This window comes from Necator americanus, chromosome II (genome assembly GCF_031761385.1).
Source record: "Necator americanus strain Aroian chromosome II, whole genome shotgun sequence".
NCBI classification, from domain to species: domain Eukaryota; kingdom Metazoa; phylum Nematoda; class Chromadorea; order Rhabditida; family Ancylostomatidae; genus Necator; species Necator americanus.
In genome coordinates, this window is record NC_087372.1 from 13,251,342 (window position 1) to 13,353,324 (window position 101,983).

Consider the following 101,983-nt stretch of genomic DNA (forward strand, 5'->3'; position numbering starts at 1 on the left):
ACGAGAATTGTTCTCTGCAGGGCGCATCTCAGCATGTTGTTAATTGTTCCTTCACGGGAGGCTCCGATGATTCCTACCACTGTAGCCTCTTGCACACTTTTCTACCTCCTGCAGAGCTTGTAAACATTTTTCTTCAATGTCATCTTGATTTTGCACCTTTCTTTGTAGAATCAGCAGAATCAGGAACTATTACATCACAGAGCATTTTATAGAATTTTTTAAAGATAAAAATACGCACATTCTTTCCAGAAAGAATAAATTTTCTTCTGATCTTCCACTTTGGGGGCTTTTCCATTCACCTCGGGGGCTTTTGCCAGCTCTCAGCCCCTTAGAACCGGCCAAGCGGTGACAGCAGTGAAGCGATCGCCAAAGAGATACTTATCCCTGCCGTTTGTGTTCTGGGCACCGGTTTGTCCGAATACATTGATCGCACCTTTTCGTTTTCCTATCTGCACTATCTCTATCACAACATTTTCTACGAGTGCAGCACTTTTCTGCAATACGAAAGCACATTCTAACAAAACAATTACGAACTGCTGATCAAATGTACTGTGCAAAACTTCACTTTCACATCCGACCGTTCAGTGATACTTTCAATTAGAACTAATGCAGTGTGTGCATTCTAGGTGTCTGCTACTTTCAGAAGAAAAGAAGAGTGTTTAGGGCCGGTTTTTCTTCAACAACCCTTTTTTTAACACTTTAGACTGACCAATAAAGCTAACGTTACCCTCTCTAAATAGTTCCACATCAGAGCATCCAGCATCGGCGCATTAGCAAAATAAAATGCAGATCCTGGACGTAGTCAAATATCTTGGCAGCTGCTTGTAACTCATAACATAAACCCTAATTTACAGAAGAACTGTGTTCAAGCAGCTTTCTAGTTCTAGTAGCTTAATAACTGGACATTGGATCGTATTGTTAGTAGAATTGTTGTACTAATAGTGTTCTTGCTGAGTTTTAGGAAAAAAAATTAGTTTGTATTTCCAGTTTTTTTAGCTTCTTTGTTAGCTACTGAATGATTGCAGTCTTTCTGCAAAGTCTTCCTTTTCCAAATTTTTGTGTAGAACGTGAATTCTTAAATTCCAAGTGTTATCTATGTCATTTATTTTGATTTTCCTCTACCTGTCCAACTTTTCAGCGTTCGAAAATTTCAAATAAAATTTGTATTTAACAGCATTGATCTGGCTAAGACGACGGTTCTACTGAAAATGATTCTGCTCTCTTTCTATTCGAAAAACTCTTTGAAACTTTTTCTAAACCATTAATAAAGTACTTAGATTCAACTTGCTCCTTTCGTTCTTTTATCTGCATCGATTCCCTTATTGATTTTTTCGTCACATAGTTTCTTTCTTGTGCAACAGTTCTGAAAGGAAACAGCGCTATTTCAAACTCGCATGTCGCAAATTTTGTAAATTTGAAGTATTTTATCCAACTGTGTGTTAATTACCGGCCTCTAAATATCAGTATCGTCGTTTTTGCTTACTTTTTTTTTTGTTTTCCTCGCTGTCACAAGAATTCTTTAACAAAAACGCAAGTTAGGCTCTATAGCAAACTGACGATCAGAGGAACCCGTACGTCCTTGGATGAGCAATCGGTTCTCTTCTTTATAGATAGTGCTATTTCTTCGAATCTCGAACATATGGCGCATCGTCATTCTTGCTTGATTTTCGATTCGGTTATCGTAGTCTCAAGAGCGTGAAGGCGATGAAAAGTAATCTGAAGAGTGTTCATCGAAATCGTAAGCAATGCCGTGGAATAAACTGAAACACTAACATCTATTCAAGCTCCTGAGAGGATTCAGAGATGCCGAGCTTTTACACACGAAACGTGCTAGATACATATATATATATATATATATATATATATATATATATATATATATATATATATATATATATATATATATATATATATATATATATATATATATATATATGTACATGACATATAATGTAAGTAGTAACGTAATCAATTAGGTTTAGAAGACCTTTGGCTGAACGTGGCTCCTACACAGTATCTAAGCATCTTCGTCTCAAAGTAAGTTATAAGAGGGCAAAAGATGTTACTTCTTTTGCCACCTACAACTTGAAGGAATAAAAGTAACCTAAAGAAATCACACTTTAAGATCACTAGAACAACTCAAACAGTGCAGAATTCATCGTTTTCACAGAGACTAGGGACTGAATTAGATTCTGTAGGAATGCGTCTTATTTCCTCAGATTCGTTTACACCAATTGGAAAGGTCGGCTCTCAAATAAAATGACCAGGATAGATACAAAGCCCAGTAACTGAAATACAAAACCTTGGGTACTGTATTAGGCTGAAAGCGAATGTTATACAGCTGCTTAGTAACAAAAATTAGCCACATGGAACAGACTTTGCCGGTTCCTAGGAAATACCACATAAAACACAAGCAATACGAATTGTGCAGTGCGGCAGATGCACAAGAACTAGTCGAATTTTTTTTTTGCGTTTTGGTGTTAGCTGAACCGTCTTTTCTCACCCATACTTGGCACCTCTCGCTATTTCTTAAAAGTGTTATTCCCTTCTTCAAAATCTTACCTGCATTGATCGTAATTTGTATTGAAATATAGCGTAATGTATCAATTATCAGTACTCGGAAGTAATTCATTCATTTCTGCGTGTATTAATTTCAAGCTATTATTAAAGGCATCACTCCACGAATCTGAAGTAATAGAGATTTCAGAAGGAGTATTCTTGTAAGGGATAGTAGGTTATGGAGAGGAAGGTGATTCCGTCCATTTCTTCCTAATTGCCGTAAAAAAACGGCCCGGAAGATGCGGCCCGTGCACAAAGCTGGCGCGCTCCAGTCGAACTCCCTGTAGAAAATAGTGCGCCAGAACGCTTGAAGTCGTATCTTCCGGGACGTATCTTCACTTTATACATCAAGAATATGAAATTTATTCATAAGAGGACACGATATTATCACTAGTGGGATTGATGACATAGTTGAGCCCGAATAGAAGCGTACTGTCAAGATTGTTTAGATTTCAAATCGAAGAAAATGGAGACTTTCCATTTGATGGATCATATTCACTCATTTGCTGAAATTGTATTAAAAAAAAGTAAAGAGTCTGGTGCTCTGCCGACTGAGCTAACTGATTGTATAATTACTGTAAATAATTAATAACTAATCCATATTAAAATTAAATTTAATAGGTAATTGACTATTAATATTATTGTATTCGGAGCAGCAGCACCTTCCTCGATATGAAGCTGCTACAAAAAATAATTCTACACAAAACGAACACATAATGTTTGCGTAAGAATAGTTTGTAAAAAAATCAAATAAATAATTTGCAAAATGAATAATTTGTTTGTATCCAGAATTGCGTTTCATGTAGCGCTTTTGTGGTAGTTTTGATCGCTTTTATTGCATCACGCAGACCATCGATGTGCACGAATTGCCTACAATTTCTGAAAAATCACTCGTTTTTAGTGAAGCGTTATGTGAACTTGTCACGGACTCGCTTTTGCATTACCGCTGCATCCCACAAATTCACCTGCATATCCCAATGCTAACATATGCTCCTACCACCAGTGCTTTCACTGTCGCCTCGTTGTCCTTGATGATTGCGTTGCCTTCGTTCCAACGCTGATTAGCCACAATTTCATGGCGCATTGCGATCATATTTATTGAAGAACTCCTTTGAAAACGTCGACCTTCATCTTTCTGAGTAGTTTTTTACGCATAATTCTCGAAAACAGCCAAATTAATATCCTGTGAGAGAAATTTCGCTTCTTTCTGGCTATGATATAGACATTTCAGTCTCTAGAAATTGTTCTGTAAGAACAAACCGTGAAAAAAATGCAGAATGTAGTTTTCTTTTCTCGAAAAACATTTTTTGTTCCCATAAATGATATTCATCTTTATACCTGATCGATATCATTTTATCTTTAAAAATTGACTTGGGAAATAATTCGCTGCCGTTTTTTCATAATAAAGAATGCAAGTATAAATATGAAGTATTGGTGGAACGTTATTTATCATTTAATAGAATACTTTTCGCCCTAGGAGCAGAAGATACTATGGTTTTTTTACTTTATTGATTCTTTTTTCGTATACCATTAAAATGGACTGCAAGCGGACAAAACTGAATATTTTGACTATTTATGATTTTTGCTTTTATTGTAGATGACAAAGACGGCTTAGCTGCGATAGGAGCAACAACAACGGAGTGCAGACTACTTACTAGTACGTAGTAGTACGTACTGTTTAAAAAAAAGAATTTGTCCTTAATCTACGGCCACTGGTCGACCAGTATGCAATCTACTCCCAAATTTGAAATCCCCATTTTTGAGGCGAGGAGAACAACCTTGGGCTACACTTTGAGATGCTGAGCTTCTCCAAGCACAGTAACCATCTCAGTTTCAGTAACTTTGACTTGACACGTTATGCGTTGAATAAATCAGTAAAATTAAGAATTTTCACTGAATCACTTTTTTGTAGGACAAGAAATTCTCTTTCAACAGATCTATAATATTTTGCCAATGTTTTTTTTTAATTCCAAGTACATTTCCAACCTTGAAAAAATGACCACGAATTTTTCCTCAACCCACACAGTTGCTTGTCTTTGCCTCTCCCATTTACTGGAGAATTCTATGAAAAAAATCGGATCTCTCAACAAGATCTATTGAAAGGTAGCTTCTCAATTCTCCCCAATTTTTATACGTTCGTCATTCTCGATCCAACGAAGAAAAAACCTGCTTAAACTCATAAACGATGTTCTCTTCAAGCATCGCTTCAAGGACGCATTTTTGTAATTAACTAACTAACTAACTCTGATCATTCCCATTAGAAGATACTTTCAAGAAAAAAATTCAAAAATATAACTCCCTCTTTAAATCATCGATCATGCGGCTAGACTCCAGTCGCTAGAAGGGTCACGAGTAGCCCAATTCAAAACCAGTAGAGCAACAACAGCATCGGTCACTGCACTGACCTTCACAGTCCTGTTCACTTCAGTCAACAAAAGTCATTTCAGTCGAAATTGGGCTAGTCAAGGAAGCACAGCCAAACTGTCAAAAACTTCGTATTTTATTATGTCAATTAATGTAAAGATCTGCGGTAAACATAAGCGTAGAAACTGTTGACTTCTTATTTCTGAAGTAATTCAGTTTTTTTTCGTAATTTTTCTGGTGTTACTTTATGTTATTTAACTGTCCGTCCACTGCAAATGACTTTCTACTAACAAGGTCAATACGTTCCATGATCATCAACGATCGGCCAGTCTTTGATCGCGGTTTTATGGTGTGTCGCCACGATCATGTTCTTCCGACTAATAAAAAGAAGTTTATAACTTCCCGAATTGTCCTAAACCGCTATAAGTCGCCTATTCTAATACAAGATCATGTGTCCGCGCATCCTCTGAAACACCAGATTCCTCTACTTTGACTTCTTTGTATGGAAAATTTCTCAAATCCTAAATCCTTTTTCTCTGGTATTGGACAACTTGGTGTGATATTTTGTGCATTACTTGATTTGAAATGGAGATTCTTTGTCAGTAGCTTCTAGTACATTCTCATCGCTCCTTTATCCTTCTATGATTACACCATTTAAAAAAATCCAAACTCATCAAGATATCTCCAAGAAAAACAAGCAGAAAAAAGCGAACAACAATTATATTATCTCTCTCTCTCTTATTAGTGCTTTCACGCGAGCGTCAGGTTCTTTTGCCCTATTTCTTACAGACAGACGACAAACATCACAGTTCCGTAGTTCTACGTCTTACGCTTTCAATGGAAATGTTTCTCTCAGATATCATTTGCCAACGTTTTCTGCATTCGTTATAGTCCTTACGAATATATGAGAAATTAGAACATTCTTTAGCAGGTAACTGTTTCACAATGGCATTTGAGTTGCAGCAAGTTGCATTCTTAAATATACATCACTTTATCATATTTTCCGACTAATTAATACTACACATTCGAAATAAATCGTCGGAGAATCGGCAACAGAGAACCAGCACAAGAAAACCCTCTTGAAAACTTGCTCGTGGTCGTCTATCCAGAAAATTTTACCTTAATTATGCATCTCTTTAAACGACTTACGTTATGTAAAAGATAAGGTTGATATTAACTGCTTTGTTGTTGAATGTTTAGGCTTCGGCGTTACGGAAAATTGATACTTACGCCAAGATTTAAAGAAGATCAACACTTTGTTGCATTTTTAATGGGTCTATAAGCAAAAGAAGATTTATCTCCTCTTTTCTTTGTTATTTTTTCAGTATGCTATAAAATCATGTACTTTTAACTACTACAAAGGCAGATGATCATTGCATGGGCAGCATAAGATGTGTTATGTTCGTTTCCCGAACATCTGGTACTTCTCCTGCAAACACGATTAGAAACATCAGCATTATTGCGGAAAGAAACAAGGTTCTCCCAAAGGTCTCCGACAAAAGTGCATAAAAACAATTCTTCGCTGCTAGACATGGAATTTGACCTCACCAAAGATTGAATTCTCAACTTTTCTGCCTTGTCGTCAACGCACATCTGATCACTCTATTATTGAAACTCTGAAACTTTTTCTTCAGTATGCTATCGAAATAAAATACTACTATGGACGTAAATAATGTATAACAGGGTTATATCATTGTGCTCTGCTTTTTCAAGTTCTTTTGTTAGTGTTTTTCGTACATATCACCTCGCCAAATAACATTACCTTTCCTCATTTCCCCACTTCCCGTCTTTCTAAGTACATTTGTGATAAAAGGATAAAGGATAAAGTTTCTGGCGTTAATCAATCCGTTTGGGATGCTCCCCCACGTTCGCTTCAATTCAGAATCGTTTGAGGTTTACGAACGTGTATCTGGCCTATACAATGACTTGCGGTGGCTAGCCGATGAGTCAAATCAGTGTTTTTATCTTCCCAGACAAGTCTGGTACCAATTTATCGACCCCGGAGGGATGAAAGGCTTGGTGAGCACTAGGGCGGATTCGAACCTCCGATCGATCGTGCAGGAAGCGGAACCTCTAACCGCTACACCACACCCGCCCTACATTTGCGATAATGAAATATATTGCAGACGTTCTAACTAACGAGATATTGTGAGGAATGATAATCAGAAGCCGCATTCTTTCCAGATATGCGACTACTTCTTCTTGTTTGTGTTGCCTCAGTCGTTGATGGCATGGATCTGGTGTCCCTGGGCTGCGTTCGGAATCCATCGCTGTCGTTTTGTAGAGCGCATGCAGCAAAGACAGCAGCCGCGCATACCAAGATCAACCCAGAAATCACACAAAAGGACAAGGTTACTACGATATTACAGTACTAACAAGTTCTTCTCCGTTGCAGAGAAAAATTTATCGTAGCACTTCTCAAGAATGTCGGAAAATAAGGCGACGAAAGAGTTGTTGTTTTGAAATTATCCTTTGGTGTAACAGCGTAACTGATTGTCGATGTCAATCATAGTTTCGGATTTTTGCCGACTTCATTGCGAGTATGAGCATTTACGGGTTCTCTGCCCTAGTAGTACAGTTCCTGGTATGAACGAGTACGTCGCGTTAAAATCGGTTTCCAATTTCTTGGATAATTAGAACCGTTCGACCATTCAGAACTTCTCCTGAACCTGTTTTTTTTTTCGGTAAATGTTCAAAAAAATTATTTGCGCAAATGAATGCCACTCAAACTTATGACCATTTTTTCTCAGTTTGTGTGTAGCATTATGACCACTACGGTTTTTGAGAGTTTTTGAGATATCACGTTAGTTGTCCTTTTGGAGCTCCATTATGGCTGGAAGGGAACCGAAAAAAGGAAAAAAGAGTGTTCTGTTGCGAGTGAAAAAGCATTCATTTTTCAACGAACCCACCACAGAAACAGCGGTGATGCGGATGTGTTCAACCGGATGACTGCGACTTGTTCGGCACAACGCACACTTCTTTGCCTGACTTCCCCTGGTTTTACTTTTCTTAAATGGTGTACTATTAAGGAAGCATGTGCAGAACTGCGTCTGGAATACGTGAAGGTTTGTGCCATGTCCGGACAACACAAAGTGGATGAGAAAGAAAGCGAGTTCTGTCAAGCATTTGAGAACATTTGCTTCCGCATACCAAAAGAAGAGCCGGATCAAGTAACCGTTCCGTGAGTTGCACGTTCCCCTCATATTTGTGTAGCTGCTCCCTCTCTTTTTAAGATTTTACCTAAATTTTCTATCAGAAGGTAAGTATCAAAGTTATAGGTCAGCTCTCAGAAGAGAGCTGAAACCGATCGATGAAGATTCAAAGGAAGCCGAAGACAGGACTGCGACTGATAGGCAGTAAGTGATTCAGATACTGGTAAGAACTTTGTGTGCGACCATTCCACAACGCCGCAAAAACAGGTGGAATTATCTAAAAATGGAAAAAGAGGACTTTCATAAAAGTAAAACTCTGTTCTTGCTGTTAGCGACAGTAAGGTTGGCTATTTCTTTTCTTTTACGCATGCATACCCTACTTAGACACCACCCTGAAGATCATCCGTCAATGTATTCACCATGAATTTCTATCATAGTGCTCCTTCTTTCTGAGAGGTTACCGTTCCCCGCACCAGAAGCTGGGGGCTGAGACTCAAAGAACAACTCAGCAGCGGATTTGAGCTCATTGAAAGCATTGAACGGTTTCTGCTTCAGGAAATTCTTAGAGGCCTGGGAGAAGTAGTATCCTGATGGGGAGACGACTGAGAAATAGGGTGGGTAAAGGACCGTTTTATGACCCAGGGCTTCGAGCTGGAGGCGGAGAGCTGATGATGTGATATAAGCGGTGTGGAGGAGTAGTTGATCGGCAGCACGCCCCCTTCGCTTTTGTCGCTGTGAACTCGCGCAGATGTCGCGTGCACATTTTAGTGTGAACTGTCTGGTTGTCGGGCACCAACTCCCCCACAGCAGTCCCCGCGAATCCGGGGCGCGCGTGACTCGCGTGCTGGAAGTCGTTGAAAGAGGAGTTCCCGTCGTCGCAGCGGGTGGACCACTCGTTAACGCTAGTGTGGGTAGTGAATCCCTCACATGAACTCCTCGTTTATGTTGGCAGCAGCCTGGCATGGCGTACTCAGTTACTTCTACCCGTAGAAAAAGATCACTCGGAGATCACATTGATAAATTTGAATTACAGTAAAAAGTGGAACAATAAAAACGCGGCGCTCTTACATCTCAGTGCCAAGAAAAAAAGCGTGTCTGATATCCAAGTCCTTTTCCCAAGCGTTAAGAACAGTTAGCCAACCGCATGGCAGCAGCGATATATACATATCGGACAAAACTTCTCAATAAATTGACTCATTTTTATCCCTTGAATATAATACTCCCACTCATGAATAATTTAGTATCTAAATAACTCGAGTTTTTTTTTTTTTGAAAGATCTGCCTCTTCTAAAAAAAGCAAACCAACTGATTTTTTCGAAGATCTGCATGGTTCGCTCGAAGTGGTGGTTAGGATCGAGAGCAGTCTTTGCTTGCTCCACTCATCGCTGCAGTTCGCGATGGTCCCACCTTGATTCCAATCACTACTACGGCCACACCGTTTTGAGCTTACGCAACTGTCCCATACTTCATGTCGTTTTGACTCTACTATACAATCGAGTCTAAGAGCTAACAGGAATGGTGCACTTACACAATCGAATGTGGTATAGTAGTATCAAAGCGACATGGAGCATGTACGCAATTGCGTACGCAGCTTCTCTCGAAGCGCTTCAGTGGAGCATAGCGGTTGGAATCGAGGTGGGACCATCACTAACTGCAGCAACGCCCGGAGGTAGCAGAGTTCCTCGCTCAATCCTTATTGCTGCGCTCCACCGCACCGCTTCGACCGCAACCGCTTACGAAACTGCACCGTGCGTCATGTCGGTTTGACTCTACTATAGATGTGATGTGTCCGCAGCAGTGCCCTCAGTGTTTGCAACAGCATGATTATTGGTTCTAAAGGGTTTACTACCAATGTTGAAAGTTTCAGTATTGCACATTGTTTACTGCTTGTTTAAGATGTCGTTTACAACTTCAGGCCTGAAAAGAAGAAAAAACGCATTGATTTCACAAAGTTCTGCAGAGAATTCAAGAATCGCTATCTATTCGTTTGTCCTGACCCATTCAGATTTGGTCAGAAGGTAAGGCACCATTTCTTCACAGAAACAATACATTTAGTTGCTGCTTGCCATCCTCAGACCGAACTATTTAAAACTCAAAATGAACAACAAATCCAAATCTGTTATCCACACCACTCATCTTCACCCAGAAATTTGGTGGAAGAGGACGGCTACGATTAAGAGTCTTGTCACTTCGACAAGAGACATTAATGTATATGCTATAACAATTGCTTCTTCTAGAGTTTTTAAGATATAAATCATTGGTCAAATACAAAAAAAAAGACTCAAAGAAGACAAGTGCTTCTACTTCCCCAAAATGAAATTCTGTTTTTAGAAACATAAAATGCTCCACATCAATTCCAGGCTGTAGTGTTCTGTCCTATTTATTCTGAGCGATGCCATGTCCCTCTTCCCGACAGGCCAGTAGTTCCAACACGTAAGCCTCCGCCGGGAAGACGAAGCAGTACAGTCGAGCGTGTGTGCAGAAGTTATCGGTACGTTTAAAAACTACCAAATAAAACCCCATTACATACAAGGAACCGAGGATCGATCCAATTGACGAATCCAACAAAGATGTTCTATTTTCAGTGGATTCGCCGAGACGTACTGCAACAATCCATTCACGCTCAGTCAACCGCAGTATCGCGAAGGTTGTGAAAAGTATTGGCGATTCTGTACTCGACGAAATGGGCGATGAAGATTCTCTATTCCCAATCGTTTGTAAATAAGTGTATCAAAATTTATGTTGATAAACCTTCGTTTGTATCTCGGCTATGTCTCGTAGAAATAAGCAGAAGTCAATCTCACCTATCATCACGCTTTGTATATGTTTTAGTGGAACCATACTGACCCATGTGCGGTCGTACCCACAAGTTTCCAGCTAGGTGACCGCAGCGCACAGCCGGAGGATGAGGTATGTCTCAAGAAAAGACAGTATTTGACACTGGCGGACGTGTCGCGCTCACTCTAGCAAAGAAGATCTCATCTTTGCCAACTGTAGGCTTGCGTGTCAACCGGAACCGATCAGTAAAGGCAGAATGAATTTATGAGATTGGTGCTTTTCGCACCTTATTGTCACGATTTAAAAGACGTCGCAACTTTACAGCAAGTGCACCGACGATCATAATCGTTTTATTGTTTCACATACATACATATTCTTCTCTCAATCGATATACACCCATTCGCCGTTTGACGGGACTTTAATGTGAGCGATGGATTGTCCTTCTGACACGATCTTTAGAGATGCTTGCCAATCACCCTGAAATGCAATGAAGAAGTTGAAAAATGGCAACAACTGCTTTTGGCGCCAAGGTAGTTGGAGGCGGAGGGGGAACTCAACACATGCTCCCATCAAAGTTCACTCCAGCTACGCTTAGCGTCAAAAATCGCTCTTAGTGCACAGAACTTCTTCTTCACTGTCAGATACCCACCCTAACAATTAATTTGATAGCGCTGTTGATCGAAGGCAGCGGGATCATGGGTCCCACACCGGCGGTTTCTTTTATCTGTAAAGATCCACGAGAATGAAACGAAAGAGAATGTGGGAGAAACAGAACAGGTGTGTTTACCTTCTCCATGTCATAGGTGCCTGGTGTGCTGAGCATGGTCGTAAAATCTTCGCCAATCTCAGGGTACAAAGTTTGACGGCTGGAAAAAACAACAGAAAAGCAAATAAATCAATAACGAAAACTAAGGACGATGGCTCACCATGCCTCGCTTGGAATCAGCTTGTTGAGCGGTTTGCCTTCACTACATAAAGTGCCGACGAGTTGTTTCTTCGTGAAAGTAAACAACACTTCTCCAGATTTTCTTATGTCAGATGGTCCGGTGACAATGACCTTCCCTTAAAACACATCAGCTTGTTGCGGTTATTTATCCTCGTTACTACTCCGCTTGATGCTGTTTACACTTAATAATAACTAGTTAGGTCGCTTTTGACAGTTTACATGATTTCACATGTAGCTGCAACCAGAAACGTTCACCCAAGCTGGCTTGAAGGTGTGCGGGCTCCAACCAATAGGCGGGGCTGACCTGCGCAACCGTTTGTGCAATTGCACCACAAGTCAGCTGATTACTAGGTACAGCGCAGGCGCTTACGCGTGCTTTATGTGGTTTTAACCCTACTAAATATAAGCAAGACTGATATATGACACAAATTTTCCATTGCAAAGAACTTCTCAAGAAAATCGTCTAGGTCGCAGCAGTCTTATTCAGTGTTACTGGGTCTACATCTCCATCATATTGTTCTTTTGTTCTTCCAGGATTAAATGACTTTTACTACAAAGGTTTTTTTAACAACTCAGTACTAACCGCTTACTAGTCCTCGCTTTCACTCGCTCACCTTTAACAAGCTTGACAAATCCTGGTAGAGGTATTTTCGCATGACCATTATAGCATGTTGGCTTCCCCTTCGAATCATACAGCTGAACAACAACGTCCTGGGTGCGAATACGATTTGTCGCTGAAGGAGAGTAGCCATGAAAACGCGTGTGGAAAAGCAGCAGTAAGTCTTACTAGCTAACCTCCTTCGACATCGGCGATTTGTACAACGTTATCCACTCCATCCACGCATGCGCGTGGTTTGGGTGCGACAAGGAGCTCTATTTCGTCAGGTTTCACTGGGACGATGGGAGGCGCAGAGTACGCGAGTGTGACGAGAAGCAAACAAAGAAACAGAAACGACATTCTAGGAATAAAAGATGTTAATACAGGAAAGCTAGTAGACCTTCATAATTGTTGAGAATCCATTGTCTCGGTTAGACGAAGGTAATTTTTCAGCCGACAACTCTCTGTTAAGACTTCGCAAAGTCACAGTACAGGATTCGCTTCTAGGGTTCATTATCCTATCAAAGTCGGTAAATAGAACTTCACCGTAGCGAGGTGGCAAGAATTATAATTTTTCTCTACAAGGACTCTCTTCTCTGTATATCTAATCGTTCGCTCCGAAGACCAGCGCCAGCTGCCAGATATCACTCCTCCAGATTACCTCTTTCTATAGTTGCCTGCTATGATCAGATAGTTTTGATACAGAAAACAGCACCTATCAATGCAGTCTTTGTTGTTGCATGCACAGTACACGCTACAACCATTTCTGCTGGCGCTCCTTCTGGAATACTCCAATTTCTCCTAAGTATGCAGAGAATTGACAGAGCTCCATTGAAAGCATTATTTCACTTAAAACCTTTGTATAATCGAAACGACATGAAGCACGGTGCAGTTGCGTAGGCGGTTGCGCTCGAAGCGGCGCAGTGGAGATGGCGGCTGGAATCGAGATGGGACCATCGAGGAGTGCAGCAATGAACGCAGTGGGAGGGGGAACTTTCCTACCCGTTCCTAACCGCCGGGCTCCCACCACACCGCTTCGAGCGCGATCGCTTACGCAAGTGCACCGTGCTCCATGTCGTTTTGACCCTACTATACGTTACGCTTATAAAGCCTGCTCCAGTATACTCCGCTACGCATATGTTCAACCAGGTGAGCGCGACGTGCCTACAATTCCTAGAGGTAAGACCGAAGAGGGGGTGGGTGGCCGTCAGAGAATGAGCTTGTGTGGCGGGGAGGACGTTAGGAGACTACTATGTTTTTCCCGAAAGTAGCTCTTCCTGGGATCTTTTTGCTAGTTAGTAGTTTTTTAGTTAGTTTTTTGTCTAGTCTAGTTAGTTTTTTGCTAGTGCTACATAGTTCAGTTCCCCAACTACTCGCAACGAATCGCAAATTGCTGTTGTGGGACTGCTAGTACAGGAAGGAAAGGACCATGGAGAAACATAGGATAGAAATAGAAAGCACATTGAAGAGAAGAAACTAATACTAGTGAGAAGGAAATTGAACATAACTTTTAGTAAATGATTTCCTTGATTAGAAGAGACCGCACCAAATGGACACCAAGGGACCCAGTACCTGGCTGCAAATTGCAGAGAAGACTAGTGTAACATTTCGCTGACGATACGGTACCGAATTTATATAGCAGTGACAACCGCACTAAAAAGCTTTAGCTAAACCTATTTTTTTTATCGTTGGCAACTGATATCCAAAATCACATGATCGCTCATCATAAAACTATGGGAGTGCCCTTTTAGTATTTGTCAGCGAAATCGAGATAACTATGTGACTATGCAACGCAAAAAGAAAAAAAAAACTATTGCAACGAAATCGGCTGTTTCTACTGATGTTCCTTCCACAAAACCCTTCTTTCTCCTAAATACGTAGGGAATTAAAAGTTCTGCACTGAAGGCATTCTTTCGCTTTTTCAAACCTTATACGCATTGTTAAATGTTATTGTTGAACAGCTGTAAGAAATTAATGGGAATCCTTATAAAGAATAAATAATATCTTCCTGCTCCATACAACACTAGAAAATTTCTCAGCTAGGTCACATAAATGGAAAATTAGTAGTTATCTCAGAATCAAATATTACAAAGTCTATTTCCAGCCGTTCACGTTTTAAGCATAGTTGCGCCAATATTCGGACCAAGAAACTACGAGGCCCCACTACCATCGTTAGTCATTCTTCATTTTTTTGCGCCTGGACGGTGAACCAGCATGTTTACAACCACCTTTTCCTCAAAGTATAATCGTTTTCTTTTCCTCTTCTTTACAACTTGCAGTTTATTTCCTAGATGTTCACTAAATGAAAGAATATTCATTGACTATAATACAATTAAAAGATATGCGTGCAGAAAGTAAGATGATTCCATATGATAAGCACTTTGCCCTTTTATCTCTTATTGCAAAAAACCGATAGCTATATGACAGCATTGTTTACTGTCTAGTTAAGCTGTCAAGTGTTATCGTGAGCAGCGATAGACAGCTACTGATGGCAAGTCATGGATTAGCGATAAGACAAACAAGTGTCGGAAGGATTTGATTTCTGGTGTTCGTTTCGCTGAAGGCGTTCACCCTGGACGCAGCTTCACGTACAGTATTACCTACCGTCGCCGCAGAATCGCGAATGATGCTTTGTGTCCAGGGTGGAGGCGAAAGCCTTGTAAGACTCACTTCATCACCCTGGCTCCACGTACTCCTTGTTGACTACAGATGAGATCCTGCAGTGGTTCTGTCTTAGTTTTGTCCCTATGAACGACTGTTATAGAACTTCATTAGGATAACATCTCAGTCTCGTCAGCCTCACTACAATCTCGAGAAGTTATAGTCAGAAAGATCTCATCCGCGTTAACGTTCTCTCTAATTTTGCGAAATAAAATAACTGAAGAGAAAGATCAGGTGAAGATGATAAGGTGATGGTATATGTAGGAGCACATCTTTTCCTTATGAATAAACAAAAGGGCTGTCAAATTCTACTAGTTTTTTCGAAGCACATTACTGTTTTTGACACATGTCTTCACAATCTAACCAGCGGTATTTGTTACCGGGTTGGTAACCCCTGATAGTGGAATACACGAGGTTTAATCTTGACAGCAAGAAAATTCTTTACATGGGCACAGAAGGTAAAATACAAGCATGTAAAATAGATTGCTTAACTTATACAAGTATGAAAAATTGTCTCTTCAAGTTAATTGAGGCCTCTGGTGGTGTTGAGCCTTCTGACTCTTGAATTTACGTAAAGTTTCGCGTTTTTGCCGTCATTCTTCAGGATTACTTTTCAAGCCATCTCTACCAGTGAAAGTAGCACATCACTGAGAAATTCAGCTGCAGGTAATGGACATTAAAAGTGTAAAGAATAGAGTGGCGTAATATCCACTAGCTGGCGGAAATTGGTGTGTACGCTTCTTTCGGCATCACTGAATAAATAGAAACTTTCTATATATTTCATAATATGTTAACTGTAGCATCACAGCAGGTACATTCTAGCAACTACAACTGCTATTTCCTTTATTTCCAGCTCATCTAGCAGCCAACGTGAAAGCAAAGTCTATTGTGGTCAAAATTCCCTCCCAGAGAATTGTCTTCATCATGAAAATTAACAAAATTAGTCACGTCATGTAGGCACCAATAAATCATTAACAAATCCGGTTTGTGGCTGGCATAGGTGCGCAAGCGCCAATAACGCTTACATCCACGAGACTCTACCCATTATGCATCTTCCGTTTCTTATTGCTTTCATATTGCTGAATGGTGTCGAAGTACAGGAATCGTCCTACGCAAATCCTTGGTACGGAACCAACTCAGTAAGTGCAAAACAAAATGCTTCAAATCAGTGAAATATTGTGACCACTATTCGGTGTTTTTTTTTCTCACTTTGGAAGATAACCATAAGGTATTATGTTCTAATAAGCTAGAAATGATGCTGCTTACATTACATCATGGAGTGTGGACTTTAATTGTGCACGTTTTCAACTGCCCAAAACGATAACTATGAAAAATACTTTAGGCGAACATACGTTCAGGAATTGTCCCTGAATGGGGTACTGCTCCAGTGATGAACGCGGGTACACTGGCACCTTATGTTTGTGGATTCAATCCTTTTACCAGGTTGGCAGTTCATCTTCCTACAATCCCTACTGTCATTTTTACAACTGAAAAATCGTTTAGAAAGTGCATGGATCCACAAAATTATTGCCCTGGTCGTTGTATGAACTTCAGATACACGTATAACACTCTTTATGACTGTCGATGTCTTGTTGTAAAATAGGTGATATAAAACGAAGCAGCAATGAAAAAAAAATCAGATAATCATCTGGCTAGAAACAAGTGTAAGTTAAACTCTATTAATATGTGATTCTGTGCATAAATATTTACAAAAATATGGCGACAAGACTTCTATTCTAAATACAACTGGTAATTATTGATCATGTTTGATGAGTTAATGAAAAGACAAAAATTCATTGATAGTAAGTGTAAGCGATCACGATAGCAGGAGTTAATTCATAACTGGTAAACTGTAAGAAGAAGTATGAGCAGAAAGGGATTAGCTATGCTACGGACATTCAGAAGGGGTAAGGTATTAGCTATTCGAGGCAATCCACATTCTCATCCATTCACGCTCTCTTTTTCTTTGATCCGCCCTCATCAAATAGCTTGGATTCAGCTCCAGTTTCACCTTCTCCTTGGATGGACAGTACCTGCGAAATTTACTTTTTGTTGGGACGTAAATTTCTCTGAAGTGTCCGATACAGAGTTTGCACAGTTTTGAACCGTTTAAAGATAGCAATGTACATAACACCGCGAAGTCGGAAGGACTGTCAAAAAAATCCATATAGGTCGCAATTCAAAGGTTGCAGAAAACAGGAGGTGAAAATTCGGATAGTCCCGCCATGTAACATTCCAGGACTATATTTTCGATGGTCATTTCAGTGTAACAATCAATCGGTACTTTTAAAATATGATACAGATGGAAACATGAGTGGAAGTAATTATATTACTAACCATTAGGTCTATTAGAGGTATGTTAGGGTCAAAACGAAATGAACCTCGGTGCCATTGCGTACGCGACTGCACTCGAAGCGGTGCAGTGAGCCTACCGGTTAGGATCTAAGGTCAGTACCATAGCTAGCATCATTCGTCGGTGCAGTTCGCGATGGTCTCACCCCGATTCCAACCTCTATCCCCACCGCGCCACTTCGAGCGTAGCCTCTCACACAACTGCAGCGTTGCTATGTTTCATATCGTTCTGACCCGACTATAGAAAAAGTCCCTAGGGCAGAGCAAACATCCCAGATTTTTTTGAAGGGATCTGTTATCCAATTAGGTCTCAAAATCATTGTAAATTAACATGTTCAACTGCAAAATGCGAACTTACGTTTCGGTGTGATTCTCGTAACCGTCCGCTCCACACAATGAGCACGGCTTCATAGAAAATAACACAGGACATGCGGTTTTAGCATGACCTACTGCCACCTTCCCGACACTTTTGCAATAGGCGCACTCCTGTAACATAGACACTTCAACGAAAATTGATGTGAGAACATTTATAATTAGCAAATTTGCACATCAAAAGCTGATGGCTAAATTCTCTATAATTAAATAACCAACCGCGGACGTCGAGTTGCTACAGCGAGCCTGAAATCAAGACATTAACTAAAATCTTCAGTCTCGAACAGAAACGAAATAGAACCTGGGTGGAGACGATTTCTTTTTGTGCGGAGCTTGCAGAGATCGTCTGGAATTCTTAACGGTACTCACACATAGTAATTTCCATGTTTTCTCATATTTACTTCAAAAGAATAAAAGATAAAGTGTTAATCAATCTGCTTGGGGTGCGCCTCCACGTTCACTTCAATTCAGGAGAAGAATTCACGTTTGAGTTTTACGGAAGTGTAACTGGCCTATACAATGACTTGCCAATTTATCGACCCCGGAGGGATGAAAGGAGTGGTGACCACTAGGGTGGACTCGAACCTATATTTACTTTAGGTACATTTTATGAAACTCACCTTGGGACAACGCTTCACATTTCTGCTATTTTCGTTTACAGTTCCAGTGCTCCAAGAGTGCAAATAAAGTTTCTCCTAAACTAAAGAACCTTGACAATATATTAGTAATGTTTTTAATAAAAGATAAAGTCCACGGCGTTGGTCAATCCCTGCAGAGATACGCCTACGCGTTCCACTTCAATTCTGAATCGTTTTAGGTTTGGAATGCGTATTTAGCCTATACTATACATTGCAGGGGGTGAGTCGGTGTGTCAAATCAGCATTTTTATCCTTTCAGATAAGTCTGGTACCAATCCAACTAATCGACTCATTAAGGACGGAAAGCGTCGGTAATAGTTTTCTTTTTTTTGATGCACCCAACAATGCAGAAGACACATCAACAAATACACTCAGATGCAAAATACTTATAATACTTGTATCGTGTTGCGCTTTGTCACAAAATAATGTGAACTTTCAGAAAATCTTTTCAAGAAAAGGCAACCCACCCACAGCACATAGAACTTAAAGATTAATTCAAAGCTTGTACACAGTCATTAATTCACATTAAGGATGTTCGTAGAAACATGAATTGGCATGTGAGCTACTTTTCTGCGACATTTGCCCTTGAAAATAAAAAAATTGAGAAAGTTGGCAGGAAAGGTCCTAATTTGCTGAAGGCGAAAACACAGCAACAACAAACAAACTAAAAATTCTGTGCTTCCTTTGAGCATTGACAAAAAGAGTGTTGCGTTTATCCTAATCACCAAAAAAAATGTTACGATGACGAACGGCTTCCACATTCTTACTGACCATATCACGCAATATGATAACTACTATGGAAAAATATGGGGCGTTTTCGCCATTGAAATGCAACACATGTAAGGCGCTTCTAACAAAAATCTTGAGATTGGAACACCAGATAATGCTATCACGCACTAGAAACCACGTAAAACAACAAGAGCTGAGTCAACTCACTTCACATTTTGTTGGGTGGACGACATTAGGGATGTCAGTGACCTCGAATAACTCATTTCGCATGCTCAGCCAAGCCTAGAAAAAAAGACTTATTGAGAAGTTTACAAACATTTTTACTGTTTTCCCAACATTTGCATGAAACCTTGAGAAAAATACGAAGAAATATGTATGTTTGTCGTTAAACGAAGCTGGACAAGAAATGAACTTGTGGAAGACTTGACGATATAACATCCGAAATTAAGCACTGTTCGTACAGACTATCCTGCTTTAACGTACTGGTCGAAATTGTCGAATTGAATAGTGTGTTTCCAATAAAAGCCCCAATAAAAACCTATCTATCAGTGTCCGAACTACAAACCGAGCTACTCTTCCTCCAGCGCCATTCGAGATCCCTCAAAGAGGGGCCATCTTTACAACCTAGCTGGTTACATATCGATATACTTGAGTTCAGGTTCAGTGGATGGATCCACTGAAACTAATCTCAAATATTAAAAGAGTGAATGTATTTCGTTACAAACACGTATGAGTAATATCTCACATGCTTTCATTTCATCATCACTCTCATAGGTGTAAAGAGTTGCCTTGTTGGGTAAGCTGAGGTCTCTAATCCCCAGAATTGTAGGAGATGCTTCGCTGTGATACTTGCAAACTGCGTCCCAAACACGTCTACAAACCTAACATCGAAGATCCCCTCGAACGGCGGCTTTAAGTGAACCAACTTTTTGTGTAGTGAGAATAATTAACACAAATCGTTGAAATAATGTGGATCATCAAGGCTGTCATCTGGACCTGATTTGTGGCCATGTTGTCTGCGGATAGATCGCTCAATTTTTTTCATCCAATACTGCTTTTGAAGCCGAAAGTTCACCGTAATTCTCCCCTTCATTTTCGAAGGCGCCTGATCACACCAGTTCTGGGTGAACGACTCGTTACAAATTTCGCGGCAACCCCCGCGAAAACGACCCATTGGCCCACGTGATCCATACCGTACTCCTGTCCTCGTATCCTCCCTGTCTTTCTGACACACTTTCTTTTCCTACGTTGTCCCCAATTCATCTAGTGCATTTATTTGTCTTGTCCTTCTCTTTAGGTCAATTTTTTTGACAACTATTGAGCTTTGTGGATGAAGTGTAATTGGGAGAAGGCACTCAACTGCTCTCCCATTTTTGGAGAGTCCATCTTCCTTTCTTTTCCTAGTAACATTAGCCTGCATGACATAGACACTCCAAGCCTAATGCTCTGGTTTAGGGCTCCGATTGACTCAGTTATTCATCTCCAAAAATTAGAGCCGAGTTAGTCTCCCCAACTACACTTTACCCGAGCCATGTCTCTATCTTTCTATACGTATATCTATGAGCTACGTATGTATCTGTCATAATCCTTCTTAGTACTAACATATCTGCTACAAACCTCATGAGCCGGTTGTGGCAGTGCCCTCAATCGATCCGTCGGTTGTTGCCAGAGCGGTGCCTAGAAATCATGGTGTACTGTAGTTTAAACAAGTCCCAGTAAAGATATCCCTACGTACCATTACAAACAGCGGCTCACTTACATCGGATGTATCTGCAAAAAAATCTCTGAGCAGCTGCATTAATTTTGCTTAGAACTGAGTTGTAACTAGTTGAACTGACCTTCTAAGTAGTAGAAATCCATGGAAGAATTTTTCTCACTTGATGTCATAGTCCAAGTGTCATTGGGGAACGGAGCCATCGAAGAGAACATTCCAAAAGAGAATAGCAGTAGGGCAAGAAAGAAGTCTAAAGATGCACCGTTCTTTAAATGAAAATCGCAGCCACATACATTACATAGAGGCACAAAAATTGGAAGTGAAGATTACAAACATAGCGTTAATCCTAGAACATCTAGAAATAAAAGAGTACGGTGTCTGTAATGAGACATCACAGCTGTTATGACATGCAAATTGACCTTGCTACAGAGTGAGCGCAGGAAGTCCCGCCCCATCTATCCTGCAGGTACGGTTGAGATCGTGTCGCGCTCATTTCTCTTCACACTGCAGAGATTTTCTCAGCGTTGAGGAGTTGGGTTGTTTAGGGAATGAATGCATCGTAATGAAGGACACTAATTCGACCGTAAAAAATAAGCGATAATAGTCCACCATTTTGATTTTTCCACTTTTTTTGCATTTCATTTCATTTGTAGCTAGAGTAGTTAGATGGAGGCAAATGTGTGTGGTGAGCACATCCTGACTACTATCTTCCCTTAACAAACCTTCTTAGCTATACATTGAGTCGCAGCTGAGCCAATGAACCTCCTAACTATCGTGTCACTAAGCTACAGTTGAATCGCAATGTGAACATGGACTCCTACAGAATAACTCCTCTTCCTTGTACCATGCTCACAGAATGATTTTCCTTTCTTGCACTTAGTTCCTGTAACTTGAATGCACTTCGACCAGAGACTAATTACTGTCAAATAGAAAATTTTAGATTTCTGGTGCATTTGCACATTATATCATACATTGCTCTCGTGTCATACTCAGATATTAGACCGATTAGAAATGTTTCTTATTTCGGACGGCTATGATAGTGTTTTCTTCGGCTGGAGTACAGTAGTTAAGTTCAGACCTTACCATACGAGTCATCTCTCCTCGAAACCTCAAGATATTTGGCTCGATTGCACATCATTCGCTATACTCAGGTGTTCCCTCATATGATGGTTTTTTTTTCGTTAGGCGTATGATACACGAAAAAAAAGTTGGTCGACATTCATGGGAGTTGACATGAGTTCTTACACAGACTATAACTACTCTTTTAACCTACGTAGTCAAAACTCAACGGAAAATTTTCATTTGCTGAATATACACGACAGAGTAACGCCAAGAAACTTTACGACTTGAACTCACTTATAAGAGGAAAGGTTTTAAATTTCAACCGTATCTTCTGGGATTCTTTGCTGCCACCTAAAGTACTGACTTTCAGCTATGTGGTCTCGACAGCTGCCTCTTATATTCTTACAGACGCAAAGATTTCCTTCCCATTCCATCATTATTTTTTTAGTTTACTACTGCTTCCTACCATTTTTTGTTGTTGTTTTTCTTCGAGACAGTTATTTGTTTCATTTCGAATAGAACGCTGAAAAGTTTGTAAAAATAACATTCTTCTTCATAATCTGGAAAGTGTCTTGTTTGCAGGAGCTCAGTCCTCCAATTAGCTCTCAGCAGCCACCGCATAGATCAGGTTTGATTATCCGAACCTTTCCTTCAACTACCGATTACCGTAGGTTGGTTTGCTTTGACCACCTGCGCTGTTGTTCAAGCTTTATGAATTCTTTTCACGGTTTGCTTACGATATTAGACCACACCCTCATACTCATATCAACATACGCTTATTATATTTAGTAAATTATGTTAATTGATCAAGGACAACAATCGCGTTGCTTTAGGGCATATCCTGTTCTTCTTCACACTCATCTCGTCTTCGTGTTATGCAAGGATTAGATAGTTCCTTCACGATGAAGTTTCTTCTTGCGTATCATTCGAGAGCTGGCTCTTGGGTGGAGAGCGAATCCCGCCCGACCTGGAATCGCACGGCCACAGCTCGCTTTTTTCCGCGTCATTCTCGCTCCTTGACAATGCAGAGGGATATGAACGACTAGTCGGACCTTTCGCAACATCGATTTCGTAACATGGCGCAGCGAGGTGGCGATGCACTTTGACCCGACCTACAATACTCCTGCATAGTACGTGCCTCACGTTATGGGTTTGTGTAAGGTTAGTGTGGTTACTAAAAATATCACAAGACCAGGTGTTTGATTTGCGAACAAGAAAGAGGAGGGGAAAAAAAGGGCGGGGAGCGGCGGCACACAATGGCGCCCTTATTGCTCGACGCTCGAACTTACTTTTTATCTCAGTAACTTTAGCCTACATGTCATAGATGCTCTATGTCCAATTCTCTGGTTTTAAGGCCCCGTTGTATTTAGTTATTTACTTACAAGAAATAACAGCACGGTTGAGTTCCCCCACATCACCTATCTTCTAACTACACTTTACCGGTTAATTGAAGGATTCAGGTTTCGCATGTTTTTTAAGTGTGATGTTTGCATAACCAAAAGAGAGATGCTACCACTAAAGTCTTACAGGGACGATAGGTTTTTCTTTGCTTCTTAGGATTTTTCCGTGCACCAGAACTTCGCATGTTTTGCATGGTTACAGTTCCCATTTGACGTGACAGGAAAGTGATGTTGTCTTGCAAGTAAAATCAGTCTTTAGGACCAAGGGACATGAATAGATAGATGATGATTATGAATATTTGTTTAATTTTGCAGTTTCTTTTCATCTAATCGTTACTTTTTGCAGCTCAGCACAAAATGTGTGTTGCGATACACACATTGGCGTGGTTTTCACGAATAAACTCCTGAAGTTATGTGATTTTGAGAATCCCGTTTTAGGTCTCAACTCAACCAACTCGCAATGATCGTCAATAAATGATCATCGTTTGTGGTCAAGTGGAGCTCCTTTTGTAAGGACTGCGAACACTATCTCGTACGATATATCCTTACCTTGCCGCGGTTAGCATGCAGTGACGATCGCAAAATAGTTTCACTTCCAGTGCTGCTGAGGACAGTTGAGAAACATGGTCATGGACATGGTCTAGGCAAGCATATAGAGTTGCATCAAAATATGGGGTTGCAGGTTTGCCTTTCTTGGCGCATTTATATTATTTTACTTATCTTATCGTTTATAATAAACTAGACCTCCGCGCAAGCGGAAAGTTCCTTTGATATCGTCACTGTTAGTAGCAGTAAGGGGCGGTGTAACAGTAATGCCACTAGCAAAGTGTGCAAACGTCCAGAATGATCTGGATACCAGTAGAACCACTGGGAAGGGACTCCTTGGATTTCGTGAGAGCTGCACAATAAAAGAAAGAACTCGCAATTGCCAGCGAAACAGCGTGGTGACAGCGAAGTGTCTCAGTCGATTTAATGTGTGAAATTGATGACCGACAATAGGACCATCAAATGTGCATGTAAATGTAGAGCTAGTAATTAGCAGGTTTGTGAAATGGATTGGAAGGGTATTTGGTACAATTCCACTCCTACTACAGCAAAAAACTTCTCATTTTTTCCATGTCTGTGGAACTTTGCCTCGAGACATTAGTTTTACACACTAACGCTTTGTGCATTACAGACTTTGTAATCCCGGATCAAGCTGTGCTTCTTGTCGTTGTTTAGGATGGAGTTCAAGAACGCTGTATTTACAAATTCGACACCTCAGCAAATTGGTCTTACTTTCCTTTGCGTGCCAATAGCTTCCCATTTGCACTATCAAAATTTGAAAATAGGGATAGAAAATGCTCGAAGTAGCTCTTTTGTTCTTCTTTCTTTTCTCAGTTTCCCTTTTTGGCACGTTCTCTGCTTTAATTTTTCTTCTCTGTGATGCTGTTCCCTCAAGCGCGTACGCTGTCTCAGCTGGTCTCATCTAAATCTACTTAAACGGCTGCGCGGGCGGTCGCGTCGCGGCGCGCTGGCCCACTGCCACTTCTGCCAAATCGGGGGCCCTTCACAAGCGTGAGGGCCTTTAGTGTTAAGAGGCACTCGTAGCTATTCGACCTAATGTAAATAGGTGAAAATTATAACTTCCACCTTCGATGCACCTGTTACATTGCCTATTCTAGGTTTAAATGTCTGCTAACTAAGGTAAGTTATTTCTAGATATATATGTTCTATGTTGTGACTTCTCTCTCATTTAAGTAGTCTTTATTTCTTGACATGTGGTAGCATGGAGTTGTTTTTGGCAGGAACGTTAATGATTCGTGGCTTTTACAACTCACGGCTGGCAAAATCCTCTCTGTTAACGCGTTCTTTATGTAGTTGAAAATTGAGTTTCTTTTAGGAATTGCCAGATGATTGCCACACGTTTCCACTGATGATATCTCTCCCCTTTAGAGATTGTATTCCTCCTTACTCTCCTTCTTCGTTGCTGAAATCATTCTATTTCTCCTTTAAACCGCGCTGAACTAATTTTCAAATAATCGCTTTTAATTATTGAATTGCCGAAGATAGGACTTTGAATTGCACGACTCCGAAATAAAGAGACTTTCAGTAGCGATAACCATGCATTTAACAAGTTGACACTCCTATAATACCCAAAATAAAGTATAAGGCAAAGCAGATGGAGTGAAAAGAAATATGGACGTAGATGGAGGTTTACGAAGCGTTGTAATACACAAAAATCACTATGAGTTTTGCGAAATCATTACTTCGAACGGTTCCAAATCACTATCCCAGCAAAGCAGTATTCTCTCCGAAAACCGCACCTTCGACTAGTCAATAATTGAAAGCGACTATCTGAAAAGCAACACAGCGACTATCTGAAAAGCAATTCAGAGGAGAAATGGAATGATTTTCACAACGAAAAAGGAGAGTAAGGTGGAATGCAGTCCCTAAAGGGGAGAGATAAGCATAATTGGAAATGTGTGGGACATATGGCTACAACTCGTGAAAGAAACCCAAATTTCAACTACATAAAGAATGTGTTAACAGATAGGGTTGTGCAAGCCGTGAGTTGTAGAAGCCATGAATCATTGACGTTCTTGCCAAAAACAACTTCACGCTAGCACATGTCAAGAAATAAAGACTACTTATATGAGAGAGAAGTCACAACATAGAACATATATATCTAGAAATAACTTACCTTAGTTAGCAGACATTTAAACCTAGAATAGGCAATGAAATAGGTGCATCAAAGGTGAAGTTATCACTTTCACCTATTTACCTCAGGTCGAATAGCTACGAGTGCCTTATAACGCTAAAGGCCCTCACGCTTGTGAAAGGCCCCCGATTCGGCAGAAGTGGCAGTGGGCCAGCGCGCCGCGACGCGACCGCCCGCGCAGCCGTCTAAGTAGATTTAGATGGCACCGTCTCAGCTCAGTGTTACCGTACTCCTTCGTGTCTGTATTCTCTGATCAAATGTGCGCAAAGACACGAACTTAAATGTATTTGATACGATTTTGCAATATAATCAAATTTTGAGGGATTGGATTACACCTACTGTGATGTGACGGGATAGAGCAGAGTTACATTTTTACGGAGGTGCAGCGAATTTTTTCGCATTTAGCACTCAAATAACCTGGGGTGTACTTTGAACCGAAAATTGATGGTTTTGGTTTTGAAAATGCGTAGCTGGAGTACTCCAGCACTTTTCCATCACGACCTACTCCATTCTTCATTAATCTCTTATTTCACTATAACTCCTTCTCCTCCTTTTCTTTACATGTGCATTTCTTAAAATACTACTCCCGTTAGCGGTAACCGAGCTGCACATTTGCAGTAATTTACGCCATTTTTATTTACCATTTAGCTTGCAACGCGCCACACTTGTGCACGCGCCGCATCCAGTTGTGGCGCTTGCACAAGTGCGCGCACACAATATCCTTGATATCTTTTCATCAGCGTATTCGAGTGAAACCAATAAATAGGCTCCCGAAGGGACAGGAAAGTATGAATAGAAACACGTTCTTACGTACCTCGTAGGAATAAAAGCGGTTTCCACGCTTTTTTGACGACTAGTGAAAGATAAGCTGAACCGCGCTGCGTACCACAAGCTACTATCCGAAGTCTACGCTTTAGCTGTGTGTTTCGCACCTCGTCAAAATCATGATATGCTACCCTATACGATAGTTTTTTTCATTGTGCTAACACTCAGCCGCCGACCTTTCATTTATAAAAGGGGAAGGGCACCAAATTAAAGATAAATGCGATCGAATGCACCTAAACACATTATTTATCAAATGAAAACGGAATAACATTTGTTGGCACCTCTTTAGCAAGTGTTAAAGTAAATTAAGATTTTGTAAGTGTCCGATAAGTTTTTGCAACCTAAGTGCAGCTCTTCTGCAACTATTAGTTTTCAGTTACTCCCTTGATTCTAAATTATACGTTTTATTCCCATAACAAATCTGGAGTCTGTATTTTGCGTTCTGTAGATTGTGCAATATAATTGATGTGAATCTTTCTTTTCAGAGTTATCGATCATAGGTGTGCTTGGTAGGAGCCGAACCCTGTTCAAGTGAAGGGATCTAGCTCATGGAGTGCAGCCCAAGTGATGAGGATTACTTCGCGAGTCGTCCAAAAGTGAAGGATGTCGGAGCAAAAGTTCCGTTTATCGCTTGTATGTCATCGATCATTATTCAATTTTTTTAAGAATGCCTCATTCAGGTGAGTTGATGATGCTCGAATTTTTTTATTGTCTTGAGAACAATATTGAGTTCGTTTCACCTCTTCCTCACCGGTTTTGCGTAGAAAGACCTCATGTTCCTTTTTAGAACAGGATTGTGACGAAAGAGCACTGGTGATACTCAAATGCGATTTGCTCTAACATGCATTAACGGTGAGAAACTTGTTGATGTTGGGCGTACCTTTTGATTGATCGTTGGTAAGTGGAAATATTGGTATCTCTTCGTAAAATATTGCCGATAAGAGGCGCCTTGCTTCCATTCATGTTTCCATTCCCTTTTTCACGACAAACACCGAACTCCCCTCATTCTCTTTTTTTTCTAAAGAGACAATTTTAGATGATTGCGCTTCTGCTTTTGACTCTTTCGAGAGTTTCTTTCGCTGTCAATGTGCTCTTATGGAGTCCGACGTTTGCCCACAGTCATGTGCTCTTTATGGGAAATATTGCAGATATTTTGGTCAAAGATGGACTTAACGTGGTAAGCTTAGCAAAACATTGTCAGGGTGTTCATAAGAAGTGTTCTGTTTGAAGTAGGTTTATATATTTCACGTATCGTCACGATCCTTGTCAAGCCTTTCAATTTAGACGATATTTTCTCCCCTAATAGACCCTCACGTGAATATCGTAGGACATACATCAGCAGCCCGACAAATTCCCTATCAATCAAAATACAACAATCCAGATGATTGGTTGCAACTGGAGTAAGATTCTCAGGAAGTATCGCAAACATTTGTCATGCTTGTAGATAACAACTTCCAGCATTAAAGGATCCGCTCTCTGGGAGACTCCAAAAATGGAAGGACGTTCCATGAGTATGGATGATTGGGAAAGGTTCATGGCAATCAATCGGAATGTTTGCAAAGGTAATAGACTCACTTTTTTTGGGAACACTAACATTCTTATTGATATTCGGAAGCAGCAATCGTCATGGAGTGGGACTTCAAAAAATTGGGCTTGGTAGAGCAAGAAGCCCAAGAAGCGATTGTGTGACCTTTCTACAGACGAAAACAAGATCTGCCCATTGTTCGTTCATCAGTGAATACAGAAGGTTAACATATTACTGTGTCTCCGATTTTGGACGTCCTCAGTAAGTATTCAGCACAACTGCGGTGTGGACAAATAATAAGGGATAAGGTTTCTATCGTTGAGCAGTCTACTGGGATGCAATCGTCGCGTTCGGTTCAACTCAGAATCGTCGGAGGTTTACGAATGCGTGTTTAGTCTGTAAAAGGCCATATAAAGGTCAAAACACCCTGAAACATGGTGCAGTTGCGTAATCGCCTGCGGTAGAAGCGTTGAGGTGGAACCTATTGTTGCGATCGCGGTTAGGCCTCCGCCAGCTCCACTCAAACTGCAGAGATGGATGGAGATGGCGAAAGCACCACCTCGATCGCAACCGCTAAGTCCGCCGCGCCACTTTCAGCGCAGCGGCCTCCGCAGCTGCACCAGGCTTCAAGTCGTTTTGACCCCACTATAACCCATATGGCTTCTTTGGAGCTGCGCCGCGTTCATTATTTGTTCGGATTGCTTTGATTGACTTATTTTTTTGGAAGAAAATACTACTACACAGTCGAGTCGTCTTCTCTCCAGATTACTTTATTGTGCTGATTCAGTCTACTAGGAATCAATCCTCTCATAGTTTATGGTGACGTAAAAGTAGAGTCTGGAAGTATTCTCATCAGTATTTCTGGTAATACTTTTGGAGTCTGTGGGAAATGCTAGCAAATTCTTCCGATCTAAAGTGCCCATTAATTGTAGATTTGTGTGGTTTCTGCGAAGACAGCAACTGCACATTTTTCTAGAAAGAGAATTGTTGATCTTGCAAGTTTGCATCAACATCACTGGTAGATTTGCCTGAGCTTGCTGAATTTCACCCGTAAAAATTGTGTCAACTACTTGTGTTTTATATAATTTCTTCTAAGGAGTTTCCGAAGACGTTGATATTCTCGATACTCTTCGCAGCTATAAATTCGATGTTGCTCTTCATGAGGCCTACGAGCTCTGCGCAGTTGCCATCCTTGAGGTATGAATGCTAATTATTTTTTTGTGATTTTTTTTCTTTTTTTTTTGACTTTCTGAAACCCTATTTCAGAATTTTACAATTATTATCAAGAGAAAGGCAGGAAACGGTGGGACATTTGTATTAGTAGAACGGCGTCCAGTGCAAATTTATGGCGTTTCTCATTCGCGCGGATTATTCGAAAGACTGTTCCATGTCTGTTTGAAGAATCCCAACTCTATGTAATATCCCAAAAAGAAGTTGTAACGTAAATAGTACTTAAATATGCCGTTGATAGATACAAATTTCTGAAGATTCTTGCACAAACAAGGTTAGATTGGGTGATCACTGGACTTGAACTGTGTGTTTCTGAAATCTCAGAACTATTGTGTTATCCTCCGTTTTAAAACTTTTCCAACTTTGTATAATATGGAAAACAGCTCACATTTCTGATTCTCCTTATATCTTGTTTTTACCAGCAGCTCTATTTAGCTGATTGGCGTTAAAAACACCGTGGTTGTATCAGCCCTCGGAGTTACACCATACATCCAGGAAGTTGCTGGGTTTCCTGCAAACCCTAGTTTTGTGCCAGGTGAGTGCAATTCTGATTATACTACAATCTCTGTCTCGTTTCTTTGCCATTACCGGTGAACGCATCTTAACCTCATATATATATATATATATATATATATATATATATATATATATGTATATATATATATATATATATATATATATATATATATGACTCCTTTTTCTGTATTGCGTTATGAAGGCAAGCCACGAAGTACTTCTTTCAGGAATGCTTACGACGTATACTGATAATATGAATTTTTGGGAGCGTCTAGGCAACTTCAAAATTGCAATTGACATGCACAAGCGCCTCACTGCACAGGAAAGAGATATTTGGAAACTAGCCAATGAAGCTCGTCCTGGGTTTTCCGAATTACGCACTTTGCTCAAGGTTACTTCTGTATATCAATTAGCAGTAGTTTTTAATAGTTGTTTTCACTAGCAGTAACCATGGAATTGAAATGAAAATGTTCTTGAAAAGTCACGGAGGGGATTCTCCTCTAGATAGCGAGGAAGTTAGTAGGTAGAGAAAAAGTAGAGAAAAATACGAAGAACGGGGCTGCTCTATTATTAGTCATCACGGCACATTTTCTTCCTCGAATGGTTGCAGGCCCTATACTTGAAACGCCGCGAATTACCTGTTCTCATCATTCAGGGACTGGATTGTATTAGAAAAATAGATAAATAAGTGCTCCACACAATCATCGCACGAATACCGTAGTTGGGCCTCCTTTTTTTTAAAATAATTGTAGGCACTAAATGAGCAGCTTCCTTTTCAGTCCGAATTCACCATTATCTTGCTTTAGCACTCCTAATTCGAGAGTTTTACGGAGGAGATTTGGTCTCATTGAAGAGTACAAAACAAGCGCTTCCATTTTGTTTTTGTTTATAGGACAAAACTGGGGTTGTACTTATGAATGTCAACGAGTTCACCGAGACACCTCGTCCCACAGCAAACATATTGCGATATATTGGAGGAGCGGCCATATATAAGCCAGAAAAACTAAACGAGGTTTTTTTTTTGTCAATTTCAAGGACTTTTCTTATAAATAATGTCACTTAACTCAACCCTAACAGCAGATTAGTAATCTAATTAACATTTATAGAAAATGAATGCAATTTTGAACGAGCGCCCTATGAACGTCCTGTTTTCACTGGGATCTTTAGCTCAATCAAAGGATATGCCCATGCGATTGAAGCAAGGTGTGTGAACCTACATTCTATGCGCTGAGAACTCCCGTTTCGCCTATGATCCGTTTTAACCAACGCTTTCATCTTTTTTGTCGTTTATCTTCTCTTTTATATCGTCTTTTTCCAAAATTTCCTGACTCGTTTCCAATTAATTGTCGTATAGTTATATGCTGAGTTATATGGTATCATTGTGCTATATTCAAAATGAGGTTATCCCTGTCTGTATCATGTGGACATGCGCATGATAACACTCAAGGGCATTCCTCATGGTGAGCAAAGTGAGCGTATCCGTTGCACTGCTATACCCGCAAGGTACGGGCGTTTACGATGTAGCGTGTCGCCTCTGGTGAGAGGTCATTTATCCAGCGGTAGTATGACGGAGCTACCTATAGCAGTTATAAACAACAGTATGATTGTACGTCGCGTATATTGTAAGGATGAGAAAAACCTATTGCATGTGCTTAGGGTCAGAGTTGTTTGAATATATTTTAAAAAGTTAAAGAATTTCCAAACAAAAGAATGTAAGAAGGAATGAAAGTTGCTGTAACTACTTATGACTTCAGTAAGGTAACTTCTGATTGTGTAGATGCTATTTAATTTGGCAAATCTCCGTGTTTTCTACGGCTACCTTATTTCCTTGGTTTTAACATGTCCGCAATCAGGCAAAGGAAGGTGCAAGAGTCTATTTCCTCAGATTTTTCATTGGATCATATGTGATTGCTGATTTCAGAGTTCCCTCTCAATAGATTTCGTGTAGTTTTTTCCATGACTTTTTAATTTTGTTCACTCCACCTCTGCATTCAGACATAATTGCCGCATTTGCTTCATTCCCTGACGCCACTTTCATATGGAAATACGAGGACGAAAACAATAGTGTTCTTTTTAAAAACTATCCTAATATTCACATAATGAAATGGATACCTCAAATGGAGCTACTTGGTCGGTTTTAAATTTCCATCTTCCCACAGCAACACATGTTCTTTGTTAGTCTTATGCTATTTATATACGTGATATTTTAATTTGCTTCAGTTTTTCAGCTGATAAACGATTGTCGCTTTTTATTACACATGCTGGGATGAACTCTGTGTTGGAAGCAATATTTTGTGGAAAGCCAATGGTGACGATCCCGCTTTTTGTGGATCAAGCTCTCAATGCAAAGAATATGAAACGCCGAGGTTTGGCTGTGGTTGTCGAAAAAGATGAGCTGGATAAGGATACGCTGATTGCAGCTATCCGTCAAACACTTCCGGCCAACAGGTAAGTTATTTGTCATTTCTGAGCATAAGTATGACAGTGAAATGAATTAACGACATAGCAATAATAATAGAAATTCCTTCTTAACAAAGCGAATTTTAGCGTCTACTTTTTCGGACATTCGACTCCCTTGGATTAAGAGATGGTTAAAAGGTGTTAAGAGTGATGTCTAATGTCCTTCTTATAGGACATTAGATTATGAAGCATTTTATAGTGTTACACATTTGTTTGCCTAGAGTCCCACTTTCAGTCATATACGTTGAATTTCAGTTCATATGCACTCAAAGCAGCAAAGGTAGCCAAGTATCTTCGAGGTCGTCCAGATGCTGCTCGAGCCGAGATCGTGCGGTGGGTGAAGTTGGTGGCAGAAGAAGGTAGAATGGACCACCTTGTGCTGGCTTCAAGGGATATGTCGTTTATACAATACTTTTGCTTGGATATTATTGCCTACTTGTTAGCACAGTTTCTAGTTACTTTATTTTTGATATATAGGGTGTTGAAATTTGTCTATTTACGCTGCCGGATTTCAATTGTAAAGCGTAAGACTGAATAAATAATACACACACAAATATACGCCGATGAAATCTTTATTGAGCTCTTCATCTAGCATATCTAAGGCCATTCAACACATGGATGCTTTTCAGATAAGTCAATTTTTTTTCGATCACGAATTTAACACTTATTTTGTACTGCGATGACATTTTTGTGCTATCTGTATGGGTGTGGGTACTCTGTCTCCTACAATTCACCTACCGGAAGGATACTGATTTAGGTGCATAACTGGTGGAAAAAAATGTTTTGTTTCACGATCCAGTTTCCTTATCTGTGAACAAAAATAAAATATTGTGCATGCATTGTGGCGTGTTGAAAATGTGGTCGTTCCGTAACGCGGATGTTTTTTTCTGAGTATTCAACCTATGCGGAGCGAACATTTCTACTTCATTTTCTTGCTTACTCGAGAAATGGGGAAAAATTCGTGAATCAGTGATAATTTTGTTTTCGGACTTACTTCTACTCCCTAATTTCTGTCAATGTCTTTCAAGCTCTTGTTCTTCTGTGGGTGAGTCTGTAGTTGTAAATTGTAATGAGATTGTAAGTAGTAATTTCCTTAGTTAAGGACTAAACTCTTTCTCGAGTTGACTGTGGTTGTATAGTCGATCTGTACTTGTCTGTCGTTCGTTTGTCTTATATTCTGTTGTACCCCATGTGTCTACCGCATTTGTGGCACAAAATCCGCAATCATGCATCACGATCCTAGCATCCGAGGAATTTCAAGTTTGAGATCTCACCGTATAACAACCGTTCATACTTTCTACTTTCTCACTAGTTTTTCACTCAGAAAAAAACTATCAGGATACTCGCATTGTCAGCGTTATCGAGTACGCTCTTCAGGATCTATATCCAATTATCTAAGCGGATGAGGGCGTTCTAGCCGTTAAAATGTTGTGGGATGAAAAATTGTTCAAGACAGATTCATCACAAATTCAATTTTTCATCGATTCAAATTAGATAGTCATCTTAGCACCGGAAATGTAAGCGTAATGGTTGGATCACGCAAAGAGGAAACGTTGTACCGTATTTACGCTAGAAAATCGACCAAACAGTGGGGTGGGATCTTCGATAGCACAATTTATCTATGCAGTCCAAGTGGAAGACAGCGATGGTTTCGCCTGAATCTTAACCGTTAGGGTCGTTTTGAAATATGGCTTGAATAATGACCCGGAAATGTGAGCTGTTTCGTTCTGCATCTCCTTTTTTGATGCGATGAAGTCTTTTTTTTTCTAAGAAAAGTATTTTATCTCACTAGCCGGCAGTAATTCTCCTCGATAAGTCTAAAGGGCTATTCTCCTTAGTATTTCTCCTAGACGAAGCAATGTTTACTGGCAGTGCCACTCATGTCGACAGTCGTTAGCAATGTATTCACTTTTGGAGGTGCAATGAGTAATTTCTGCATTGGAAATGTGACTGGACCTAATGCTGTTAGTGTTGCAATTTCAGATTGATCCTGCCATTGTTTACGAACACAACAGATCAATTCAATGTGTTTGAATCCTAAACATTTCTGGTAGAAACATACAGAGTCGCTGAGTTTGACCGAACTTCCGCGGTGTTTCGAGCAAAGTGCACCCCCCAAAAACAGAACATTTCTTTTATTTCTTTAGCTGCTTTTCTCTTTTGTCTAAAAACACTCAGCTGTGGGAAAATGTGTTTGGGGGCACTCAACTGTGCCCTCACTTCGGGAAGCTGTGTCTTCCTTTTTTCTCTTCGTACCTTTAGCCGGGAAAAATGTAGTTGGAGAGGGCTCCCTGGGTGGCCCTCTTATTTTCCGACGCTCTAACTTACTTTTTTCTCTTAGTAACTTTAGTTTACATGTCATAGATCCTTTAAAGACATCACCCCACGAATCTGAGGTGGTACGGATTTCAGGTGGAGTATTAGTATACGGCGTAGTAGATTATGGGGAAGAGAGTGATTCCGTCCATTTCTTCCTAATTGCCGTAAAAAACGGCCCGGAAGATACTTCCTCGAGCGTTCCGGAGCACTATTTTCTGCAAGGAGTTCGACTGGACCGCCCCAGCCTTGTGCGGCGCCGAATCTTCCGGGCCGTTTTTTACCGCAATTAGGAAGAAATGGACGGAATCACCCTCTTCTCCATAATCTGCTATCCCTTATAAGAATACTCCACCTAAAATCTGCACCACCTCAGATTCGTGGGGTGATGCCTTTAAGCCTTTGAAGACAGCATATCAGGAAACTGACACATGGTGCGGAAACCCAAGGAAAACGTAGAGTTCGTAAACGCAAGGTTGTAAATTACGGAAACGACTATGACCCCGTTGAATTCCTCCTAGTCGTCCTAAAAACGGCGTGGGAACCAATTTAGTTTCTACGAAGTACGTTAGAACGTCCACCCTTGTACACACTCCGCTTCCCTCAGCAGCCCATTCATTGGTTTACTTGAATAAATCTCTGGCCGCTCGCACGTGGGCGCAGCGCGTGCACAAGCGTGGTGCGTTGCAACCGACTTCGTAGGAAAGAACGTCGTCTTTCACCCCGCTCTGTACGACAATAAAGGGAGCCACTCTCGCTCCCCTAGTTTATAACCAGAACTCTACGTTTTTTCTAAGCGCACACTCCACCGCCCCGCTGCGAGCACAGTCGCTTAGGCCATTGTACCGTGTTTCTTGTCGTCTTGGCCTTCTATACGCTGGTAATTCTAGTCTATGTTTGCATGATCTGGAACTGCTGTCTTGTTAGTTTATCGCCGAATGTTTCAAAAATTTTGAAAAATCATGCAGTGATCGTCATTAACACATTTTCACGGTGTGCTTAAATCGTTTGAATCTCAAATCTGGTAAAAACCGGAGATTATCATCATTTCCGTCAGTGCCACCCAAATTTCTGTACGCAATATCTGTATTTGCGAGTGTGCCCTATTCCTCATAGAAAAGCTAAAGCACTTTTATTTACACTACAAAAAAACCCGTTCTACTAGCACTGACTAGAAAGGAAGCTGGCGGCTCTATGAAGGTGGCAGTTAAAATTAAACCTGAACTTGGATCGGTCCATAAAATGAAATATAATAGCTTTTTGTTTGTTTTTTCCTAACATCCTTAAGACGATATTTACACAGAGTTAAAACTACGATTATTACGAGACGTTCTGTCTTAAGTGAAAGGTGCTTCAGCGCTTTTTGTGCCTAACGCCTCTGTGAAGAACGCTTCCAACGGCGAAATTCAGATTACAGACGCCTAGATGATGTAGGTTAGAAACGTTAAACGTTCAAGAATGTTGATGACGTTAGAAAAGATGTAAGAATAGAGTAGGAGCGTTTTTGAGCCCAAACATGAACAAACCTGCATGAGTTTGTGAAAACTCAAATATGACCTATAGTCGGGTCAAAACGACGTGAAGTACGGTGCGGTAACATAGCTATTAGATATGAGGAGGATCTCCGCTAGCATCGTTCGAGTTGGCGATGGTTCCATCTACGTTCCAACCGCTATCTCCACCGTGCCGCTTCGAGCGCAGCTGCGTACGCAACTGCACCCGGTTTCATTTCGTTTTGATTCTACTATAATTCTGTTTCACTATTTCATACGTTGCACTTGCAAATGAAAGAACAGCTGTTTTAGTTGTTTTAAAGGCATCACCCCACGAACTTGAGGAGTATTCGTATACGGCGTGGTAGATTATGGAGGGGAGAGGGTAATTTCGTCCATTTCTTCCTGATTGCCGTAAAAAAAAAACGGCCCGGAAGATGCGACGCGTGCACAAGCCTGGCGCACTCCAATCGAACTCGTTGTAGAAAATAGTGCGCCGGAACGCTCGAAGCCGTATCTTCCGAGCTGTTTTCTACGACAACTAGGAAGAAATGAACGGAATCACCCACCTCCCCATAATCTACGACTAGCTAAGAGATTTCACGAGAGATCTAAAATCTAATTGAACAGATGTACAAATCTAATGACATTTCTTGAAACACAAACACCTCAACCTTTATTCTTTGGCATTTTATCAAGAGTTATGAGACCAGAAGAGCAAAACGTTGTTAATCCTCTTTCTACTGGATTCAAAATATAATAAATGGTGAATTTTGTCGTTCTTCAGGTGGATCCGAAGATGTTTGCATACCATATATCATCTGTAGCTAGTAGTCGGGAAGTATGTAGTCATCTTCGTCTCTTGGTCTCCTAAAACGTGCTTTTTCTTTTTTTCTATAGTGCATGCTAGTAATTTAAACATACTTTGGTTTTGTTTCAGTCAAATCTTCGCCCATAAGGGAGTAATAGAGGCCGGCTGGAAATCTCCTGAAGATAAAAATGATTTCTCGAGCATTTTTTTTCTTAATACTCTCATACGAACTGAATTCAGGGGCGGCTACTCCATTTTTTAATGTTTTCAAAATATCATAGTGACCTTTGTAATGAAATAATTCGAAGAATGCCTACGACATACTGGATAAATTTTCAGGAACTCCTCTTTCATATCCTTATCATCTAGCAGGAAATCTCATTGCAGGAGCTCCATCACATAAGATCCCCTTAGCGCAAATTAATTTCTTTCATACATAAACTGAGGTCGATATACTTTTATTTTTAGAGTGAGCGATGATTTCTGGTGGACATTTTTTTCGAAGAAATTTGATCCTTTTTCACTTCCACTGACCAGAACATTAGCACATAATAGAAATATCCCAATATCGTTTTGAAAATAAAATATTACCTTTAATCAAGACAATTGCTTGTATTTAAATTTTTCGTACAAAACAACATGATAGGAGTAAATTCAATGGTAGACTAAAACAATTGTTTTGCACACAATTAAAATGGGCTAACACATTTTGTGGGAACAATTTGGGTCTGACTTCCTGTCCTGACATCCCGCTTGTTATCCTGGGGACTGATCTTTTTCCAAATATATAGAAACTTTGTGCTCATGGGTGAATAAGTAGATATGTTAACAAAACCATGCACTCGCCCTGTTCATCTACTTTACAGCACTTGGAAATTGAAGTATTCGAAAACTCCGCTGTTCGAATATATTCAATCGGTCGAACATACGAGGACATTGTTTTTTTTTTATTTCCACATATGGACTATAGTAGGAAAAATGTGTAATTATGCGCAAATTTCCATTAAGTTCCTTTTATAGGATCCATGCAAAGAACGCAAGTTTCCTACCAAAAAAACGTCTCAAATCCAATGTTTCTCGCTTGATCGTGGAATAGCGATAGCCTAGCAATTTCTGGAAAAGAAAAAAAAAGCTAATTTCTGGAAGCTGAATATGTGGACATGCACTACAACTACAAACCTTCACCTCATATAACCCGCGAAACGAAAATTTGTGCTCGGGTGGTGATGAAAGGAGTTACCCACCCCTCACCAGATCTTTCTATTTTTCTATTTTTTTCTCTTATTCTTATATTCCTCTTATTATTTTTCTATTTTTCCAACACCACAAGTCGTGAAATTGGTGAAAACATCGACTACGACTTCTACAGTAACTCGTACAGAATAAAGTACCCGCTGAACAATGAATAGAGGAACCAACGCGGTTTGTTTACGCCCTTAGTTTCCACAAACGAACTCATACGCATCGTCGATGAATCTATTTGACGTTTATGCTTCGTTTGACACTCCCAACTGAGCTCTAACCAAGAAAGCTAGTTTCAAAAAAGCTCTGTACAATTCATGTAACGTGATGACCAGAGTGCGGTTGTAACCCAGTTATCCTCGATTCGTGTAGCAGCAAACTATGAAGGCGGTTGATACATTTCCAAGATCTGTTACACAATCGTGATCGGTAAAAATAGTTTATGGTCGGAAAGGTCATGTCCGAATTATGCAGAGAAGGAAATTGAAACTTTGAGATGTTACCGTGTAATTCTCGTGTTTCAAGCAAAACGATCCGTGTCAACAGTGTTGCTGTGACAATTTAGAAAGTGTTTTTCTCTTAGCCTGGAGACTTACGAATCGGAACGAATTGCAGTCATGTGTCGCAACCACAAACCCTCACCTCACATGAGCAAGGAAACGATAATTTGTTTTCCAGTGAAGAGAACAAGAGTAACCCAGTCCTTTCCAGATTACATCTTTCTATTAGCACCACAACCTTGACATATGCACCTTAGTTAGAACTGCTACCGTTCATGTATGGTAGAAAGGATAAATGATAATATGGTTGTCGCCGATCGATTCCCCTGGGAGGCGTCAATCCATTCTATTTCTATTCAGAATCGGTACAGGTTTATGAACAGATCTACGGCCTGTATAATGACTCACGAGGGCTACTTCTTACTTCCCTCATCTTCCACGACAAATCTAACACTAATTCGTCGATGTCGGAGAGATAAATGGCCTGGCTAGCCTAGGGCGGTGTCGAATCTTTGACCGCCAGCACACCGTGACGAGCCGTTGCCATTTCCGCACAACCATCTTCCTTTATACAAGCGGCGAACTGTGAAAAAACCGTGACCTACTCTAGTAGACCAGTTTGTTAGGGAAAGCAAGTACAAACAGGGTACGGTAGGTGTAGGTTCGACCTCCACGCTAGTTTTAGAAATTATTGTGTACCTTGATTTTCCCAGCAGGACTTACATATGTACAATGACTGTTCTGTGTGGTTATGTGAAAGATACGATGTATATTCCTGCTTTTGTCAAGATCCCTAGAAATTCACCTGCATTCTCATAGCGTGCGTGGAAAGTGCGCGTGGCAATTTTGTCTCTTATACTATGAGGAAAACATAACCTTGCAATGAAGTTCCTGGCAATCCGGCAGTTCCTACTAGCCGCAGATGCGTTTTTAAAACGGTAAGGAACAGTTGTGATTATGAATCCAAGTGTAAAAAAGAATAAGGATGGAGAACACTGCACTCCCCGTGGTAATGCACCTGCGCTTTCGACTTCCATTCAGAATCATTTTTTGTTCATGGAAGTATGTACAGCATATACAATGACTTGGGCCAATGTATCAGGTCAGCATCCCCAATCCTCCCAGACAAGTGCTAATTCCCCTGGTACTAATTCGTTGACTTCAGAAGGTTGACTGGTTTGGGCGGATTTTTCTTGTTCAACTAAAAAGACCGCATTTCACGAATAAAAGCATTAAGAGGTGTTTAGAGACAGCAAAAAGTAGAGTTAGTTGCGGAGAGGATGTAGCCACATATTCACTTACGAACCAAAAAAAAGTATAGCTGAACAGACGTAGCGCTGTGGTAAGAGGTTCCCAAACATTTGTTCGGTTGAACCGTGCTAGGAGAACCAAACCATTAGTCTCGCTCAGGTCGAATAATTGAAACAAGGTTTGTCTGCGAGGATAGGAACGCTGACTTAGCACATCGGCTGCTCCAACAAGTCACAGTAGATCACATGTGAGTTCATAAGCCTCTACGATATCGAATTGAAGTCGAATGTGTTAGCCCTTGCCTGATCAACACTATGCACTTTATCATGCATCCAAACAAACTTTACTGCAGTAAAATCAAATGTTATCAGCCGTTAATAGAATGATAGAGATGGCAATGTTGGCGGATTATGAGTTCATATGGATTTGAATCAAGAACAATTTACTGCAACAACAGGTCGGTCAAAAAGTGAACATATGTATGATTTTGTACAGGATAAGTTTAGATGAAAGATGGAGAGTTTGTGCATAGAAGCAGAATTTTTCATATTTTTTAAAGGCAGCATACCACGAATCTGGGGTGGTACGGATTTCAGGTGGAGTATTCGTATACGGGATAGTAGATTATGAAGGGGGTGATTCCGTCCATTTCTTCCTAATTGCCGTGAAGAACGGCCCTGGCGTTCTGGCGCACCATTTTCTACAAGAAGTTCGATTGGAGCGCGCCAGCCTTGGGCACGCGCCACATCTTCCGGGCCGTTTTTTACCGCAGTTAGGAAGAAATGGACGGAATCACCCCCTCTCCTTAATCTACTATCCCGTATACGATTACTCCACTTGAAATCCGTACCATCTCAGATTCGTGGGGTGATGCCTTTAAGAGAGATTTTTCTCATACGAATTCGTGTCCTTGCAATATTTTGCTTTACGTTCTCATTAGTTGAGTGACTGCACAAACACTGAGAACAATGCTAATCAACCGAATTTACCATAAAGCATAAGAAAAACTGTATGTGACTAACTTTTGAGGTCTTTCTTGATATCGTCCGAGCATACTGTAGAAGTCGTTTGTGGGCCCCCTGGAAACTCTGTCTTTAGTGCACATCAAGGCGATCGAATACTAAAAAGTTTTTCCTCAATAAACCTACAAATCCCACCATTGTTTTTTTCTTGTTTTGGGTTTTTGATCGCAGCTACCTTAATTACTTTGCAGTTTAGCACGGAAATCATCAGCTGTCCATACGCATTACTTATTTTTCTCTTTAATGTGAATCTCACATTGCGTTCCTGATTTATCATGGTCAAGAATCTAATATCCGCTGGTGCGTAGAACGGTTTCCTCAGCTGAATGAATATGTTGTGGTTATCCAATATTTAAGGAGTTCTCAAGGGTTCGCTGAGGTTAAAAGTCTCGTCCAGGCATTAGCGCACTATTTTTAAGCGTAAAAAGAAATATTCTGAAGATTTTATGAGACGACACATGCCAATAGAGGTTCTTTTGCAGTAGCATGAGTGAATAACATATTAGCACGTACCATCAACACGCCGTTCGTATGGATTAACGAGATCCAAAATTTCATTAACCCACATTCTCAGTAGGCGTATTTTGCGATTTAACAAATTACATGATAACCCCTCATTAATGCGCTGTTTTTCCATGTGGATCCCATGATTTTTGCGGAAAAAATGTTGAAGGAAACCCACGAATCGGGAACAGTTTGTTTTCAATAATGCCGTGGAGTTTCGACTAAATGCCGTTCGCTATCTGATTGAGGCTAATAGAACGAAAATTACTTTCTCATTTTGTGCGGCCGATCAGCTAACCTAATCTCAGCGGCCTCGACTGCGTCTTACGCGACGTTTGTCTAAAATCGGGAACGTATAACTTTTGTTTCCTTTTTGAAAGTAAAATTTGAATACACTGTGTAATTCATTTGCATTTATGGCTGTGTGTACCACTAAATTAAATGTTTGATGCAGAAAGTTAACTATGTGCATAACTTAAGCATTAAATTATATAAATTACGTATATATTTCCATATCACTGAAAAAACCGGGTTGCTTCGCGGTGTTGACTGCACTTAGGCTGCTGGATGCTGTGGATGCTATGGTATTATTATATTTTCCATAGGTTAACTCAGAAGCAGTCAAACACATACACAAAAAAAAAACAAGAAAGGATTATGTTAGACAGGAAAAGTGAAAAGTGTGATAGGAGATGAAGGAAATGAAGATTCTTACCTCTGAAGAAAATCTATGATCGATATGAATATTTGCAGGATTATGAGTTATGAGTGCGTCTTGAGGAGTGAAAATCGGAAAAACCCGGGCAAGGTAAGGAGAGCAGAAGGTATAAGTTAGATGAAGACAAATTGGAGAAAATCACGCAATGTGGCAAATGTACATTTCGGGATCAGGTTCCTGAGAAAGTACCTGCACGCATTTATTAACATCCGTTGTACCCGATTAAATGAGTGCGACATATTTTCTGCTGCGGACCCCGTTCTGTGCTTGACGCGGACCCCCTATTCCCTCTGTCCCACTCCAGAGGAACCTACATCGCACTTATCTAAACGAGAACATTTGGTGCTGACTATAATATTTTAGGAATCTCATTATGGAATATAATATTTTTGGAATGTTTGAGGAATAGCAATCAGCGGATAATTTTAAGTGTTTGCTCTCAGGGCAAACCTGGAAGGGCCGTTTCTTCTGTGTCAGCAGTGGAGATGGGAGGCAAACGGGCAGTTCTGAGCAATGGTGGTGTGATATTTTAACATAACGTAGTGTGATTTCGTGACAGTACTTGCAAACTTCGATCATCAGAGCTGAAATTTATGCCATATTTCAAATTAGAAATTAGATAATAATCTGAGGGTTTTTTCTCCCAATTTTTTTAGCTGTCAAAAAAAATCTTTGACGAATTCAGTTATTGAGAATTGCGATTCTTACTAAGTAAAAGTGAAACGAAAGACTACGGTTAAAGATCTCATAAACTCTAAGCAATATTCTCCAGGAAATTTCTTAGAGTTTATGAGATCTTTAACCGCCAACCAAATGGCTGTAACAAAGTCGACGATGATTGGATCTGTAGGCCCATGCCAAATTAGTACGCTTGCACTCGGGATTCAAGTAAATATGCTCGACTAACTCACTTCTTTGAGTTTGATATTTGTAAGGAACCCTATAGAAGTCACAGTTGAGCCTCTAGAAACATTTACCAGTAATTTTTTCCATAAATATGGATGGTACGTCTAGCCAGGAAATGTCTTCCATAGAGATACCGATCTGATAATTTCGGTTTCGTCTTCTTTTCAGTCCGTGGCCAAGTATTTCCGTTTCTGATTTAGCAAAAGCTGGTGCATCTAGAGATATCTTATTGAAATACTATATTCAAGATATATTAGATGAATTCGAAATAATCTTTCTCCATCTATTATATTTCTAATAGTTCCAAATCCTATATTTTTGTAATTTCGGTACCTTGCTCTGCAAAATAGAGAGGCTGCGTGAGCGATCTTAGATTCGGACATATTGTTGCCTTTTAAAATATTCAAATTGTCCCAGTAGACATCTTTCAGGCGTCTTTATGAATGGTTTTTTTCAGAGTGAAAACACCTTAAAGAGTGAATTGTTTTCTGGTGGGAGCCTAATGAGAAAACTGGAAATGAGTTTGTAGTAGTGAAAAAATGTTAACAACATCTTTGATTTATTTATATTTGTTTCGCGATAACCCCACAAAATGGATAGTTCTACTTGAATACTTAGCTGGAAATTCATTCTGATCTTACTGACTCTTTTTCAGTATCCCCTATCCTTTGAATCAGGAGACATGCAACAGACTACGTTTGGCGACTAAGTAGAGAAAGACAAGAAGCAGTCGTGATTAAAGGCATCACCCCACGAATCAGTGGTGGTACGGATTTCAGGTGGAGTATTCTTATACGGGATAGTAGATCATGGAGAGGTGGGTAATTCCGTCCATTTCTTCCTAATTGCCGTAAAAACACGGTCCGGAAGATACGGCGCGTGCATAAGGCTGGCTATGGCTATATACTACTATGCCGTATACGAATACTCCACCTGAAATCCGTGCCACCTCAGATTCGTGGAGTGACACCTTTAACCTAAAAGAACTTCACCTGGTGCTTCAATGCAGTGACAGTAGGCATTGTCGGCTAATAGTATTATGAATCCCGCTCTTACCATTACTACATTCTTACTTTACTTACATTACTCTTACATTACTAGTATTATTAACCAGTTATTAATTAGATTTCTAGTATCTGACCTTATATTAAGTGAAAGATTAGTTTTACATTAAAAGATATAAAATGTTGCAGAGGAGCTACATAATCTCCGCGAGACACGAAGAACTTCTAGAAGCTTATCGACTATGTCAGTCAGATTTGCAAAATTAATTTAATTAAACTGAGAAATACGAAGAAAAACGACTATAAAGTGCAGTGTGAAGTGAAAAATAAGCCGTAATTAGACTAATGAGTCATACAAAGTAACTGATTGTTAATTGAAACTTCATTGGATTAACAAATTGACGGGTCCAGACTGTTAAGTGGTTCCCCGTTTTCTTTATTCTCTCGATCACGCGCCCTCTTTTTCCCTTCCTGGTGCTTGAATTCTGGGAGAAAAGTATCGGAGATTTGTCTAACAATTGGCAGAAGCTGAGCGATAGCGATGGTCACCAGCCAGAAAGGAGAAAGAAGATCTTTTTACTTCATAACAAGCTCCATTATTCGGTGTACGGGAATAGAGAGTTCTTCACATATTTCTCTAAGACAAGGATCTACTTCCAAGATGGATGAAGGTTAGAATAGTCTAACCTTCATCTAATCTTAACTTAATAATCTGTGCACTTTTAGTTGCTTAGAAGGGATTAGCAGCTTTGAATGTAGTTTTTCTTGACCAGACAGCTTACTTTTGAATGACGTCCGAGGTGACGCTTCCAAACAGCAGCACTAGGACGACTGTCGGTAGTGTGAGGGGGAACATAACTGCCGGCGATGGTTCCGCCCACTTCCCTCTTCCGATGGAGGTCCGCCCATTGGGAGCACGCACAGAACAATGACAACGGTATTATCAATGGAAACAGGATTCCTCCCACAAAAACTGTTTTGTCAGATTGTTAGTTTGTTAAAGGCAGAAATCTCTGATGGTGGGTGTGGATTTTTTTGCTAGCACATGAAATTTGGGAGGTAGTTTGCAAATCCCGTAGTCCGGACGCGAAATGGCCACAGCTCACAAAAATCAAGAGGCTCTGACTCTGATTGAGACTTCAGTTCATACGACGAGGCAATCACTTACTTCGGATTTATAAAGCCTGTTTTGCGAAATTCCGCTTCGTCAATCTTCTATTGTTGTCTCGTTGAGTAAACTGATGTCATCGCTTCAGAATTTTCAAGCGATGTTTCGCGTACGCGCTGAACTAGGAGCCACCATCGTACAACTGGTAGACAGTAGTCAAATAACGTATTTTGTTTGGTTTAGGAGTGTTAAAACGGAGCCAACGCCGTCTCATTTGTTGGCCACCGAATATTGAAACTCGAGAAGTTTCAAGTGTGGTCACACCAAGGGTTAGAAGCAGAACTTTCGGACAACATATTCTTAAAGATTGCACCAACATCGGTCGTTCAACTACAAGAACCGAATAAGGAATGGACGCTTTTTGACACCCGACTCTCCAACTTTCTAGAGTTTTTAAGGGAACTTTGATGGTTCTTGTTGCCGCGGGGCTGCTGGAGTCGCCACCATAACCCTCAATAATGATTTATTTAAATTTTTATTTCCAGAGTTGCCTAACAAAATCGCCACATTTAAAAAAGAAACCTTACCTATCACTTTGAAACACAAATAAAGAGCGGAACTACTGCGATATCCGTCGCCTTCGTGCAGTCGCTATAAACGGGTCGAGTTTCAAATTGTGCTATCTGCAAGGACACTTTCTTCATCTTGATCGGACTGAGCGGCAGCACACAACGAAATCGAAGATGGTGGTATCCTCACGAAAGACAGGATTAGAGTTGTAGATAAGTACAAGCACGATCACGTTCAATCCCATTCGATCGCAAAAGCAGTTCCCCACGCTGTGTCACCAGCATAAGAGGGAAATACGAAACCCTGTACTTTATGCAGTTTTGGAATTTACTTAATATCCTTTGTTGAAACTACAGCGTTTCAGTCGGCCTGGCCATCTAATGTTCCTACGATTCACCTAACAACGTGACACATCTGCGAGCGCAAGCGTGCGCGTCGCGTCGCGTCGTGCCGACAAGCAGGAGGCACGGCGTCAGCAGTCCATCTGAACGCACCTCAGAGGAAAATTCGATCGCCAAGGCCGTTTCTCACGTTGTTTCACCAGAATAAGAGGGGAAGTACAAATTCCTGTACTTTATGGTGTTTTGGCGTCTACTCAAAATCTATCACCGCATCGTTTTCAGGTAGCGGCTCACTCCTGGAAAGAGCTTAAATCTTTGGGATACGATTGTCAATTGCACCCACGATTGTCAGCTGCTTGTTAGGTTTGACCTGATCCTCATTCCTTCAATACAAATGCTCTTCGTCATTTTCGCGTTCGGCTTCTGTATTGTTCAGCAGGAGTAAACACCTCTTCTTTCTCCCCGCCTGTTTTATCGGGTCCTCCATGATGACTTTATTTTCATCGTATAAAACACTTCGTTTTAGAATGAGATCTTGGCCAAAGATGGGTGTCACGTTGCTCCTGTTTCCAAAGGAATTGAGTAAGGATAATATGAGGCGGATTGGGCACTGATGCAGTGATTATTGCACTCTTTATCGCAGCTCGAGAGAATCCGACTAATATGTGGATTTTGTAGCAGAATGTCTACTCTTCGAGTATAGATTGAAATTTGCCGAGTCTGCAGAACAGGAATTTGGAATTTTAATCTATATTCGAGTAGGACTGACGGTATAGATATTCCGGGGGTCCACATTCCAAGTATCTCGGTTTGACGATTTTGACGATTCCATTCGAGGCTCGCATGTGAAGTTGCCGGTCGCGTGAAGTCGCAGGTGAAGTCCGCTGCATGGCTTAAGTGGGGAGCAGCCACAGGCGTGCTCTTTGACAAGAGGATACCCTAACGGCTCACGCCAATGCCTTATGGAACCATCATTCGACCCGTAGCCATGGCGCCGAGTGCTGTTCCGCAGCCAAAGAAGTGGAATGTCGTCTCAAAGTGATGAATATGAACACGCTGCGATGGACAATCGGTGTCACTCGCCTCGAACACATCCGTAATGATGCGATGCGAAAAATACTACGGTAAGTGGAAGTACGTATAAGTGTAGAGAAAAAACTGGGATTCATTTAATTTCAACTCCTAGAAATCTTACAAACTTTTATTCTGTACAAAAACTTCGGTACTACAGATTGGGAACATATGAACCCTGAAAGAAACCTAGGTTTCAGATATCACCTAGCCACTTGTACCTTGTACGCTTCAGTGCTAATATCGTCCTCACATAGATCCAGTAGAAATAGGATTCCTCTTTTTAATAGCTACACGAGTATTCCTCTTTTTAATAATGAGATCCGTTATGTCTATTGTCCATCTATTACACTTTCTTTGTAATTAGCACTTATTTATCTCCTTCTCAGTCAAGAATTCACATAAATGCCGTCCGTTTCATTCCGTACAGTTTACCTTCGAACGAATTGCCAAAATCACAGGATCAAATTAAACTCATACACACTCAGCATTACTCCTATTTTCCATTTATTTATTATCATTCCCAAGTCCTTTATTTCAATCCGTGTTTCTCCTATGCATAACATATCCTTTCCGTGCGAATCTGGGTTTTGGACTGGTTTCGGTCTACTATCTCTTCCTGACGGAATTATCGAAATGAATCCACGTGTTGTTCGAGATAGCAATCAATTGGTAAAATCCAGAGTTCATGTACCGTCGAAGTAGAATTCCACACTAAGGTGGCGCGTAAAACTTTGTTCGCGTCGCCCAGCCGGCGCAGTATCCATGGCAGGCTTCAACTATTCGTCTTCCAAATCCTGCAAATTTCTTCAAAGGTTTCATTGTCATTTCAGAATCGCCGAAGGCATTACTTTTGCTTTGCAAAATGGCGCGCTCTCCAGGCGCTTCACAAACGGTACAATGCGAATTGGCCACATTTCGCATTGTTTGATGTTGTTCAACATACAAGGAAGCACCATGCATTTCTTGTTACTTTCATTGCTTTCTAAAGCAAAATATTTACTAAAAATGCAACAAGCTAAAGAAAAAAAGGGATAGGAATAAACATAATGGTGAACGACCATAAATCATTGTAAAACCATATCTCAAAATTTCTTGCGAACTACAAAAGTCGCATTTCTATCCTAACATCGTAATGTATGGTAGACTGGGAGGGTTATAACTAGCCACCCACTACAGGAATACCATTCCAGGACGACGAATCGCGACCAGGACAGTTCATGCTCTACAATTCCCTGCAATCCCAAGGACCTCCAGCTCGCGACACCTTCTTCTTCTCCATTTGGGCTGGTGGTACTGTTCGAGAGTTGCGCTTGTTCGACTTAGCCGTTCGCATCGGCTTCTCAGTAGTCGCTCCGTTCGACGGTGAGGTGAAGGAATGGTTTCTAAACATGGAACAGCTTTTTTTAATAGGGACAACAATGGACGAAGCAAAGAGCGCACGCGTAATGGAGGAGCGCTGCAATGCCTTGCTGTTGTGGCGATATAGGAGTATAAGGCATAGTATAAGGCAAAATCGAAATCGGGTGCGATCTCCCAGATAGCGTCAGATCTTAAGACGCTCGGCAAAGAAACGTCTCTTGTCAGACATCACTGCAGCGGAGCTTAGGAGTTGTGATCTTCCACTTGCGCAGTTCTTCGAGTAGTATAAGGCTTGATATTCTGATATGAGTTTGGTGTGACGATCCCAGTGGTGGAAACAGTGATGGGTCCACCCGCTCACAAGCACAAGAAAGACGCGATATTTGATAATGTTGGGTCAGATTCCTTCACCAGGCTGTTCTAATAATTCCTCATGTTATTTGTACAGTATGCTGCATTTTCATCATTGACATCACCCCCGCTAATGTTGTAGGCTCTGTTGCTGATGACGAAACGACTTTTTTGCGTGCGGTGAGTCGTGCGTATAGTTGGGTCAAAGCGACATGAAGCACGGACACCTGCGCAAGTGGCTACGCTCGAAGCGGCGCGATTGAGCGTAGCGGTTGGGATCGTGTAAGGATCTTCGCTACTGCCATCCATCTCTGGAGTCCGCCACGGTCCCACCTCGATTCCAACCGCTGCGATCAACTGCAACGCTCCGAGCGCAACCGCTTACGCAACTGTCAGTGCTTCACGTCGTTTTGACCCAACTATAAATGACTGTGATCACGCTCATAATCATGAACTGACTACACCTTCAGCCGTATCTAATCGTGGGCGAATCCCAAAGCCTTTAATTTCGCAAGTGAACTTTAGGTCGGGAACTTTATAGAAAAAAAACTCAACTCTCTCTTTAGACCCATTCATTTTCTATCATATCAATCAGAGCCTGTTCAAAAGTTAGTCATCGGTAATACTCGCACCCAAAAATGATTTTTTTTCATTTGGGAATCAATTATTTGACTTCTAAGTGTGATCTTTCCGCCGGAACAGTCTCATGACTCCAGTATGATTGCGTTTTGATTCCCTCCCCAATGGACATCACTGCTAACTTAATTTGACCTTGAGTGGTGTCTGTCGAGTCTAATCGCTTTTTCCGCATGACACTCGACAATTTTGAACGGTCATTGAGTTGTTCGACGAGTGGCGTTAGGTTGATTTGCTTTTGATTCAAATGCGAGCAGAAATATTGACTATTCTTTGACTCTCTACATATTTTTTAGAGTGAGGCGTTTAACAATTTATATAAAGTTTGCAAAGAAATGGAATTTCTCACGTCCGCTAAACTACAGTGTTTCATCTCTCTTCGTTTAAATTTAGAAAATCAGAGTTAAACTTTTTCCAAACTATCAGGAATTTTTCCTCGGGGGGAATGAAAACTGAAAGTGCTACCGCAACTTATGGTCGCCCCACCATATATATTGGATCATGCTTTTCGTGATTTCTATCAGTCATTTTCGTTCTTGAAGAGAATCTCAAGGAAACATTTAAACCCTCGTTGGACAACAAACGAATAGTCGGAGTGTTCGGCTCCCGATGAATCTCGGCATGATAAGATGTTGTGTTGATCTTTGAAGAGTTTTTTACGAGGTATTTGCCGACGTTTTGCCAATCCTTCTTCTTCTTCCAGAGACGGAAATGCGCTATCCTATTCACAATTTAAACGATTTTTTCTTTTCTTTCTGCCCAACCACCAGTCTATAAGATGAACCTCTAACACTACTTTTCGATCTCCAAGCGACTGCACGAAGTGCTCACCTTAGATTGCAGAAGCCTGGCAGTGATCGCTGATCGATCGATCATGAGGGCGAATAATTCGGATGTCTCATTGATACCAAAGGAGATCCTGATAACATTTCGTATTCAGGGAAGGCAGAAAATGATAAGGTGAATTCCGAGGAAGTATGTCTCTCGATTAAGTTGGAACTAGCAGCGTATTTCCGACAATCCTTCTGATTTGAATGAGACAAATCATCTGCTTTTGTGATCGGCCAGTCAGCGGTCACTGCTACGCTTCCCCAATCTAAAGTGAACATTTCGTGTAGTCGTCACTTTGAGGATTAGAAAATATGACTCGAATTCTGTCTGCTTAGTTGTGGAGAGGTTTGATCGCGTACGTTGTGAAACGAACAGCGCATTTTAGGCTCTGAATGAAGCGACTTGCCGAAACGACAGTTAACAAAATCAATTAACCACCTTGTGTACAGCTCGTCAAAAACCAAAACAAACGAATAACTTCAGAAATGAACTGAAGTAAACAATTAAGCAAGTTGAATTTGGAGAAAATTCAACAATGTAGAACTGAGGACACAAAAACACGTTTTTTTGCCAATTGATGAAATTATCAAAACAGTTCTATGTCGTTTCTTTTTTTCTCACCCTTCCTTCGAACCACAAAAAGTCATCGAGTTCTTACTGTTAAAAGATACTTTTCAATGTTAAAATTCTGGAATAATAGTATCTTTTCTCAAACTATAAAATTCTCAAATCTTGGTTGATATTTTCTAAAAACATCCCCGTGAAGTGCTAGGCTGTTTTGCGATAATTTCGGACACTCATTTTTTTATTTATACCAAATTGGAATGGGTTAATGCTGTGTTAGCTAGCATAAGCGGGACGAGTCTTTCGAGTAATTAGTTAAAAATTACATCTACTAGTTCTAGGAACTGCAATCTTCAAGCATTTAAACATTTATGTTTACTTTGAAGTAACCTTAACAGCACTTTAATAGGATTTGATCTCCAGCTGGAAAAAAGGCACTGAGGTCACAAGATATATGCGCATGAGCATGCTTAGGATCTAACGAAAGGGCTTTAAGCAGCTTTTTTTTCTCGTTTTAGGCACAAAATTTGAATCTCCTTCTTCTTTCCCTGTGAGGTTTTCAGAATCAGACATATACACGGATGTTTTAGCCAAAGCTGTGATCGTTATAGGGTAGGGATCCAAAACAGCAAATATTTGCGAATGTTCAGCGCAAAAAGGAGTGCTGAGATGTGGTGCAGTTGTGCACAGCTGCTTTGATTCTTTTGATTGCCCGTCCCGTTCCTTCTTCGGTCTTGCTCGGAGCCTATGACTCGTTTCGGTTTCTTTGGTACAGATCTGGAAAACCCTTGTTTTGCTTTTCCATGTAGAACTAACTTAACTAGAAATTCTCTTCCTTTCTATGTGAACATTGCAAAAAAGTACCATCATGCGGGCGTTTAGGGTCGCGGCTAGTTTCGCGTTCCTTGAGAATATTTCTCTCGTATGCTCGGTTAATGGATGGAAATGTTCTCTCTACAGCACCACTGCGTACTTTTTATCGAAATCACGCTTTTACGGCATTTTTATTGCCTCCCTGCCAGTACTGCTTGATTTTTCACTACTTCATTTTCTAGAGTCGTTCTGAATCATGCACCATAAAACTGCTATCCCTCTTTGCTTCACTCTTTCTTGAAGTTATTCAGGGTGGCATAAAAGCCATAGAGGACGTATTTTGAGCGGAACTTGAACTGGCTTAGAACCGCCGAAAGCAAACAAGACCTTTTTATGAGATAGCGCACCAAAGCTCATTTCTTTTTGATAGTCGTGAATTTTGTTTTCCTCGATATCCTATCAAGTACAGCGGACAAAGCATTTAATTCGTTTTGCGAAAAAGTTGTTCCGGACGTTGTACGCAACTGGTTAGCGTTCACGTTTCGTTCTAAGAACTGTCAACTTTACCAACACATTTATTTCTGTTGCATTTTTACATCGCGATGAACCATTCTGGTTCTTTGGATTTGCATTCTGCATCAAAAACGATTCTTCCGATATCTTGCGCCTCACCAGAAGAGTACTCGCCGTCCATTCTTAGTCAATTTCAGTACTTCTGTCGTCAACATGAATGCATGCGAATGAGTTCGAACGTTCATGTTTCTTGGAACCTCGGCATACGTCGGTTTTTTTAGTGTGTCTGCGAGGTTTTTAGATCAAATTTTCAATAGCCTCATGTTTCTGCTTTTTTGCCGTCTTCGAAGGCGCGAAAAGAGGTTGAACTAGATTCGTCTTTATTGAATTTGATTAATTTTACTGTAACTTCTATTTCTTTCTATGACCTTTAACGTCTATTTACGGCTCTAAAGTCGGTGAAGAAGTCGAAACGTCAATCTGGTAAGGGTCCCATCTAAAAATCTCATCTTGTAGGCACACTAATAGAAAAGATATGAGCGAATTTTATTCTTATCGCAAGAAAGTAGATAGATTTCAGTTCAGTTTTGGCAGTTAAACACAATACTGCAATAAATGATACTTTCGAGAATCGTAGTCCCTTTTTGAAGATTTTGAATAAATTCCATTATTTTCATAATTGCAATTTCAGAATTTGTGAAAATTTCCCTACCATCTCTAGAAGAATAGCATGTTCGCTCAAGAATTTCACGGTGTACCAGCGAAACTGGTGCTTCAGTTCATGTAGACACGGTCTTCCTAAGCCTCATTGGTTTCTCGTAAAAATTAGCACCACAAGGATTAAAACTATCTTCCTCAGTGAAAAAAGCACTAAGCGAAAGAAATCCTCCTGAACGTTCTTGCTCATGAAAATCGGATTTTCATGGATAGCTCTTGGTCAAACAGTGCAGTATTTTTCTCTTTTGTTTCCTTTCCGGAAACGGCTGTCAACTACCCGACTGCAGGAAGTGCTCTTAAAAATCCAGTTGTGTGAATTCTAGACGTGTCGAGAAAACCGGGGAAAACCTATAGCGGCCAGTTATGTGGTGAAAGCCGCTGGATAGTCACGTTCGATTTCTTTGTTGACTTTTTCAGCTCCATATGTGTGTTGATGTTTATTTTTCGCTTACCAGCTGAAGAAAAGCGATATCAAACAGCACTTCCAGCAAATAGTCTGATCGCTTTTCTATTCAGTTGGACTTCCTTGCCCTGAAAATTAATTTCAAATGAATTCCCCAATGTTTTTGAAGGTTGCATCCCATACCTATTTGAGCTCTTTTTTAGATGACAGGCTTCAAACTAAAGCTGAGTCAGGTTTACATAATCATACTTTCCATCAGGAGAATGTTATCATTGCATAAACTCAATGCTCAGGAGTTTGGAAATGGCTCTTTCCTGAAAAATTGATTTCGCCAAAATGTTTTCATTTTTGTAGGTCAGAACAGAAATCAGTGGTGGAATCTGAGACAGAACGAATGAATTTTTCGGATAAAAAGTGCAAAATGTTAGCGGCTGGTGATATTTTCATTGTAAAGCCTTCAATGAACAGAATTTTGACTCAGTAGATCCCTCGATTTAATAAAAATTATAAGCGCAATGCTGTTTTCTAGTTTGCAGCAGTAGTGAGTGGATTAGGAGTATGAGCGCGCACCTTGTAATAGTCCTGAGAAACGGCGTGGGAAACGGGCTCAGTCACCACGAGGTACGTGAAAACACTCCACCTTCGTGCACGCGCCGCATACACACGCGAGCGGTCGAAGATCAATGCGGTCTCCTCACCAACGTATTCAAGTAAAACCATTGAATAAGCTCCCTATGTAGTCGGTCGTAGTGTACAAAAATGCCGCGTTCTAGCGTACCTCGCAGGAATTGAGGTCGTTTCCAACGCCGTTTTTCAGAACGATTAGGAGAAATTGAGCGTGGGCACGTTTATACTCATAATTTGTAGTCCGAACCCACTACTGTCCCACAAAGACCCGAAAATGCTCAATTTCGTAATGTTCTGCCTCTAAAAGTTTTTTTTTCTGCGATCTATTCTTCTTTGACAATTTCTACGATTTTCTAGACGTTTCTTTGACGACGATTTTGATTTCTGAATATGATACTAGAATTTAGTGAATATAAAATATATAAACGTTTTATGAAATATATATAATATAATATAAATATTTCTTCTTTTCCTATTTTATAAGGATTATCACCGGTTGGGGTGGGTGTGGTGTAGTGGTTCGAGATTAGCGGTTCCTGCACGATCGATCGCAGGTTCGAATCCGCCCTAGTGCTCACCAAGCTTTTCATCCCTCTGGGGTCGATAAATTGGTACCAGACTTGTCTGAGAGGATAAAAGCACTGACTTGACACATCGGCAGCCACCGCAGGTCCATTGTATAGGCCAGTTACAGGATTGAAGTGATTGGGTTGAAGTGGGTGCATCCCAAGCGGATTGATAAACGCCAAAAACGTTATCCTTTATCCTTTCATCACTGGTTAGGCCTCAGTTGAATACAAATTACAATGAATACAAAAATACAAAGTTTTTTCCAGTTTTAAAGGATACAATATGTACATATCGAATTTATTGGCTGTAAGGCTTCCCTGCAGGTCTACTCAGACACGCTTAAGGGTATGGAATTCCGAGCACACATTTAATTTCTGATGATTGTACATGCAGACCAAATGTGTACGTTTTATGGATTGGGAATACATACATAGATATATGGCCTTTTCGACAGCTAATCACTGGACGTTTTCTTTCGAATTCTGAATGTCTTTTTTTTGCTCTCCTTATAAAAATAGTGTGCTCAGAGTATGGATTTATGTGGAAGAAATCAGGAGGTTCCTGTTTCCTTAGCCGTTCCAATCAAAAACAGCAGTTCCCGAGGATTCCATTCAGAAACAGCAGTTTTGAACAGCAGTTGGGATTTTTCAAATGAATCAGAGTGCAAATAATAAGGCAGCTCTCTTCAACCAAAATTTTTGAGGGAGTTACTCTGAAAATAGGTGTTGTTCCAAAGATGACGGGCGAGAGGGTGGCTTCGATTCTCACCTCAAAAAAGTAGATCCTTTTTTTTCAGAAGACACTCGTCAATAAAACGCTTAGGATTGGTTCACAAACGTCTGTACAGTAACTGTCTCATATTTGAAATAGATTTATTCATCAAAACGATGATCAAATCCTCATGAGCGCACTTTGAGGGCGCTTGGCGGCACCGCACACCAATCTAAAAAGTAACTTGAATTTGAAATTCTTTTTCAGCCTTAAGAAGTTTGTCGATTGTCGATTTTTTTTCTGGCAGAATGTTGAGATTGATTTTGACGTTTTCAGATCTCATCACGCCGTTACTTCATGGTTTTCTTCAATTTTCTTTCTTGTATGACCTTGTCACTTGCAATTTTCGACACTGTGTACTTAGTAGACTTCGTTACGCGAGAACTGTTGCGTGTTTGTTGGTTGACCTTTGGAGGTCACTCTCCATCAAAAACGTTTTTTTTTTTTTAAATCTTAGTCTTGAACTGATGTAATGACTTAACATTGTACTGTTCCGTATTCTTTCGCATCGCTTTAATTGCACTTTTTTCTTCAGAATTATGTGTAGCGTTTCCTTCACTTTTCTTCATCTATAATTGAATAAACAACACAAACATTCTTTGTTTTGTAGGTGAAAACAAGGAGTTGAAGTGAAGCGGTTGTTTTTCTCTTTAGCAGCTTTATATTTTTGTGGACTATAAGTCAGAATATTTTTCTTTGATTCTGTAATTTTCTTCATCGTTCCAATAGAAATCGCATCACTCTCGACATGAGTTCTAAGAAATCCTGGAAGAAAAGAAAAGCAATAGACTTTGTAGCATTCAGCATTTTCTATGGTGCTTTCTTTCTCGATTCTTCGAACTATTCTTCGATCTTGATTTGCCAGAAGGAGACAACAGACGTTTGTAGTAATGTTTTTACAGCACCACTTCTCTAATGATGTTCGATGAACATGTTTTCCTTCAAGCTGTGCACTATAAACTCGTTCATAGTGAGTGCGAAACTTCCACGTTCCTATTCGAGCGCGGCCGTGCTTTGGCAGCGTTCTTCGTTTGAATTCGCCGGCCGTCCACGCATTGTCATCAGAGATGTATCGGAAAAAAATCCCGTAGCGGGGCTGTTCGCCGCAGCGATCGCAGGGACATATGCGATCCTTTTTGCTGGCTCCTTTGTTGTTCCTCCGTTACCTCCCTTCTTCTACAGAATTCACCTATGTGCAGAAGCTATAGAGTAAAGTATATAAGAAATAATATTTGCTCGACGTCAAAAATACCGTGACGTTCGTTTTCGAGCATTTGAGTGTTCGAGCGCTACAACGTTTGTGTCTTCGATAAGGTTTTCGAATTATTCAATGAACTCTGGAATAATCCTAACATTCGATTTGCTGCTATTTTCATTTTGCTGCTGTTATTCAGATTTTAAGTTCTCAAACATTGAACATGCGCGCGGTTATTCCTTTGAGTACCGACCTTCACTTGTAAATTTGCTGTTGATTCGGATTGAACCGATTTCATCATCACGAACTGGTTCTTATTTATCTATGTACAGTAAGCTAGTGGAGAAGTGGCATTTTAAGAATCATATCGAAGTGATGAGGATGAACTGGTTTTCCAGATTCGAACAGTCGAACAGAATGGCGCAGTGCTCGTCGAAACGTTTGGGCGTTCATTTTTATCTGCCTCGGTCGGCGTTGAATCAGTGCATTCACACTCCGCTCTCAACTTTTAATGGGGTGCGAAATTTATCACATTTACGTACTGGAAGATTGGGTCGAAAGCAGATGCCATTTGCTGAATGGGTTTGTGGATCCGTTCGTGCCCTATTTTCGAACGAAGTTACGGTGAATCGGAATAAATTTCGTTTTTTTTCGAGCTTTACTTCCATGCATTTCCTTTTTGTTGTTGGTAAAAGAAAATCTTTCAAAATCAACGCATAATTCCATATATTAAATAAAACAAAAAGGGATTCTCTTATGGGAACAAGAAATTGAGTATTTTTAGCCGTCACAAAACAAAACATGGATCATAGATTTTTGAAGAGGAGAACGAGGCGAGGCAAAAAGGACGTTTCTATAGAAAAAAATCGCTCATGGGACTCAATAACAAGGGCAAACAAAATCGATTTCGAAATTAAATGGAGGCAAATGCTTGTTCATTGAAGATAACTAAATCAAATAGTAGAAAGTCTGAAAACATTTGTATTTTCCAAAATCTTCATTTTTTCCAATTGGTTTACTATTTGCTTCGTTAGAGTCGAAAAAAATCTTACTTTAGTAATCTAAATGAAAAAAAAACTTAAACTTCCTACCTACTTATTATTCAAAACCGGGAATCGAGGTCCGCTACACGTTTGATGGAAATACGATGTTTTTTCCATAGCGCTCGCTCCATAATATACTGCCTTTGTTAGCGGTAGAAACAAAAAAGTGGACTTATTGATCCACAAGTCGGGTGGAAAAAAAACGATAGAGGATTTTTGTTTTCTGTATTCCGCTTTTGTTACCTTCCAAGGTCCTAAGTATTTTAAATAAGTGAGTTGACGTTCTTTCCCTAAGTTCCTACATCACGTTACACATTTCTCCTTTGTTCTCTTTACATCTTTCCCTCTAAATTTTAAGGCACCACTGGACCCAGAACATTTTTATTATCACTCTATCCTTGTGAGCACGAACATTGTAGTTTCCACATTCCACCACGTGTGGAACAGAACAGTGAATGCCATTACAAGTAAATGAATGATGATTGTCATAACATGGTCATAACCATGTGTGCCCGCGACTAAGGCCCATAACTCATATCAATGACAGAATCCGGAAAATAAGTGTACCTGCTCCATAGAGAAGTCGAGAAATTCTGTGGATCGACTTGTTATTTGGTTTTTCGTTTCTAATCCGTCATTCCTACTGGTAGTTTCTGGGTACTGTTTTCAATTATTTAGACCTGCAACCACGCTTGATTCACGATTTTTGTGTTCGAAATTGTGCAATCACTGATACGTAGTTGCGTAAGTAACAGATTTTTACCGTAGACCTAGTAAAATGTGTTAATGAAAGCAGAATAGGGAATAACGATACGTTTGCAAGATCCTGACAGAAGATTGATTCATTTCACAGGCAGCATTGCGAAGTTTTTGATGTGTGTTTCTTTCTCCTAGTGAATAGGGTTTGAAACGTAATTCTCAAAAATGGCAGTGGAAATGCAAGACATCCATCCCTTACAAATCTAGGACGCAGATGGATGGAGAGCAGAAAACTGGTTATTCGATTTCAGTTTACTCAACGAGGCAACTCTTTAGATGCAGAAGAAAGGTGGGATTGAAGCGAATTCTGTACTTCATGCGGTCGAAAGAGTTCATTCGTGGGTTATAAGAAAAAAGTACATCACGTGTTACTCATCGCATCACTCCTTCAGGTGTAAGGGATTGCCTGGTTAGGGTAACTTGAGGCTGTTCGATGCTCTGGATGGATTGCGTTCTCGGATTTGTAGGTAGTGTGTCGCCTCTTCATTCCTGAAGCACCGCTCGTAGCAGCGCAGTGGAGCTGCCAACGGCGATCCACGCGGGTCTCACACTATTTCCACACCTTCTCCGTACTCCACAAGGCGGGACTAGCCGTAGTGCAACTGGATCAGTCTTCCTTTTGTTTCGACGCCGGTAATTTTTGGAAACCATTATGTATTCTTCAGTACTCAGCGTTCTCTTAGCGACATCTAGCTATTTGGAATTCTCATTTTTTTTCTGACCGGGTACTTATTGGATGTTTGAGGTTCACTCATCCACTGTGACCATCGTTTTCAATCGTTTTTCCATGTTTGTACATTTTCGCCGGACAACCTTGTCACAGGTGCCGTTTTTGCGCTGGCCCTCTTCAACGCTCTGCTGAAAGTTACGCGAGTGACCTTGTATGGGATGCGGCGAAAAAAGGCATAGTTGGATGTGTTCGAGTGCATACCGAGTAGATTTTAACTGCGCGATATTTGATGAGGTGACGATTTTGCGCAAACGTAAACGTGTTGGGTGATGATGTGCATCTTTCGCTGAATATCCTGTGAAATACTGTTCGATTTCGGAAACGTTTCTGCTTCAGGATAATTTTCATTTTAACAAATCACTTTTTTTAAAATCATTAGATTTTTTCCTTTAAAACAACCATTCCAATCCTCTCTGAAGCCGAGAGTGAAGTGATGATTTTGTATCAAATGTTTCTTTTAATTAGTTTAATTTTTAGTGGTTTACGTTTACGTTTAAGGTTGAGAAGAAACAGAGTCGAACAAAAAATAATGATGTCATTTTAGATGATATCAGAAACTTTATAGTTCCTTTTTTCTCAACTCTTTCAGGTCCAAAGACATGTTTACTTTCTTTATAATCGGTTAAGAAAGGGAACATTTAATAATTTCCTTCTCTAGAAACCTCTAACTGCATGGAGGTTCATTTTTATCCATTCACTAAAGCGGTACTTACGTGTGTAAGAAATCAAAAATCAGTATTAATAAATAATGTATTTAAAAACTTTCAATGTTCGCGGTCATTAACGTAATGATGACAATATTTTGCTTTTTTTAAAATTACTTCGTGTCTTTTGTTACTTCGCATCTCTTATTTGTTAATGAAATGCATACCGAAAAACCCAAAATACTGCCACTGGAGAGAATACGACAGTCGCCAACGCATTACTGTTGGGAAATGTTTTGAAACATGGTTGGTATTTAGTTGTGGACCAATAATAAGCATGTAGGGCGAGCACTTTTCTCGAAATAAACGTTTGCGTCCCAAACATCCATATTCAAAACAGAACAATGATCGTATTTTATCGCCTTTTTTACTGGCCAACAGCGGTAGTAAACATGGAAGTTCAAAAAAAGTACAGCGATGACTTATCAAGCCTTCGCAAAGACGTTGTCCATTCCCACGGACAGTGCTCAGGGAAGTCGCCGTACTGGGAAGAAGAAGTTGAAAGAAGTGCTCAACGTTGTTTCAAGTAAAGCTTTTCGTATAGAAAACGGCACAAAATCCGTGAAATACTGGTTTTGGTAGTACTAAATCGACTCGGATGTTACAATCACAACGTTTTATGAAGCAGAAGTCTAGCTGTGGTGGTCCCATCAAACCTGTTTGTTGCAAATTCGCAATCATCCCCTTCACTCGCACAAGAACTAAATTTCTACCGCACTGCTGAAGGGGTTTTCGAAAAATACTCCATTTTTATAATCAATAAGGTTGCACAGAGGTTCATCATATACTTATAAAATTTACAACCTAAAAGATAATTAAGAGTTCAATATCGAGATTTCCTTCCGTAACTCCACCATTAAAAGATCACAAAGAAAAAGATAAAGGCTGACGTTGATAAGGTTAGTCATTAACCTCGGAAGAGACGGAACTCTGATATGTTAGCTTTGTTTGAAATTCACGTTTTCCATTGAGAATAATCTTGAAGTAACGAGTATTTTTCCTCTTTCCCTGAGTCTTTTTACGTTTTTCGCTTCATTTCCTTCCTTTGTTCGTGACGGCGCTAACAGCAGGTGGTAAAACATGGTTGTTCTGGGTAGTATTTTCTTATTAAAGCGAGAGACTCCTAAATCTGTTGAAAAATTGTGGCTAGAGTTAAATAATAATTTGAAAAATCAAACAGCAAGGCTACTCTTATCATCTATACGACATATCGTCGCGTCAAATGTTCGACAGCTCCGAGCGGTCGATTTTCAAGAGCTCGCGATGACACACGTAGGTGTCCGGATAACAAATATCATGCCCCATTCTCCGATTGTTTGATTTCGTCCTCTCTTCACTGCTGTACAGGCTTGAATTATCCTGTAAGTTCATCCCTTGCTTCAATGAAATTGTGTATGTTATTAGGTTTTTTCTCCTTCAGGTATGGAACTGATCAATATGCAACTTTTTTCTATATTTTCTTTTCATCTGTTCATCTCAATCACTTTTCCTGGAAACAAGGGGCATGAATATAAAATATGAACATGAGTAGGAGCAAACGCTCTGAAAAATCAAAAATTCAGAAAGCGACCTTTAAAAATTAACTACGATCCATCATCACCTCACAACAAAAGGGAATGGGTTCACCTGCAACGTCACGAATGCGACAAAAATCCTGATTGGTTTTGAAACATGGAAAGAGTGATTAACTCGTTGAAAATTTTGTGAAGAGAAATATAAAAAGAGAAGAAATTAAACGAGACCGTACTTGACGTTGCATCCGCTAACGTTTTAAGGTCAACCACGAGGGCAAACAAAAACTCTGCACGCTATTCAAGTGCGGTAATGGGACGTAGGGGAACGAACGGTAAGGCCACCGTGCGTTCTCGCTTCCTTATGGGTGCTCTGTGCTTCATCTTGTGTTACTTCTAGAATGATTTATTAGAATATTCTTCTAGGAGAGTTCTCCATTTAAGAATATCAATATTAGTATGGAAGTCTTTTGTGAAGGAAACCACTACAGACCACGTGTTTAAAAAAGTGTTTCCTCATGACGTTCTTGCTTAAAAAAGAAATCCTTGAGTTATTTAAGTCAGTTTGTAAATTATTACATGTATTAATAGCTGGCTGATTGCTTACTTTTCTATACTTGATTTTGAAAAACTTATTACTGTTGTATTGTTATTATTATTATTAATGTGTTAATTACATTATATATTAATATTATATTATTATCATTATTATTGCTATTATTACACTGTATAATATAATAGGACATATGATAATTACTCTTATTATGATTTTATCCATATCACCGCACTTTAAAAGTACTTTCTTCTTCACTACAATTTTCTTTTTCGAATTTAGAGTTGAAAAAGGAATATGTTGTGACAGGGATCATCAATGTCATTATTTCTCAAATATTCTAAACCAGGTCAAACGTAACCGGTAACTACAACACAATTGCGTTGTTGGTCCCATTCCGACGTAATTTTATTTGTTGGCGCATTTTCTGTTGTCATTCGGCATTTTGTTGCTACTGCTTACAGTACGGGAAGGAAATATAGCATCAATCTGCTCAGTATCTGCTCTGTCGTCATCTAAAGCATTAAACTAAAAATCATGTTGATTTTTCAGTATTCATTTGGGAATATTTCTAGATTGTAGAGATAATTTTTCAAAGAAATGGAATCCATAAGTTATTCCAATAAATAAAGGACACGGAATAAAACCGGGAAGAGTATGTGCAAATTTTATTGTGTTTTGGGAGCATCCTCATTTTTGTTCGGCAACATTTTTCTCGGAATTTTCTCACTCTGACTTGTCTTATCTGATGAAATTGTAAAGAGATCATAGCTTTTTTAAGGCTATGAACCGTTTAAAAACTAATTTATGATCAGAAATTTGTCTGTTATTTAATTTCTGTAGAAAGCATTGAAGTTTATTCACATTGACTCGTGAGGTAATGTGAGTGAGGGTCCTCCAGCGTTGTTATGAAAGGGAAACGTTAAGTAGGCTTCTAGCACAAATTCAAACTAACGAATTTTATTTAAATCAATATTAGGTGACTTAAAAACTTGTCCCTTATTATTTAGTTTTAGTAAGAAACACTGAAGTCTATTCACAATGACTTCTGAGGAAATGTGAGTTACGGCTCATTTAGGTGTATTCCCAAATCCACAGAGAATAATTTAATAATTCGTAAATTAAAATTTAATTCGAAGTCTAATTCTGTACTGAGCCAGAAATTTTAATTTATCGACATGTGAGATCTGCTTCGGACATCAAATTCTCCACTACTATAGGTTCCACTTCATCGAAAAGAGCGTTGAGAGTTTCTGGCCGGATTTGTTTGCTTCCCATAGATTTCTTATTCTTTCGTTTTTCCGTAGTCAGCAGCTTGCGCTAACAACAGAAGAGGTGCTTAACTCGTCCACCGCATAGGGATGATATAATAAGACTGGAAAAGCAGCGGTGGCAAAAGCACGTGAAAGAACGTGGCGGCAATGGAGCCAGACCAGATAGCGGGGAATTTTTTCGAGCCTCCCTTTAACGAACGATGTTCCTTCCTTTCTAGTTGTTTTCGTGGTTTCATGTTTTCCTCACTTCACTTCACTTCATCTTCTTTTCGTGGGATTTAAGATTCTCAGCTTAACCAAATGCTAACCGTATCGACTCGTTATTGTCTCTTTATGTGGGCTGATCGGTTTTCAGAGAATCACTCTGCCAACTCAAATCAGCTCAAATTAGCGCTCAACTCATCTCTGCAACGTTGAAATTAATTTATTTGTACATAAATTCACTGAGATGGCTGTTCTCTTGGATGTTTCGAATATTATTTATTCTTCGATGTAATATTGAAATTGTTTCATCAAACAATGATATTTCGGAGGTAATTGTTTGAACGATTCAATTGAACCCAAAAAAAGTTGTTTATGTTTTGAACGTTGGGTTAAGAGCAAAAATATGGTAAATTCCATCGTTTTAAAGAAGTTGCATAATTAGTAATGAAATACCACGAAGAGTATTATAAAATCCTACTATCCTTATCGAAATCCAAATGAAAAGTATCAGATCATCCAGTCAAACTAGATCCAAAGAAGTTCAGAATCCCTCAGTCACATCAGCGGTTCGCGGTTTGCACTCAATTGTATCAAAATCTGCTAATAATTCACTCCTAAGGAGCTAAATGATCATCCTTTTTATTCCTGGATGGTCGTGAAATCTCGAAGATTCTTTTTTTTTTTTGCTGGGAAATGCATTTTGTATTTGTATTGTGACTACGTTTCTGTACAGTGTTTGTTTCGTTTTGAAACTTATTGTGGGTTTTTTTTTGCAGAAACTAGAAACTTGAAATTTGAAACTTGAAACTTGTTGGAATTCTCATTGAATGCGATATTCGTGTCCAATTAATGTACACGTAAATTTCCTGGACGAGATTTTCGCAACATTTCAGTTCTTCTTGGCTGCTTCGAAAACCAGTTCCGAATAAATTTGCAAGTGAAAGTTCGACTATGGACATAGTTATGAATATGTCGGCGAATGCGCGTAAGCGTAAGCCGAATAGGTTTTGCCGAGCGGCACTCGAGGATTTTCGTGATGACAAGTGCCCGAACGAACACGCATAGATAATGCCCCGTGGTTTTGCCGTGTCGCTCGCTCTCTCGTCGCTCTCCGATGTTTTCTCGTTTCCCGTGTAGCGTTTCCTGCTTTGGAATCCACGTTGTCGCGCATTTCCCCCCACGTTCGACATTTCAGCGCTCCGTGACCGCAGCAGCAGTAGCAGTAGCAGCAGCACTGCAGTAGCGGACAATCAAGTGGTGAACGACGCGACGCGACGACGACGACAACGATGGCGCACTGGTCGGATGTGGACGCGCACCTGCTCTCGCCGCTCTCCAGGGGATATGTGCAGCTGTTCAGTGAGTAACGCCCTTCTTTGTTCAATGTTTCGGTTCATTACGTAATCGCTATCGCCTCGAGAATGACTTCGGTTGATCCTTACGTGGTCACCGAAATTTCTGGACTTTTTGATAAGGAGATGGAGGAGCAATGGATCACCGAATACCACTGTAAGTCGACCGATTTTCGCATGTTTAACGCAAATCCTTCCAGAGTATAGAAATTCAGTTTCTTATGGCAAAAAGATTTTATTTGCTTCTTAGTACATCCAAATCATCGCAATCATGAAATAACCGTCATCCCTTTGTGTCTCTTTTTTTCTCCATGCTCTTATTTGTCTCTTTGGCTTCTTAATTGATGGCGAAGAATTGCTAAATGTTCCGGAAACTTCTTCATTTCTCCCTTAACGACCTTGAGAAGTCTCTAGAGGCTGTCACGTCAGCAACTGGTGATATTGTGCCGAAATGATTCAGCAATCATTCAAATTCTGCTGTTCGTGTTCTTGGAATCACCATAACAAATGATTCATAAGCGATAGCAAACTACCAAACCACATTTGTCTCCGAAAATGAAATGAATCCAATCGACGAACGCAATACCAGGTCAAATGGTACTCAAAATCTTGCTGAAAGGGTCTACTGATCCGTGCGGGATCACATTGGTCTCGAGAGCGGAAAAACGTGGATAAAATTTTCACTTCATTATATCTTCACGCACTACACTTCAGATCTTCAGAATATCCATCGTATTCCGCAAATTTGTGGCTTATTTCGGAATATTGTCATTCTGATCTTTGCTTCCATAGAAGCAATGTTCTCCCGCTCTTTTTGAACGACGAATCATTTTGACTTATTATCTATTTCTCGTTCGCATGTGCGCCATTCTTCTTTTACGAGCAAACATTCATTGAAAAGTTCATCAACTTCCGTATTCTCTTCCTTCCACTGAACGCTGAGTCACAGCTCCCAGAATCTTCTGATAAAAACTGTAACGGCCAAAGTGTCTATTTGAAGTAGTCTCCTAGTTTAATTCTACTCAATAATTCAAAAATCCAATGTGTTCTAAACCTGTTTTGTTCAAAAATTAGTGGATGATGAAATATCAATGGAAAGAATGGAAGAATAGCATTCATTGATCCTGTGGCGGATAACCATCGGAGTAATTGATTGTGATTTTGAAAATTCTCCAGATTTTTACGTATTGTATCGTGTTCGAGAAATGTAATAATTTGGAGATTGTTTTAGGAACGGGTTTCCGGAATACGCGGTTTTGTGCTCATATTTTATGGACATATATGTCTGGATTTTTTGAAGAAGACAAATGTTACAATGATTTCCTCATTCCACCTTGAGGTTTTCCAAATCATCAAAATGATCTTGAAGCGCTGGGGAACACACGAATCCATTCATTCACAGTAATAATTATTATCTCCTACCGATAGAAGCGAATTTATGATTTATGTGGCTGAAAAAAGGAACAGGAGGATAAATTTCAAACTAAATTGCTTTATTTATTTTAACTTCATGTTTATTCCCCTTTAACCGCTTTTTTCTACCATTCTTGAATAATGGATTCACGCTGTTAGTCGTCACGGTATCATTTCCTTACTGGTAAGTGCAGGATCATGTAAGAATTGGTGTTTAGTTTTCGTTTAAAATCTACGTATTAAAGGAAAACTTAGCAATCTTTTTTGTACTTTTGTCAAAATTTGAAGGAAAATTCCGTAAAATTTTCCGGCTACTTAACTAATTTGGTTACGGTTGACGAAGACCAATGAGTTTTTAAACGTGCAATGACCACCGTTACTGATTCATTTAATTCAAACAATAGCACGAACGACGTCTCGCTTATCCAGCTGCACGATCTCCCCTACGATTCCATGTGGTCATATCGAGTTTTACGGGAATCTGTAAGCTCAGATGTAATCGAGTCGATACGAGAGAGTTTCGCTAGGACGCACTAATAGTGTCTGGTTACACCACAGTGTTCTCGTTGAGCGTTCTTTACCGAACTTCACGGTTCGACAATTTCTCTGATTCTGCCCTCAAGGTTAGTCATTCGCTTTCTTTTCTTTTTTTTCTAGATGCTAGGTTATGACTCGAACTCCATGTAATTAATCATAATCTTTTCGCTGTATATCTATCAAAAAAGGTACAGAAAGCCTTCCGGAAAGACTCTTCACCTATACCTGAAATGTTTTTAATAGTTCTTTAAAGATTGAACCATTACCAAGTCTCCACGAATATGTTACATCTAAATTTCTAGTTCAAAGAGCAAGTCTTGTGCACATTTCCTTCAAAGTATGTCCGTGATGACAGTTAGTAAGGCATAATTCAATGAATCATCCAAAATGTGTGAATCAATGCAAGAAACCTCATCAAAATGCCCTGCGGATTCAGAACTCGAAGTCAGACTGTTCTTGAATGAAGGATTATTTATGCTTTTTCGTAGGATTGTAGATTATTTACGGTGGAAGCCCCTCTGAAACAACTAGCATCAAAGTGCAGCAGGAAAGGAGACAGGAAGGAATGGAAAGGAAATACCTTTATGTTGCTGCTCCCAATCCACTCACAGCAGTTGAGCTGAGATCCTCTGAGGAAAAGAAGTGGGCACTGTGTTAGTTTCTAGCCACTCTGGGCAGAGAACTACGTCAGTTCTTACCGTGGAACGACTGCTTTCGTCTTCCAAATCAATCCTGATGCCATTCTTGGAGACAACTCTCCATGTGTTGTGAAGCTGTGGAAGCTCTCAGTCATGAAATAAACTGTTTCTAAACCATGAACTCCGATTTTTACATACTGCTGGACCACGTCGCTCCTTTAATCACAGAGGTTCTTCGTAATCATAAAAGACGGCGCCTTTCTTCGCCTTTGTGGTCAGTAAGAGCTTCCAATTGATGGCTTGGCAATGTGTCAAGCAGACGAAATGCATGCGAATGGAAGAACAGACGCGTTGCGGCCATCCGGACAAACGTAGCTAGAGACGATCGCATTTGCAAACTCTTTGCTTGGTTAATGGCATCACCCCACGAATCTGAGGTGGTCCGGATTTTAGGTGTAATATTCGTATACGGCATAGATGATTATGGGGAGGAGAGTGATTCTGTCCATTTCTTCCTAATTGCCGTAAAAAAACGGCCGGAAGATACGGCTTCGGGCGTTCCGGCGCACTTTTTTCCACAAGGAGTTCGACTGGAGCGCGCCAGCCTTGTGCGGTGCCGCATCTTCCGGACCGTTTTTTACGGCAATTAGGAAGAAATGGACGGAATCACCCATCTCTCCATAATCTAAGATCCCGTATACGAATACTCCACCTGAAATCTGCACCACCTCAGATTCGTGGGGTGATTCCTTAAACAATTTAGCACTCGGAGTAACGATGAGTAGAATTGAAATTGGGACCTGAATGAAATGTTTTATAAGCTTATCTTCCAGAAAATCTTCCTGACTTTTGTGCGCAAACCAATATGGTTTTTGTCAATAGCACTAATTCATTCTTTGCTCTCTCCCTCTCTTAGTAAAAAAAAGGACTACAGTGAAAATTTGAGCACGATATAAATCTGTGCCTCTCTCCCGCCGCCTCACTTTCGTCGCACTCGTTTAACGCGGCGCTCATTTACTCACGATTTTTATTGCCTCATGGTAATGTAAAGAAGGATTGTGGCCAGCTGTTCGTGGACTCTTCGTCATCCGTAATTTGACGTGACGGGCCAGATGTTTTACGACAACGGTAATGGTGTTGGTATACTGTTGAGTGGTTGTTCTACGAGATTATGGTTCTCGTGGAACGTGGTATTTTCAAAGATGTAGTAGTTGGTGAGGATAGACTGGATTCGTTCACAATTTGTCAAAAATTGCCTAGTTATCAATATTTACATAGACTGATTTCCTAAATCTTTATACCACTGGATTTATTCTGAATATTATCAGAGTTAAGTCAGTACTGTGACCGATTAGAGCTCCTAAATCTACATTTACGCTCGGTCTTATGGAAATGCAACGCAAGTCGATTAATATTCATGTGTTGGAAAATATTCCATATGTAAAATATGTTGCACTCTACTATCGCTAGTGGGCTTTTGATCTCCTTCCTGTGTTGACCAGACCGATTGATTCCTTTAACAGTAATTTTTACGGTTTTTTTTAAAAGTTGTTCTGGTTGTTATAAGTTTTCAGAACGTATTAAGTACATAATTAAATTAAACCAAGTCACGCCAGTAATGATGTTGAGCGTTCTCGAAAAGTCATTACGGCCTCTTTCAGTTCTATTTATTTTTGCACGCTTCATTTTTTGATGACTTTTCCTCTCCTTCCCTCTTTCCTCTCTTCGATCCCTTCACCGCTCAGTTCCATTTCATGCCACAATACCAACGGGGTTCTAGGCAAAAACTCAATATCTGTGTTGCATATTCAGCCGCTATACGGCGGCTTATTGTTGACTTTTCTAAGCGACGGTTGTCGAGCTGTACTACGTCTGGCATCCACTACACATTTCATTTCAAAATCCTTTGAATCGTAGGTTTCGGCGGGAATCACCGCTATTTTCGTGAATAAATTTAGTTTTTTTTTCGTTGCAGTTGTACTGACTGCAACGCTATGTCGTTTTTCAAATAGTGCAGCAATTCTTATTTCAATGCAGCTGACGCTAACACCATGACGGGTGAGTTTACAGTACTTGGCAGATAGAGCTGATCTTCATGATTGCTCGGAGTTGCAGGATTGGAACACAATCCTGTGATTGTTTTTTTGTTGGTTGGAAATGCCCCTTTCATCCTTTTTCTTATCACTTTATGGAAAATATTTCATCAAGTATCTCGGAATTAATATTTTTACTTTTTAAATGATTTCTTCTACTAGATCGGTCGGTTGTTCTGCCTAAGAAATGAATTTTATCTGAACTCATAGTTCACATAATTGCTGATAATTTATGTTATAAATTAAAAACAATAATATAACCGATAATTAATGTTTCTCAAGGTTGGCGATGAAAAATACCCATACAATGTGTTACCTACCGATGCCAACTAGAATTACATCTTTAACCTAGAAATTTAGTGTGTCCACATCTTTGGTGGCGATAGCCAATTTGTCTGATCATTTCAATACCTTTGCAACAGATGCTGGTCTCCTCCTCCTCCTTCTTCACCGTCCTCTCCAATCTTTTCCTTCGTCATTCTTCCTGTTTTTCTCTAGCTACTAGGAATAGCTTCTTCTCCACTGTCGCAGATTACTGTAGTAGTATAGTACCGTTTACATCGAAAACATCATCAACGTCGTGAATTCAATCGTTAGCGATTTTGACGTAGCTAGAACTAATACTTGAACGCACCCATTTCATAAATATTTCCAACAGTACTTCAGGAGAACGCACTTGAACTAATCCCCATATTTGCCGTACCGGAAAGTGCACCGGTCCTTTAAGTACTTGCCTGTGTCATCAGTGGGTTTGCAGCGATTTTGAATGACCTAAAAATTGCAAGTACCAGTTTCTGTTGTGCTGTTAACGGTCCCCGTTCATGTTCTTCTTAAGATGTCGGGAGATGTCGCCATAAATATTGTTCTAAGGTGACATGCATGGGACACCAAAAAACCGCTCATTTCTGACGATGGGTGGTTCATGATCGTTTTTATTGGGGTCCGGAATTTCAGAAGAAGGTATAACATATCTTTATATATTTTGATACTTCTTAGATCTATATATGTTTTTGGTGAAATACCCAAGAATATTTATATACTGTATGCTATCGGATCAGCTCTAACTTCAAATTTATTTTGTTGTAAATCCCAAGTTTTCAAAAATAATTCTAAAAGATAAGCGGCTTAACACTTCACTTCTACATCCTCGTTGTCCTAGTCCGTACCAACTAATGTGTAAGCAGACTTGGCGACGAGCTTTCGATACTCGACTCTTCGCCGATACCACTTGATATCGCGGATATCCTATCCGGACGCCGACAAACCAAAACTGTCATTTTAATGCTTCTAAGGAGTTTGTACTTTTTTTATTAACAGCTTTAGTAAGATCCTATTCAATTTCATCTCATCTACTATCTACTCCACCATGTATTGCTAACTAGTGTGCACTGTTACTCCTTCTTATACGTGCGCAGAGAAGCAGAGTTAACTAATCAATAATCGCGCCTACGAAACGTTATATGCATTTATTTTCCTGGAAAGTTCCGCCGTATGCGGTTGCATTTGAAGAACAAAATTTAGAACACAGTTCATTCGCATGGACATGCGTATGAAAGTTGGCGTCTGGTTTTTTTTTTGTGGATAACAGTACAACGGAGTTTCCTGGCTGGTAGAAAAGGCGGCAGAATTTAAAATTTTTAAAATTTATCTAAAATTTTCAAATTGATTTTCAGTCTCGTTTTGTACAAATAACTGTACTTAGCCATGGTCATTTTTGAAGTTCGTATAGTTTATTTTCCTTTCTTCTGTTGTTTCTTCACACGTGATAGCGTAGCTAAAGTAGCCCTTGATGGATTTTCTTTGGACTCTTAGTGGTTTCTGAAGAGATGAAGGTGTTAGCTGCAACCGATTGTCACCTCAGTGGTTATGGGATAAGTTGCAGTTAGATTTCATTTAAATCGTTAGAGAAGTCTCATTGCACAAAGCAAAAAAATAATCAGTGAGAATATTCTTTTTTTCTTTGAAGAAAATTTTCTCAAAGAAGGTGTGTAATTTTATAATAACGTTAGGGGATAAAATGTCCGACGTAAATCAATCCGCTTCGGATGTGCCAACTCGTCGAGCACGAATTTGGCGTGGTATAAATTTCCGATGGACAAACTCTGTATGGGATCAGGGGTGGTTCCGGTCATCTCTTTCTAATCGTAGTAGAAAAAAAAACAGCGTGAAAGACTCTGTTTTTCAGGACGATCAACAAAGTCCATCTCTAGCTTTTCCCACGGATTCCCTCTCCACTTGAGATTCGTGGTATGCTGACTTTAAGTTCAGAATCGTCCAAATCTATGAATTCGTGTTTGGCTTACATTTGGAAGCCAACCGGTGCACTAAGGCAGCGTTTCCATCCTCTCAGACAAGTCTGCCACCAATTTATCGACCTCGGAGAGATGAAAGGCAGATGGCTTGGGTGGCACAAGTGCGGTTCTGAACCATCGACCGTGCAGTCGCAACAGAACCTCGTATCAACTGCATTGCACATGCACCACACATAATTTTATTCAAATTTTTTTTTGGGAAATTTCGTGCTTGTTTGATTCGAAAATTAATCGATGCTTAGTGCATTCAGTTGTGAGTAACAGGGGTGGATCGCATTGTATCGCAACTTATCGCGGCGCGTCATCGTTGACTTGCGTCGTCGTCGAAGTGACAACAATCGGTGCAAGAGCTGAGTCGAACGTGTCCGACCGCTAGAAACACGCAGTGCGTCCCCTTGTTCGAGGCTGCGGACGAGGTTGAACGTCGAAAAAATGCTGTCCCTATCAAATTTCCCCGTGCCGCCCTGCAACAACAGCAATCCTGGAATCCCTCATTGTTGTGGGTTTTCTGGAAACCTCGGTTACCTTCCCTTAGTGGGTGACTGAAACAGCATGAAACGTGTGATATTTTTTCAGTTGTTCCCAGATGTCTTGAGTTTTTGTCATTTGTTTTCTCGGGGGAAGAGATTAAAAGAACGTCAGATCCGAAAGTCCACTACTGATAATATCGTTTTTTAACGTAAGACAACCATAAATATGATATCCCACTGGCTATACTGGATTTTGTGTACTGTATGAAGACAGTACAAGGATATTCGGGATAGTCACTGTGTGGTCATTTCTCGACATGGAATATATTTTCTATCTTGGATATCAGCAATGAAAATTTCCAAGATCACCATGACCCCCCTTGTGTAGAGTAGAGCGGGCACCAGTAATTTTTCCATTTTGGTTACGTTAGGTTAGGTTATGTTATGATATGTTAGGTTATCCTAATTATTCGTTGTTTTTTTTTTGTTTTTGTTTTCAATAAATAGGCAGCGCAGACAGGTGGCCCAAATTTCAAACATGCACACAAAGCCTAGGATATGCATTATTGTCTGGGTGGAAATTTTACTTTTAATTTCCTCTTTCGTAGTGGTGTTTTTTTTTGAAGGTCTTTAAAAAATCTTTGAACTACTATGAAATTGTGGCCCATCGCTACCGATGTTATACTTTTACTTTCTTTGTATTTTTCAAAAACAAAATAATGGAATCAGTTTTCCTTATCACTCTTCGACTTCTCACATGTTTGGGATGGACATATTTTGGCTTTCTAATTGGTGCTTAAGAAGTTCAAACTTACAAAATAGTTACTGATTTAAAATGGGTTTTGTTAATCTTCCTACAGAGCCGCTGTAGTGCACGCAATATTTTTCTTCTAAAAAAAAGTTCACAAAATTTTGCTTCAAAACCTTTCTTTCTTAACTTAAACTTTACGAATATTTTTCTTTTTTACTTCCTGTCCTACAATTCACAGAGTAGAAATACCATCCGTTTGACTCGTTCTTTTTTCCCAAAAACTTTTCTATCAATTTCATTTTCTGAAATCCTCATATAGGTTAGATTGTATTGATGCGTCGGTGAGATTTTTCAATTTATGAATGTTTGAAAAATTGAGTTACCTCCTGGTTGAGTCGTCCGTGGATACTGCCCATTTCATTCAATCGATCCGCACGTGTGTTATTTTTGAAAGTTTAGTTTTGTTGAGGTTTCAAACATCAGTTAGTTCAGCTAGTAAAATTTTATTTAGGAACACCTGAAGATGCTTAACTCAATGTTTTTATAAGGAAGTATTGAGTTGAGGAATAAGTTATGGGGTTTAGGGTGAAAAATAAATACAGATGTAAAAATACTCTTGAAATGTTACGTACCGAAGGAGAATTTCTCACTCTATGTGATTGTTCTGTTGTTGTTTTAAGTTTTCATTAGCTTTTTTCTTCAGAATATTGAAGTGGAGTGTGAAGGGGGCAAAAGGAGTATTTTCAACACCACTGGCTTTCTTTACGTTTAACCGAAACGATAGGGCCGCTAATGCTGAGAAAAGTGTTGTGCATAGAGAGGCAGGGCGCTGCAAAATTGGGAATTTTGACCTCAAAAGTGGTTCACATTTCGACCGACCTAATTGTCACGGGTTGAGAGAAAATTCTTTTTTTCTTTTTTTTTTGGGAACAAAAAATTGCTGCAAATTAACCAACAGTTCACGCTCCATTGTTGTTCGATCCAACATTTCGGACAACTTCCTACCAATGCGCAATAGTTTTCCATTGACTCTTATCGGTCTTTTTATGTTTTCACTCGCTTTATTTTTGTATTTTTCAAGTCGTTTCTATATTTTTTTTCTTTTACAATTTTTTTCATTCTTCATTCGATGCACTTCATGCAGCACAATGTTTTGCACGCAGCTTCATTCGTCCTATCACCTCGATGAATTGTAAACAATTTTGAAGCCGTCGGATCCATTTTAGTTATACGAAAAAACAAGGTTCAATAAAATTAAAAATTAGGGTACAGATATCGTATAGATTAAAAAATTCTCTGTTGAATGGTACACAACATTTTGAAAATGTTTTTTATTTCTCTGTGCGTTCTTCCCTTTGAAAAAAAAAATGCCCCAGACTTATTCGTCAACCGATTAGTTCTTGAACGTATAGTTCTGCCATGTTTCTCTAAAATCTCATATTGGAAACATAAACAATAGCGGGAGGTTACTGTAAAAGATTATTGTAGGAAATCTTGCAGCTTAGAACAGAAAAGAATTTAGAGGAATTTCATAGCTGATGGTGGTGATCCTGTTTGAATAGCTTAGCTTTTTCCGTCTAGATGTAAATCATCTTCTTTCACTGTGAATTCCGCTCACAGATGCAGATTACATGCTGCAAATCCTGCTCAGCGCGGTTAGATCCTTTATATAGGTACTTAAGCGCGGTCACAAATTCTGATAGGGCTTGTTCTTGAGATCTTCAGGAACCACGACGAAAGGAATGCCGGAAGCCTCTTTTGCAGCACGAAAAAGCTCGTATTTCCAGTGCATCTCAAGCCTGAACATCTCTGCTCATTTCTGGATGATTCGATAGCCAGATGTTTGTTTCTCATGAAGCGAAGAGCAGCTGGTAGATTATTCCAGACAGTCCTCACCTATTTACTTATTTGTTTACTTATTCATTCATCCGAGTACACCCTACTCTACGTCATCAACAGACAACAACATGATGGAAAGATGTCATTGCGACCATGTACTACGAAGACATTGAGGCCACTTTTGTCATTTTTATTTCAATTCCCTATTTTAGTGGAATTTCTGGTTCAATCCCGAAGTGTTACGTAAATATGTAACAGGCGAAAAAACGGCAAACGTTTTCCGAATGTGGTTGGAAAAAAGCTGGACGAATGTACATGTTTTTTCTTCAATTTTCTAGGTACTCTTCAAGTGTTACGTACTCTGCGTGAGTGTGCACGTACTTCTGCATCGTACCGGTTCACGACAAGGTTGTGCATTGTAGTGCCGCGTGTCTATATGCAAAATCTTTTGATTCATGTTTCTCTCTTCCTGCGATTTATCCCTGAAGCACGCAGAGACGTTAAATTGCAAGTTATTCGCGGAAAGTTTCATTTGTTCTGTAAGCTACACGGGGTGTTGGTGGAAAATTTCCATCTTTTCAGACTTTTGCCAAGCGTTTGATGGCGTCTTTTTGTCGCACAGATGGAGCTTCCTTTAGTTCGAACATTTTTAAAATTAGATCGATCTTTAAAATGTCGACTTTTTGCCAAACCTGGACATATTCACAAGTAGAAACATTTTCTCAGGGCATTTGGTTTTTGTTCCATAATTTTACGGAACTTTGTAAGATTTGGCGGAATTTCTTCACTCTCTTCGGATATTTTATTCTTTTTTTAGTTCGTTGCGATTATCTCCGCGATATTCAAGAATTCGGGGTTTTTGGCTGCGATTTCCATAAATTCGTCCAAGTTTTTTTTTTTTTGTGATCTGAAAAATTACTTTTCCCTATCACTTTTTGAACGAAGCTGAGGGAGAGTATCTTTGATCATAATTGTTGATGCTCGTGCAAATTTTCCATGTTTTCTTTTTTGCTGTTGCTGTAGCGTTTGATTCCGGAAATAGTTCAAGTAAAAAATTCATAGTTATATAACAAAGAGAAAATTTCCCTCCATCCCCTAGAGTACTCTTTTGCTTCTGTGCATAAGGCACTAAGGATGAATTGCTCCTCACTTCCTTCGGATATTTCCGCCTTCATTTACGCTTCCAAGGTCGAATTTCTTGCCCGACTGTTTGAAATTCATCTTATTTCTGACCTCTAGAATAAGGTGCGAAAACATCACCTTTTATTCTCGGCGCAACCTTTGCGATTTGAAAGTGTTCCATTGTTAGAATGGCCTCTGTATGGTTCAGGTAGTCACTCGCTTCAGTCCTTCTCGTCGAACAACCTTCTTTCGCCTTCCACATGCATAACTCCCTCCCAGTGAACCTTATACGTGCTTTCCTAGACCTGTCCCATACATAATAGAACGTACTCTCCCCGTTGCCTTTGCTTTTTACTCGAACAGATCCTGAAGGTGCTTAACTGGCGAACCAAAAACGCCCTTCATAGCTAATATCCGTATTCAAAGTCTCGAACGAGGAATTTCACGTCGTTTTCAGCCGTTTGCTGTCTTTCCTCATCCTCTACGACCATCGTTACAGTAACCGCTGTCAATCTCAAGCTCTAAACACTGTGTTGCCATCCTGAATAGCCGTCAACAAGCGCTCGTTCAGAGTTACGCCTTCACGGTTAGCATGCCGTGTTCCGCTTCATAGTTCGTAACCGCTGCTACTGCTGTGACAATTCATCGATTCTTGGGCATGGTGTAATTTTACGTGCTTGGTTCTGTCGACGTCTCTCAAGCCTGTCCGCTAATGCTGAGAATCAGAGCGTTTTTCCACATCCGCTCTCGATCCGCAAATATGCGTAAGTGGCTACGTACTTGATCGTGACTATTGATTTTTCTTGGAAATTTTCCTCAATTTTGCTATAGAAGATTGAAAAGATTGTGATGCTAATATTATTTCAGTTCTATGTAATTTTGTGTAGGTTTTTGAGAGATTATTTCTTGAATTTTTTTGAGATTATTGACGGGAACCGAAGGCACGGAGAGGAGTGTGATTGCAAATGAAGGTCATGTAGAACTTGAACAAAATTGTTGGGTTAAGAATAGGAAGGTAGCGTTATAGCTCAAAGAACTCTGAAGTGCCTTACGGTATTGGCAAGCAGAGAACAACGTCAACTCGCTCTCGATTGAATCGCACAAGGGGTTTGCTTCGAAATCTGCAAATTGTCGTAGAAACAAATCTGAGTGACGTATTTATTTTTATTTATTCCAAAAGTGTTGTCTATTCTTATGCATCAGATAGTTGGTGCTTCAAATTTCTGCTCTGCTCAATTTGCAGGTTTTCATGTGTGAGAAAAAACTGATTTTATCCTCGATAGTAAAAAAACACAACCAAAAGCGTTGAGCCCTTTCTAGATCCTCCTCACAGGTCCCAGAGCTTGTTGTCATATTGAATGAAGCAGGGAGTCAAGATTTTGGACCACATTTTATCACAACAAAAATGTTGCTGTCGCCGTGTTTTTCAACCTGGCAACCTTCACGCTTGTTTCTAATGTTGCGCAGAATCCGCAGTCACGCTATGCGCTGTTATAGAAAAAAAAAAACGAATTTCGTTGAAGACAGAGCTCGTAAGATGCCTGATAATCTCTCAACTCTTTATTTTTTCACCTTTTCAAGTAGGATATAAAATAATTACAGAAGTGGAGTTAAGAATTAGTAAAATATGGCATATGGATGTGCACCAACCGATAACATTAGGCGAGATCCTCCTCATTTTATAGTTCTTTCAACTTTTCTTCTTATAACTCTCTCGTCCTTATACGTCCAGTCCGGTAAAATTTCTTATCCTCATTCCATTCCGACAGCAGGGTAAGAACCAGTGGAGCAGAAACGTTTTCTCAACGATTAACTCTTGACCATCATATTTTCGTCACAATCAGAACATTATTAAATCCTTCCGTTATTTTTCATACATCCACAAAACAAGAAAACCCAGCTTCTTTTTCGTGTGAAATTTCTTGGTGCCACAATTAATTTTTCTTGTTTTTTTAGAAGAATCTTAATAGAAGAATAGTTGAAATAAAAATATTAACAACAGGATAAAGTAAATGACATGCAATATTAATAATTATTAATTTTAACCATTAATAGGTAAAGTAATTAATACTAAGTATTAGTTTTATTGATATTAATTAATATGTAGTAATTATTATTATTTTATACGTGATCTATCAATATTCTCTTGAAAAGTATTCACTATGATTTTAGACACCCTTTTATTAATGTCTTTATAAAGCACTACTCCTACTTATCTATTAATTACTACTGGTAATTAATAAAGATGTAGTCCAGTACTCATAGAAGGATAATTAAAATTATTCAAATGGTTTATTCCCAACTTATTTAGAATTTGTTTGACTCTGAAATTTCTTCTCGAATGTGCGCGGTCGCTTCGGGATTATAAGATGAACGCTTGAATGGTGCACTTAAGCAAAGCATATGCCGAAATTGAGGACGTTAGGACCTCTTCACAAATGGGTAGAAGTACGGATTTAGGCCACATCCTAGATGTGTGATCAAAGTCCCTTAGTGATCCAGAACGGGACGTGTGAAACAACCTTGTATGACTCCGTGTTCTCAACGATGCAACTTATTACGCGATAGAATGTGCGCAATTCGATTAATCCTTTGCACTTCAGTCCACTCAGGCACATTCAACACCAGCGAGTCAGGCGCAGTTTTTTGTTCCAAATGCTATCCCATTCCTAAGTCAAGTCATATATTTTATAAAGCAGAAAATACAATAATGGCAATATCATTTATTTGTTGTGAACACCATTAGTTGCTAAATTTAGTTCATAAAATATTAACAGAATAAATTTTTTTTTTTCGCATCTCTCAAAGTATGATATTTTTGGAGGCAGTCACCCATATGCATTCGAGGCCTCCCAGGACAAGTATAATAAAATTGGCCAGTCTCGCGTCGTTTTCCCTTTTGTTTTCTGTTGTCGCTTACTACGTACATAGTCTCTTTTCCTTCCTATCCGTAATATGTGAAGAAAAAAGTAGTAGGAACTAAAAAAACAGTGCAGAAAACAGCGGGAACGAACGAATTTCATTTTTTCTTGAAATAAGCTAAATAAGCCTGTCGCCGCTGCGGCAACAGTGCATTTAAAGGCATCACTCCACGAATCTGAGCTGGACGGCTTCGGGCGTTCTGGCGCATTATTTTCTGCAAGGAGTTCGACTGGAGCGCGCCGGCCTTGTCACGCCCCGCATCTTCCGGGCCGTTTTTACGGCAATTAAGAAGAAATGGACGGAATCACCTTCCTCTTCATAATTTTTTTATCTCTTATAAGAATACTCCACCAGAAATCTGCACCACCTCAGATTCGTTGGCTGATGCCTTTAAAGTACATATTTTCAATGTCGCACGCACGGCGACAACGGAGGGCAAAGAGTTAGTGTGAATCAAATGAGCAGCAGGAGCTGCCCAAACGACACAGTTGCAGACGCGCTGCGGAATGCCTTCGTTCTATGAGCCGTAATAAGTTGCAACGTAGGGAAGTCGGTATCACGCAGCTTTTTTTCAGAAGGCTTTTTCTCATGCTACCAAGAGGAATTGATCATGATGTCCCAGAAGGCTTTTTCTCATTACCAGGAGGAATTGAGCATGATGTCCACTTTTGAAGAGATGATCCCAGTATCATAGATTTTTTTAATGCGTTACCTTTCAGTGGCTCTGATTTCTCCAGAGAAATTATCCAGATTACCATATAGCGTGATACTTTTGTACGATTAATCGAAATTAGGCCAAACCATAACCACCATTCTTATCATTATATCCATTTGTTTCTTTAATCAAAGCAGCGCATCGAGAAATTGACGTAGTATGGAAACTTCAAGGGGAACGTAGAGTTCGGATTGCAGATTACGGAAACGAGAGTGAAACCGCCCATCACCTAATCGCCCTAAAAAATGGCGTTCTTTTCTGTGAATTCAGCTGCAACGCGGCACACCTGAGCACGCGCCGCATTCGCGAGCGAGCGGTCGATAATCAATGTGGTCGCCTCAGCAGCATATTCAAGTAAAACCAATGAATAGGCCTACTGAGGGAAACAGAGCGTGCACAAAGAGCGCGCGTTTTGACGTCCTATGTCGTAGGAGTGACCGCCGTTCTCAAGCCGTTTTTTTATGATTAGGGGAAGTTGAGCGGAGCCACGGTCGTTTCGGTACAACCCGAACTCTACCGTTTTCTCCTGAGTTTTCGCATTACTTCAAATGCCTTTAAAGTGAAGAACCACTGTGGCTTACCACTGGATTCTCAATTTTCTGAAGTGAAGTAGTTTTCGCTGCGAAATCTTCTGGAGGATCAAAGAGGCTCCTTTTCTCCCTGTTTCCTGAAGAAAAGGAAATTGTGCTATAAATTTCATTTCTATTTCTTTTCTTCGATGGTAATTTCTTCTTGATTTATTTGATGAGGCAAAAGTAAGTTGCTTTTAGAACGGCAGTCATCTAAGGCATCACGATGACAACATGTGTCACTTGCAACTACTTCCGTACTATTTCTATAATGCACTATGACGATGACTGTTTTGACAAGCAATTGTTCCTTAAGAATAGAAGACATGGACTTCTTAGGCGTCCTTCAAATTTCTGTATTTGCACAGAATATTTCGAGAATATTCTCATAGCTTTCACGATTTTCCACCGTCAAAATTTTCTGTGACATTTGCTGATTTTAGAATTTTTTTTACTACAGACGAAAAAAGAACTGATTATAATTGGTGCTGGCAGATAATAATCGGACATGATCGGCCTTTCCGTCGCTGACTTTATTCGAGGATAATAGGCCATAATTCTAATCCGAAATCGGAAATCTGTGCACTTCTGGGGTATCTGGATATCCGCAAACTGCTCAACATTCGCACCTTCACAGACCTTAACAATTGTTAGCGCATTGTCACAGAAGGATCTCCAATTTTCCCTTTTGAAAAAAAACCTTAATCGCGTTCGTTTATGGTAGTCCTTGGTGTAGCTATAAAGGACAATTACCGAGAATATTCTCTCCTGGACGAGGGTCCTAATAATGCTTTAATTTTCTCGTTCAGGATATGCCTCTTCCTCTTCTTCTTCCTGTTCCGCTTTCTTCTTACCCTTTTTCCAGATTCCTCATTCATGGCTTTTACGGTCACTGCTGGGGTGTTACCGGAAAATTCGAATCGAAGCTAATGTTAAATCTTTTCGATCCAGTTTCTGAAGCTTTTCTAGACCTTAAGAAAGACTGTGAACGTTTAAGCGCTCGTGCGTTGCAGCCATCCTCCTTTCTTGCCCTACCTTGTTTTTCTCCTCCAACGGACTTCTCTTCTCTATGTGTAGTCTCTGAAGAAATTCTTGTAGGAAAAACTTCTGAATTCTTTTCAGATCCATCTTTTTGTCTCTGATGACTGTAGTATATCAAGTGACAGTAAAGGCTTGATCAGCGGTGTTTTTAAACAAACATCAAAATGCGAAATTGTAGTTAATTGATTTTGAAAGTTTCTTAGTTCAAAATAGAAGTTTTCTTCGCTTATTTAGGAGAGCAACACCCCATAAACCAACTTTCTAGAGGATTTTCTGTCATAGTCATTCAAGTAGTGCGTAACTCATGCTCTACAAAACAGCATCCTCTTTGTGAAATCGGCATCTATACCCTCATTCCTTCTCATTCTTTCTGACGATTCTCATCCGAGTGTAGGAGGTATCAATTCGTTCCAACCGAAATCTTCTTCTTCTTCTGGATGCATGCTACAAATCCTTCACATCAGTACCATGCACATCTTAGTGCTCTCGAACGCTTCGTGACGTACCAGTTTTTTTCAGCGCATGCAGCGTATAATACTGTAGAAGAATGCTGTAACGTAACTCTATCCTCTTTTCAACGTTGAAGCAAATGATAACAAAAGTCATCTCCAAAACCATGAAATGGCTCGTACAATAATATGATGGCGTGGAATATGAAAAGAATTAACGAGGACCAAAACTTCTACACAACTTAATTTCTCACCTACCACTAAAACATTTTCTTCAACCCTAGGAGTCCACAGAAGATCATTTCTAAATCTGAAGATGTGTCTTCGAACGCATCTCATACTTATAGAATGTGCTTCTAGCAACCTAATCATACTTACAGTTATTTTAAAATAATTTGTCCCCAACCACCACTGCTGGCCGAACACTGCGCCACATCAGATGCACGCATAATCGAATGATCCATATACCCGACAGCCGAAAAAGAGAGAAATCTGGCCATAGTGTCAATATGGACCACCGTTCAAAAAAGATGGATCCACTGTCTTTAAAAAAAGCTAGAAAATCGGATTAGGTACCAAGAAAAGTTTGCAGTCGAGTCGATAATTGGTTTTGTTCCGGATTTATCCAGCTTCCAACGGTAGTGTTCCTCTTCGTTCACGTCACTGAAGCTTAGACTGTGGCAGAATTTTCAACAGATGCGAAGCACACTCCATAGGTATACGGTAAATCAGCCTAGGTCATGCTTAGTTCCATGCGATTCATGAGATATGTGGAGAAGGGCCTGTCTTCCTCACCATTGGACGACACGTCCGTCGCGAGTTCCGCAGAATATCCACTACCGTACCCTCATTACATGAAACGGCAGCAGATCATACATGGCTGACCTTGCGATTGCTGCAAAAGAAAAACTATAAAGGTAAAGTCTCCAGGAACACGCTCTTGAGACCGAATTTCGAGCACATTTTTGTAATAATTAATTTTTTTTGTTGTGCACCATGTGCTTGAACGTGTTGAGATAAAAACATGGCAGAATGTTGAAAACAGAAATAAGATGGAAATTTGTTCACTGAGTAATATCAGAAAGAAAAGGTATAGATGGAAGTAGGAGAAAAGATGGATAGTTTCTCTTCAATCTAAACTATCCATTTTTAGATCAGCCCACTCTGAGGCTCCTAGGACCGAAGCTGGATATACAATTCATAGGCTTGAAGGAACTATTTTTGATATTTTGCAATATTCTTACGTTGAAAACAATTCATATATTTTCAACTTTTGTTAACTACATTACGGTAGCATTTAATAGCACATTGATAATAGAATATTTTGACGAATTGTTTTTATTGGATACATTAGAATAAAAGGACTCATTATTGAGAATATAAAAAGATGTTTCGACTTCACGTTCTCCTAATGGCTGCTCGAAAAATGCGCACCTTGATTGGTCACTTAAAGGCAGCATACCAGTGAATTTCTCCGGTTTGAAATATTTGGTAGACAGAAAGGAGCCCCCCGCTATCCCGAACATAGGGTGGTTCTGCTCAGGACCACCGGGAAAGATGAGTTTAGCGACACTTCCTTGCACTATGCTGATAAAAGTCATGCGTAGGTTCTGCGACGACGTTCGAGTATCTCAAAGGACCCCTTTTGCAGAGCAGTGCTCACGTGTGCTAAAACACGTGCGAGACTGAAAATGACTCAGTGCCCTCATAAAATGAGGGGAATTTCCGCGACCATCACTTTTAAGTTCATCTAGTTCAGATACGTTTTTTTTCGTAGCGCGGCATCGATGCAGAAGGTGTTAATTGGTCGTAAATAATTCCTAAATAGATTTGTAAAAGGTGTTTGCAATCTAACAAATTTTGTAATTGTGTGAACACGACGAAAGTTCTAGAAAAACACGGAAAACCTGTTTCTAAACGTTCTTCGAAAAGAATACAAAGAGCGACCGTTTTCGCACTATCCGGGACACGTTTTGCTTCCATAGAAGAACTTCAACGAAGCGAACGATATTTCGTTTAAACTAAGTTGTCCTCGTTTTAAGAGTATTAGCACACTTGGCAAAGTTTGAGGAATGAATCACTGCCGACGAGCGATGATGAGCAATTACTGTAACGAACATGTCACCATCATGCACCTACGTGAGCACGACGACTGTGAGGGGCGTGGTTCTGGAAGAACCACTCATTTCGCAATCACCCGTCGTTGAAATCCATACGGGGACAGTCATTCAGAGCACTCGACAGTTTTGTGTATTCGCTGTTAGTGCCTTTTCAGTGCATTTCAATATGGCTCCTTTTTTCGGAAATAATTCTTATGTTTCACCACCATTGTCGTGGCGCACTTGTCACCTCTATGCTAGCTATTGCACCATAATAGTCACATTTAATCATGGATCTCCATTTTTGGGCGGGGGGAGAGAGATCATTGTTGTGCACAACCATGGTGGTATAGTACACAAATGAATAAAGGACAAGGAATAAATTGTCTGGCGTAAATCAATCCGAGGAGGCGATGTATCAAGTCAGTTTTTATTCTCCCGGACAACTTTGGTACCATTTCGTCGATACTTGAGGCTAGAAGGCTTGGTTGGCACTTGCTCGTTTCGAACTATCGATCGTGCTGTCAGAGCGCAACCTCTTACCGACTGCGCTACAGCCGCCTCTGAACAAGCGATTAAACTCTTATACTTATATTATATTACTCATTACTTATACAAGCATCCGCAGTTCTCCGAAAAAAGTGCTGTCGATTAAATTACCCCTTACGAATTATTATAGATTTTGACAGTTAGAACTAAGTAATAACCTCATATCACACAAAAAACTCTTTCCCTTTGAATGTAGTAGGTTCAAAATACAGTATGGACCAACGCAGAGAACGAATTTTTACGACCATCGCATCATGTCATATTCGATACGTTCAAATGTACGAATGTTGTGATGTAAAAACGATGAAAAGCGGCGCTGTAAACTCGCTCACGTAGCTCAGAACATTAACAGATTTGAACTTCAATTATCAATATCAATTATTCATTACTTTTGAGGGATTTGCAACGGAATATGTTTCAGCAAAATTGAAACTACGTCAAAATCAATGAAGGTTTAATTAATCTTCTGCGGGTCAGGTTTAACAAGACAGCTCTAGGCTACTCAATAAGGGGATTACTTTTGACCTGTAAAAGCTCTTGATTTATCAATCCTTAAGTGATCAGGATAGGATCAGGATTTTCTGTGAATGAGAGCTAAATTAAAGACACCGTTTAACGAAATTGACGCGGTACGGAAAGTGGAAGGAGAACGAAGAGTTCAGGTTGTAAGCTACAAGTTTGAGCGTGCCCGCACTCGATTTCTCCTAGTTATCCTGAAAAGCGGCGTGGGAACGGGATTTCTTCCTACGAGGCACGTTAGAACGCGCCGTCCCACACTTTTTGCCTCCCTCAGCACCCTCTTTATTGGTTTTACTTCAGTAGGCTGGTGAGAAAACTTCACTTATCTTCTACCGGTCGATCATGGATGCGGAGCGTGTATAAGGAGTGGGGGATTTTCCTACCTCGTAGGAGCAAACGCTGTATCCCGCGCGGTTTTTCAGGATTTAGAGGAAGTGAGCGGGGCCACCCGTATACATGTGTTTCACATCCTGAGCTCTATGTTTGTCCAGAGAGACCTCAACATCCTCAGTTCTGTGACACGCTGCCCTCAAGGCGCAGCCTCCGTTCATGGTGATACCGTGTCGATTTCATTTACTTCAAACTTTGCAACTATACAATCTCATGGGCGGAAAGACGTTCTTTCGTTCCCGAGAATCTCCTCGACAAGGGAACAATACTCCATTGAATTGCTTAATTGCATAGCACACGGTTAATGAAAGAGTGATACCTAATCCCTCCCGACTTCTGACTTTCCCCCCAGCCGGCCCGATCAATGATGACATTCTGGCTTGGGTTCGATGCGTCTTCCGCAGCGCTGAGTCGTACCTCTCCAAAGGATAAACATCATAAGCAATAATCTTTGAAGAAAGGGAAGAAGAGGGTTCCAAGGATATATTTCTGCCTCCTTTATAGAAGAGCTTTGGAGCTATTCCAAGGATCGGCATGGCTCCTCTGAGCATTGTTTTCTCCTTGCAACCCCTTGAAAATCTCCAAGAATCATTCTTCGTTTTCAGTTCTTTGCTGAAGTTCTAAGTGAAATACTTCTTCAAGGGTTCCCTTTAGGACGCATGTTGTCCGACATTCTTAAGGTCACCTTAAAAGAACTGGCGATGGAAGGAGATTAGCTCTTGGACATGTTTCGCATTCACCATGGCTAGCCTGGATGAGTGTTTATCTAAACGTAGCGTTGGCTCTATAAATATCTCCATTTTTCGTTTGCAATTCTCGTAACATCTCTTTACAACTGCTTTTATGGTATACAAACATTCTGACGTCCATGTGGAAAATGAGTGTCGAAGGAAAAATTGTTGTGTGTTGTGTGGAATGACACGGTTTTCGTACATACATGAGAGAGGAAATTATGAGTGTATGAGTTCTCGTGTTGTGAAGGATTTTTTTCTTTCGCTTAAGGTAGGAGAAGCGCGTGTCGATCGTTTTCCGTCTTTATTCTTGGAATCAAATTCTGAAAAACGCTCCCAAGTTAAACATTTTTTTTAAACACCATGTTGTCCAAGAAAAACGAAACGTCTCCTAATACGAATACGCAGTATTTTCGGACCTACATTGTCCTCCTCCGTCTCCAAACTCCCTATAAAATTATTCAATTCTGTGTAGCTTTTCTGAAACTGAAACGGAAAAAAACGGCATTTTTCGGGTATTTCGGCCGGAACTGAAATCCGAGTATTTCTAATCTTCAGTAGGGTTCCCATCAGAAGGTTTTTTATCCTGGCGAGTTTCGAAACGTTAAATTTGGGTAAAAAGAAAGGTCTGACAACTTTTCTACTTGTCCACGATTGGCTTTGTCATATGGATGTCACATCGATGTTGCAGAATTCCCAACAACTTATGACGTCGATTCGTCTTCATTTTATTTTGTGCTGCAACACTCCTTTATTGAGCCCTATACATCTATTTGAAACTTTTTTTTGCTACGATACTACATGGTAGTACAGCAATTAGTTAAAAGATAAAGCCCATGGTGTCCGTGGACCTTTGGGATGAGCCTACGGAGTTCGACTTCAATTCAAAAACGTATGAGATTTTCAAGTGCGCGGATGCAGACGCGGTGCAGTGCCCACCTTAACGTCTTGTTGGCACCAGAATATGTGTGAAGTCAATGCTTTCATCGTCGCAAACAAATCTAGTACGTTACCTAGTAGATAACGTTCATGTTTGAAGCTCCACAGCGGACTCGAACCACAGACCATGCTCGCGAACCTCCTGTCTACTATACTACGCTATATATGTACACATAACCAGTTGGGATGTCTTATTACCTCCTCTACTCCTAGTTTCTATAGAAAGGTTGCACAAAGAGTTTTCTGTTGAAAAATGGAAACAAAAATGATATTGGGAACAGAGGTGAGTTATTTTTTACAGTGAGTGATTTTACTCTTTTCGTAGGTAAAAATTTTTCATGACCAGGTTTTATAGATTTGAGATCTGAAGAAGTGAAGAGATCTCACATAGTAGTGTGAGAGTAAATGAAGAATTTACGCTGGACCCTGTTGACCCTCTCTGAAAGCTCGTCCAAGTCGAATGAATCGACTTTGACTCGAACTAAAAGATTTGAAAACGGTGCGATACGACATTCATCATTGGGAAGATGTTTGAAAACACGTAACCGCCCATTACAACTACAGCGTACGTAAGCGGTCTCAAATAAATAACGCTAGCGAAAATGAGAATAGTCGGCTGATTCGCTCGGGAAACGATTTTTTCAAGAGAAAATTTATCTCGATGTGGACAGCAGCGCACTGTTGACACTCATTCGTTGGAAATGCACGCAGATTGGCTGTTCCTCTAAAATCAACGCAATATTTGCCGCTACTGTCCTTAATCACTAGGATCTCAGTTCCTCAAGAATTCCAGGAACCCCGTCCGCATTCTTATTTTCTATACCATGGCTCGGCCATCAGCACCATTTCCGTTACTTCGGCACCACTTATCATATATACCTCTCCTACCACGCTCGATCACAATAACCTCTATGATATCTCCGAAATCTCAAGTTTGTTGACATTGCGGAAAAATCCTTGTGCGCCGCGCTTTTTATTCAGAGCGTTTAGAGTTTGAAAATATGTATGCACGTATAGAACAACTTCTTTGTGTGTATGCAAGGACAGTGAAGTGGTTCGCACTCCACAAAAGAGCCGCCCTTCACCCCCTCCCAGTTCGTAACACACACCATCATCACCTGCCTATGTGAGCCGTGTTTGTATAGTAGTGAAAAGGCAAGTCCCGTTCGTCGTCGCACCCTTAACGCTATCATCGAATCACTTCACGGCTTTCTCCTCATTCCACACTCTTTGCTCATGTTTTTCTCTGGCAATTCTCCCAGTCGTTCCTATCGCCATCTAAGCGTTTGCTTCTCGTTATTCCAGCGAAACGCAATCATCTCTGGTTCAGATGACGGCCGAGTATTTTGAGCACTACAAATGCGTCAGTGGTGTGGATGAAGGTAAGCTACTCCCCTTATGGTTTTTGTGCTCTACGACTGAAAACAGAGCCATTTTCAGTCAGATTTGATTTTTTTTTCTTACAAAAAAAGAATGAGAGACGATAATAGCAAGATTTTGGACTCACATAGCCTCATCTATTTTCTGCTTTTCGATGGCAGAAACTTCTGGTTCCCCTGAGGAATGCCATTGCTATACTTACTTTTTCCTACTACTTCTCCTCATTTCAAGTGTTTTCCCTCCCGTATCGGTTCATCTTCACTTCACAAGTGTCCACTTAAACTTGTGATCTTACCAGTACACTTTATTCCATTTTGTTCGGCCATTAAACAGAATTGTCGATATTTCTGGATTTCGTAAATTTAATTATGGAGCAAACAATGGATCCGGTGTTTACTAATTGGAAGATCAGTCTTCCGGAAAATTATTTCATTGAACATGATACTGAGTTGGGATACGTGTGGTCCTTACTTTTCATTCCTCTTCACATTTCTCCTAAATCTTCTCCGTCTTTCATCCAACTATCTCCAATTCATTTTTTTTATATTTCTTTGATCTACTCTCACTGTGAGGAAGGTATAAAGATGATTTCAGTCAGAAAATCTGTGCTAGTTTAAGTAGTAAGTTCATACTTCATCTCGGTATGATTCCTGTCGCCTTCGCAAAATCTCATATAGAAGGTAATTCTGCTTGTCGCGATTCTTTCTTTGCCTCTCGGCTGCTTCAGCTGCACTCCTATGCGGATTTGTGGAACACGGTAGCAACAACAGCCGACTGTAGAAACGAAGCAGTCCTATCTTTTACAAAAGTAAAGTGTCTTGATGGCTTTTTTGAATGAGATTTATTATTTCATTATCGTACAATTCTATTATTATCTTTACGTTTTGCTCTATTATTTTATCTTATTGTTTTTGATTCTGGTAGCTATCGATGTAACATGATTCGAGCGAAATTTTTCCAAGCAGAAAAAGTATCCAGCAAATTCAAATCGTTGTGACAGAACAAATCGTTGTTCATTTTGTTTGTACAATTGTGCATGCGAATGAAAAACTCAACAATACACTTTGCACAATAGTAGGTTTAAATTCACGCGCGTTAGATGGTGTATCGTTTATGTAGTTCGCTGCAGAACAAACGGGGGCACTTCGTTCGGCTTCGTTGATTGCTGGCCACTCAACGGAACTACCCCTGATGTTCTGGAACGGGAGCGACAGAGATAGCCATCAGATCTGATAGAAATTCACAGTCAAAAAAAAAACTCCCTTTAGTTTTTTTCCAGCTAGTGACTGACAGCTTCAAGCGTTTTTTTTAAAGATCGCTCACAAAAGGGGACCGACTTCATCTAGACATATCTGTAGCTCCCTTTACAATCCAAATTTTCTGCATTTATGCGTTGTATGGAGAGCTTCAAGTGCAGCACACCACAAAATTGACGATGTCAGAACCGCTTCACGAAAACGTAGGGTAAGAAAGACCAAAAAAAATTCGATTGAATTTCTCTACGAAGCACCAGACAACGAACCACGTGTGCGAGCTCAGGGGAACGCATGGCATCCACGAATGCGAACAACGAATATGCTGCTGACATTGTCCCTCCCTCTCGCTGCCAGACGTGATGCGTATGTCCTGTGCGCCTGAATACCTGTCGTGTTGTTAGGCGCCTCGTAGGAACATACGAACTTGGATGCTGTTTTGTGCACAGTTTTTCACGACCATTTGGTGGATTAAGCGTGTACTCATGCTTGCACTCGTGATCTACACCTCTAAACCTATTTTTGCCTCCCGAGAGAACCGAACAGCGTCAATTTCTGCTATGGTACGCTTTTTTTCAATCAGCGTTTGTGGACATTTTTGATGTTGAATTCTCTCTAGTAATGGAAAGAATTCGGGGTTCCAGTTCAGTTCTCGAGTATCAGAACGAAATTGAGAAACATTTCATACATATCCTGAAATCATATTCATCAGGAATCACCAAAGTGTTTTTTTTTTTTGGAGGTGACGACTACATGGACCTTTGCAATATGATTAAATGAAATTCCATGAACTGCATTTCATCGTTCGCGCGGATAAAAAAAGTTGCTTCGTCAGGCAACCTGTTCAATTTGGGGGCTCTTGAACCATCTCCCTCTGGATTCAGTGGAAGATTTCAGTTGTGAACTTGGTCCTGAGAACCCGATTGACACGAACGCAGTGTCGGACATTCTCCCGAACGTTTATCCACTTCGAATATCTTGAAATAATAAATTTGGAATTCAAATACCATGGACCTTTGAACATCAGAACTTCGGTGAGCTGTCAATCCAGAGTAGGGCTGGGCCCCGTATCAAATCGATATTCTCGAGATGGATGGATTAGCTACAAAAACAACATCAAGTATACGGTATCCGCTAGCGCAATGCTGCCATTCAAAGGATTGTGGATTAGAGCCGTTTTTCGGGGACACTAGTCCACTTATAAATACGTTGAAGAAAATCCAATCAAGTTTTCGATGGGCGCTGCTTCTTGACTTCCGGTTCTATTCCTATAAATTCAGGTTTTATTGTATTTCTCCTCTCCGGAGCCATGCCATACCTAATCAGTTACGCTGAGCACATATGTTACGCTTATGATACTCTTGTAGATGTGAATATCCAATCTTTCTTGTTTTCTTCCCTTTTATATTTGTTCACGTATATATATTGTTATATTTTTCCATATAATATATTTTCCTTGTATTTCTTTGCATGTGAACGAAATCCTTGTGAAAACTCAGTTCAACTGTCAATAGCTATTAGTTACCAACAGAAAATTCCTCGACATCAAAATAAGACAACTATGGTTTCCAAGAACTCTTAAAAATTACTCTCGTAACAACAATTTCAGATATTTTTATTCAGAAATCTGTCAGAAGGTCGGGGAAGGTGTAGTGTATTTTTTTGGGGGTTTTCCAGCAAGGTATTCGATTAGTACTGTTGGACTGAAAGTTCTGGATGCGCCATAATTTTTGTGCTTTTTCTTGCTATGTCATTTTTTTTTCTTATTTCCACGGACTAACATATAGCATTACAGAAACAACCGGTAACTGCTAGGATTTACTCAAACACTGGCGCTCTTCGAACAAAGTCATACGTAAACAGTTTCAAATTTCCTCGATGTACTTCTGTATTCCGTTGCAGTCCTCTGAAGTGTTCTTCAACTTTTCCTAAACTTCAATCCGGAGTGGGAATAGGTTTTTTTAAGGCCTGGGAAGCATACATATTGAACTGCAGAGAATCGGGAAAACGTTTCTGTTCTCTGCATAATGTACTGCTTTCTTCCTTGAAGGTCTTTGGGAATTGGGAACGGGAAAATAGTTCTTCGCAAAAATAGAAAGGAGATATTCTGCATATTTTTGCAGAAATCAGCTTTAACTCTGACACGTCGTCCGATATTTTATTTAAAGGCAGCGTATTACGAAATTGACTCGGTACGGAAGCCACAAAGAAAACAGAGAGTTCGGATAGTGGATTACGGAAAGGAGCACGACTTCCTAGTCGTAGCAAATAAACTACGCCTCTTCCTACGATTACGGTTGCGACGCGTCATCCTTGTGCACGCGCGTGCCGGTAAGAGAGGGGTCGAAGATTAATGAGGTCTCCTCACCGGCCTATTCACGTAGAGTCAATGAATAAGCTGCTAAGGACACCTGAGTTTGTAAAAGAGGAGCCGTTCTAATGTGCGTCGTATGAACAAACGCCGTTCCCACGCCGTTTCACTTCAGCTGCTCCAGCTTTTTTTCAGAACGGGTAGAAAAAAATTGATCGGGGTCATGCTCTTATCCACAATTTACACCCCGACCTCTACGTTTTCTCTGTGGTTTCCGTACCTCATCAGCTTTGCGATATGCTGCGTTTAATCGTCTCTGGGTGATTTATTGAAATTGCCATTCGTCTCCACATTTGCTATCTCATTTCCATTTTGAAAACTAAAACGCATGGATCGAGATGAATCCATGGAATCAATGCAATTATTTTTTTTTCTCTTGCTTGAGCACCCACCAGACTTTACTTCAGCTGCTCCAGCTCTATCATAGAGTGAGGTGTTCACTAATTCCTGAGAGACTGAAGTAGAGTGAAGTGCCACTCCTGAATCATTTAACAGTGTCCTTGCAAAGTCTGTTGACACTACTTCTCTATAGGTTTTTTTTTCCTCTACAAAGCGTTACGTGATTTTTGATGCAGCTTTTCTTGAGCATGACTTTCAATTTTTCACCTCATTTCATTTCATTTTGTAAAAATTCACTTCATTTCGCTTCATTTTGTAAAAATTTTTAATGAAAATGTGAATGATGTGAATGTGAGTACTTTTTTCTTTAATTCCTTTTTTTTCCTTTCACCGTCGTTCCTGACCTACATACAAGGATTTTTCTCTATTTCTCACCTTTTCATCATATGCGAAGCTCTCTTCAATCGAGTTCCCTAAAAACTCACCGAGGAAAGGAGTCATTCTCATTTTCTGAAAATAAGGCTGTAATAAGTGTTTAAAGAAATCTATTACACTAAATTTGCTTTAGAATAACGAAAGTAAGAATAATAATAGTGTTGAATGGAATAAGATTTAAAAAATTGAGCAGAAATATGAAGAAGATCCGGAAGCATCAAGGTAGAATGGGTGAGGAAGAATAGGAGATGTAAGGAACGGAAAAAAAGATGAGAGAAAACGGGAATGAATTTGGATTACTGGTCTTCTTTGTTTTTATTCAGTGCTTTATTACTTTATGTTTATCCTAAAAAACCGCAACATGTGGTGAATAAAACGAAGAAAATAATTAAGTACCAGAAATGCGGCTAGTATGAAGCTCATAGAAGTGGTTATGGGTTCGCAATAATGCATGGAAATTTCCCTCCGTATTTTTCATTTTTCTGATTTTCTTTATCTTCCTCGTCACTCAGCCTTCAGATTTTGCTTTCTAAAACTTTTAGGGGTAACTAATGAAACAGAGTAACTGCCAACTGTTCCCAAAAAAGTCAATCAGGATTTATTCGGCAACCTCAAAAGCTGAAGCTGAGAAAAGAAAAATTGGCCGGAAAACTTAGCCTCCTCCGGTCTCCTTCACTACGTCCATGGAAATGCGCTCTTCTCACTCGTATTTCCCTTCATTTCATGTATAAAAATGACTCTCCCCTTAATCGTTACAAACTTATCCTTAGTTTTCGTAATGGAATCTAATGTATGCTATCATTTCTGATTAATTCTGTATCACGATACATGACTGTAATAAACTGCTCCATGAATTCTCGAAAAGATGCTCTGTACTTATTCGTACAGACAATTGATCAGATTCTTTTTACGTTTTATTGACCCGTAACCCGAATTAAAACCAAAAAATCAGGTCTGGCGTGCATCTTCTAGTGTGATCAGCACCTACTCCGATGGGTACCATTTTCCTTTCTACGGTATTTCTACGATTTTACGGAAATTAGCCTCATGCTAGTAGCCTAGAGACTTATTAATTATATTATAAATTATTTTCTTTCAACTCGTGAATTTCTGTGATACACCGAGTACTCAATTATGTTGACTTATTTATAAATTTTACTTATATTGTGAATTAATTTATTTTCCTTGGAATCGTACGCTTGCATGGGACACTATGGACGAAATTATGACAATATCACTTCGAAAGCATCTCCACAAGCCTTCACCCATATTCTGCTCGCGTCCAATTTTGAACACTAGCAAAATTCATTGTGCGGATTTACGGTGTTCATAATCAGGTTCATGTTCCTTTAACTCTCTCCTTTTTTTAGAAGTGTTGCCCTGATTTTCTGTCGTGGTAACTATAAGATTACCCTTTTATCCTTGCTCGAACAAAAAAAAAACCCGGCTGATGTATAGGACTCCAAGAATTTCGTCGAGCAACTCAGAGAAATTCTGGGATAAAGAAGATTGGCTCTGCCTCGGTTACGTCAACTTTCTTCCATAGTTCTAGCCGACAGGTCGTCGTGACTGTGAACGTAGGAACGGTTGAGTGTTAAGAAGGGCTCAGTAAGCTTGTGTATAAACGTGGAGGGCGCACGTTGTTCGTTCGTCTAATGACGAGCAGAGCAGTGCTAGGCGGTCGTGCTAAGCAGTAGCCTAGTGGCGAGGTTTGAGTGCAAACATTGTGTGCTTCAACAAAACAACCGCTTTCCCCTCACTGTGAATAAACTCAGTCGTTTTCTGCTAGAAATGTGTTTTCAAGACGTGCCTAAGCTTCCGCTTATGTCATTTTTTTCTCGAATTTTAAAACTTTTCTCTCTCAAGTTGAGCCCGTGGATTTTACCTGCGATTGTTCACCTTGAGACAGGCACAGCGGCCACTAAGCGTCATTTTTCTTCACTGTTCTCTTCTGTATGCCTTCTAATAACAGGTAAAAATTCAGAAAAATTCCGCGTTACCCAATTCTGATTAGTAAAGAGCTCGGAAATCTGCTGGAACGTGATCATTTTTTTTCTTGTTTTGAGCTCTGTATCATTCGCTTCTACTGACTTTACCTTCTCTATCCTTACGTCCTTGTGTTGAACTCCAGGTGAACAGAAATAAACGAGACTTACGTGATCTACACGCATTTGACGCAAGTTCGTCTTTGAAAATCCCCTCCTTAAGAAGTTTAGCGAGAAATAACACTTCAAGGTAGCCCCATATTATCCAGAACATTTGGTTTCTCTAGACGTCAGCTGTTATGCTCCATCAGATGTAGTATGTTATGAATTCGGTGAAAGTATCAGTTGTTTTGAATGAAAAATACATTTTGAATTGTCGAGCACTTTATGGAGATCTCAGCATCACCTCTGGAACTACTCTAATTGCTGGTTTTCTTCCAGTGATCGGTTTTACCATTATATATTCTAAAGCGTATAGATGAGAAGGTGTGAAATAGAAACCGGAAAACTTTCCAACCTGTAAAACTCCCTCATATCTTTTAATTACTGTTAGATCCCAACGAGAGTAACTTCTCATAGTACTTTGGGTGTTTTTCCATATTATCTGTAAAATTCTTCAGAAGATTCCTTCACCTTTTCTATGAGACCATCGAAAAAGGATTATGGAAAATGTTGAAAAAATGGTCCGGGATCGTAGTGTGCAAATCCTTAAAATGCTACTTTAGTAATATTTACTTTCTTCATGCTTTTTATAACGTCGTATCCGACATTCTTCCCATCGCACTTCTTCTCTGATGTGATTTTAAAGGCATCACCCCATGAATCTGAGGTGGTGCAGATTTTAGGTGGAGTATTCCTATACAGGATGGGAGACTACAGAGAGGGGGTGATTCCGTCCATTTCTTCCTAATTGCCGTAAAAACGGCCCGGAAGATGCGGCTTCATTGGTTTTGGCGCACCATTTTGTACAAGGGGTTCGATTGGAGCGCGCCACTCTTGTGCGGCGCCGCATCTTCCGGGCCGTTTTTTACGGCAATTAGCAAGAAATGGACGGAATCACCTTCCTCTCCGTAGTCTCCCTTCCCGTATACGAATACTCCACCTGAAATCTGCACCACCTCAGATTCGTGGTATGCTGCCTTTAAGTCTGTAGAACTTAGTTAATTTGAATTCTGCTAGTTTTCATAGCGGAGTAAGAATTTTCTGCTAGCGATGTGCTTTCTGTGTTTGCAAAAAAAAGGAAATACTCTGATCCTTTCTCAGCTCCTTTTCCTTGGATAGAAATGTAAGTTGGAGTCAAGGATAGTTTTATCATCCGTAAGACACATTACGGCTTTGAATTACAATAATCTTAATGTTCACTTCAATTCTTTATGTAGAAAGAAGAATGAAGGGAAACTTTGCAAAAACCTAGCAAATTCTTTTTTTTTCTTAGTTCTTTGAGCCCCGAAGTATACGGTTATGGCTACAAATTGGAATAAAATAAAACGCAGTTTATCGCGAAGGTTGTTGGCGAACCTCTGCGACCAAGAACGAATTTGCACTTTGTAAAGTACTTTCGGTTCTACATTAGATGTAGGTCACGATTTCCCTTTTCTTCTGAAAATTTTTCCTTAATCCACATCATGTGGTACACAGTGCTCCAACAATATAATCTTTTCTAGAAATGAGAGCGAATTACTAGAGATGAAAGAGCGAATTACTTGATAAATAAAGTGAAGAGCATGAATAATAAATTCCACGAAAAAATAAACGAAGATCCCTTAGCTTTTGTGTCAGATAACAATACAAAAATGAATATTTTGAAATATGAGGTTATTCGAATGGCGGAGTTTCGACCACGTACGACTTATTTTGCGTATCGAGCCGAAATTTTCACGTACCATCAAATTTCACGCATCAAGAAAATAAGATGAAGAGAAGAAGAAAGAAAAAGATCTGAAGTAAGAAGAAATAGATCTGAAAAAAAGGAGCAAAAATAGCCTTTACGTTATCTTTTGTGTTGTGGCTTCCGTATTAAGAGCGAATCAGTCGATGATTAAATGATTCCTCAGGTATCTCGAAACGAACAATGTTGGGGTATCTGTAGGCAAATATAGAGTCCGGGATGTAAATTACGATTTTTTTTTGCCTGGCCTCGCTTAATCCTCCCTAATCTTCCAGGAAAACGGCATGTTTGTTCCTGCAAGGCTCGCGAAAGTGCACCGCGCAAGCGTCGCAGCCGCGAGCGAGCGGTCAATAATCAATGAGACCTCCTCAACACCTTTTCAAGTAAAACCAATGAGTAGGCTGTTGAGGGAGCCGGAGTTCGTACAAAGGTGCCGTGTTGTAACGTATCTCGTAGGAACTAAAGTGGTTCCCACGCCCGTTTCAGGGACTACTAGGAGGAATTAAGCGCTTCTACGCTCGTGTTCGTAATTTACAACCCGAACTCTATATTGTCGCACAAACACCTTAACTTCATCTATTTTGCCTCTAAACAAAACAGATCGATTCATATCTTTTTTTAAAAAAGAATCTCCATTATTTTAATGAACACATATTTCTAAATATTCGTCCTTCGTTTTGTTTTCTGAAACAAAAACTAAGCGACCTCCCTCTACATTTCCATTAAATTTGTGATTATGATCTGTGCTCCCTACGTCAATCGTCAATTAATTATATTCTTTCCTCTCCAGAAATAATTGCACTGTTGGAGTACGGTGCAACGGAAATGTGACGCCGTACAATTTAGTTTAAAAAAAGAACCAGCTGAAAGAAGAAAAAATCGTGAACCTAGTTGTTCCAAATTCGCTTTAAATTCCTGAGGTGGCTTCATTGTTCCAGAATATAGTTGTTCCGAATCATCACCTTTATATTCAGATCTTCTTTTGAGCGAAATTGTAAGGATTTTCAATATCGCGAAGACCGTCACACAAATGTAGACCTGTTCCTATGAAAAATGAGTCTCCAACCTAAAAACGAAGGTCGTCTAACAATGTGTTTCATCGTTACAATACATTATTTTATTGTACAAGAAGTCCAACCCTGACTCATGATGAATATCTCACCAGGACCTTACGACATTGACTCCGTGAACGGAAAAAAGTAACAAGACACACTTTCAACGTCGTTCAGTAACACATCTTGTAGGAGCGCAATGAAACAGGCATGACATCGCTGTTTATGAGCTTTTCGCATCAAGGAGTGCGGCGCATCCGGTTTTCGTTTCATGCTCCTTTTAGAGATCATACGTGCTTTTTTTTGCTTCCTGCCATAAAATCCAGAGATGCAGAAGGTCTAACGATGAATGACTCGAAGTGAATTAGACGGTTCGTAGTCATTTTTTTTTGTGACTCGTGTACTCTCACCTCTGACTACAGTCAACAGTCTCCGTACCGTTCCTAATCTGTTCGAAATGAACCAAACCCCGTGTGTTTTCCTCCTTGGTTTCTTTACCTCATTTCAGCTTCCTTTCTTTTTTGGATTCAGCTCAACTCTATACTATTTCTATGTTCCAGCACAATTTACAAGTTTTTTCTTCTTGATCACTGAAAATTAAATTTGTTTTCTTCTCCCTCCATACATATCTTTTCCCATGAAGCCTGAAAGTAAAGATCATTTGCATAGAATATTTTATTTGACCTTTATCCATTTCGAGACACCTGGTTGTTCTTCTAGGTCCCGTAGACTCGAGAGAGTTTTCGTATGATTCTATTCGTCGTGCGCAGGTACCAACCCCTACTGGCACGACTCCAAACCCTATTTCCGTCCAGAGATCTCGTCGTCGCGAACGAGACGCAATGCTTTTCAGTATTCGCGGATGACGAACTCATTGCGGAGATCAGCTGATCGACGCCCGCGCGCTCCTCATCGCAACACTATCCAGTTTCGGCTACTTTGTCCTTTTTTCTGCGACGACATGCTAATGAAAACACGGCCATAACGTCGACTTTCGGCGCTGAGCCAGTTCGTGCTTTTGTTGGCGGTTTTTGTTGTACATACAATGCACTGTTAGTGCACTTAACAGGATCCGGATTAATCCAAATCTAACATATGTGAACAAAGTACGGTTACTGTGCAAATTTACCGTCTGCATTGCAGGTTTCGCTCCAATTGTTCACCTGCGGGCAACGCACAAATCTCGAGCTTTTGAATTTGTCTATGATTCAAACATTTGCGACCCGGCATATCTGTCACTTTGGCACATGAACAGTGTCCCGGTTCGTCATTCGGCAAATAAATCCGGCCGGAAATTTTTTGAACTAAATAGAAAAGCAAAGCAACAAGAAACGAATCGACGCTTTGCCGCGCACGACAACGCCCTGCCGACAAAAAGCAAAAAACATGCCCGCGCTTCGTGGGGCTGTTATCCCGGGGAGGGGAACCGTCAGCGAAAAAACCCCATTCAATTACACTCTGATGCCTGCCTTGGCCATAGCGAGCTGGTTTTGTAAACGTGTTAGAGGCCACCCCTATATCACTTAATGTATGTTGTGGGCGTCACTCCAACCATTCTCTAGCATGCTAATTGTTATGTTCATGTAGATTCCAACCACACTGCGGCCACCATTTCGAACCCGCTTCCAGAAAGTCACACGAAATTTTTCCTCGGTTTCATAACCCTACTGTCCCGTTTTTTATTCATCAATGTTATTAGATTCCTGGTTTATCTTGCGATTTCTACGCGGTGTTGTGGCTGCTCCTCCATTTATACATGTGCCTGGGCTTAAAATGGGTATGGACCCCTCTTATAGAAACACCTAAAATGCGAATAACTCACTCTCCTTGAATTCCCTTCACCTAGTGGCTGAGTCCACTTTCTTTCTGCCGGCCAAGCTTACTTTCTTCTTATCCATTTTGCATAGAATATTTGCAAATGTCGCTATCCGCATCGCGCACCCATCCATTTTTTTGCCTTTATCTCCTTTCTGCTCAATTTCAACCATGGAAAGCCAATGAACTGACTTTCGGCGCCACTTTTTCAAATGCAAAGAAAAAATGGAGACGGCAGAAAATATTGCGGGAAATGTTGCTTGAGAAGCAAAGCAGAGGTGAAGCAGTGATGGTTAAATATATCATATATCCTAATGGATAAGGAGACGCTATTTCAAGGATTCTGCTTCCAAAAAGTTGAAAAATTCAAGGTGAAACCCTGACTGGGGAAGTTATTGCAGTGTCGATCACTATCAGCGCAATTAACTTGCATCAAAGAACATTTTGTACAACTATGTACGGTGTCCATGCTTCAAGATTTAGAGAGAAATTTCCTAAGGCGGAATAGTTAACCGTTCGTTCACTGGAGCAGACGCCTCGCGTTCACGCCAACCACGAATTTTGACGTCGCCTCTAACCTTTCCGCGATCAGCACCGCAAACGACCACTCTCGATCAAATGTGGAATTGCACCTCAGGTGTTCAAGGAGTAGGCTGGATAACACTAGGATTGCGATTTCCAACCGGCCTGTTTTAATCCTTTCCTAGAGCTCAGGATCTTAAGGTGGTAAGGATTCCATCGTAGGTTGTCATTTTTTACAGAATATTATGCAGGACTCTCTAATTTGATTCCTACCAATTAAGTACGGCTATTTATTCGTTATAAACAAGTTATTTTTATAACAGACACTTCCAGAATTTTTTACGCTCTTCTGAAGAGATTTTTTCAATTTCTCACGCTTGAAATCACAATGAATTTTGGTTAATTTTGTACAACACGTTATTCTCAAGATGAATACCAGAATTCTCTTTCTAATTTTGAGCGAGGAACCAAACAAGAGTTCTTGCCCACGAACATTGAACAATTAATTTTTGTTGCAAATTTCCTCTCGCTAATTCCATTCCATTTCTGTGTCATCCTCGCTGTTTAAACTTTATTCAGCGGCTAAATATTTGACGTCCAGCAGCGGTTGTATCGAACACGTGATTCAGGAGATCCTTGTTTTAGCCACAGACTGCTAATCCGCAATTTTTTAAAGTTTTTTCTCTTCGTATCCTTTGTTTTTTTCTAAATGGCCACTGATTTTCAGGAAATAGATATTCCTACTTCATGAAAATACAAGGGATCTAATTCAAATATTAAGAAATATCAAGGACTCCTTTCCAACTAAAATAAATCTGTTCCATTATATGCTTACACTGGTTTATTGGACTAGATCTAAACAATTCCCATTTGACCATAACTGATTCTTTTTTGACCCTAACCAAAAAAAAAAACCAAAAAATTATTTATGTACTCATTTATTTGAAAGCACCCATAGGTGTGCAATAAAACAAGACCTATAATACCTGTAACATTGATGTTTATATCAAGTTGTTTTTTTATTGGACGCTTTTTAGGGTGGCGAATTGCTCTGGGAGTTTTAGTTACCCTGCAGCAAAATCCTTTAATTGCTACCTTAACTACTCTCCAAAATCTCAAGGTTCTAATCCAGGTTTTATTTTCATTTTGTGCGCACTCACATTTTCAATAAAAACTCTGAGGATCCGACTCATCAAATCTTTTGGAAGTTGGTAGAGCTGCTGGTACGCGCCGTGCTCGTAACCGTCTTGCGAGGGATGGCACTCAACTCATCACCGAGATCACAACGAATAATAGTCATGCTACGGAACAAAAAGCATAAAAGAGTTTGTTTGGTTTCGAGTCATTTGTTGTGCGATGGTAGATGTTTTTTTTTGTTGTTTTCCCTCTCGAAAAATATCATTCAATATAATATTCAATATCAAAAAATATCATTATGAGTTCATTGAACCCAGAAGTATTCAAATTGTCACTCTTTCAAACCACAATATACTTAAGGACATGTTTGCATATGGAGTATTTATTTACTCTGTAGTTCTTAGCACTTGAGAGTCTTCAGTGCTAGCTGTAGTAGGCCTTGCTTTTACTTCCATAATTTTCAGCTACAGAGACCCCCAATTTTGAAAGGCAGCTGCGAAATTTTTGCAACCGTAAACACAACTAGACGGTGTAGTGGGTGAACTAACGCGGCTCCAAAAATCCAGCCCAACTAGTTTTCAATAAGTGCAAAAGTACATACAGTACTAATTTTGCCGACGTTCCAACTCTTGTTAGAGGACGGATTTTTATACAGTAACGATTGGAAGGTGTACTTTGAGGCCAGAACCATCGGGTTTCAAAGAGAAACCAATAAAAGTGACCTTTTCTGAGTCGAAAAGAAGAGAAATAATTTCACATTCCACATGTGAAAAGGGTTGTACAAAA

At 40.0% G+C, this 101,983-nt stretch overlaps 8 protein-coding genes across 13 annotated transcripts; 5 read left to right on the plus strand and 3 right to left on the minus strand.

The window, feature by feature from the left end:
- Positions 1 to 7,109: 7,109 nt before the first annotated feature.
- RB195_017694 (uncharacterized protein) lies at positions 7,110 to 10,769 on the plus strand (the record flags this gene model as incomplete). 2 transcript variants are annotated; one of them, XM_064184796.1, is made up of 6 exons in its annotated part: positions 7,110 to 7,274; positions 7,953 to 8,104; positions 8,202 to 8,279; positions 9,991 to 10,093; positions 10,436 to 10,566; positions 10,661 to 10,769. In XM_064184796.1, 6 exons carry the CDS (start codon positions 7,110 to 7,112, stop codon positions 10,767 to 10,769), a joined length of 738 nt encoding a protein of 245 aa, XP_064040677.1. The 2 variants fall into 2 exon arrangements, with proteins under 2 accessions (XP_064040677.1, XP_064040679.1); XM_064184797.1 differs by lacking the exons at positions 7,110 to 7,274; positions 7,953 to 8,104; positions 8,202 to 8,279 and adding an exon at positions 9,645 to 9,823.
- RB195_017695 (uncharacterized protein) lies at positions 8,475 to 9,038 on the minus strand (the record flags this gene model as incomplete). Its single annotated transcript, XM_064184798.1, has 1 exon — positions 8,475 to 9,038. One exon carries the CDS (start codon positions 9,036 to 9,038, stop codon positions 8,475 to 8,477), a length of 564 nt encoding a protein of 187 aa, XP_064040678.1.
- Positions 10,770 to 11,234: 465 nt separating the features above from the next.
- On the minus strand, positions 11,235 to 24,631 carry RB195_017696 (uncharacterized protein; the record flags this gene model as incomplete). Of its 3 annotated transcripts, XM_064184801.1 has the most annotated exons (16): positions 11,235 to 11,330; positions 11,503 to 11,577; positions 11,641 to 11,719; positions 11,780 to 11,915; positions 12,414 to 12,533; positions 12,595 to 12,758; positions 13,970 to 13,973; positions 17,012 to 17,091; positions 17,769 to 17,896; positions 18,002 to 18,028; positions 18,084 to 18,128; positions 18,403 to 18,477; positions 19,357 to 19,431; positions 20,767 to 20,826; positions 20,885 to 20,919; positions 20,988 to 21,078. In XM_064184801.1, the coding sequence occupies 16 exons, from the start codon at positions 21,076 to 21,078 to the stop codon at positions 11,235 to 11,237; spliced, it is 1,290 nt and encodes a 429-aa protein (XP_064040680.1). The 3 variants fall into 3 exon arrangements, with proteins under 3 accessions (XP_064040680.1, XP_064040681.1, XP_064040683.1); XM_064184800.1 differs by lacking the exons at positions 11,235 to 11,330; positions 11,503 to 11,577; positions 11,641 to 11,719; ... (2 more) ...; positions 12,595 to 12,758; positions 13,970 to 13,973 and adding an exon at positions 24,505 to 24,631 and having other exon boundaries at positions 16,974 to 17,091; positions 20,909 to 20,919; positions 20,988 to 21,113; XM_064184799.1 differs by lacking the exons at positions 13,970 to 13,973; positions 17,012 to 17,091; positions 17,769 to 17,896; ... (5 more) ...; positions 20,885 to 20,919; positions 20,988 to 21,078 and having other exon boundaries at positions 12,595 to 12,757.
- Positions 16,105 to 16,661, plus strand: RB195_017697 (uncharacterized protein; the record flags this gene model as incomplete). The annotated part of the gene is made up of 3 exons (XM_064184802.1): positions 16,105 to 16,197; positions 16,401 to 16,501; positions 16,562 to 16,661. 3 exons carry the CDS (start codon positions 16,105 to 16,107, stop codon positions 16,659 to 16,661), a joined length of 294 nt encoding a protein of 97 aa, XP_064040682.1.
- On the plus strand, positions 21,271 to 27,351 carry RB195_017698 (uncharacterized protein; the record flags this gene model as incomplete). The annotated part of the gene is made up of 6 exons (XM_064184803.1): positions 21,271 to 21,293; positions 22,508 to 22,553; positions 23,764 to 23,791; positions 23,840 to 23,857; positions 23,925 to 24,007; positions 27,337 to 27,351. The coding sequence occupies 6 exons, from the start codon at positions 21,271 to 21,273 to the stop codon at positions 27,349 to 27,351; spliced, it is 213 nt and encodes a 70-aa protein (XP_064040684.1).
- Positions 27,352 to 27,675: 324 nt separating this feature from the next.
- On the plus strand, positions 27,676 to 37,151 carry RB195_017699 (uncharacterized protein; the record flags this gene model as incomplete). Of its 2 annotated transcripts, XM_064184805.1 has the most annotated exons (15): positions 27,676 to 27,703; positions 27,888 to 27,920; positions 28,000 to 28,028; positions 28,136 to 28,251; positions 28,310 to 28,413; positions 29,473 to 29,573; positions 30,042 to 30,141; positions 30,350 to 30,513; positions 31,015 to 31,134; positions 31,229 to 31,325; positions 32,118 to 32,252; positions 32,351 to 32,488; positions 32,543 to 32,570; positions 32,838 to 32,941; positions 34,210 to 34,241. In XM_064184805.1, 15 exons carry the CDS (start codon positions 27,676 to 27,678, stop codon positions 34,239 to 34,241), a joined length of 1,329 nt encoding a protein of 442 aa, XP_064040685.1. The 2 variants fall into 2 exon arrangements, with proteins under 2 accessions (XP_064040685.1, XP_064040686.1); XM_064184804.1 differs by lacking the exons at positions 27,676 to 27,703; positions 34,210 to 34,241 and adding an exon at positions 37,022 to 37,151 and having other exon boundaries at positions 27,888 to 28,028; positions 32,351 to 32,570; positions 32,838 to 32,915.
- Positions 37,152 to 37,218: 67 nt separating this feature from the next.
- On the minus strand, positions 37,219 to 48,775 carry RB195_017700 (uncharacterized protein; the record flags this gene model as incomplete). Of its 2 annotated transcripts, XM_064184806.1 has the most annotated exons (6): positions 37,219 to 37,261; positions 37,316 to 37,378; positions 41,218 to 41,315; positions 41,393 to 41,539; positions 48,291 to 48,424; positions 48,691 to 48,775. In XM_064184806.1, the coding sequence occupies 6 exons, from the start codon at positions 48,773 to 48,775 to the stop codon at positions 37,219 to 37,221; spliced, it is 570 nt and encodes a 189-aa protein (XP_064040687.1). The 2 variants fall into 2 exon arrangements, with proteins under 2 accessions (XP_064040687.1, XP_064040688.1); XM_064184807.1 differs by lacking the exons at positions 41,393 to 41,539; positions 48,291 to 48,424; positions 48,691 to 48,775 and adding an exon at positions 45,132 to 45,205 and having other exon boundaries at positions 41,218 to 41,274.
- Positions 47,995 to 56,230, plus strand: RB195_017701 (uncharacterized protein; the record flags this gene model as incomplete). The annotated part of the gene is made up of 4 exons (XM_064184808.1): positions 47,995 to 48,111; positions 48,633 to 48,804; positions 55,874 to 55,897; positions 56,208 to 56,230. 4 exons carry the CDS (start codon positions 47,995 to 47,997, stop codon positions 56,228 to 56,230), a joined length of 336 nt encoding a protein of 111 aa, XP_064040689.1.
- Between the last annotated feature and the right edge of the window lie 45,753 nt (positions 56,231 to 101,983).